Source organism: Trifolium pratense, linkage group LG7, assembly GCF_020283565.1.
Source record: "Trifolium pratense cultivar HEN17-A07 linkage group LG7, ARS_RC_1.1, whole genome shotgun sequence".
NCBI classification, from domain to species: Eukaryota; Viridiplantae; Streptophyta; class Magnoliopsida; order Fabales; family Fabaceae; genus Trifolium; species Trifolium pratense.
This window is the reverse complement of record NC_060065.1, coordinates 12,808,491-12,952,669: the sequence shown is the minus strand read 5'-3', so window position 1 is coordinate 12,952,669 and position 144,179 is coordinate 12,808,491. Positions and strand designations below refer to the sequence as shown.

At 33.1% G+C, this 144,179-nt stretch overlaps 11 protein-coding genes, 3 long non-coding RNA genes and 1 other non-coding gene across 21 annotated transcripts; 10 read left to right on the top strand and 5 right to left on the bottom strand.

Annotated features, from left to right (window-relative positions):
- The first annotated feature begins 11,901 nt into the window (after positions 1–11,901).
- LOC123897072 (pectate lyase-like) lies at positions 11,902–14,508 on the top strand. Its single transcript, XM_045947575.1, has 3 exons — positions 11,902–12,311; positions 12,824–13,478; positions 13,671–14,508. The coding sequence occupies exons 1-3, from the start codon at positions 12,088–12,090 to the stop codon at positions 14,157–14,159; spliced, it is 1,368 nt and encodes a 455-aa protein (XP_045803531.1). The 5' UTR covers positions 11,902–12,087; the 3' UTR covers positions 14,160–14,508.
- A 461-nt stretch (positions 14,509–14,969) lies between these two features.
- LOC123897071 lies at positions 14,970–17,714 on the top strand. Of its 4 annotated transcripts, XR_006804779.1 has the most exons (6): positions 14,970–15,131; positions 15,357–15,460; positions 15,724–15,862; positions 16,207–16,574; positions 16,702–16,871; positions 17,376–17,714. It is a non-coding gene; the product is annotated as an uncharacterized LOC123897071 (long non-coding RNA). The 4 variants fall into 4 exon arrangements; XR_006804780.1 differs by having other exon boundaries at positions 15,357–15,453; positions 15,724–16,574; XR_006804777.1 differs by having other exon boundaries at positions 15,724–16,574.
- Positions 17,715–21,519: 3,805 nt separating this feature from the next.
- Positions 21,520–24,054, top strand: LOC123897070 (probable glycosyltransferase At3g07620). Its single transcript, XM_045947574.1, has 4 exons — positions 21,520–22,030; positions 22,135–22,364; positions 22,707–23,055; positions 23,308–24,054. The coding sequence occupies exons 1-4, from the start codon at positions 21,866–21,868 to the stop codon at positions 23,965–23,967; spliced, it is 1,404 nt and encodes a 467-aa protein (XP_045803530.1). The 5' UTR covers positions 21,520–21,865; the 3' UTR covers positions 23,968–24,054.
- Positions 24,055–28,953: 4,899 nt separating this feature from the next.
- LOC123897069 (probable glycosyltransferase At3g07620) lies at positions 28,954–33,022 on the top strand. The gene is made up of 5 exons (XM_045947572.1): positions 28,954–29,460; positions 30,590–31,048; positions 31,159–31,388; positions 31,731–32,079; positions 32,332–33,022. Exons 2-5 carry the CDS (start codon positions 30,863–30,865, stop codon positions 32,989–32,991), a joined length of 1,425 nt encoding a protein of 474 aa, XP_045803528.1. The 5' UTR covers positions 28,954–29,460; positions 30,590–30,862; the 3' UTR covers positions 32,992–33,022.
- A 1,633-nt stretch (positions 33,023–34,655) lies between these two features.
- Positions 34,656–34,739, bottom strand: TRNAL-CAA. The gene has a single exon. It is a non-coding gene; the product is annotated as a tRNA-Leu (tRNA).
- A 3,328-nt stretch (positions 34,740–38,067) lies between these two features.
- Positions 38,068–41,272, top strand: LOC123895873 (AP2-like ethylene-responsive transcription factor BBM2). Its single transcript, XM_045946346.1, has 8 exons — positions 38,068–38,279; positions 38,651–38,733; positions 39,580–39,588; positions 39,682–39,770; positions 39,910–39,983; positions 40,107–40,157; positions 40,256–40,332; positions 40,638–41,272. The coding sequence occupies exons 1-8, from the start codon at positions 38,068–38,070 to the stop codon at positions 41,270–41,272; spliced, it is 1,230 nt and encodes a 409-aa protein (XP_045802302.1).
- Positions 41,273–41,688: 416 nt separating this feature from the next.
- On the bottom strand, positions 41,689–47,936 carry LOC123897067. The gene is made up of 8 exons (XM_045947570.1): positions 47,637–47,936; positions 47,493–47,548; positions 46,574–46,736; positions 45,068–45,156; positions 44,367–44,499; positions 43,722–43,814; positions 42,939–43,041; positions 41,689–42,281 (listed from the first exon to the last, which is right to left on the bottom strand). Exons 1-8 carry the CDS (start codon positions 47,778–47,780, stop codon positions 41,917–41,919), a joined length of 1,146 nt encoding a protein of 381 aa, XP_045803526.1. The 5' UTR covers positions 47,781–47,936; the 3' UTR covers positions 41,689–41,916.
- A 3,124-nt stretch (positions 47,937–51,060) lies between these two features.
- LOC123897068 (single-stranded DNA-binding protein WHY1, chloroplastic-like) lies at positions 51,061–57,751 on the top strand. The gene is made up of 7 exons (XM_045947571.1): positions 51,061–51,357; positions 51,756–51,856; positions 52,152–52,244; positions 55,801–55,895; positions 56,165–56,238; positions 56,485–56,573; positions 57,373–57,751. Exons 1-7 carry the CDS (start codon positions 51,156–51,158, stop codon positions 57,490–57,492), a joined length of 774 nt encoding a protein of 257 aa, XP_045803527.1. The 5' UTR covers positions 51,061–51,155; the 3' UTR covers positions 57,493–57,751.
- A 3,536-nt stretch (positions 57,752–61,287) lies between these two features.
- Positions 61,288–67,274, top strand: LOC123897066 (ubiquitin-conjugating enzyme E2 2). 2 transcript variants are annotated; one of them, XM_045947569.1, is made up of 6 exons: positions 61,288–61,566; positions 62,314–62,453; positions 62,680–62,705; positions 63,661–63,750; positions 65,683–65,771; positions 66,974–67,274. In XM_045947569.1, the coding sequence occupies exons 2-6, from the start codon at positions 62,329–62,331 to the stop codon at positions 67,100–67,102; spliced, it is 459 nt and encodes a 152-aa protein (XP_045803525.1). In that variant the 5' UTR covers positions 61,288–61,566; positions 62,314–62,328; the 3' UTR covers positions 67,103–67,274. The 2 variants fall into 2 exon arrangements, with proteins under 2 accessions (XP_045803525.1, XP_045803524.1); XM_045947568.1 differs by having other exon boundaries at positions 61,326–61,566; positions 62,320–62,453.
- A 4,390-nt stretch (positions 67,275–71,664) lies between these two features.
- Positions 71,665–76,728, bottom strand: LOC123897065 (probable LRR receptor-like serine/threonine-protein kinase At1g14390). Its single transcript, XM_045947567.1, has 7 exons — positions 75,069–76,728; positions 74,293–74,426; positions 73,942–74,185; positions 73,251–73,444; positions 72,841–72,881; positions 72,639–72,750; positions 71,665–72,055 (listed from the first exon to the last, which is right to left on the bottom strand). The coding sequence occupies exons 1-7, from the start codon at positions 76,288–76,290 to the stop codon at positions 71,819–71,821; spliced, it is 2,184 nt and encodes a 727-aa protein (XP_045803523.1). The 5' UTR covers positions 76,291–76,728; the 3' UTR covers positions 71,665–71,818.
- Positions 76,729–97,588: 20,860 nt separating this feature from the next.
- On the top strand, positions 97,589–98,031 carry LOC123895871. The gene is made up of 2 exons (XM_045946344.1): positions 97,589–97,910; positions 98,027–98,031. Exons 1-2 carry the CDS (start codon positions 97,589–97,591, stop codon positions 98,029–98,031), a joined length of 327 nt encoding a protein of 108 aa, XP_045802300.1.
- A 686-nt stretch (positions 98,032–98,717) lies between these two features.
- Positions 98,718–101,143, top strand: LOC123897064 (putative F-box/LRR-repeat protein At5g54820). The gene is made up of 3 exons (XM_045947566.1): positions 98,718–99,736; positions 100,006–100,149; positions 100,393–101,143. Exons 1-3 carry the CDS (start codon positions 98,756–98,758, stop codon positions 100,705–100,707), a joined length of 1,440 nt encoding a protein of 479 aa, XP_045803522.1. The 5' UTR covers positions 98,718–98,755; the 3' UTR covers positions 100,708–101,143.
- Positions 101,144–109,821: 8,678 nt separating this feature from the next.
- On the bottom strand, positions 109,822–112,597 carry LOC123897063. Its single transcript, XR_006804776.1, has 4 exons — positions 112,276–112,597; positions 111,190–111,326; positions 110,461–110,631; positions 109,822–110,148 (listed from the first exon to the last, which is right to left on the bottom strand). It is a non-coding gene; the product is annotated as an uncharacterized LOC123897063 (long non-coding RNA).
- A 15,251-nt stretch (positions 112,598–127,848) lies between these two features.
- LOC123897062 lies at positions 127,849–130,746 on the top strand. Its single transcript, XR_006804775.1, has 3 exons — positions 127,849–127,977; positions 128,968–129,139; positions 129,337–130,746. It is a non-coding gene; the product is annotated as an uncharacterized LOC123897062 (long non-coding RNA).
- Positions 128,472–137,107, bottom strand: LOC123897061 (transcription factor MYB88-like). 3 transcript variants are annotated; one of them, XM_045947563.1, is made up of 14 exons: positions 136,937–137,107; positions 136,558–136,633; positions 136,220–136,402; positions 135,468–135,514; positions 135,146–135,202; positions 134,931–135,003; positions 134,125–134,180; positions 133,857–134,036; positions 133,591–133,772; positions 133,358–133,452; positions 132,683–132,807; positions 132,265–132,605; positions 131,579–131,703; positions 128,472–129,113 (listed from the first exon to the last, which is right to left on the bottom strand). In XM_045947563.1, exons 3-14 carry the CDS (start codon positions 136,304–136,306, stop codon positions 128,973–128,975), a joined length of 1,509 nt encoding a protein of 502 aa, XP_045803519.1. In that variant the 5' UTR covers positions 136,307–136,402; positions 136,558–136,633; positions 136,937–137,107; the 3' UTR covers positions 128,472–128,972. The 3 variants fall into 3 exon arrangements, with proteins under 3 accessions (XP_045803519.1, XP_045803518.1, XP_045803520.1); XM_045947562.1 differs by having other exon boundaries at positions 136,558–136,621; positions 136,937–137,085; XM_045947564.1 differs by lacking the exons at positions 135,468–135,514; positions 136,220–136,402; positions 136,558–136,633; positions 136,937–137,107 and adding an exon at positions 135,290–135,396.
- Positions 137,108–144,179: the final 7,072 nt, after the last annotated feature.

Sequence of the window (144,179 nt, the reverse complement as noted above, 5' to 3'; positions counted from 1 at the left end):
GTAAAAAATATTTATTATTAAAAATGTAAATGCTTTTTATTTTAATATTTAGGGTTAAATATGCAAAAGGTCCTTGCACTTATGAGTCATTTGAGTTTTAGTCCCTGCATTTTAAAATCCTTTCATTTTGCCACTACACTTTCATTTTACTTTAAAAATGGTCCCTAGACCCTTTTTTTTTGCTGAAATGGCACATTTTTGCTGATGTATCACTGTTGACCGTACTTTAGAGTTGTTGACTCGTTTAATTTTGCAGTGAATCGACCAAAATACTCTTAAATAAGTAATTTTTTAAAAGTAAAATAAAATTGACACATCATAAAAAAATGTGCCACTTCAACAAAAAATGGGTCTAGGGACCATTTTTAAAGTAAAATGAAAGTGCAGTGGCAAAATGAAAGGATTTTAAAATGCAGGGACTAAAACTCAAATGGTCCATAAGTGCAGGGACCTTTTGCATATTTAAGCCTAATATTTAATAAAAAATGTAATGTCATCAAATAATAGAGACAGAAAATCTTTAAAATCGGTCACTAAATCCAAATCCATCAGCGACCGAATTAGTGACCAAATTTTTGAGGTGGCAAAAACCTTGATGGCTAATCCATAGTGACCATTCAAGCAACCGGTTTATTAGCCACCGAACTGGCGACAAATTTCAGCGACCAATTTAGAGACCACATTCGGAGACCGAATTCAGAGATTGACAATTGTGACGCGTAGTTCGACGCTATTAGCTACCGATTTAGTGTCCAGTCTTAGCGACCACTTTTGCGGCTAATATGGGATTTTTTCTTGTTCGTTGCGACCAAGTTTGTGACCAATTAGTTGAAAATCGATCTCTATTTCCGTCTCTATTAGTTACTGATTTAGTTACCAATTTTAGAAACCGTTTTAGTGACCGATTTTGCGACGTTATAATAAATTCAGTCTCTATTTCAATCTCAAAGGAGTTTCTTTTTTTTAAAAAAAAAATTATTATTATTATTAAATTTACAATCCCTAAAAGTAAGTTTTTTAAATCTAATTTAATATCTCTAAAACATTATAAACACCAAAGAATTAAATATGCACACAATATGAACATAATAATTTTTTTTTGTTTACGATGAGCTGGGATCGAACCCAGTACCTATAACGTACTCCCCAAACCCTAGTGGCTTACATAATAATATATTTAAGTATTACCAAATACTTATGAGATTAAATTTGTTTGAATTTGAATTTCTGTAACAGTAAAACATTTAACAAATATTTTAAGGGTCTTGCTAACGAGTGCCCCCAGGGCACTCTTTAAGCATTCCATTTAAAGAAATTTTTTATTCAAAAAGTTAAACATTACAATTTTCAATGCATTGACTTTACGCATTCCGATAAAAATTCTATAAAAAACTTACTATTTAAGGGCTTAAAGAGTGCCCCGGGGGCACTATTTAGCATTTGCCATAGTTTAAAAGCATCCAATAAAATTAAAATGACAATCATGAGTACTAAACATTATTCAAACATTAACTTGTACTAAGAAAGAATATCTCTTATATAACTTCAAATATTGCTAGCTTCCGATGATCCCCTGCAAAATGGTAAAAAGAACAAAAAATCAGAATACTCAAAATTCATAATAGATAAAATACACTAGTACAAAGATAAAATGTGGTAATAGAACTTAAAATTCATAACATTCAAATCGAATTCTTATAATAAAGAAGGAAATACACTTACAACACACTTACAATAGGTTTCCACATCACTAGTTTATCTTAACCATCTAATTATGAGGCACCAAGTGCTCAACTCCCTTACGCCCATTACCTACATTGAAAAACAATAAACTAACATAATAGTGATAGTAACAACTAAAAAAATCAGAAACAGAATATAAAAAAAAATAAAAAAATCAGAAACATAAACTTAATTATTCAGCTTAAATATTGAAATATTAATCAATAATAATAGACACAAATAATTCTTCAAAGGCACTATAACTTCATCATTGGACTTGCCATCTTACTGATCATGTACACCCATAATTAGCTTTCCTGATATTATTTCTCTCTTGCCGAATTTTATACATAAGGAAATGACCCATATCAGTACAATAAGATGTGCCATTTCACTGTTTTATATGTCAAGATCAAAACAAAACACGACCCCTATTTCTAATACAAAAATTAGTACGTAAGTTATAATTGTTCCTTATACCACGACCCATATTAGTACGTATGTTGAAATTGAATTACTGATCCAAATATATTAATATATAGCTGACATATTTGGTATAATTGTTCCTTATACCACGACCCATATTTTGTATTTCTTATCCCATTTGATTTGATGCAATTGGTTTAATATTGATAATCTATATGTTTACAAGAATAAAAATAATTTTTTTATATTATACGCAATTTAAATCGACAATTTTTTTTTTTAAAAAAATTAAATTTTTTATATTAAGAGACCATTTTTATATTTTGCACAGGGCCTCCTAAAACCCGGAGACGCCCTGCATATACTTGATCATTCTACAAGGATCTCTCATATAAGCAGAAACCTTAATACTAATGTGTCCTGCAATGAGACAAAAGGTTAAGAGTAAAATAACTTGCCTACCACATAGTAGAATTCACTATCCAGTTACAGAACCCAAATTATAAGTGATAAAAATGCATCAATTGATAAGTTTCAAGCATTATTGACAATGACATGGAGAAGGGGCTCATCAAACAAAAAGCTACAAGTCTCAATATTGCAGCACCTTGGGAAGATTGTCATCCAAATGATTAGAATAGAAACTATAGCCTGATTTTGGAATGGAAGCATTTCATGCTCTTTAATCATAGTACGTTGTTGTGCTTGTGCATGCATTGCCAAATAAAGCTTCAAATTCTCATGACACTTTAATTTCCAGTTCCAAGGGAAAGATTCCTATATTGCAATATCCAGAGTTTTGTTATTGATAAGTGATGGTATTTTCGCAAGTGCACGAAAGCCACGTAGTAATAAAATGTGAGTTGTCGATCCACAGGGATTGTGTGATTAAACGAGTTCAAAAGTATCTATACACATTATGCAAAAGTAAGACATGTATCGGGGGTTTGATTGAGTGATCAATTGGTAGAAAATCGTGCTTAGAGATAAATGGAAAAGCGAGGTAGAATCATCGGAATCATCTAGTCTATAGCTAAACCACATGCAATCTACAATATCATAGGAATTACTCAAGTGTTCACAACTAGATCGACAAAGTAGTGAATCGCAATCTCTTGTCAAAATCCACTCTATTCGTTGTCGATGTTCCCCCTCTCGGGTGCTAAGCTATCTACAACGAATGAGGTTTAAGCGCGTCGATCGTTCGCTACACTCTATGTCTCAATCTCTCGACCGGAGACACTCGAGTATTAAATGCAATTCAGTTCAGACATTAAATCAATACTCTCGCACGTGACTTAACTCGAAATCATTATAACACTAATGAATGATTATAAAGCATTAAGAACAGATTTGCATTAGATGAACACTATGAAAAGAGTAACTTCTTACAATATTGCAGATTACAAGTAATTCATCTACATCCTAAACTATCCTAGATCCTACCTCCAAAAGAAGCTTAGCTCCTCATGTTGCTTCGTTCGCGTCATAGCTTCAACTCCATGGCTTGAGAATCCATGCTATTGAGGTGCTTGGAGCTATCCTCTGGAGTCTTGAATCCGAATCTTGAAGTATCCAAAACCAGAATATAGATGAAAGTTGCAGAATTTTCCAACCCTCCAACAGAAAAATGCAGAATCCTTATATAATGATCGCGACCACGCCGCGCGCCAGATCTATCACGCTGCGCGTGGTTGCAAATCCTTCAACTACGCCGCGCGTGTAACGGTATCACGCGGCGCGTGATCCAATCTGAGGTCTCTGATCTTCAGCTCTGCCATCTTCACGCCGCGCGTGGTCAGTGCTACGCCGCGCGTGATCAAGTCAGAGAGCAATCCAATTCCTGAACAAAGCTTCACGCCGCGCGTGGTCAGGTATCACGCCGCGCGTGATCAAAGTGAAAACTTGGCTCCCTGTGATCTCCATCACGCGGCGCGTGATGGGCTACGCCCCCAGTGTAGTGAAAATCAGCAATTTCCTGCAATTTTTCTTGTTTTCTTGTAAAACAAGTAATCAAGCTTATGATTAGATTTCTCTTATATTTATTGCTTAAAACCTACTAAAATGCATTTAATGTTGCTAAAATAGGCATGGATTAGAGAGTGTGACGATCCGTCATCAATAAGCCAATGAGCAGAACACTTAATGGAACATTGGCCTTAATTAGAAGAATTTTTTGAAAAAGAAAAAAAATACAAAGATAATAGGGTTTGGAAGAGATGGTTCAATACAAGGTGGACATCTTGTCTTGTTATATATAATATCCATAACATCGCACGGGTCTGATTAGCTGTAAGATATATAATGATTAAATAAGATATGATAATTCCAATAATGTAAGGTATATGAAAAAAGTTGAGTAACATTAAATGATAGTTCAACAATAATTTTGGATAAATATTCATACAAAGAAAATTATGTTATATTATGGAAGACTTCCTTATAGACCACATTCGAAGTCTTAGTCGTATCTTCACCGTCGTCATCGATGATCAATATTTTTAATCCTTTTCTAGAAGTAACTCTTGAAATTGCAACATACAACTGACCATTTGAAAACACTGGCGACGGAAGATATATCCCAACATGCTTTAAAGATTGTCCCTGACTCTTATTAATAGTCATCGCAAAAGAAATCATTATAGGAAATTGTCTTTGTTGAAATTTAAAAGGAATTCTCACGTCAGATGGTATTAGAGAAAATCTAGGTATGAAAACCTGATCACCAATATTACTTCCTGAAATAATTTTTCCTTCAAGAGCACGTTTTCCCAATCTCGTAATAATAAGTCTTGTTCCATTGCATAATCCTAATTTTTTATTCAAATTCCTTAATAGCATAACTGGAACTCCAACTGTAAGTCTCAACTTGTGATTTGGAAGTCCCGACGTAGAAATCGTGTTAAAAAATTCGGGAGTATGAACATCATCCACTGTTTGACCGTCTACATTTTGTGTGAATGGAGTATCATAACTCAAATATGTTTTTTCTTCACCAGCAATTATAATCCAACATATAATCATTTATTGTGTCGACTATTGAATTTTTAGGAGCTAGTATAGCTCTATTTTGGAAATACGTTATATCGTTCATGTTTTGTAAAAGTTGGGGATAGGTGCTTTCAACGATAGAAGCAAGAGGATCACCTGAATTTGGAATCAATAAATCTGATGGAATGTCAAGTTCTAAATCATCGTCGTTGTCATCTCCAATTTCTCAATCGCCAACACTCAAAACCCATTCAAAAAACAATCTTCTTTGTTCAACGTCTGCACTCGAAGCACCGTCGAGAAGCCTCATGTTTTTACTCAATGTTAAAACTTCACAAAAATTCCAAAGAACCGAAGAATTAATAGTAGCATGAACAACTTCTGGCCTTGTACCTTTGGGTATTACTGGTAGAATTTATCTAAAATCTCCGCCAAAAACAACAACTTTTCCACCGAAGGGAATATGTTTATTTTTTCATCAGCAGACTTGAGAATATCTTTTAAAGTTCGATCAACAGCTTCGAAACAGTGTTTGTGCATCATTGGTGCTTCATCCCATATAATGAGCTTTGCTTTTTGTATTAATAGCGCCAAAGGGCTTTTAGGAACTATGGTACATGTTGAAAACTCATCAACATTTAGAGGAATACAAAACCTTGAATGTGTTGTTCTACCGCCAGGTATAAGCAATGCAGCGATCCCACTTGAGGCAATTGTTAAAACTATCTCACATTTTGAGCGTAATGCGGCTGACATGGCCCTCCAGATAAATATCTTCCCTGTACCGCCATAACCATAAAGAAAAAACACACCAGGTTTGTTTTCGTCAACTCTTGTAATGATTGTGTCATATACTTTACGTTGCTCTGAAGTCATAATTGACATCAATCTAACATGTTCATCAACTAATAATTGTCTGTTATAATTCAATTCGTCGTGTATTAAACTATTTTGTATATCAGGAACTAATGATGTGTCTGCTCTAGGCATTGGAGGATAATCTTTTAAACTCTTCCCACAACTACGTAACATCATCTCAATAACTTCTAGTGCATATTGTATCAATTGATCATCGGTTAATATTAAATCTGCAATGTTAAAATCAAAATAATGAATCTGATTAGTGCCATGACTATGGTTGTGTTTGGTTGTATTGCAAAAAAAAAAATTGATTTAGCAGAATTGAGTTTGATAGATTTGATTTTGGTTAAAAGTGAGTTAAACATAATTGATTTATGTTTTGATACATTAACGTAAAAATAAAGGGTATTTATAAAAAATATCAATTCTTTTTTCAATTTGAAAAAACTACAATTTAATAAACTACATAAAAAATAATTTAAAAAGTGATATAAGCAAGGTTACATGAGACATTAAAATGTGAAAGATGCTTTTTTTTTAATAGATTTCAATATTGTTGAATGTGTTATAGTATGAGAATATATATATATATATATATATATATATATATATATATATATATATATATATATATATATATAACTTTCAAAATCACGCGCGATAATAACTTTCCAAATCTCACATGATAATTAATTTATGATCCGGTAGGAAAAAAATCATTGATCAGGAAAGACATAAAAATATTTCGTGATGAATAATATAGTCAACAATAATTTTGATATGATATACTTTTAAATGCTTATCAATTATTGCACATAATTTTAATCACAATTGGTATACTGCTATAGGGAAAACAGGAAAAACAAATTAGGGTTTAAGATTTGCTTGTGTATACACGCTTATAATATAAAAGATAATAATACCTTAAAAAAAAAAAACATGAATATAACTTTTGTTATCGCACATCAACTTTTAAGAAACTCAAAGCAGGGAAAATTAAAAAGTGACTACAAACTAGTCACAATAAGTAGTGAGTGGAGGAAAAAACAAAATAGAGGGAGATGTTTTTGCAGGAAAAAAAAGTAGTAATAATATTTGATTAATTTTTTTTTTGTGATTTGTAAAAAAAAAATGCGTCGGATCTGTTGGTCTCTAATAATCGATCTCCAATCCGGTCTCTATAATTGCGTAATGATCGATCAAATATTTTTTGACTTTGACCCTCGAAATATTGATCTCTAAATCCGGTCTCTAAAGCGACTGAAATATTGTTCACTAATTATCTGTCTCGAATTTTTGACTTTTACATTTGAAATTTTGGTCTTTAAAGTGATCGTAATTTTTCGGTCGCTAAATCGGTCTCTAAACGCGAACTTTCTAGTAGTGAGCTTTTGAAGGTCTTAGACTTTGAAGGACACGTCAACATCTGAAGACTCTGATGGGTCATGGTCAAGCTTAGAGTCAACTTTGTCTTCTTCTGATCATGTGCAGAATCAAACAAAATCATCAAAGACAAATTTGAATGAAACAGTAAATTCCATTTTGAGCTAAGGAATTTCAAATGTCTTTCAACAACATCTTTACTTACTATAAAAGATAAAAGTTGCAACCCTAATTGGATGACATCATGCATGATGTCATTGGAAACCCTAATTCCTTTAAGAATGTTTATCCATCATGGCCAACCATCTTTTGACACCTATAAGCATGTGTGGGCCTATCATGTGTAGTCCAATAGTGATATGACAAGTGTGTCATGATCTTTGCACTTAGTGTCTTATGTCATGTGTGATGCAATAAGCCTAATGCTCATGTGACAATTGTGTCTTGGTGATCACTCAAGAAGCTTTCGGAACCTCCATCTTGCATGCATTGACCACATATATCTTCTTCAAGCCAAATGACACCCTAGTCAAGTGATAAGTGTAGTGCTTCTACTTCATTCTCTAATATCCATCCATGGTTTTGCATTCCCTAATCAAGTGACAAGTGTAGTGCTTCTTCTTCAAACCAAAAAACAACCAACACAAATTTTTACACAAAAAAATAAGTAAGAGTAGAGGATTCAATCACTTTGTTTAAGAGTTTGCTCAAGCAATCCATCTATTTAAGGTGCATCAAGTTAGAGCAAAAATCATGCAACTATAAGGAAAAGTAGAGGATTCAAACACTTTGTTTAAGAGATTGATTTTGAAGAAAATGAGATTAAAATACTTATGATTGTTGTTTATTTTGTTTAAACTTGAGAGCACTATCAAGAAATGTGATGAATATGTTGTAACAATATATGTTTTTCTAAGCATGATTTAGTGAAGCTTAACAAAAAAAATTAATAGAAAAGTTCATTGGTGAAGGTGAAAGAAGAGAGAAGAGGGAGTTTTCATATTAGAGAGAGAAAAAGAGAGAGAAAATGAATGGAAAAGCGATCAAATTTGGGTATTTTGGGTATTTATAGGGACTAGATCCGGTGTACGTGCGCCTACGGTAGAAGCGTGCACCCACGCCATCCTGACCTTTAAGCTTTAACAAACGATCAAGTGTGCTTCTCTCCTTATCAGATCAAGGCAGTCTGATTAATCAAACAGCCACGATATCCCCTCCTTTTTTTTTCTTTTTTGGCGTCCACTGGACTTGGACTTTGTTTTTCCCTGGTATTTACACCCCCAAATTTTATTATTTGCACCCATTTCCTTCTTTTTTTTAATTAAAATTAAATCTTTTAATTTATTTTTATTTTCCTATTTTTGTTTATATTTTTATGCTTCCAAATCACAAAAAAAAAATAATTAGGGACTTTAAACAAATTTATATATATCTTTTAATTTATATATATATATATATATATATATATATATATATATATATATATATATATATAACAAAATATAATTAATTTTCATATAAATCAATTGACTTTAAACAAATTTCAAGCTGGTCATGCCAATCCTTAATCCTAAAAAATAAAAACAAAAACGTGTACCTTTATGAATACGTACTATACCAATTACTCAATGACTAATTATTTGTAATCAATATGACAATATCCCTAGAAAAAAAAAGTGTACTCATATGAATGCTATTTCTAAGGGATTAATTATGAATGCTATTTTTTAGGGAGGGTTGATAACTAATTATCTCTATCTAAATCTTTCCATATTTTTAGTTACACAATTTAAGTTTTTCGCCTTCTTCTCTAAATACTATTTTCTTCCAAGAGGTGATTAGATTTGTAAAACAAAAGGAAAAAGATAATTATTGAAAATCAATGACCCATCTCACCACACAAATGAATTTTGTTGATTTCCGCCAACTTATGATTAACTTATATCATTCCAACTTATGTTTTACGATTAACTTATATCATTTATGTATTACTTTCCATCTCATTTATTTACCACCATTCCATTGTTGGTCTTTGAATATGATGAGACTCATTCGCGTGTTAAATTTGATTAATGTACCACTTTGCTCATATAATTGGGTAGTATAACTTTGTTAATAAGTATTTTAATATCAACATTCATGATTAACAACGTCCATGATTGACATATATATTGCGTTCCGTTAAACTCGTGCAACAAATGGGCATTGCTCATATAATTGGGTAGTATAACAATTTGTTAATAAGTATTTTAATATCAACATCCATGATTGACAACGTCACATATATATGACGTTCCGTCAATCCCATGCAACGCACGGGTAGTCGACTAGTTATCTATATCAAGGAAGATATCAACGGTTTTGGATCAAGCTTCTTGAGGACTCAAATTGGGGCACTTATTCTTCTCCAACTGGTCTCTTATGTTGGCCTATATAAGGAGTTGAAGACTTGAAGAAAATTAAGACTCTGGACATAATTTGAGAGTGCAAAAATTCTGTCAAAATTCAAGCTCAAATTTACACTTAGAATTTCTTAATCAAATTTCTATCTTAGAAATTCTCAAGTAACAGAGTCTCATTGTATTGTATTGCTTAAAACCCAAAACACTTCTTTCTTTATTTGATTAAGATAGGGTGTGAAGAGTGAGCATTGGAAGTCTCTGGTTTGAGTACTTGAGCATTTGAAAGTCTTTTGCTTGTTTGCTTGAGCAAATTTGTAATCTTGTGAGATTATACTAGAACTCCTTTGAAAGTGTTTTCTCTCTTTCTCTCACGTCTCTCTCACTTCTTTGTGTTTTTATTCATATTCAATGCAAACTCTCTTCATAACTAGGTCAGATTCTACTTCTTGTTCAGAGTCTGACTTGTCTAAAACACTCAGAAATTGAAAAAGCCAATACAATTCAACCCCCTTCTTGTGTGTTTTCTCACCTTCACACACGACATTGTACCATGAGGAAATTCTCATTGGTGTAGAACTAGATTTAGTTTTATTATATTTTAGGTAGATTTGTTATTTTTATATTTCACCTTGTTTATGCTGATTTTTGGTAAACAACCGCTAGTTTAAATTGAGAGATCATCTAGTAAATCTCGGGACAAGTGTTTGTGCGTTGGATTAAAAGAGTTTTGAATGTTCATCGAATACAACGTTTACTTGTTATAAAGAACGATTTAATGCAAAAAGGTTTAAATACAAATGATTGTAAAAAAAGGTTTGAAAGATAAAGTTTACAAGAAAAACATGTAAATTGCAAGTTAAATGTAAATGAAAGGAAGTTCACTCGAATGAGAGAACCATTTAAATGCAAGAACGTAAGTTTGAAAGTAAATACTTTGCAGAAAATTAACTTTGCATTGAATTGTAAATGTGTATAAATAAAAGATAATAGTTCACAGATTCATACATGTTTCTCGTTGCACTCGTTTCTCGCGTTAGCATAGGTACTTTGAGTTTGTGTATGCGAATTGTGACCCTGATTTCGACTAAAAAAATAGTATTTATAGATACAAATAAGTAATTGTTGCCTAAACGTTCTACTACTAATCTTCTGCCACGCATCTTCCTTCGTTTGAAATGAAACGTTACTTGAAACGCTGCAACCGTCGAAATCGAACTGCACTTTGAAATGAGAAAATATTCTAAGTCCACAATCATTAATATTTCGACTTAATAACTGTAATCGAAAGGAATAATGATCGAAAGACATTATTTGCTTATAACAAAAAAACTAAGTTATTTCTTCATCTTTCGCCTCTTCGACTTCAAAGCATGATAACACATCCATACTTTCGAATACTTTCCATTAGAACTTTTTTATTCTTAAAGAATCCCTTTACCTTCATAAAATGAGAAGATTAAATACAATCTCTCTTGTTCTTGAAGACATTTATGTCTCCCTTTATGAAAGTCAAAGTTAATGGACTTTTTGAATAGAGTCAACATTGTATCAAACAAAAGATTAAATGCATATTTTAGCTCGACTAAAATATGGGATAACACACCTAGATTAGTTATTTTTATATTTTAGGTAAATTTGTTATTTTTATTTGTTATTTTTATTTTTACTATCTTTTAGGTTGATTTGTTATTTTTATTTTTCCCTACTATTTAAGCAAAGAAATCCCAAAATCTACCTAAAAGATAGTAAAAATAAAAATAAAAATAACAAACATAGCTAAATAAAAACAACAAATATACCTAAAACATAAAAATAACTAATCTAGGTGAAATATAATAAAATTAAATCTAATTAAAATAATAAAATATTAAAGAAATCATCTTACATGGATGAAAAAAAACTTAAAATTCTTTACTATACTATTTCCTATAAATAGTAATAGCGATTTAGCAAATGAGTGAAACAGAATTCACTACAAATATACAACCTCAAAAAAAATCATTGTTAACGAGAAGTAACCCGTTTATCTAGCCTCATGTTTTTCTTACATAACCCAAAATTAGATTTTGATCTATTTGGTTTTGGAGTATAAATACCTACGAAACATTGTAATCATAATCGGGGGGCAATTTCTTCTATCTTTCTTGTTTTCAAGTGCCACCCAATAATAACAAGTGTTCTTTCTTTCCGTTTTGTTGGCCTTGGGGTTTAACTTCGTTGCGAAGTTCAATCCCAATTTTCGGTCAACATCTTCCAATAAAGGAACAAAGAACCGAAACAAATTTTAAAAAATAAAATAAAAATGGCGAGATCACTCAACATTTTCCTATTTTTTCTTTGTTTGGCAGTCATCACGCCTACATTGACTGCCAATGAATTAGAGAGTGAGGAATTTTGGAAGGAAGAAAGACCTGAGTTTGATCCATATTGGGAGGAAAGGTCTGTAGAAGCAAAAGAATTCAATCACAAAGCTTATTTCCCTGATCCTTTTGCAGTCTCTGGCAACCTAACTGCTTCTATTACAGAGTGAGCACTTTTCTACTTTCACCATACAAATTTATATTCACAACATATTCAATTTCATAAGATAAACATGGTGTGTGATTAGTGTTACGTAAAATTGAATAAAATTAATTTCGATATGTTTGAGCCTTGTTTTAGCAAACTAGTGAGCATGTTGCTAATTACATTACATTACACTATATCATATCATATTCATGACACATTAAATTTCATAAGATATGCATAGAGTAAAAATTTCTTTTGTGTGTGTCTATATATATAACACTCTTTTTACATAAAATAAAATTCTATTTATTTTAAAAATTTATTAAAATAGTTGAACGATTTGTTAAAATGCTTTTACACATACTTTTGATCATAACATAATATTTTTTTCAAAAGCATTTGTAGAAATGTCTGAAATCAATAATATAAGATAAATTGCGAATTCAATGTTCTAAAAATTAGAAGAAAAAATATATATATATATATATATATATGTGTGTGTGTGTGTTTTTGATGTTTTTGACAAACAGAGTCATTGCTGGAAAGAACTTAAGAAGGAACCTGAGGGGAAACAAAGGGGGAGGACAATGTCTGGCCACAAACCCCATTGATAGATGCTGGAGGTGTGACCCAAATTGGGCTGATAACCGCCAAAAACTAGCCGATTGTGTCCAAGGATTCGGCAGAAACACCCGTGGAGGTAAAGGCGGTCCAATCTACGTTGTCACCGATCCTTCTGACGATGAATTGATGGACCCCAAACCCGGCACACTCCGTTACGCAGTCACACGTAATGGACCCCTTTGGATCACATTCGCTCACAGCATGCTGATCACACTACAACAAGAACTTATCATGAGTAGTGATAAGACCATTGATGGTAGAGGAGTCGATGTTTTCATTGCCAATGGTGCTGGTATTACCATTCAATTTGTTAAGAATATTATCATCCATGGAATTAAGGTTTACGACATTCAAGTACGCGAAGGTGGTATGATTAGAGATTCTGAGACCCATTATGGTTTTAGGACTAAGAGTGATGGTGATGGTATTTCCATATTTGGTTCTAGTAATATTTGGATTGATCATGTTTCCATGAGAAATTGTACTGATGGTTTGATTGATGCAATCATGGGATCTACTGCTATTACCATTTCCAACGGTCACTTCACTGACCACAATGAGGTGATCAATTAATTAATTTGTTTCTCGCGCTTTCACTTGATTGACATTTTCATCAACCATAACTGGACCAGAAGATTTTTAGTTCCTTTTTTCTTCATCAACAATTTTCAGTGTGTTTTTTAATTTAACCTTGGTTTGTTTTTGTTCATTGAAGAATTAAGTTTCTTTATTTTGGATTTTTGTGCAATGTAGGTGATGCTTTTTGGTGCTAATGACAATCATAAAGATGACAAGATCATGCAAATCACATTAGCATTCAACCACTTTGGAAAGAGATTAGTACAAAGGATGCCAAGGGCAAGATTTGGTTTTGTCCATTGTGTTAACAATGACTACACTCATTGGGAAATGTATGCCATTGGTGGTAGCTCGAACCCTACAATTATCAGTGAGGGTAACAGATTCATTGGCCCAGAAAACAAAATGGTAGGTAAAGACCTTATTAATTCTAAAGAAGTAACAAAGAGAGAATACACCGATGAAAGTATATGGAAAAACTGGCAATGGAGATCAATCAACGATGAATTTTTGAACGGCGCTTACTTTATTCAATCTGGACCAGAGCTAAAGGACAGACCATTTTCAAGGCAAGACATGATAACAGCTAAACCAGGAAGTTATGTTGGAAGACTTACACGATATGCCGGAAACCTACGATGCATTGTGGGTAAACCTTGTTAATTTTTTGTCGTTCTGTTATTGTTGCTACTACTCATTGCTACAATAGTGGCATGTCAAAGGATAAAAAAGAACAAAGAGCAATAATAGAATGACTTAACATAGTTTCCCAAATAGATTTTTTTTATTTTCTTGTTTACTTTTCCTTCAATTTCCTAATAGGAAAGGATCAGTCAAGAAATCTTACATTTTAATGCCACATACATGTACTAGAAAAGGAGTGTTCAGTTTTGTTGCCAATGAAATTTTTTAATTCTTTTTGTCATTTTACTTTTTTTTCCTCCAATATTCTTTCCTTTTATTTTTTAATTATATAGCATTACAGAAACAAAAAAATAAAATACAAATCCAACGTAATAATGTACTTTTAAACATATTATTATACAGTGATTAAAAAAAACATATTATACACAGCGAAAAGTAATGATCCTATTTTCAAATGGAATGACTGAAGAAATGCAGGAACATACATATATATACACTAATGCATATAAGGCCTTTGGTAACATCAAATAATATGCAACACCTGTATAAAAGTGTTACTAGATCCTCTAATTTAACACATGTGACATTTTTAAGCCAAATGTTACTTTGTGTATTATGGACTTAGTAAAATAATTTTACACTTTCAACCAATTCTAACCATGTTTTTTGTCACATTACCGACTTTCTTGATATAATATGGCAAAATAATAATTATTTATTAGACGATTGTGTAAAACTAAATAACATCATCGGTGCATATCAATTAAACTATTTTCAATATTTTCAATTTTTAAGCCAAATGTTACGCTTTTTCAATATTTTCAATTTTCACTTTCCCTTTTCGATGCTCTCCCTTCGCCTCCACTGTTTTCCCGTTCAATCTTCGCCGCAGCCTCTGCCACCGTCACATCAGGATTCTCCGGCAACTCCGTTGGTTTTCTCCGCTGAACGATAAAGCACATTTCGGTCCAAGTATTCACAATGAGAGAAGTACATTTCGCAATTCATCAAACACATTTCGTTGATTTTAAAAAAGCGTGAATCTAGTTTATCCGTGAGTTTTTTTTTTTTTTTTTTGAATTGCAACTCAATTTCTATTTATTCGTTTTCTATTCAGTTCTTTCAGATCAAATTAAAACCCTAATTTTGTATTCTTTGGGAAATTTCATTGTGACTATTTTTTTAAATTGATTTGTTCAAATTTTTATTGCTTAGGAAGACTCTGTGCAATATTGATGGGTGGAGATTTTCTAAAGATTCATGCAATTTTGTCCCTTGATTTGCAAAGGAAGATGATAACGCTGAAACAGAGGTTCAAGGTTCATGGCTTGTTTTTACATTCCCAATGAAACTGTATTTTTACATACATTGTTTCTTCTTTGCATTATTAACAACTTGATTTTCAGGACAACTAAATGATCATAAAATTTTGATTACCATAGCTTTTCCATGAAAAGTTTTGTGTTAAACTTCTTGACTGAACATGTGGTTACTCGATGGTACCGAGCTTCATAGTTGCTTCTTAATTCTTCAGAATATACTGCATAACGTTTTTGACCAAGAAATAGTTGTTTAATTTCAGGGTCTCTACAAATCAGGAGTTTGAAGAGCTTGATGTTTATCATTCTGCAGCTTTGTAGCCTTGCAACATTGGTTTTATTGCTGATCAATTTGACACCAACACAGAAAATGGAAGGGGAATTTGAGAGCTTCTATAATTGGTGATACTTCACTTTTACCATTACACTTGTAGCACTCACTAGTTAGGTGGTCATGATTTAAATCACAATAGGCTTGACTACATAGGTTCCTTCATTTATCAATATTGTTCATAAAGTAACATCACGAGTGGTAAAACACCATGGTTTGGTGGTCATAATTGAAATCATATTAAGCTTGAATACTAGATGTGGAGAAGCTATTGGACATAGTAGGCACTAGATGAAAAGCAACTTGGAGCAACTTGATCATACTCTCATGCTGCTAATGTCTAAACTTGAGAATTGAACTTTTATTAATTTACTATTATTATCTCATGTTCATGGATATATGGTTGCATTCGCAGACTTAGGTTAGTTCAATTGAAGCTGCTCAACAATAACTGAGAATAAAGATTACTTTAGTAATACATTCTTGTTTGAGATAGTAGCTTAACTGGTTTCACATGTGGCTTACTTTAAGGCTATATGCTAACAAGTGTCTTGCTGTAAGGTGCTTCATTTGGTTGAAGGTTTGATGCTAATAACTTGTCCTCTGTGTTCAAATTGATAAGGGTTACATATTTATTTGATTGCTTATGACTTTTATGTTTTTGTTGTTAAATTATGTTTAAAAGGGATGAAGATTTGAACCATTTTCTCACTGATTTGCTTTATATATCTAAGCTCAGATGATACTCCATCACCTAGCTCTTCTGTCACCAAGAAGATTAAGGTTTTCATTTTCCTTTGTCTTTTAGTGTTGGTTATCTCTCTCTCTCTCTAACCCTTCTAATTTCTCTTAAGAAGATATATGTGAGTCACAACAAGATAATCAATTTCTCATTATATTATTTGCACAGCCATATGATGGAGCAGTACAAAGGAGCATCATTTGTACAGTTGAGCCCTCACAATTTTGCTATAGCAGACATGTTCTAGTGAGTGTCTCTGTTGGCAGTGTGTTGCACGAGACAACATTATTGCATTGTTCTTTCATGAGATATCTAGCCTAGAACAACTTGTTTTAGAGGTAAGCTTGACCTACTTAAAAGTTGGGAATTATTTTGAAATCTGTTTTGGAGGCATTTATGCTCTGTTTTTCAATTGAGTGTCAATACAGTCTTTGTTTATAAGATATTTCTAAGCATATTGTTGTTATTTATGGAATGTTTCTGCATTTCGATATGTCACTGAAGTAATTTCTAGTTGCTTTAGCTATGACAATGTCAGAGTTGGTGCATAGTTATGACGAACTATGCAATTTCTGGTCTCTTTATGTAATGCTAGATTTCTAGTTTATTATTTCAGATCTTGTTAATATGTTTTCCTTGTGGCTGCAACTTGTTAACAAAAGTTTAATACATGTATGTTTTCACCTCGCTTGACTTAATTAAATGATTGACATGTGTGTCTTTCTGCATGTATCTGTGTTCATTCTGTGTTACGTGTCACCTGTATCATAGAAATAAGTTTGTACTATTTCTCCTTTTCTCATTAGACTTACTTTGACTTCATAGTTACATGTACATTTCAGGTTAAAATTGCAATGATAGGTATTCTAGGAACATGCTTTGGACTTGATTTCTTGATTTCTGTTCAATTGGGATGCCACACTTCATAAAAGTTTCTTTATAGTTTCCTTGTGATAGTTCCTTATAGTGAGGTTTTGCAAATCTCAATATTATTATATCATCTTTGAGACTGTGTAGGAGGTGGATGGAATAGTTAAACCAATAATGGTTTTTTGTTTTCGAGTTATAGCTCGACATATATCATTGTGATACCTGATGCTTTACATACATTTTTTATAAATTGTAGCATTAAAGCTCCATGTAAGATTTTATTATGAATGCATCTTGAAACTTTTATAGCATTTGTACTTTCTTTTCACTTTTTATTTTATTAATTTTGTTGTTTTGATCATTCATATAAAATAACTCTTATGATAGAGTTTTCTATGTAACACTTTATCCTCTGTTCACTTATTAAAATGTGTGACTATAAGGTGTAACATATTACATATATATTATAAAGGGTGTGTGATATTGTGATTTTTTTTTTTTTTTTTTTTTGATAAGCTGTGATATTGTGATATGTTAGAAGATGAAAAATCGGTTACAAATATAGTGTAATTGGTGTAGATTGGCTTCAGATGTTTTAAGGTTAACTATAAATTAGCTACGAAATTATTTCATAGCTACTTGGCCACTCAATTCATGCTCAAGTTTTAGCTAAACTCATTTGCTATAAATTGGCTACGAGTTAGCTACTAAATAAGTAACATTTTTTAGATGTTACTAACAAAACTTTCAAGTGTTACAAAATAGTAACATGGGCTTTATGCAACATGTGTTCAAATGTTACTAAATCTCATATTTGTTATAGTGATAGAGCGCATATCCAGTGAAAAAGAGTATTTTATATGAGAATGGTGAGAACTAAAATTTTGTTCTTCAGAGGACAGATGTTGTACATGATGTCTGACATAACTTGTACGACAATATGACACAACAAGATAAACAATAAAGGAAACGACACAATCAATTGTTTACTCAGTTCGGTGAAAACCGCACTACTTCGTAGGATACCAATTCAGGAAAGGAAAATCACTGCTTTGAATCGGTACTTAGACTTACAAGCAACAACAAACCCCTATGTTATCCTGTGCCGTTTGTTTATCCTGGTGCCCTTTCTACCTAAGGACTGCCCCTAAGTATGAGAACCCACTCACTTCCTTAATCCCTACTGACACCTCTAAAATATTTCCTTATAATAATATTGCTTGTATGCAAAGTTTCTAGTGCTTTCTTACTAAATTTTGATTTTTTTTTTATCCTTTGTATGCCCAATAGCATAGACAAGTGGAATTATACCCATTTTCATGACTTATGACCAAGGCATGCAATGATGATGTGGATGAGTGTTTGTTTAGAGAAGAGCTAGTGGAAATTATTGCAACAAGAGTTACAATTTCGTGGGATTGGCCATTATACACAGTACACACTAAAGATCATTAAAACTCAACTAAGTACAAGAAAGAGAAAAGAAAAATCAAAAGCCACCAAACTGAAGGCTGTCATGGCCCGTGCATGCTCTCACACGGCCGTGACAGTGCCAAATGTTGTCAGCTTCTCATAAATCAATCTTATCTCTTTGTTTTCCCTCTACCAATAATCTTAATTTTTAGTTCATATATAGTTCTTAGTTATAGTATAGCTTAGGCTCGTGGTTTCTCACCAAGATCAAGGGTGAGTAGTCCACTTTGCCTTTAGCGTGGGTTTCTGTCTGACTCTAAAATGTTGTTTTTTAGTAGTGTCACTTGATTCTATGTTTTAATTGTCTTGTGATTATAAATACATGTATGTAGATAGTGACCGAACGACCGAAAGATGAAGGTCGTTGTTAGACAAATAGGATTAGACAAAGTTACCAAAAGCGTGAAGATAGCCTAGGTGATTTTGGGGCATTGGGCGAAAGGATTATATATAAATTGTGCTTAATAAGGTTCATTCATTATCTCTCTAACCAAATGGATTGGGGTAATATATGAACACGTAATTGACTCGAGAGGGTACGAGTTACAAACCAGTACCCCGTTCTTAAACATATTTGGTGTCTTTAGAATAAGGGAGGGAATGCATAACCGAATGAAGAAACCTTTGAAAAGCTCAACACTTGTTGTGGCGAATTTGTAAAGATTGCTTACCAACACGGATGCGCTTAAGAATCACCATATTCAATGTCAAATGGAATGTCTTTTGTGTTTACAAGCACCGGAAGAGGATTGGCGTTTGTTATTAGAGTGTGAGGGTAGCCAGGAAGCATGGAATGTCGTGGGTTTGAATCATATTATAACATCAAGATTGCAACTTTTTTATAATATTTAAGAGTTGATTTTTCATATTTGTTGCAAAGAAAGTAAGGAAATGATTGGGAAGATGGCTATGTTATTGTGGGTAATTTAGCAAAATAGGAACAATTGTGTATGGAATGAAGCAAAATTTGGGCAAGACAAGCAGTTGCACAAGCGGCGAGTATGTGGAATGAGTGGGTAACCGTGAATGGTCTAACTGTTGCTGAAACAGGTGCAGCAATACAACATACAGCAGACCACACATCAATCATGTGGCTGCCACCTACACAAGGCTACCTAAAATGCAATGTTGATGCAAACTTATTTGAAACAGCTAATGCAATAGGCTAGGGCTAGGGGTGGTGCTTATACGATCATCAAGGTTGATTTATGTTGGCAGGTTCTAATGTCATTCAAGCTAGACTCAACACGATTAAAGGAGAAGCTATGGCCATGAAGGAAGTTATCAGTAAGTTGATACAAAGAGGCTACTCTCATGTGATCATCGAAAGCGACTCACAAATTGTTATTGAAGCTATCTCTTCTCATCGACATAGATCCTCCGAATTTACTAATTTAATTTCATATATTAAATCCTTGTTATTATTAGTTCCCAACATCGAGGTGAAGTTTAACTTGTTATGCGTCAAGCGGTCAAATATATATGGTGGCTTATTCCTTAGCAAGAGCGGCATATTTTTTTTTGAACAAGTCAAAATGAGATATATATAAATAAATAAAAAAGTCTATCAGCACAAGACGTGCCAAAAAGACTAAACAAGGTTACAAATAAAGTCCAAAAATACAGGAACCAAAAGAAACTAAACAAGGCCTAAGCAAAGCAAAGGACAAGACCACCAACTATGGCTGTTCAAAGCTAAAGTGCTACTCGTCACTTTCAACCACCTATAAGAAAACGTCTTGATCTTGTCCAACATATGATGCACCGAGTTTGCTGAGCCCTTGAACAATCGATGGTTTCTTTCAGTCCACACAACCCAAACACAAGCAAGCCATATGAGCTGCATAAAAGAACGTCGTGCTCGAGAACCACCTGCTGAATCCGTAAACTGAATAAAGTGGTCTGAAAGAGTCTGAGCAGTCACCACAGAAGAGCCAATTCAGGAGCTGACAAGAGACCAAAGGAAGCCATAGAAGCTGCAAGAGAGGAACAAGTGCTGAGCCGACTCAACCTCTCCACAACTATAAGTACAAAGATGAGCCTCCGTAGATAAAATCCCTCGTGTAACCAGGTTTGCTTTGGTAGGTAACCTGTCCCGTAATAGACGCCAGGCACAAATAGAAACCTTCAAAGGAACCTGACGATGTCATATAAGACCTGACGCAGCATCCAAAGTAACTATTTTCGAGTCGATTCCTCATTGTATTAGCAACTATTTGATTAATGATATAAATTGAATTTGTTTCTTTAAAAAAAAAAGTCTAAAAAGAAAAAAAAGATCATAACTGTGAAAATTAGTAACAGCAAATTGGCAGTCAAAAGTAACTTCCTCATGCTGGGAAAATATTGAACCTACCCATCATAAACGCCATCTAGGAGGAAAGAAGAGAAATGAATTGAAATTCTCATTATTGTTACAATTGGAGTAATTACATTCTCTATTTATAATTATAGGTGTTAAGATATGTAAACTAAGTGTTAAGCACTAGTATCTAGCTGATTAGTGCCTAATCTAACTAGCAGAAATGATTCTGTTTATGTGGACTAGATAGAACTAAGATAGTGACTTTTTTTTTTTTTTGATAAGCATTGACTTATCCTTATCTTCTATATTTGAGTGTAATACCATCTAAGGAAACAAATATGTAAATATTAACTTAAAAGTGTTAAAAAATGTTTCATTTAATTTTTTGGAAGTTTAAAAATTATTATTTTTAATACAAAATTTCTATATCCGCGAACTTTCTTAATTTGAATTGTGAACAAATATTAGTAATTTTAATTTTTCTTTTTCTTTTTAAATTCCTTTTCATAATATAATTTTAAATTTTGTACTAGTAATATACAATTTGTCTATATTTAATTATTTATGCTAACCACGTGAATAGGATAATTCATAGTATGTATTTTTTATTTCACAAAAAAACTCCGTCAAAGACTGAAACGAGAGATTTGGCTATGAATTAAAATTTTGTTGAGTTCTGAGAAAATGTGGCACTTGAAGAAAATACACTTGAATCCAATTGCATTTTCTATCACTATCTTTGTGGTGTTTTTTGGTATTTGTTCATTAGAGGGTGTAAAATTGTTGTCTAGATTGAAATATCAAGGGGTTCAAAAGGGACAATTAGGATCTACCCTTTCATCTTACAAGGTAATATATAATAATATGAATGAATTTTTTGTCAACCTAAGGTTAATTAAGGTTTGATTGATTAATATTTTGTTTTGTGTTGTTGATTTTTTACATGTACGTAGGATGAGGGTATATATAAGCCAATGGTCTATAATGGATTAGTTAACAAATTGCCTGTAAGAAGATCAATGCAAGGAGTTGGAAATTTGGAGAAAGTTGAAGAAAGTCTTGCAAAAGCAAGAGCATTGATAAAACAAGCCTTGTTGAGAACCAATGATATTGTGCCTCTTGAGGACTCTCATGATTATACTCCACAAGGAGACATCTACAGAAATGCTTTTGCTTTTCATAGGTATGATTTTTATTGATTTTGTTTTATGTGATATGTTTCACTAAACATATATAATATTGGGATAATCAATCAGTGGTTAGAGCGGGTGAAGTAACAAGCTAAGATCCGGAATCGGTGTGTGGGTTTCCTCAATGCAAACCCTACTTCCTCAATATCTTGGGTTAACAAAGCGTGTAACCGGGTTGCACATGAGTTAGCTAAGTAGACCGAGTTTGAGCCTGCCTATAAGAGATTGGCCCAATTTGGCTCCTCCTTGTATTACCCCCCTTACATGTCATGCTTTATTTTAAATTCTTTTGAATTATAATCTTTATTACTTATATATGATATGATATGATATAGGAGTTACTACTTAATGGAGAAGCTCTTTAAAATCTTTGTGTATGAAGAGGGAGAACCTCCTCTTTTTCATTATGGTCCTTGCAAGAGTATATATTCAATGGAAGGAATATTTATCAATTTATTGGAAAGCAATACTATGTTTCGGACTCAGAATCCAAACGAAGCTCACGTCTACTTTCTTCCATTTAGTGTTGTTATGATCCTGGACAAACTCTTTCACCCAGTTATTCGTGACAAAGCTGTTTTGGGGAGAACTATTGGTGATTATGTTCATATTATATCTCACAAATATGCATTTTGGAATAGAAGTTATGGAGCTGATCATTTCATGCTTTCTTGTCATGATTGGGTACTTATTTTCATTTTTCTTCCTCTAATTACAGTGCACTAATTCAAATCCAATTTTCTTTTTGGTCGTCAATTGCACATATTCACACACAACATATCGTTGACTGTTGGATTGAGATCGAATGATCCATATTTTATGTTTTAAAATACTTTGTTTGAAATCAAAACCGTCAATTTCAATGCAACGGTCACTGATATGCTAGTAGCATGAATACAGTATGCTTATATTTTATGAAAAAATGTTTGTGCATAGGGACCAAGGGCAACATGGTATGTCAAGGAATTATATTTCATTGCAATTCGAGTACTTTGCAACGCAAACATCACCGAACATTTCAATCCCGAGAAAGATGCATCATTTCCTGAAATCAACTTAGCAACAGGGGAAACAACAGGTCAACTAGGTGGCTATCCATCATGGAATAGAACTATTTTGGCTTTCTTTGCAGGGGGAATGCATGGCAAAATTAGACCGATACTTTTCGAACATTGGAAGAACAAAGACAAAGATATGTTAGTTTATGAAAAACTTCCAGAAAATGTTTCATACCATGAAACAATGAAGATGAGTAAATACTGTCTTTGTCCAAGTGGGTGGGAAGTGGCAAGTCCAAGAATTGTTGAGGCAATTTATGCGGAATGTGTACCTATTATAATATCACAACAATATGTACTACCTTTTAGTGATGTTCTTAATTGGAATTCTTTCTCTGTTCAGATTGAAGTTAGTGAAATTCCTAAGCTTAAGGAAATTTTGTTGGGTATATCTGAGGAAAAATATATGAGATTGTATGAGGGAGTTAAGCAAGTGCAAAGACATTTTGTTGTTAATAATCCTCCTAAGAGATATGATGTATTCCATATGATTATTCATTCTATATGGCTTAGGAGATTAAATGTAATCGTGAAATGAGTAATCTCCTCTGGTTGTGGCTTAGTCATAAGACAATGAGTTGTATTGTTGGTTGGTGTAATATACACTAGTATAACAAATTTATAATTCTAACATAGAGATAAATATTTTCTTAAAAACAAATTTCAATAAACATCATTGTATTATTTTAATACAATGGATAATCCACAATATACCATATTAGTTTATGGTATCTCAAAATATTTCATGAATCACAATCATATACGGATCTACTTAGAATATTTCTAAGTGACATCAGTTCATCTATTAACAAAATAAAACTACTTCTATATTATTCTCATAAGCACCAAATTCATTTAGCATCACATTAATAGCATCTGCCTTCAGTATCACAAGTAGCTTCTATTTAACCTCAAGTTGATCAACATTATGCATAGGTAAAAAATATCATCACAGACTCACAGTGGCCTCTAAAAATTAAATTGTATAATTCAAATATATTCTACTTATTGTGTCAAGTAAAAATTATAGGATAATTCAATTTTATAATTCAAATATATTCTACTTATTCTATGCTAAGTATTATTGGTTCATATAGCTTGCTACACCAATGTTACTGTGTGTTAAGTACAATCAGGCTAGCATTGGTTCATATAGCTTGTTACACCAGTTTGATGCATTACATCAATGATGTTAATCCAGGAAATGATTTTTTGGGTATTATTATATACTTTAAAATAAATTGTGGGGGATTGTAGGATATTTTGATCTTATAATTTATTTTAAAGTTATTTAAAATAATTTTATAAATGGTTTTAAAAGAATTAATGTTGTTGTTATTATTATTATTAATGATTTGTTATTAAAACTTAAACGTGTGTTTATATGGTCAAACACGTTATACTTTCAATTGGTATCATTACCCTTTTATTCCTAGTTAATAGCCATAATGGTTAGATTGAAAGAGAGAGCTTCCTCATTTTAACTGATTATATAGATAGATATAGGCGGACGGGGTTTTGTGTGTGAAGAAGTGCACATATATGTTAAAATTTTGTCGTTGTAGTCCACTTTGCCTTTAGCGTGGGTTTATGTCTAACTCTAAAATGTTGTTTTCTAGTAGTGTCACTTGATTCTATGTTTTAATTGTCTTGTGATTATAAATACATGTATGTAGATAATGACCGAAGGACCGAAAGGTGAAGGTCGTTGTTAGACAAATAGGATTAGACAAAGTTACCAAAAGCATGAAGATAGCCTAGGTGATTTTGGGGCATTGGGCGAAAGGATTATATATAAATTGTGCTTAATAAGGTTCATTCATTATCTCTCTAACCAAATGGATTGGGGTAATATATGAACACGTAATTGACTCGAGAGGGTACGAGTTACAAACCAGTACCCCGTTCTTAAACATATTTGGTGTCTTTAGAATAAGGGAGGGAATGCATAACCGAATGAAGAAACCTTTGAAAAGCTCAACACTTGCTGTGGCGAATTTGTAAAGATTGCTTACCAACACGGATGCGCTTAAGAATCACCATATTCAATGTCAAATGGAATGCCTTTTGTGTTTACAAGCACCGGAAGAGGATTGGCGTTTGTTATTAGAGTGTGAGGGTTGCCAGGAAACATGGAATGTCGTGGGTTTGAATCATATTATAACATCAAGATTGCAACTTTTTTATAATATTTAAGAGTTGATTTTTCATATTTGTTGCAAGGAAAGTAAGGAAATGATTGGGAAGATGGCTATGTTATTGTGGGTAATTTAGCAAAATAGGAACAATTGTGTATGGAATGAAGCAAAATTTGGGCAAGACAAGCAGTTGCACAAGCGGCGAGTATGTGGAATGAGTGGGTAACCGTGAATGGTCTAACTGTTGCTGAAACAGGTGCAGCAATACAACATACAGCAGACCACACATCAATCACGTGGCTGCCACCTACACAAGGCTACCTAAAATGCAATGTTGATGCAAACTTATTTGAAACAGCTAATGCAACAGGCTAGGGCTAGGGGTGGTGCTTATACGATCATCAAGGTTGATTTATGTTGGCAGGTTCTAATGTCATTCAAGCTAGACTCAACACGATTAATGGAGAAGCTATGGCCATGAAGGAAGCTATCAGTAAGTTGATACAAAGAGGCTACTCTCATGTGATCATCGAAAGCGACTCACAAATTGTTATTGAAGCTATCTCTTCTCATCGACATAGATCCTCCGAATTTACTAATTTAATTTCACATATTAAATCCTTGTTATTATTAGTTCCCAACATCGAGGTGAAGTTTAATTTGTTAAGCGTCAAGCGGTCAAATATATATGGTGGCTTATTCCTTAGCAAGAGCGGCATATTCTAGGACCAGGCGCTGTATTTTCGAGTCGATTCCTCATTGTATTAGCAACTATTTGATTAATGATATAAATTGAATTTGTTTCTTTAAAAAAAAAAGTCTAAAAAGAAAAAAAAGATCATAACTGTGAAAATTAGTAACAGCAAATTGGCAGTCAAAAGTAACTTCCTCATGCTGGGAAAATATTGAACCTACCCATCATAAACGCCATCTAGGAGGAAAGAAGAGAAATGAATTGAAATTCTCATTATTGTTACAATTGGAGTAATTACATTCTCTATTTATAATTATAGGTGTTAAGATATGTAAACTAAGTGTTAAGCACTAGTATGTAGCTGATTAGTGCCTAATCTAACTAGCAGAACTGATTCTGTTTATGTGGACTAGATAGAACTAAGATAGTGACTTTTTTTTTTTTGATAAGCATTGACTTATCCTTATCTTCTATATTTGAGTGTAATACCATCTAAGGAAACAAATATGTAAATATTAACTTAAAAGTGTTAAAAAATGTTTCATTTAATTTTTTGGAAGTTTAAAAATTATTATTTTTAATACAAAATTTCTATATCCGCGAACTTTCTTAATTTGAATTGTGAACAAATATTAGGGGGGTGTATTGGATTGGGATTTTAAAAGACTTTTTTGGCAAAACAAAATCCTGAAGATTTTAAAGATTTCGTGAGATTTTATTGATTTTGTGGGATTGTAAATGACTTTTTTTAAATGACTTTTTACAATCAGGATTCTTAAACAGGATTTTGATGGATTTACAATACAGACTTTTCAGATTTCAAACTACTTTATAGATTTTTATGATTTCGAATAACTAATTGAATTTTTTAAGATTTTGAAGAATTCATTGAATTTTAAGCAAAAAAATTACAAAAGTGAATAAAAAGGATGATAACTTTTTTTTTTGTGCATATAATTCTAAATTTTTATTTATTACATAAATAAATTCTAAAGTTTGAATAAAGCAAATAAAAACAAAATTTTTTATAGCAATATTCATTATTGCCTAAAAAAATAGTAACAAAGTGATTATAAATCCATGATTTTCTAAGTAGCATTTCTCCACATATCTGAACCTATACTAGTCCTCCATAAATTTGCATCTTCTCGTTCCTGCTCTTGTGTTTGAACAATGGGTTCATAATTATTGTCTTCATGATTGGGTAACACTGAAGATGAGGATGAAGACTCATCCGTAGGTTCGACTGGAAATTCAAACCTAATAAATAACATTATAATGAAAGGACAAGTAATAATAGTGATTTTTTGAATCAAACTAATAACAATAATATATAAAATAAAAACAATGAACAGTAAAAATTGTGTTTTTTTTTAATCAAAATAATAACAATAATATATATAAAAAAAAAATAACCGTAACATAAAAAATAAAAAGTGCAGAACATAATATTGTGCTGTTTGGTTTATGTATTATTGTGCTGTTTGGTTTATACATGGAAAAATAAATGAACATGTTAGGTATACATGGAAAAATTGCAGAATACATTCGCCGTCGTATGGAAAAAGTTGCAGAATCATCATATGAAATTTTTTTGGAAAAAGTCAATTCTTCAAATCAAAGCCATAAACGTTTTTGAACAAATCTGTATGAAAAAATCAATCATCATATGAAAAAATTCTAGCATCATATGAAAAAATCTTAAAAGTTCTAGCATCATATGAAAAAATCATCATATCAAATTGATCAAATAAACAAAATCAATCATCATATGAAAAAATTCTAGCATGAACAAATTTCAGACAGATCTGTATGAAAAAATTGATCAAAGTTGTAAGAAAGAACCTGATGATGGTAGTCCTGACGGCTAGAGAAAAGTCTTGGAAAATTCTGAAAAGTCTCAAGGGTTTGAGTGGGATTGTTGGAAAAGTATTTTACGTGTAATTTGAACAAAAAAGTCTATCAAAATTCATTCCATAAAAAAGTCATCAAAATCTATAGACTTTTGAATACCAATAGACATTTTAAAAAGTATGAGAAATCTCAATTGAATACCAACAGATTTTGTTGCCTTAAAAAAAAAATCATAATTGTCTTAATTGAATACCACAAGATTTGTTTAACTTTTATAAAAGTCTTGATTGAATACCACAAGACTTTTTAATCATAAAAAAGTCTTTTAAAATCCAATGAAATCTCAATTAAATACACCCCCCTTAGTAATTTTTCTTTTTCTTTTTCTTTTTAAATTCCTTTTGATAATATAATTTTAAATTTTGTACTAGTAATATACAATTTGTCTATATTTAATTATTTATGCTAACCACGTGAATAGGATAATTCATAGTATGTATTTTTTTTTCACAAAAAAACTCCGTCAAAGACTGAAACGAGAGATTTGGCTATGAATTAAAATTTTGTTGAGTTCTGAGAAAATGTTTGTAACACCCTAATATTTTATATGTGCATTTTATTGATTTATTATTTAATTAAATATAATTCTTGTTTTATTTCTTGTTTAATTATTTTAGAATTAATAAGAGTGACCAAACCAAATTTGACTAGGTTGAATCATCCTTATCCTTATCCTTAATAGTTATCACGTGAATAGTATGATAGTTAGCCAAAAATGCTCCATGATTTCATTAACCATAAAGTCTATAGTATTTTCTTAATATAGCCTTCTATTTGCCAATCAAGTTAACGATAGATGTCAAATAAATATTTATTCTTTCTACCAAAAAAAAAATATTTATTCTTCACCATTTTGATCGGGTGCATTATTTCCCATTCATTCCAATTCAATTGTCTTAATAGTACCATATAATTAACCTATTAATCATCAACCATTATATCCATACCATAATTACCTTTAACCTATTATTATTGGTTTCAATGTTATGCCATGCGATTTTAGTTACATCATTGACAAGACATTATATATGCAACGGTAGATAACCAAGTCTATGAAACCAAACTCCTATTTCATCAATTTGGTCGTATATAGTCAGTTTAGCCATTCCTATTAATTTTAGTTTTCATTCCAACTAAAAGACTACCACACACATTTTCCACCAATTATTCCAAGTTCTATAAATTTCTTTTCTCATAATTTCAAGTGATCGTCAAGCTTTGATTTTGTGAGCATCGTTTCGTGGGCTTTAGAGTTTCTTCAATTAGGAAGTAAAGCGCCTATAAGGTAAGGGTTCTTTCCCCATACATTCATGCTACATAAGTTTATGTTGTGAGATGATAGTGAAACCTTTATCGCTTAAAATGAACCAAAGGAATCAACTTTATAATGAAAAGAAAGAGGGGTAGGGTACTTGGAATTATTGGTTGGGTTCATTTGTATATGTAAAATGTTTTCTTAATTGTGTTTCTATTATATCATAATATACATATGTATTATTATGAGCTGCTTCAATGCTTGTTGTTAGTCTATTATTTACGCATGTACCATATAATATATATTGCTAGACGTGCTGTTATGTTTTGTTCTCAAGACTATGTTGAGCTATGTGTGGTCTGTCCTAATCAATGTTTAAACAAGAAGAAATTTAACCACTTTATATTTAGACCGTGAGGGGAAAATTGTGAATTAGTCCCATTGTCAATGACTTATAGTATAAACCAAGGTATATAAATAAGAGTATAAGGAGTATTAGCGTTCGGTCTATGGTAGCAGGTTACGACTGGTTTATTTAATAAGTCATTTTCCTTATGTCATAGAGACATGCATCATAAGATGAGTATAGAAGAGTCAGTTAAGTGCCTTTGTGGCAAGTTTTAGGGCCTGTGTAGCAGAACTTACTTTTAGCCTGTGTGGCTGGTTTATTTTTTAGCCTGTGTGGCTGGTTTAATTTAGCCTGTGTGGCTTGGAACCTGTGTGGCTGGTTCTCTCATTGGTATGAGATTTATCATCCGGATCATTAGTATCTCATATGGGGTGGTCTAAGTTGCATTGCATTTCATATAGAGAGGAAGAAAATTAACAATAGTAAATAATTATCCCGTTCATAAAAGAACCAACGTAAAAATGGAGGAAAACAAAAAGTATAGTTAGTCCGTAATAAAACTGCGATCGTTGCTTCTCTTATTTCATTTGACTTGTCGTGCAATTTGTAATATATATTGCTTTGTTTATTTTCTGCCTTAAACAATGGTACTTCTTATACTTGTGCTCTAATCACCAAACTCTTTTAGAAAACTATTAATTATATGTTTTTGGAAAGGTGAAGTGTTTTGTTATTATTTTATAACATTTTCTTGTGGTGAGTATGATTTAATGTGGACCAGGAAATTGACCCTTACAACCAACATTTTAGGTACTCAAGGAGAAAGCTTTGATTGAATGTGATGACTGAAGCGCGTACGAACGGGAAAAAAAATGGGTTTTGTAACTTGTGAATTTTATATAATAAATAGTTCTTTGTTGTATTTTCTTCCGCCGGAAATTTTCAAACAATAATTCATTTTTAATTAAATTTATATTTCTTTAAATTTCACTTCAATTATATATGTAACCATTTTATTTTAAAAAGAAAAAAAAATATAGCGGCACATTTTCTTATCAAGCAAAATTTTTACAAATATCTTGGATGAAAATTCAGGATGTTACAATGTGGCACTTGAAGAAAATACACTTGAATCCAATTGCATTTTCTATCACTATCTTTGTGGTGTTTTTTGGTATTTGTTCATTAGAGGGTGTAAAATTGTTGTCTAGATTGAAATATCAAGGGGTTCAAAAGGGACAATTAGGATCTACCCTTTCATCTTACAAGGTAATATATAATAATATGAATATGAATGAATTTTTTGTCAACCTAAGGTTAATTAACGTTTGATTGATTAATATTTTGTTTTGTGTTGTTGATTTTTTACATGTACGTAGGATGAGGGTATATATAAGCCAATGGTCTATAATGGATTAGTTAACAAATTGCCTGTAAGAAGATCAATGCAAGGAGTTGGAAATTTGGAGAAAGTTGAAGAAAGTCTTGCAAAAGCAAGAGCATTGATAAAACAAGCCTTGTTGAGAACCAATGATATTGTGCCTCTTGAGGACTCTCATGATTATACTCCACAAGGAGACATCTACAGAAATGCTTTTGCTTTTCATAGGTATGATTTTTATTGATTTTGTTTTATGTGATATGTTTCACTAAACATATATAATATTGGGATAATCAATCAGTGGTTAGAGCGGGTGAAGTAACAAGCTAAGATCCGGAATCGGTGTGTGGGTTTCCTCAATGCAAACCCTACTTCCTCAATATCTTGGGTTAACAAAGCGTGTAACCGGGTTGCACATGAGTTAGCTAAGTAGACCGAGTTTGAGCCTGCCTATAAGAGATTGGCCCAATTTGGCTCCTCCTTGTATTACCCCCCTTACATGTCATGCTTTATTTTAAATTCTTTTGAATTATAATCTTTATTACTTATATATGATATGATATGATATAGGAGTTACTACTTAATGGAGAAGCTCTTTAAAATCTTTGTGTATGAAGAGGGAGAACCTCCTCTTTTTCATTATGGTCCTTGCAAGAGTATATATTCAATGGAAGGAATATTTATCAATTTATTGGAAAGCAATACTATGTTTCGGACTCAGAATCCAAACGAAGCTCACGTCTACTTTCTTCCATTTAGTGTTGTTATGATCCTGGACAAACTCTTTCACCCAGTTATTCGTGACAAAGCTGTTTTGGGGAGAACTATTGGTGATTATGTTCATATTATATCTCACAAATATGCATTTTGGAATAGAAGTTATGGAGCTGATCATTTCATGCTTTCTTGTCATGATTGGGTACTTATTTTCATTTTTCTTCCCCTAATTACAGTGCACTAATTCAAATCCAATTTTCTTTTTGGTCGTCAATTGCACATATTCACACACAACATATCGTTGACTGTTGGATTGAGATCGAATGATCCATATTTTATGTTTTAAAATACTTTGTTTGAAATCAAAACCGTCAATTTCAATGCAACGGTCACTGATATGCTAGTAGCATGAATACAGTATGCTTATATTTTATGAAAAAATGTTTGTGCATAGGGACCAAGGGCAACATGGTATGTCAAGGAATTATATTTCATTGCAATCCGAGTACTTTGCAACGCAAACATCACCGAACATTTCAATCCCGAGAAAGATGCATCATTTCCTGAAATCAACTTAGCAACATGGGAAACAACAGGTCAACTAGGTGGCTATCCATCATGGAATAGAATTATTTTGGCTTTCTTTGCAGGGGGAATGCATGGCAAAATTAGACCGATACTTTTCGAACATTGGAAGAACAAAGACAAAGATATGTTAGTTTATGAAAAACTTCCAGAAAATGTTTCATACCATGAAACAATGAAGATGAGTAAATACTGTCTTTGTCCAAGTGGGTGGGAAGTGGCAAGTCCAAGAATTGTTGAGGCAATTTATGCGGAATGTGTACCTATTATAATATCACAACAATATGTACTACCTTTTAGTGATGTTCTTAATTGGAATTCTTTCTCTGTTCAGATTGAAGTTAGTGAAATTCCTAAGCTTAAGGAAATTTTGTTGGGTATATCTGAGGAAAAATATATGAGATTGTATGAGGGAGTTAAGCAAGTGCAAAGACATTTTGTTGTTAATAATCCTCCTAAGAGATATGATGTATTCCATATGATTATTCATTCTATATGGCTTAGGAGATTAAATGTAATTGTGAAATGAGTAATCTCCTCTGGTTGTGGCTTAGTCATAAGACAATGAGTTGTATTGTTGGTTGGTGTAATATACACTAGTATAACAAATTTATAATTCTAACATAGAGATAAATATTTTCTTATAAACAAATTTCAATAAACATCATTGTATTATTTTAATACAATGGATAATCCACAATTTCACTAAACATCATTGTATTATTTTAATACAATGGATAATCCACAATATACCATATTATAGTTTATGGTATCTCAAAATATTTCATGAATCACAATCATATACGGATCTACTTAGAATATTTCTAAGTGACATCAGTTCATCTATTAACAAAATAAAACTACTTCTATATTATTCTCATAAGCACCAAATTCATTTAGCATCACATTAATAGCATTTGCCTTCAGTATCACAAGTAGCATCTATTTAACCTCAAGTTGATCAACATTATGCATAGGTAAAAAATATCATCACAGACTCACAGTGGCCTCTAAAAATTAAATTGTATAATTCAAATATATTCTACTTATTGTGTCAAGTAAAAATTATAGGATAATTCAATTTTATAATTCAAATATATTCTACTTATTCTATGCTAAGTATCATTGGTTCATATAGCTTGCTACATCAATGTTACTGTGTGTTAAGTACTATCAGGCTAGCATTGGTTCATATAGCTTGTTACACCAGTTTGATGCATTACATCAATGATGTTAATCCAGGAAATGATTTTTTGGGTATTATTCTATACTTTAAAATAAATTGTGGGGGATTGTAGGATATTTTGATCTTATAATTTATTTTAAAGTTATTTAAAATAATTTTATAAATAGTTTTAAAAGAATTAATGTTGTTGTTATTATTATTATTAATGATTTGTTATTAAAACTTAAACGTGTGTTTATATGGTCAAACACGTTATACTTTCAATTGGTATCATTACCCTTTTATTCCTAGTTAATAGCCATAATGGTTAGATTGAAAGAGAGAGCTTCCTCATTTTAATTGATTATATAGATAGATATAGGCGGACGGGGTTTTGTGTGTGAAGAAGTGCACATACATGTTAAAATTTTTTCGTTGTAGTCCGCTCAGAAACCGTGGCAAATTTATGATTCTCTTTAGCATACAAATCTGGGAATAAATCACAAAAAGCTTGATTTCCAAACCATTTATGCTTCCAAAATGCAATGTTATTGCCCTTACCAACACGAAAACTAGCATTTGATTGAAACCAACAATCACTATATCCTTTTCCAGAGATAATTATATCACGCCACCACAAAGAGGAATTAGTGTCTGACACCAACTCTTGACCATCCATCAAAATAGAAGGCAAATGTTCATACCGATGTCGAAGCAAGTTAGCCCAAATCGCATCATCCTCAGTTAAAAATCTCAATTTCCATTTACTCAGCAAAGCCATGTTAAATAGTTCAAGATTTTTTACCCTTAAACCTCATTGCGCCTTGAGTAAACAAATCTGATCCCATTTAACCCAACTTTTTTATTAAGATTTTTGACCCATTTGAAAATTAGTTCTTCTGATATTTAGAGAATGGGGTAAATTTTATTGGACTCATATTTGCCAAATTAATTTCATCAACTTTATCTTAAACTAAAGGCATCATCTCTCACCCTAAAATTTTTATCCGCCAAAATAAAAAGAAAAATGTCAGAAGTGGGATTTGAACCCACGCCCTCTCTCGAAGACCAGAACTTGAGTCTGGCGCCTTAGACCACTCGGCCATCCTGACTTGTGATTGTTAAATAAAAACAATTCACCTTGTTAGATGTTATTTTAAATGTAACAAATATAAATTTTACGAAATTTACCATTTGATTGTAAGTTTATATCGTAAAAATCATTCATGTAAATTTGTATAGAAATATAAATTCACTTGATATAAAATTGAGTCATTAAGATTAACGGTGTTCAATTATGTGTGTGTGTGTATATATATATATATATATATATATATATATGAGATGTTTCAAGTAAGAGGGTTTTAAAATTAGAGGATGAGATAACAATTAGATTAACCTTTATGGTGAACATTGGATTGAATTATATTATCATGTCTATAAAATATAACATTTATCGAAAATCGTTTAAAAAGTCAATGAAGTGAATTCTATTAGTGTTGCACACAGGTCTCTCACGCTAAAATTTTTATAACATTTGAATAATCAATAAATTAGTAGACATTGGTGTGTTTGATCTGCTAAAAAATAGGAGACTGAATTGGACAATTTTTGATGTACCATGTTTGATTTGAAACTGGTTATAGGACTGGACAAAAACAAGAATTTTTGTCCCTCACTGAACCACATGACAACTTTTTGTCCACAATACAACTATAAAAAATACGAAAATATCCATTTTATTTTTTAATATAAAAATATTATCGCTCTATCTCTCTCCGGTACAGTTTTGTTATGTCTTGTATTATCTTGTTTTGTCATGTATTGTTCTGTCAAGTTCTTGCTGTTTTACAAATCAAACGCGTGGCATAAAATAAATGTTTGTTAAAAATGTCAACTTAGTTGAGATGTATAAATTTTTCTTGATGTTTAATGACCTCTTAATTAAAATAAAAAATAAAAAAATTTATAACCCCAATCTCAGGTTATACGTACCTTTTTTTTTTTTGTCAATTAGCCAGCCTAGTGACTACAATTTCACCTTTAAAGGTCAATAAGTGGAGTACCAAGGTTCGAACCTCAGTCCTTGCATTTTACATGCAATGTCACTACCAACTGAGTTATCCTCACGGGGACCTGTTATACATACATTTTAATGCCTCGTACTCTATTCCATATTTCATTCCGTAGGAAATTAATAAAGCTCCGCGGAGGTAGTTCTGAGTTTAGTTCTATTATATTGGCCATACTAATAACATTCTGTTATGTAATCCAAACTTTAAGGTATAGTTTATTAAACGGCAAGCGAACATGGTTGCTCACACACTTGTCAGGACGGTCATTTCTTAGCCTAGTCACTGTATTTTTGAGACTTTACCTCTTTGTATTACTCTTTTATTGAATAATAAAATGATATAGTTTATTGGTTGTAAAAAAAACTCTGTTATGGACGACATGTATTACTCTTCTATACACACGTTGGTTGGCACAAGTTGTGCTTTTAGGAAACTACTACTCATTATGGACGATATGTACAAGGCATTTACTTCAACAATTTTCGTTAGTGACACATTATATTTTGCACTTATATGGTTGACACCAAAATAGCTTGTACGTGGTTATCCCCAAAAACAGAACATGCTAAATGGACATTTTGCACTCATCCTTCATAACTTGCCAAAACTCTTTTGTATCATTTTGTAAATGTTAAAACTTTCCTTCTATTACTTTCAAATCACTTTTTACTTTTTAGTATTGCCAACTTCATTCATAGAGAAGCCGAATCACTTCCCATTCTATTGATTCCTAATTAGGTGTAATAAAAACAGCTAAAAACAAAAAATGCAACATTCTTAATTTCCTAACTATAGAACTATATTGATCAAATTACGAGAATTAAAAAGTTAATATATAATTTTTTTTGGTGTAAATTAGCTTATGTGTAACAACATAATTTAATCCCTTGCAGCGGAGCGTCGCTTTGTTTGCTCGGGCTATTCCAGTGAGGAAGGGCGCTCATTTGTCGGTGGAGCTTATTTGTTTTGCTCCAAACGGGTTAGACCACAAAGAAAAATAAAGTTCTCCCTCAAGAATTTTAACGCAACTTTATTCTTAGGACTGAATTTGAACCTATGATACTTCAAAAGAAAGAATAAGTTATTTAAGTTGGTACTCTACATGATATATAAAATAATATAAGGTACTAGTATAGTAACGAAATAATTTATGTAGTTGAAAATTTATAAAGAACCTATGTTAAGAATAATGGTGATTAGCTAGTATCTTCCATTAGTTAGTTAGAGTTTATATTAGTTTGTTAGAGTTTGTTATTAGGTGGTTAGTTAGTTAACACCTAAATTGCTCTATATAAGAGCCACCATTGTACTATTTTCATCATCTTTTATCAAATATGAATCCTTATGATTTTTACTATCTTGAAGACTTTCTAAAGTTTTCTCCATTTTCTCCAAACCATGGAAATCTTAACAACCTATGAAAAGTCATTAGGAAATTCCTACAAATGGCATATATTTAGGAACAATGAGGTTGTAATAGTTATCGACAAAATTCTCAGATTTTGTTCACTCTCTTGACTTTTATTTTTTCAATCTCACGAATAATTTTAAAATCAAAAACACTACAACTAAAATTGTTTTGCCCCGTCTTTATTTCATAACAAATCAAATGTATCATTAATTTATCTTGATTATTTCTCTCATTATGTGAAGATAATCTTAACCATTTAGGGGTTACATGGTAAAATCCTCAGCATAGTCATGATTGGTCTAACTTTTATATTTCTATATAAAGAAGCAAGCAGATTTTATGTTGTAATATTATCTACTATTTTCACACAGTTTTAATTTAGATTTGTCTGATCTCAAATGTGTGATTGAGATCATTTATGTGATTTTTTTATTTTTTTTATTTTGAACCATCCGATTAATAATTAACGGCCGAGATTGAAAAAAATTAGACAAAAACTTTATATTTTTTTACTGCAGCAAATCTCAATCCCATATGGAAGTGACCAAATTACAAATACAATAAACTTTTGTAGACTTTGATTATATCAAAGCAAAGTTCTGGATATATAGTTCTCAAAAATAATATTATTCCTCAAATACAATTAATTGGCTCACATTAATCTGGATAACTTTGTTTTATACCTCAATAATAATAATCTCTTTACTGCAGTTCTTGTTTTTTTCTGGTGTTGGCAAAACTAAATTTGTTTTATAGTAATGTTATCATCGACATTTCTCTGTCTTTATTAACAAAAGAAGTTAAAACAACAAAAGAACAAAATAAACATGAAACAAATATTTTGTAGCCTATATAACTAAAATCACAGCTTGAACCATATACTATATTGTTCCTAAGTAAATTACATTGTTTGCTTACTAACTTTGGCTGCTAAGAAACAGAAGAGTACTGATCATGGAACTTGCACTTGTGAAAAATGAATTAAGTCCAAGAAGTCATAGATTGCTCATGTTGGAAGCTGATTCTGTTGTAACTACTAAATGTGTCAAAAGGCGGCGAAGAGATTCGTCTATTGCACAACAAGGTGATGTATCAGAAATGCAGCAGCCACTGAGTGGACAAGCAACCACTGTGAAGAGAAGCTCAAAGTTTAGAGGTGTTAGCAGGCATGTGTTGATGTTCATAAACATTTTGTTTGGTTTTTATTTTTTGTTTTTATTGTTAGCTCTGTGGCACCAACACACACGATCGAAGGTGTGAACGGTGTCTGACCTGTGTTGGTATCCAACACTGACACATATATTATATTCAATTTTTTGTGTAATGACATATGATATTTTTCAAAGTATTGGTGTCGATGTGTTAGTGATAGAAGATTAATAGTAGTTAATTAAATAATTATAAGGTAGTAGTTTATTAATAATTTAGGTATTAATAAACTACTACCTTATAATTATTTAATTAACTACTATTAATCTTCTATCAGTTAGTGTCGTATCTGACATATGTGTCTATGTTCGTAATTCATGTGATGCAGACATAGGTGGACTGGAAGGTATGAAGCTCATTTATGGGATAAAGGAACATGGAATCCAACTCAAAAGAAAAAAGGAAAGCAAGGTAATAAGACTTTAAATACTTATCACAATATTCATATTTTACAATTTCTTTAAATCATAATATTAACTTTTTGGCTTTAATGCACTTTTGATTTCCCTATTTTGAAAAACTTGAACTTTTGATCCCTCTATTTTAAAAGTCAACTTTTTGATCCCCCTATTTTAGTTTTTTCTGAATTTCGGTCCCCCATCTCAATTTGGTCAAAGTTTTGCTTATGTGTCATGCTCATTGATGATGTGGCAGTGTCCATATTTACATATCATATTCCATGTCATTATTATTATTTTTAAAATCAAATATTATTCAGAAAAAACTAATTTTTGGGGATCAAAAGTTCAAGTTTTTCAAAATAGGGGGATCAAAAGTGCATTAAAGCCTAATTTTTTTTTACGGAAATAATATTAATTTTTAAAACATATTTAAAATGGTGTATTGATAAAATATTACTACTAGACATCCATAAAATTCTATTTATTCTAAGAAAAGTCTTCTCCTTAATGTCACCCTGTAGCACCGACATTTTTTATGGAAGGCTTGTCGACACATACTGTTGTCGAGTCACACCAACACACATGTCATTACGTTGAATTAATTCATTTTTTCAAAAATTTCCGGTGTCAACACGTCCTATCAATATCATGTTAGTGTCTGTGTCGGTGCTTCATGACACGCGACAAAATTTCACAGCTCTAGTTCCTATCATTATGTGCTCTTGCAAGAGACCTTTACTACTAGTTTATTAATAACTTAAATTTGTTTTTTTTGTTTTCATTTTCTAACAAATTGTTCATTGCATTGTGGTTCTGTTTGTGAATGTGAATTTGCTTCTTTGCTGATATGGAGCAGTATATTTGGGTAAGAACTTCAGAACTGTTTTTTTTTTACTCTATTAATAACAGAACAGTAGAAATTAACCTTTAAGTTTTCACATTTGATTTTTAATATCAGGAGCATATAATGATGAAGAAGCTGCTGCTAGAGCTTATGATTTGGCTGCACTCAAGTATTGGGGAACATCAACTTTTACAAATTTTCCTGTATGTAACTTTTTAGTACTTGAACTTCAATTTTTTATTGTAATCATTCGTTTTTAAGACAAATATTAATATATTTGTCGTTATGTTAGTAAGTTTTCTTCGCGAGTGTTTTTATTTAGCAACTATCATGATTTTATAGGTATCTGATTATGAGAAAGAAATTGAGATAATGATAACTATGAGCAAAGAAGAGTATCTTGCTTCTTTGAGAAGGTAAATCTAATTTTTTTTCTAGCAAAAGTGTCACTAATATTTTTTTATATTGAGCCGGATACAGAGTCTTAAAAAAAATTGATATTTTTCCGAGTTATATATCTTTTTCTTTTGTTATTATAGGAGGAGCAGTGGTTTTTCTAGAGGTGTTTCAAAATATAGAGGGGTAGCAAGGTGAAATATATTCTATCTTGTGCAATGAAACTCTGCATTTTGTTTCTAACAAATGAATTACATAATGCTAAGATTGTATATATGAAAATTTAATACAGGCACCATCACAATGGAAGATGGGAGGCAAGGATTGGGAGAGTGTTCGGCAACAAGTATCTCTACCTCGGGACTTATGGTGAGTTTTCCACGCCCTTAAACAAGTCTCGTATCTTTCGAAAAATACTCAGACAATGGCCTTGGATTTGATGCGTTCAAAATACCATTTAGTCACTAGTCAATAGATATCGACCATCCATGAAGATAAATAATATTAATATTCTAAGTTTGTATTTTAAACTAGACATTTGTAAAATTGGAAAATTAAGTGTGCAATCTTAATCTAACCGTTGAGATTTGTCGATGGTAGTAGCTGTGGTTTTTCGACTTTAGTGAATTAAGTTCATCAGATAACTAATGTGATCAATATCTATCTCTATAAAGGTACACAAGAAGAGGCGGCTCGCGCGTACGATATCGCAGCAATTGAATACCGAGGCATAAATGCAGTAACAAACTTTGATTTAAGCACCTACATTAGATGGTTAAGGCCAGGACCAAATTCAACTACTTCACAAGAACAAAAGCAAAACACGGAACTTCAAGTACCCTTTGCAGCCACTAATTCAATCCAAACAAGAACAAACATTGATGCATCCAACTCCAACATCAATCCAGAAAAGCTTTTGCAAGTTGAAACTACAAAGAAGCGAGACTTTTCCAACCTTATGATGACACCTTTAAGTTCTTGCAATAAACCAGCTTCACCAACAGCATTAGGACTTCTACTAAAATCTTCGGTATTTAGAGAACTAATGCAGAGAAACCTGAATTGTTCTAGTGAAGACGAAGAAGAAGTTGAATTGAAATATCCTCAAGAAAGTATTAGAGGGGTTTTTGATATCGAAAACAACAGTAACACTTATTTGTGCTCTTCTAATGTCAACAAATTACCTTCCTTGGTGTCATCAGAAGAGGGGTCGTCGCCTATGTATCATGGAACTATGCAATCCCTATCAAGATTCGAATCCCGGTTGGGAAAAGTTTCCACATTTAGTACGCAACAGTGCCTCGAATAGGATTACTTGTAGTAAAAGGAACTTATGAAAAACCAAAAATAGATCTATGCAAACCCTGTGGAATGGTTGCTTCCTACATATCTAACTGATTGAGAACTTTGATAGAAAATCTCTATTATCTTAACATACTAGTTATGGATGTCAAATAATTGTTAAGATGTGAATACTTGCACAGAAACCTTCTCTGCTCATAAATAAAAAATGTCAAGTACACATAACTTTCTGTATATAATCTTTTAATAGTGATATATAGCATAATATTATATAAATACACCTTTATTAAATACTTCCTTTAATTAAATTTCAATTAAAATGAGATCTAGCGATACTACCTCCGTCCCTAAATATAACTTTATGACTAAAACTTCAGCTAGAAAATTTTTAGTGTTTGCAAGAGACAATTAAGTTCGGCCATATTAGTTGGGAAGCTAGTTTACTCTTGGGCATATGAATGACCCCTACCATTTTTGTTTCATCCAAGTTCCAACAAGCAACCTTAAATCTAACCAATTTCTGACAAGTTTAGGCTAATCAACATTGATTAATAGATCATGTTGCAGTTACATAAGTGAGCAAAATAAAAGCTTTTCAAATCTCGTCAATGAGATTTAGGTTCAAACTCGAATTTCTCAAAAGTAGGACTATTACTTTTGAGAATTTTCAGTACCAACTATTCTTCTAGGACATGTTCTAATATTGTGTCCCTCTTTCTGGCACAATCGACATTTGTATATTCTTTGAGATGTTGTGTCCGTTCCTTTATTCGAAATAACTTGAGGGCATGTCCTTCTGTTATGGCCATATTGTCGACATATTTTACATCGATGGTGTTTTATAACTCTCCCATCACTATGGCTTATCCTTAACTTAATGCATGTCCTTCGGTTGTGCCCTTTTTCACCACATAGCTTACATGTGAATCTCCGATCAACCAAACCATCCTTGAGTTCTGGACAATAGTGTCTCCTATGTCCTTCACGTCCACAGTTTTGGCAGTAGAATTTCACTCCTGCATTAGAGTAGGGAAAAAGTTCGAGTTTGAAGTTCAACTATGCCTTTGTTTTAAAAAAAAAAGTCTCTTTTTTTTAAAAAAATTCAAGTGGAAGTAAATGGAAATATAATGTTTCCCAATGCACCTTTTAACAAAGGAAGTTATTTTTGCTAATTGGATCCTATTTGAGACCTCTCAAAACTTAAAAGAGGAATTATTTTAGTACAACCAAATTTAGACAACTTTTACAACAACTTCTGTAAGTGTTAAGGGCATTTCAAATATGTGGTTAATAATTTTCAATAGATGGTTAATGGATATACTAGAACTCATTAACCACAAAATTGGATGTGATCAATCACGTCCATCTTTTTTGTTTTTTTTTTGTTTACAATGAGCTGGGGATCGAACCCAGAACCTATAGCATACTACCCAAACCCCTCACCACTAGACCAAACCTAGTGGCTTAAATCACGTCCATCTTTGATGATTAATGAATTTTTGCACCTGATAAATCTATTAACCATCTACTGAACATGGTTAACTATTTGAAATACATTAACCATTTAGATTCTGTAGCAAAAGTTGTCAAATTTATATGTTCAAATAGTACAACTAAAAGGTAAAATAAATGGGCTATTTTGAAGTTGTGGATGCAGAGGGTATGAAAATTACCTTTCATGGCTATGCTCCTTTTTTGACGGTTTATTGGATCACTAAAGAACTCTTTCATAGTTTTGGAAGCATGCATTCTTGCTGAAACAGTTCTCTTAGCTTTCTGCATCCATCAAAGCAAACATTCATTGTGCAGAATTTTCAGTGTGTAAAAAATTCAAATGCTTCAAATGCATAATTTTTCCAGAAAAAGAAAAGTCTTATGCACATACTCAAGTAGTGGCCCATGTCATTTTATGCGTGATTATGTATTACTACTCTTCTATCTAGAACATATGATTTAATGCTAACGAAAAGAAAAAGACTCAGGCTTAGTATATTTCATATCAACTAAGCATGATCAAAATTAGTATTATATAAAATTCATACAACATATATAGAACAAAAAAGGTAATTACTCAGGCTTTTTGAAGATGCCTTATTTCCTGCCCTAATTAAAACTATAATCATAGCATTCAAAAACAATTTGAGTTTAATTAAGGTGTGACTGGAAAGAAATATAAACCATTTCACATGAGCATATCATACTCATTTTGGTCCTTTAAAGATATTTTGTTTATCAATGATATCAAATCAGTCCTTCAATTATTATTTATGACATCAATTTTTTCGTTGTAGTACCAATTTGATGGTAAAAATGTGACACTCAAAAATTTGATATTGCACAGATCTTTAGAGGACCAATTTAAGATATTTATAAATGGAGGATCAATATTTATATATGCAATAGAAAGAAAAAAAAGCACTAAACGGAAATGAAAAACAAGTTTAAGCATTTTAAACCTTAATAGCAATCACTCTCTGTGCCTGAAGAATTGGATCCTGGTGGATGATCTTCATTCGTTTGCTAAATAGACCAGTTTTGGCATTGAGACTCTGCAATCATTCAACTAAACAAACACAATTAAATTTGCAATCTTAGCAACTAATATGAATCCTTTGTTTAGATTATCATATTAATACACCACTAAACCAAAGGAAAGAGAAAAAGGAACATGAAATTTATTCAAATCAGTCACAATTATAACTATCCTCTATAGTCTATACTACAATAATTACTTTTGCATGATAAGAAGGTATTGAGATTCTATAAATGGCCTTGTTTAAAGATGTGTTCTCTTGTGTGTCATATTTTTGGGTCTTAAACCTCCATTCCTAGGGAAAAGGGATTCTGATAAATCGGAGTTTCGTCATGAGGTAAATAATATCTTGCTAAGGATGGTTCCAGCTAGGGTTTGAACTCGACTACTCCTGATTAGTTTGACCTTAACCTGAGCTCTTGTGTGTGGTTTGAGTGTGCCTATATGTTAATATTTATCAATCTATAAACTGAACAAGCCAATTGAATCAATGTAATCCATGTAAAACATATGCCATTTAACAATTTACATCCATAATAATCCTAGTAAAATTAAGCAGCCAACTAACTTTTAATGAACGACTAATCTTTAATCCAACTTCAGGAGAAGGTGACTGGTAAACACGCTTGGATTTTTTCTTTGCATCAAGCTTTATGTCTAATTTGTCAACTTCATCGTCTTCCTTCACTTTGAGTGGAGATCTAAGAAAAATCAAAATAGTAAACAATTGGATCCTACTCGCATATTAACATGAAAATGCTGCACCAGTTTTCAAAATCCAATAAAAACAAGTGCAGGGATGCAGAGTACAATGCAAGGTTACATAAGTTCAACAGCGAGCATATATCCACAAGAAAGATTATATAACACATTACATAAGGGGGAAACAAAGCAAAATCCAAACAAAATCTTTTGAATGTAAAAACAGTTAGGTGATCATCTATTGTCCATATTATAGATATGAAGGAGTAAGAATTGATCACTTTTTGATAGATTGAAAAGGAATGTTATACATAACTATCCGTTCTGTTTCTGAACCAATTTTTTAGGGTAATTTTAAACCAGTGGTTTGATAAAGTAGTAAAGATAAGAGGCAGACAGGAGTTGTTATGGAGGAGGATATTGTTAATGTGATACAAAAATTTGAGGTGTGTTTGGCACATGTATTTGCGATAAATAAAGTTTATTGTAAGACGCCTTAACATTTCGGAGGAGTTAACAGAAGATAAGAACAGTAAAGAAAGAGGAAATTTAATTTTCAAGTCTTACATTGATTGAGCTCTCTCCCATGGTCGTTCATCAATTGATTCTTCCCATATGACACAATCTCCAGAGCACTGGTGGCAAGTCAGTAAACCCTGTTCACATGAAGACCAAAAGGGAATAGATTATGAATTAAATCTCTTTCACTTATATTATACTCTGTACCATTATGTTTCATAACTGATATAAAATAAGAAAGGAAAATACTAATTAGTGCCCCTGAGACACTAGTTAAGGATCCAAATATGGTAAAATGCTACTCCCTCCGTTCCTTTTTAAGTTTCATTTTAGCATAAAGCTCTCCAACCAATGTAGTGTATTGTTGTAGTTTTTTTCTTATTCTACCCTTATTTTGATACAAAATTTACTTTTTTTGTTTCCTTAGCTAGTACCAAAGGGGCAAGAATCAGGAAGCTACTTTATATATGACATCACAAACACCTAAGATACAAATATGAAATAGTATTTTAAACTAATAAATTGTCTCATAAGTGAATAAATATCTTTTCGTCAAGCATTGTGATTGTTGAAGTATGGTGTGTATCAATATATGCTCATTAAATTTTCCTAGTGCTGAACTATGAGCAATAACAATATTTAATGGTCCAAGGAAATCAGTTGAATCAAAAGGAACAGTAAGGCTTTCAGCTTTTCACTGTGGTTATTCTAGAAGTGGCTCATTTAGGACCATGGTGTTGTGACTTTTAGGAGATAGCTACCACAAAATATCAAACCACATCTCCATTAACAGTGTGTTTGGACCCGTGGCAGCAAACAGTTGGATGCACGTTGCATATGAAAATTGTTGCTTCCATATTCACATGCATTGGAAAACAAGTTTCACTGTTCAACTGCAGATCCAAACAGTCACTAACGCTAAATGTTTCCCTTGTGACTACAAATGCAAAAGAAGTGAAAGCTCCTGCACTCTATCCTAAAGTAAATTTAACTTTCACATTCAGAATTTTTTGTTCAAATCAGAAACGACTTGGACACAGTTTGAAATAGTCTTGAGCATGTAAGAATTTCTCAATCAAAATAATAAGCTTGTGATTCTTCACTTACACATAAATCCATTTAAGCTTATAGATGTTAGAAGATAAGTTAAATGTGAGAGCATCAAAAAGAAATTGAGGTGTAGAAATTTCTTCACTTACTATAGGTATATCCAGTACATGCATCTACAGAAATTTTATGTACTAACCAAGATTTTCTGAAGAAATTTGGTTATTCATGGCACAAACGATCAAAGTCACTAAACAATTCTAATAAGATTTTATGAAGCATTGACACGAAACATTGACACAAACATCGATACAGAGGCACTGGTAATAATTTGAAAAAATGAAAGTAATTGTATGTAACCACATGTCATTATTTTGTTGGTGATGAACCTCAACATGTGTCCGACACTCGCACACACCTTAATTTGAAGTGTCATTGCTACGTAGAAAATATCAAATTGAAATTGTGTTTTAATCAGTGAACAGATAGTCATAAAAAGGAAAGTACCTTTCCATTACATTCTGGACAGTCTGATCTAGATCTTTCTATTCCACATTCTGTACAAGGAGTATAACCCCTTCCTCGGCAACTTGGACAAGGTAGCTCTCTGATATACTGTCCATTTGGACCAAACCAAGACCTTGGTTCTCTTATATGAGAGTTAGTTTTCCTAAAAAAAATGAACCTTGTCATAATTCAAATCTTCATTGAAACAGTTTGTATTATATCTATACTTATAAATAATAGGGTACAAGATGTTGATTTCTTCAATTTTACCTTCATCAACAATTACAAATAAAAAGTAAATGAAGGAAACAGCTAGAAAATTGTGCACAGTTCATTAGTTTCAATAGTAGTTTCATTATCTCTTTATTTTGTCAAATAGCTGGTGGCTAGAATTTCACTACTTAAGGTGAATAAGCTATGTCCCGGTGTCGGACGTCGGTGTCTGACACCGACACTTATTATTACATTGAATTATGTCATTTTCTCAAATTATTATCGGTGTCAACGTGTTAATGTCTTCTTGTGTCCAGTGTCAGTTGAGAATCATGTGTTCGAACCCCGGCTTCTGCATATTGCAATGTCATGTCCCTACCAACTGAATTATGCTTACGGGGACCAATAGTAGTTCCATTCTAACCCTCAAATTAAAATTTGTTATTTTATTTTATGTTGATATTATGTAATGAATATGATAAAACAGATAGATAACCAACTATGAAGTACATAGACACAGACATCACAAACATCGAACACACATTGACACCTCGATACCGATAATTAATTGGATGTAAATTGTAGTCATATGTATCGATATGTGTCGGTGTTGGACATTGACACCTGTTGAACACGACACGACTTTGATCAGATGTGTCAATGCTACAAAGTACATCAAGTGTAACAAAAAATATAAAATTGAGACCTTGGTTTGAGTTCCACCTCTAGCCCAAATAGATCCTCTGGAGGACTGTAACCAAACTGTTAAAAAAAAAAAAATAATAAATCATCATCACATTATCCAAAAAAAAAAAAAAAAGTAAAAGAAAAAATGGAAAAGAGAGCATGCCTGGGTTGATTTAGGGATAGAAAAGGAATCTTCATTGAATGAGCAAAGGATGGTTGGTGAACGAAGGGAAAGCAAGATATGAATGTTTAGATGTGGAGGTTTTGTGCAGGGAAAATTAAGTAAACGAAACGGAGTGTGAAACATTGTTTATTCAAATTTCAAAATGTGTTGAGTTTGTTTTCTCAAGATGAAGTTGATGATGGGAATTGGTATGAGGGTTGAGCTACGACAAATGTGTGGTCACAAAGTAGACAGGAGAAGGAGGGGATTGATGATAGTGAATCATCAATCGGTGATCATAGAATATTTTTTTTTGGTACATGGATATATTCATTTTATTTTTTTTATTTTTTAAATAATAGTACTAATTATTTTAATTTACTGTTCATTTTTAAATGTCATTTTCGAAAAAAAATAATTTCCAATTTAATTATTATTTGAAAGTTTAAAGTTACAATTTGTCAATTATTTTTTTATTCTCTCAATAACTTTTATTTCACAATTTCCATAAGATTAATTCATTTTCTCTCAATAAATATTTCTTTTTTTAAAATGAGGGTAGAATAGGAAAAAAAAAAATACTCCAGCAATTTACTATCATAGTTGGAGAGTTTTATGCTAAAACAACACTTAAAAATAAATGGATGGAACTTTTTTCTAAGATTTTTTTTTTAGAAATAAGATATTCATTTACTTGAAGATAGAATAAATTGAAAATACCACAATAATGTCATACATGGATGACAAAATCACAAAATAAAAAACATGAATAACACATGTTTAGATAAAAGCTGAGAAAAATGATGTAGATAGGTGATTCCAAACAAAATATGACTCAAAATGAGCCATGGTGAAGTTTACATCACTAAAAATCTAGGGTTGTTTGGTAAAGCACTTTATTGTTTATTAATACATGTGTTTTAATTTCGTAAAAAAATCAGTAAAAAGGTTTTAAATATATTTGATCAATTGATCATTGTTGTTTCATAATGTTTTTTTTTTACTATAATATATGTTGTTTTTATATTAGATATTTTACCAAGCTAGTCAAATAGTAAAAACACTTCGAAGTTAAACTAGAAAACCGAAAAGTATATTCCCAAATTGATTTACCAAAGCATAGTTCATGCTTATCCATCTCAAAACAAATAATGACACTTGTTCCAAAATAGAACATTCAAAAAGCATATGTTGAACAATTTTGTCACTGTCACGTAAAGTTGTGCATCGGTATAAATTTAAATACACCTCTTACCTCTACATACCAAATTGTCCTCCATTGGAAGACAATTGTTCATCAATCTCCAAACAAATATTGAAGAAACATGGAATCATGATAATGGACATGGGTGATGAGAATGAATTTCAGAATTACAACTGTTTCATGAAATATTCAAGAAACATTGATGCATGATAACACCTCCAATCTAAAAATTGAGTTTAGATCATCAAAATGACCATGAATTTGAAGATCAGATCATTCAGGTTCACAAGAAAATAAAGAACCGAAATATGAGACCAATTTTGGCTAATTTTGCTTGCTTACTCCCCAAGTCCTTGCAACGGTCACCTAACTTTCTATAAATAAAGTCAACATTCAAAAGAAATAACAAGACTTAAACAGACTTGAAAATCTCATCAAAGTTCGATAACATATGAGATAAAGAAGAGATTCCCCACTCTCATAGTACTTAGGTCACATTATCAAACACTCCAACAATACATAACATAAAAATCACATTCTCATCATATTAAGAAATTCGCAAAAGATACAGTCGCTTTCGTATAAATCTTCAAGTGTATCTGCATATATCTTCTTATAAATCTTCAAGTGTATCTCAAAAGACAAGACTCACACATTGTGAGATCTGTATCAAGTCTTCAGGGATATCAATCACAAAAACCATTGATAGTTGATTGTAAGAACAACATCAATGTTCTTTGGGTTGTAAAGAATGATTGTGTAAGGGCTTAATTAGTAAAATGGTCCCTTAAAGACATTTTTGGTTTCAGATTGGTCCCTTAAAGAAAAAAAAGGTCCAAATAGGTTCCTTAAAGAAAAAAAAAAGTCCGAATAGGACCCTTAAAGACATCTCTGTTATTCAGTTTGGTCCTATTTAGACCTCTTTTTAGGGACCAAACTGATTAACGGAGATGTCTTTAAGGGACCTATTCATACTTTTTTTTCTTTAAGGGACCTATTTGGACCTTTTTTCTTTAAGGGACCAATCTGAAACCAAAAATGTCCAAAAGGGACTATTTTACTAATTAAACCTTGTGTAAGTGGTTTGTAAGTCTGAAGAGGCTACCAAAAACTTGTAAAATGTCAGGTGACCAAAAGATTGTAATGTGTACTATTTGGGAAGATCTCTCAAGCACCATAATGAAAATCTCACAAAGTTATGAGGACTTGACCAACTCATATTATGTGAACCAGTATAAATCTCTGTGTCAATCTTGTCTGTCACTTATCTCTTTATTAGTGGTAGCTAGTTGAAAATGTGTTTTTTTTTTGCTAAGTTATCATATTTAGTGGTTTTGAAAGTAAAACATTCTTATTCTCAATTATCTGTCAAGTCAAAGTTTTTAAAAGGTCACAATTCAAACCCTATTTCTCGTGCGTGATATTTTTACTTCAATTATGTTGTTGATTGACATAGTGCTTTTATTACAACATTTTTTTGTAGTTTGTGTAGGCGTTCTATAACTTATGCTAAATTATGGGGTATATACCATGGTTCTTTTATAGTTAAACAACGTGGATTTCAGCAAATTATTGCGGAGAGTGATTCTCTCTCATTCATTAGGATGATTACATGTGGAAAATGATCTCCTATCTCAAATTAAGGATCTTTGTCCTCACTCCCCCATCCTCTAATAGTCTTGTCAATATGTTCTTCAATGAATTATTCAATGAATCTTAAAAGGTGAATTATCTCTTATAAATAAGAAGTTAAGAACGGAGAGAGTATTTAATTTTGTCTTGACTATTCGATCTGTTGATTTAAATGCAGTTTTGACCCCAAGTTTTACTATTGTTTGATTTTGGCCCTAAGTTTCAATTGCTTGATTTATTATTTTTGGGGTAAAGAAGAAATGACAAATTATTGGAAACTCACACACACATGAAGTGAAGGGACCGGGGATCGAACCCGGTCACAACATCCGACACTAGCAATTTCAGTGTTTCTTTTTTGTGGTTTTCACCACCAGTTGAATCTGGTTCAACAATTTCGATATTTCTATTAATTGAATTAGGATTTATGAACTAATTACTAGATTTTATCCGCTAAATTTTACAATTGCTGGTTTTTAGTCTCCGGATTCCATCGCTCGATTTTTACCCCAAATTTACCTCCTTTTTATATTTGCTAACCCCGTTCATTTTATTTTACATTTAAAAAAACAAAAAGATTTCCATTTTCTTGCCATAGTACAACTCTTAAATACAAATACTCCTTGACATACTGTTTACTACTTGAGACTTTGAAACACAGAAGCAGAAAAGTAGCGGCGAAGATGTCACATTTGCAGTTACAGCTACACTCACAAGCACCACCATCACTCTTTTCATCATCTCTTTCTTCCCTCAAGTTTTTCTCAAACAAAAACTCTTTCTCTCCAACAAACTCTCTTCCTTTCAAACCCCTCACTATCAGATGCCGCCACTCTGACGTCTTCGAAACCAGAACCAACGTTTCTTCACCAAACCCTAACCCAGGTATTTCTATTTTCTATTTATTTCCATAAACCCATTTTCACTAAAAACTGTTCCTTTACTCAGAAACTAAACCCCATTTTAAAAAGTTTGTTTTTATTTTTTTTTTTATTTTTGTTCGAAGTGAATAAAAAAATATAAAAAAAACTATGGATAATTAAATGGTAGGTACTCTCTCTGGCCATATTTATTATAAGCAAAAATTTACTTTTTAGGTCGATTGAATAACTGATGTATATGACCATAATATAAATCACATACATCAATTACTTAATTAATGAATATGAAAAGTTATCTTTTGCTTATAATTGTGGCCGGAGTAGCAAATTGTAAAAGGTTGTTGTTTGGTTGTGTAATGTACTAATTTGGTTTGTTGTTTCATGTGTGTGTTGTTTGTTTAGTTGGAGCTTTGCCACCTAGGGTTTATGTTGGTCATTCCATTTATAAGGGGAAGGCTGCTCTCACTATCACTCCAAGACCACCGGAATTCGCACCTTTGGATGTAAGTATGACATTGTTAGCCAAATAGCATCTATAGTGCCGTAGTGTAGCGGAATTTGGAAAAATAGGTACTGTTTTGCAATACACAATTTAGTACAAAGTGATGTCAGATTCTGGATACAGTGGTTGATATAGCTCTGTAGGTAACAAGATTTGAACAAACCGTTGTTTTGTTGCATTTGCAATTGACAACATAGATGTATGATTATATTTGTTGGATTGTGCTGTATTCTTTGTGGACTTGTGAGTTCGATGCTTTTAATGTGGATGGTTTTGGTGCATTTTGTACTTTGTAGTCAGGGGCATATAAGATAACTAGGGATGGTTATGTGCTGCTTCAGTTTGCGCCCTCTCTTGGACCACGACAATATGATTGGAATAGTAAACAGGTTAGTTATGTTTGTCTCATGTAATTTAAGGTTGACTTCTGTGACAATGTTATTGCAAATTCGACAAGTTCATATGTGCTCTGCCTCTGATAGGATTATGTTAGTTTTCTGAAAACATAGGACATGGGCTTGTCCTACAATATAACAATTTATTCCTTAATTGCAGTTTGGTTAGAATTAGATTACTATATTTGGGTTGAGATTTGAACTTTGAGAGCGTTACTCTGAAATGATACTAAAATTGAATAGGAAATAAAGCTAAGATAGGAATCATTCTTATTGAACTTAGATCAAATAGTTGCAATACAAAAGGAATTTGAGATGTGAAAAGAGAGTTTGGGAGAGAAGAATAACAACTTCACCAATCACATAACTCACAAAATACTCCTATTACACTATTAATAGTAACTCATTTCTCCACATAGTCTCATTATTTGGGCTGAAGTTGAGTAACTCCTATTTGGGCCTACCCAATATGGGTTCATTACAATACCTTCCCCTTTAAAACCAACCTTGTCCTCAAGGTTGTGATTTCGACCGGTCTTCAAAAAGTCAAGTACATCTTCTAAAATGCACCAAAAATCAACTTGACATTGCCAACTAAAAATAACGAATTTCCCTGGATCCCACTGTTTGCACTGTAACGATCTTGCAATATGTGAAGAATAGTAAACACCAGAATTAGCACTTTGAAGATCTTGTGCAGCTATGAAATGAAAGCTATCCCAATTTGCCTTTCTTACTTTCTTGTAAGTACCCAACTGATTTGAAAATACTTGAAAAATTGCAAAAGTGATGAGAGAATTTTGTATTAGCACAAATACCAATTCTACAAGAAACACTTCAACCCAAAGAAACTTCTTTTGGAACTCACGTGACTTTTTCATCATAGCCAAAGTTTCTGCATCTGAACCAATGTATAGTACTCTTCTATCATCACCAACATATTTCCAAAGATAGAGAGAATCTTGATTACCACCAGTTAAAATTAATTTTCCATGATGAGTCCAACTATTACCATGATCATCTGATCCAATGAATGAAAAATACTCCACATGTGGTGCAATAATGATAAGTGTCACAGTCAAATTACCACATTCATTTTTAGACTTGTTGTCACCATTGCGGTCTTGAAAGATCTCACAAGAGGCACATGTGTACAAGAATGACATTGAGTCAGATGAAGAGATTTGTTGCCATGTTGCAAAGATTAACACTTGGGCTAACTTAATAGTTTGCTCACTTCTAACAGTAATGCATGCTAATACAGGCTTGATGTTAAAGGTTGGAATAACCACATAGCCATTGTCAATGATAGCAAGCAGTAGAAGGCACTTGTGGTCTGAAGCATATTTAGCTGGAATGCTTGTTAAAATCCAACCAAACAGTGTAGTTGAACTTGTAATAAACTTCGCTACAGATAATGATGTTGCTGACAAGTCTAAGTACCAAAAGGTGAAAACAATTGAGGGAAAATGCAAAGCATAACTGGAAATCATACGACCACAATAAAAAGTATCAATTCCAAGAAGTGCGTTAAGTGGCTTCATATCCCTTGCATTCACTAACTGTCCTGTCGACAATAATATGGAAACCATGGTACAAAGATTGCTGTCAAAAACATCCGGAACCATAAATTGAGACACGATACTCAAGCTTTCAAGTATCGAGCCAGGCACACTATATCCATTATGATACAAGCTCCTTAAGCCAGTCAAACTAGGAAACATAAGTGTAGCAAATCCCTGTAAAACCACCACTATGTGTTCTACATCGGGAGGCTCGGGAGGTGGTGGAAGAACAGCGGTTGCCCGCGTCACTTGCAATTCCCCTTGGGTCAATTGAAAACTGTGACCTGGTGGTTTTGGCGGCGGTGGAAACATTAAGCGGTTCTCAACGGCTACACCATTAGGTGGTTCAAGTGATAGTAGAGGGTTCAATAATGCAGAAACTGGTGGTTTAGGTAGTGGTGTCTCATACCATCCTGTGAAACTTGCAAGGCTTGTAAGGTCTGACTGAACCTGCTTCTCATTCCAGCCATTAACTCTAGCCACAGAGCCTAGAATTAAGCCAGTCCAAGAGAGAACACCTTGCTCACACATTTCAGCAAACACATGGTGGCCAAAATTGAGTAAACTAGATTGTGCATCAGGAGGAATAAGCCTAGAATCATATTGAATCCCTGTGATGTCAACTGCTAAATTTCCATATATTGACACTAGCACCACCTTGTGCTTAGTTAAGAAATCATCCCAATGTAATTGAAACTTAGGTTCCATACTGCTAGCATGATTATTCACTATACTTGTCAAATACAATGCAAAAGGAATTTCACTTTGAAGAGATAAACCTCGATTTCCCGCTACATCATTGTCGGTGACTTTGCATTGCGATTCGTCGAGCCGTGAAGTATCGTCGTTATGGACTGAATGTGTTGTGATTGGCTCTGCTTTCGACAATTCTGGTGTCGCTATAATTCCACTGTTATGAACCGTGAGATTTGTGTCACAGTGAACCTCAAACCCATCCTCTCGTCGAAATTCTCCAATCCTCTGCACGTTATCAAAAGCTAATTCGCCGAGATCATCTACTAGTTTCGTCGAATCAGTAACCAAGTTGTCAAAATACGGCTCCGACGATTCTGAAATTGGCTTAGCGGGGATAGAAGAATCCTCGATCTGTTTTGCAAAAGCGACTATCTCTTCTTCCAATAATATCTGCTCATGAACAGAAGGAACCTCGATCTGTTTTGCAGGTGAACGTAATTCATCATGCATCAACAAATTGATATTCAATGGTTCTGGTTCTGATGTAGGGATGTATTTGGGTGAGTTCGATGCACCATGGGAAGAGCTCGGCGAGCAGTTGTAGTGTTGAAGTAGAATCTCCAATTTGGAGATGATTCTGTCGAAAGCAACATTGTTGCGAGCGTGCATTTTCTCCCATCGATCCCATGGATCCTTTTCGGCGATGTTCTTCACGTACTCTGCCATGGTGAGAATGAAAGCACCAATGAAATGATACTAAAATTGAATAGGAAATAAAGCTAAGATAGGAATCATTCTTATTGAACTTAGATCAAATAGTTGCAATACAAAAGGAATTTGAGATGTGAAAAGAGAGTTTGGGAGAGAAGAATAACAACTTCACCAATCACATAACTCACAAAATACTCCTATTACACTATTAATAGTAACTCATTTCTCCACATAGTCTCATTATTTGGGCTGAAGTTGAGTAACTCCTATTTGGGCCTACCCAATATGGGTTCATTACATACTCGTGGAGTTTGCAAGTTTTTTTCTAGTGTTATTAAATAGTGGCCATAGCGTAGCAGAATTTGAACAAATCACTGTTATTTTGTACAAAATACTGTCAAATACGGCTATGGAAAAGCTATGGCACTGTTGTGTAGTGTAATTTTAACAAACCACTATTTTCTGCGATCTCCGGTTGGTATGGTTTTAATATCTCCGGATATGGTTCTGTTGCAGTTATGAAGCTGGTCTCTCGTTGGTAAAAATATGATGTCATTATCTGGTTTACTTGAATGCAGGTGTTCTCTTTATCTGTGGCCGAAATGGGAGGTGTGATTAGCCTTGGTGGAAGGGAAAGCTGTGAATTTTTTCATGATCCTTTTATGGGAAAAAGGTAATTTCTATGCTTACTTCTACTTATTGTGTGATGAGATTAACATGTTATAATATCTCTTAACTTTGCTTGATTTATCCTGCAATAAGAGTAGACCATATGTGTGTGTTTGTACATTGGCTACATCAATGCATACTTCTCTAGATTTTTCATGTTCTTGTTATGTGGCTGACGAAATGCAGGAACAGGTTTCAATGTCTTAAATCATGTCAGCTACGATTCTATATTCATTTAATTTAACACATTTCCAAAATTCTCCTTTTATGCAGTGATGAAGGCAAAGTCAGGAAAGTTTTGAAGGTTGAGCCTCTCCCGGATGGTTCTGGTTTCTTCTTTAACCTCAGTAATTCTCTTTCTTCATGAACCTTAAGCTGCAACTTTTTTATCATTGTTTTCTTTGACATATTCAAGTTGTGGCACTGAGAAATGTTTAGTTCAGTTAGTCAATTACATATTTTTATTAAACTGTATAAATCCCACTCAGTGACGAATATTTTGAAGGCAAGTTTAGTCTTTAGATCATTTAAATGAAGAGAGTTAAATTTATTATATTTGCATGAGTTCTGACTTTATTATGGCATTTTTGAAGATGTTCAAAACAAGATTATAAATGCGGATGAAAGCATCAATATCCCTATATCAAAAGCAGAGTTGGCAGTTCTGCGCTCAATTTTCAAGGTATATCTCATTCTGACTTCTCTAAAGGAAATTTTTTTATTTCCATGATTGTGGTGAGAATAATTTATTATCATTACAGAGAAGTAGCAATTAAAATCTAATAAGGGCCCGTTTGGATTTGGCTTATTTTTTAGCTTATGAAAATAGTTTATGTAAATAAATAAACTTTTATGTTAATTCATAAGTTTTCAATGACAAAAATTGTATCTTTATAAGCTGTTTTATCATAAACTATCTCGAAAAACTTATTTATTTGCATAAGCTGTTTCGTATAAGCTCAAAAATAAGCAATCCAAACAGGCCCTTAATAGTTGTAGTTGCTTAATCTTTGTCGAGAAAATTCTATTGCCCAGCCAAACTAGGAAATTGTCTTTTGAAGTAAGAAATCATGAAATCTTAAATGTCTATAGATTTTTTGCTTGTCTATTTGAAAGAGAATATAGAATTTTAAATAGCTTCAGTATTCTCAGATAGCGGCTATAGCATAGTAGAATTTGAACAAAACATTATTCTGCGATATGAGTGTTGTCAAGTAGTGACACTATAATACTGCAGTGTAGTGAAATTAGAACAAACTACAATTTTTCACCATCCGCGATTGACAATACTGAATAGCTGAACAGGTCATTGGAAAGTTGGGCTGTTGTGTTTATTTAGTCACTTTAGTGAGAATGTTTTAACAAAGGTTTTGTGCAATATGATTCATGCTTTGGTAAATCTAATATTCTCTTTATACATACAACTTGATTAATATATTGTTCATTTTGATCATGTTATTGTATTTTTTATTTTTGCGTAGTATATTATGCCGTACCTTCTAGGTTGGCATACCTTTGCAAACTCCATAAATCCGGAGTGTTCTGCCGTGGCGAACAATGCTAATCCGACATATGGAGGAGACTATGAATGGAGCAGATAGAAATAACTTTTATGCTTGTATTACATAACCCTCACTTTGTGAACTTCTAAGCTTTGAAATGTGTTTTTTTTTTAACAAAGCTTTGAAATGTGTTAAATCGCCATGACCTGTTAGATTAACTGTTTTAGGAATTTTGGTTCTTGAGAATTGAGATGATGTCATTACTTGGTGCATGTTATCATTAGTACGTGTAAGAATGATATTTTGGTTGGAAAGGTGTAAAATAGTAGTTAAAAAATATAACATGATGTTCTACCAAGTGTTCAGGAACTCAAATATCTTAAAAAAATGGTGGCAAAACCAAACAAGATCAATCAATGGTGACAAAACCCAGTCAAAGATTCACAGAATGTAGATTCCCAAAACTGTCTTGATGCCACGCCATACATATGGTATAATGGTTGTTAAAATCGCGATTTAAAATGTAAAAATCATAGATTTCACGTTTTTAGGTCAGCAATTCGAGTTAAATCACTAGTAGAATTGTTTTTGGGTAAAATCGTAGGCTGAAACGACTTTATATGATTTAAATTGCTCTAAAATCGTTGGTTTTAACTCTTTGAGATGATTTTACCTTTTTTTTTTGTAAATTTTAAAAAGCCCAATTTTTTATTTGCCCATTAAAATTCTCCCCCACTTTTTTTTTTTTTATGTTATTTTCATGATTTGGTGGATAATTTGTGTAGTTTCATCCGAATTTATGAATATATTACATTATATTATGGTGATTTAGTATATTTTAACTTTTAAATTAAGTTGAAATTTTAAATTTCTTATACATTTATAATATTATTATATATAATTAAATATATGCTGTGTATATAAATTTAATATTATTTTTAATGAGGTAAAATTGACAATTTTACGTTTTGATTTTACATTGGCAAAACGAGTCAAGATAAATCCTCGATTCTGACAATGTTGCCATAAACCACAAACTTACGGCCAATGGTTCAATTTCAAAAACATTTATGAATGTGCAAATCTTGTTGATTTTCGTCCCTCCCGTTAAAAAACGATTGCGTTTATAGCTAATTGTGTTTATAGTTAAAGAAAACGATTGCGTTAACGGGGGGGGGGGGGGGGGGGGGGCGAAAATCAACAAGATTTGCACATTCGATGACGTTTTTTTAAAAAAAGATACAAGGACTAAAACCAAAAAAGCGCGTACATACAGTAACGAATGTGATATTTAAGCCCATATTAAAACAACTAAAAATAGTTTGACAAAAAAACTAAAAATAGTCATTTTTTATTAAAAAATAATATTAGTTTATTAAAAATTGTATATTTTTTAATTAAAAATTAAAAATTTTATTAGGCGTATTTAGAGCAATTTACTAAATTTGATACTAATTAACTTAATTATATTACTATTTATAGATGATTTTTATTAGAGTAGAATTACATAGAATGGTGAAAATTTTGAAATATTATTAAACTGATGAGGGCAAATTAGTAAATTTGATAGCAATTAATTTTAGGGAAAACATACATTTTGATCTCTTAATATGCAACTCGCTGTCATTCTAGTCCCTGACACAAGAAACCAAAGTGACTAACGAATTGCAGAGTTAGAGACTATTTTGTATTTTTCTTGGGTCAAAGACCATAATGACAAAGAGTTGTATATTCAGGGACCAAAATGACTATTTCCCCTTAATTTTATTATATTAATGTTTAAATAGATTGCTGAGTAGATTTTGTTTTTTAAGAAGCTAAATTAGCCCACCCAAATTGGCACCAGAGAAAATCGAACCTGAGATCTTAAGGACATGCGATAGAGAAATTCCTGAGTACCTTTTATTTTTATGCATATATTCATCTTATTCTTTCTATAATCTTGTTGTTGTTTTTGTTTTATTCCTATGTTTGTGCACAAATTCTTATTTATGTTTTGTTCCTATTTTGATGCATATATTCTTATTAAAGTAAAATTAGAAAATTTTGAATATTAATAAAATTAAAACTCATGAGAACAAAATTTGGAATATTATTGAAATTGATAAGGAGAGAGAATGAGTAAATTTGGTATTAATCAATTTTTATTATATTAAAGTAGTAAACTTGGTAGTATTAATTTTTTTATGAAAAATACATTGTTTATGTTTTTATATGCGTATTTATCTTTTTTTTATATGCATATTTATCTTTTTTTTTTTATTTTATTTATATTTTTGTATAATTTTTTGAGTAAATTACACTCCCTTCAGCATACACCCAGACCCCTCACAACTATACCAAATCTAGTGGCTTTCGATAATCTTTTTTTTTTTTTTTTTTTTATAATAAAAGGGAAACTTTCAATAATCTTTTTATTCTTTCTATATTTTTTCGATACTTTTTTTTTACTAAACTTTCGATACTCTTATTATTACTTTTGTTTTATTCCTATTTTTATGTTTAGATTCATATTGCTTAAAAAAAATGCCTAGATTCATATATAGGGCACGTTTGGATATGACTTATTTGTGAGCTAATGAAAATAGCTTATTCAAATAAATAAACTTTTATGTTAATCTATATGTTTTCACTAACAAAAATTGTGTTTTTATTAAACTATTTTTCCATAAACTACCTTGAAAAACTTATAATATTACATAAAAATTTATTTATTTGCATAAGTTATTTTGCATAAGCTCATAAATAAGATAATCTAAACGGGTCCATAATCTTTTTATTGTATTCATCTAATTTTTTCTATAACTTTTTTTTTTTTGTAAAATTACAATGAAAATACAAAATTTGGAATATTATTAAAACCAATAAGGATAAATTAATAATTTTGACAATAATCAATTGTATTATATTAGAAAAGTAGATTAGAATATATATATGAAAATGCTAACTCTCTTAAGCATACTAATAAGAAAATTTTATCATACAAGATATAAATCAATCAATTTTTTTATAGGGATCAAAATTAAAATGAAGTATATTTGTAGAAGTATATTTGTAGGCAATTCTTTCTCTTCTCCAACTCTGCGGCCACACCACCTTTTATTTGGTTTTTTATTTTTTCTTTTCTGGTTTATCAATTAGAGATGGATAATTTAGGATCAATTTCGATTTGAAATTACCTCTCTTGATCATTTTTTTTTTTATTCAAATAAGTGATACCCACATATTTATAGGTTTTGTTTCGTGGTTTTGTTTTGTCTGATGTTGTTTTAATCCGGTCTTAATGCAGAGTTTTGGTTTTGTCCCGTCTTAGTACGGTGTTTGTTTTGATTTCCCATCTTGGTACGGTGTTTGATTTTGTTCATATTTGCAGATTTGCTTCGATCCAAATTCAGTACAGATTCAATGATTTTAGTGCCGTCAATATTGAAGATCTGGATGCATAGTTATAATGAGGACAAGAGAAAGTAATTGATGGGAAAATAAAATCAATCAAGAAGGGTCAAGTCTACCATGCACAAACTCCTTATGTGCATGATGCACAAGTAGTCATTTATATTATAACAAATACAAATTTTATAAAATCTATCGTTGAATTGAAAATTTATATTATATAGACTATTCATAAAAAAAATTGAAAATCATATGATATGTTATTAAAACTTATCAAAATTAACGGTTTATGAGTTTTTATTAAATACCGTTAATTTTGAGGGTCTCAACAACATATCAAATGATTTTCAAATTTTTTCCAAAATTTTATAAATGATGCATATGATATAAAATTTCAATCTAACGATAAAATTTAAAAAATTCGTATTTATTATAATATAAATCACTATTTGTATACCATACAGAACATAAGGAGATTGTGCATGTTAGAGAAAGCATAATGAGTTAAAAATAATTGGAACAAAAGAATCTGTCATTCTCATCATTTCTGTTTCTCTCTCATGATGAGCCTATCTAATCTATATCCATCGCCATGGAAGAAGCATTTCTGTGATAACAAAAGTTAAATTCCGCGTTTTCACATTTTCTCTTTTAAATATTTAAATGAATTAAATTAAATAAATAAATTCTTTCACAGCCACAATTATTCTAAAGCTTCAATCTTCTCTCTATTCTTCTGTCTGACTCTTCTTCACCTCTCTCACCCTTCTCCACTCGCAAGTCAGAATCTCTCTCCCTCTCTCTCTTCCAATTCTCTTTATCTAAATTGTTTTTCATCAAATCAATTCATATCCATGTTAATTTCATAAATCCCTTATTCATTTCTTGTTTTTTCTTACTAGTTATTAATCTTTGTTTTGTATGAACTGTTCGATCTAGGGTTATTTGCTAAATTGGAGGTTATGATTGTGGTTGATTAAGCTTTATTCATCTTTGGAAGCTTTTGATTTTTTTCTTTCTTGATTTTAGGTTTTTGCAAAGCATGAAAATATGAAATAATAGCTTAACTCTACTTTGTTGTTTTAGTGTTTGTCTGAACTGTGAAATTAATTCATATTTTAATTCACTGATGCATAATATAGAACTATTTGTTACTTGTGAGTTTAATTCAACACTTTTAATTGGGTTGTTTTCTTGTGGATTGATATATGAACAATTTTGTTGACTTTAGTAATTGTTAAGCTTTGAGATAATATACTTTACTATATGGTATGTTTGTTTGCAATATGTTGTTCTTATTCATTCTTGTTCGTTCTCACTCACTTGCTGTGAAGCACGAACTTTCCTCGGATTAGGCGTGTCCAAGGTGTCGGACACCGACACTTACAATTCCATTGAATTATGTCATTTTTCAAACAATTATCGGTGTCGGTGTGTCAGTGTCTGAGCTTCATAGCTCACTTGTTTTTCTAAGCATATGGGCATGTTATTGACAGATTTCCATTCTTTTGCTTGTGTTTGATTGAGATATAGGTGGTGAAAATGTCGACTCCTGCGAGGAAGAGACTGATGAGGGATTTTAAGAGGTTGCAACATGATCCTCCCGCTGGCATTAGTGGAGCTCCCCAAGACAATAATATCATGCTTTGGAATGCTGTAATCTTTGGGTATGTGGAAGTTTACTATTCATAATGTTTTTTTCTTATGTGTGGGCGGTCAAATGCAACTGATGCTGCCTTAATTGTGATTGTGTTGTGGTTTCGGCAACATAAAATTTTCGTAACGGGGCCTAGAGCGCGTTTGTTTTCCCATTTATTTTGAAGTTTTAGTTTCTGGATAGTTAAATATTTAATCGCAATCTATCTAATTATGCTTTTATTTGTGCTTTTCCAGACCAGATGACACCCCATGGGATGGAGGTACAGTTATATTCTTTGCCCTTTTAATCATAATGTTTTTTTAATGTTTTTAATATTATAATTGTGATTTGTGACTTTCTAGTGCGCGGATTTAATGATAGAGACTTGGCATTATAGGGCCGAAGTCCCGCGTTGAGTAGTATGGGATGCTTGGTGGAGTATTTAAGTGGCTTGGTTCTTTCCCTTTGATGGCTAGCTTTTAAGGGAGGGTTTCCCAGATGCTTAGATACTTCGATACGTAGTGGATGAACAGATTTTTGGCAATTATTTGTGACTTTCTAGTATGTTGTTAACTACTTGGAAATATCATCTATCAATTCATTGTGGATGAACAGATTTTCGTTCAAAAATCGTTGTCAGCAATAATTTACTTTTGACTTGCTAGTATGTGCTAACTAGTAAGAAATATCATCTGTTTTTCAAACATTGTTATGAACAGCATTGATATGTCATGAATGAACAGATTCTTGGCAAAAATAATTAACTGTGATGACTTGCATGTATGTTGTCGGTAGCAGGGTTTCCAATCATGGAAAATAGAGGTTTGTTAAATTTCCGCTACACAATGGTGCTATAGGGCTGCTATTGTCTCTATCTACAACATTTTGTACTAAATAGCATAATGCGGAAAACAACGATATGTTGAAATTCAGCTACTCTATAGCACCACTATATCTGCTATTTAACAACACTGGAAGTGTCTAATTTGGTGTTGTTCTATTATTTGATTCATAAAGACATTAGTTCAACTTGTAGGTGTGTGTTTGTCACAAGCTGGTTGTAATTTAATGTATTTTAGGTGTTTAGTTTTTGGGTCATTTCTCAACTTATAAGTTATATACAGAAAAAGGAAAAAAAGATAAATATCTAAAACTAACTCGTGTCACGGTGTTTTAAGTAGTACATAGTCTTCAAATTTTTGGATTTTCATCTAAGGGATATTTGTGTCTTTCAGGTACGTTCAAGTTGACTCTTCAGTTCACCGAGGATTATCCTAATAAACCGCCTACTGTGCGCTTTGTTTCTCGAATGTTTCATCCAAACAGTAAGTACAGAACTACCTTACAATTTCTTTCTGGAGTTAGAATAGCAACCATCTCAATTATTTGTGCATTGAATGCCTGAGCATTATCGTTGTATTAAAATTAAGAAGTTCAAACAGAAATTGGAAGTGTTTCAGTCTACAAGTTTAACTTCTGGAAGTTTCTTAAGTCAGGTTTGGAACTTTGATTCTAGGTAGTGGAGACAGTTTCCATACTTTTCCCCAGTCTTATCAAATAGTGGCGATATAGCATATCGATTTTTGAAGACTCCGCTACAAAAACTGTGATGCTATCCTCGTAGGGCAAATAACAGCCTCTATTCTAGTTTTTGATAGCTGATGTAGTGGCAATAGCGGAAAAAAGAGAATTTTAGGATGTTTTAAAATAATACATCTGATAATCTGAAGAATCTGCATGTGTGCAACATAACCTATTTTTGTCATAGAAAAACTGAACGGTTCAGTGGGTATTACTCCCATATTCACCATAAACAGAAACTTTTTTCAACATATAATCTATCCTCTACTTGCCTGCAAGGCTGCAACATTATCTGTTATATCACAGCAGATTTTTGGCGTTCATTTAAATGCATGTTAAACTTTTATCAGTGTGATTAGCAAACACTTGAGCTAACTCAATCATACAAATTTACAGCTCTAGGTTTCAAAATCAGGTTAATTCACATAGCCGTTTCTGTGTAAACTCGGGTAGACTCACAGGTTTGAGGATGATTTAGCGGCTCTATAGTATAATGGTTATTTACCCAACAAAAGCCTAAATTCACAGTGTTTCATTGTTTTATAAAATACTTTAAAATGCAATAATTGAATTGATAAGGCTCTAAATTGCAGAAAATAAGAACCTCCCATTTGTAACACTTAACATGAACCTGTATGCAGAAGAGGTGAAGAATACTGTATCGAATCCCAACACCTTCCAATAGGCCAACTAGGTGAATGGCCCAACTATGACGACTGGAAACGTATTGAGCTGAAATTAGTTCCAATGCGGAGAACTCATTCCCACCATCTTTCAATTTTCAATAATCGAGTCTTTTGTCCATCAATTTGGAACTTATTATGCTCTTTTTTTGTGTTAAGTTGTGAAGCTTTCTTGTGATTTGAGAATTTGTCCATCAATTATGGAAATAGTAGAAGAGCCTAAGCTCTTACAATGGATACCATAGCTATTACTCCTAAGTGGTTAGATGAACTCCTCCGAGAAAAGATCATTCTCTCACTTCCAAACCTCTTTTGGTTCAAACAGAAAAGATGTATAATGAACCCTCCCATAACTACATTGCGTATTCCAAAAAGGGTTCTCCTACTTATTCAGCATGAATTCTTGTATCAAGTAATTTACTAGAATCTCAACCGCCGTAGCTCCTAGTATAAACAAAGTCACAAACTAGGAACCAATGAGCCCATTGTAATGAATCCAACTCTGCTGAGCTGAATCAAGCTCCAATGAAGGGAACCCAAGCCTAATATCTCTCAATTGTTTTTTTGAACAAGACATCTCTCAATTGTTGGTAATTCCAAGTCTTGTGATTTTCCGATGTGTCCATTAATTTTGAGCTTATGCTCTTTCCTGTTTTAAATCAACCTTTCTCAATATCTGTGAATTTGTCTATCTATTTTAATTTATAATACTATCTTTGTGTATTCTGGACGAGTCCAGCCTGGATACGGTTTCTTCTATTCTAAGTTAAATGTTGAGTTCTTACAATGCTCATAGTATATTGTGCTGGATACTATCATCCATGTTTTAAACATTATTTTTTGTATTAAGTAAAATATTATGAGTATACAAGTTGAGTCAATGAAATTTTTAAGAGTTTATATAGACTCTCTGGGGTTTGACAACCTTTATTTGATTAGCATGATGATCACTTTAAATGTAGTACTAAGACCCTTTTTGCTTGGAAATTATAGTTTATGCAGATGGCAGTATATGCTTGGATATTTTACAGAATCAGTGGAGTCCAATTTATGATGTAGCTGCAATACTTACCTCAATCCAGGTAATTGTGGTTCACATAATATTTCAGAGGTTTTTTAAAACAATAATTGCTGAAAATGATATAATTCTATGCTGCTCATCGATTTCTTTATTATACAATTGCATCAATGTTGAAAATTGTCAACCGAGGATAAAAGAGTAATATGTCATCAAGTAATTTGTGTTGTACACTATTTGAATTACTTGAGCGTTTGAACATGATCCCTCTGTGCCATATCTACATTGCTTTCTGAAGTTATGATGTTAAAACAAACTGCCATTTTTCTTTTAGTGCCACATGCTCCCCGTTATGTGTTGGTGTCATGCATAGATTCATGTTCAAGCATTAGATTTGTCCTCCTTCAGTATGATTCTGATAGTTTCCTGATCTATACACATAGGCCCAAATATCCAGGGCCCACTTAGAGTGGAAGAGGGAGAGTTAGTTATGATGTATAGCCGGATTCTACGAACACAGTTAGAGGGAAGGGGAATGTATTGTGGCTGAGAGAGTGTAGTAAGAACCATAAGAGTTTGTTTAGAGAATCATTTCTCTGGCAGGAGCCTCAGGCTCTCGACCAGCCTTTACTTGTTGCTGTATGAGCCATTGAGCTCCTTAATTGCATAAACAGTAATATTCCGTTTCTCATAATGTTGAGAGTGCTATCAAATTCTCTATCATTTTGGTCTTGCAGTCGTTTATCCTATAAATTTCTTTTCATTCTCTGCTTCGAGGGTCTGTTTGGATATAATGATAAGAGAGGACGGGAGGGATTTAATGGGATATTTTTAGGAGTGTTCATGATAATTCATGCTTCGAACTCACTTTTGTTCCTTAGAACTTCTGGTAATGTGAGGCCTCATTTTGGTGATGATCCTTGAAGTAATTTATATCAACCTAAAGAGACAAAGTAACAAAGAAAAACACATATATAACTTCAAGCCCAAGGCGTTGGACTAGTGGTAAAAAGACAGGTCTTGGATCCGGAGGTTTCGGATTCAAGCCTCGCTAGTCTCCTTGGAGTGAGGTAATGTAAACCACTTTGTAAGTGCCCTTTGAGCTCTAAGGTCATCTTTCCTTCCTTGGACTGGGGCACTATCCCTTCACCCTATTTTTTTTGCCAAAAAATAATAAATAAAAACACATATATGTGTTATAGTAACTATGCATATATTCTTGTTTTCTTTCACGGAAGATAAGTGTTTTTTTGTTTTGTTTTGTAGTCATTGTTGTGTGATCCAAACCCAAACTCTCCAGCGAATTCTGAAGCTGCTCGGATGTTCAGCGAAAACAAGCGTGAATACAACCGTAGAATACGCGAGATTGTTGAGCAGAGTTGGACTGCTGATTAACCATACCATATATATATGGCATTGACGTGACAATGGCTGTTATAAAAATGGATCTGATTGAATAACCACCAGACCTTTATAAACAACAACTATGTTTTATTTTACTTGCCCTTGCTTGACTGTGTGTTTGCTCAAACTTCATATGAATTAAGAACATTCTTGCTTTTGTTGACACCTTCATAGTTTGTTTTCTCATTATAGGAAAGACAACATAGTTAACAAACAGTTTTGATTTTCCCTTAAACAGAAGGGGTTGGATTTCTACCAATTTTCCATTAGGTTCCTGAATTTTCTTTGATTTTTTTACTGTGCAACAAAATGCATGGCATAGACGATTTTATTTTAAAAAAAAAGATGGATGTTATCTAAATGATTTTTATTGAAGAAAAATGTTTATATATTATAGTTGAATTTCTTAATATCAAGTATTGAAAATTTTCCTTTTATGGTTTTTTTTTGTTGATAAACCAATTGAAGTTCATCAAGTCTTTTATTTTTAACTTGTCTTTATTTTTTTAGTCTTGTCTTAACCTGCCTATTTTTAGGGGAAAACACTCTATAATTTAGGATTTGGACGATAGGTAATTATTGGGTCATGCTAAACGGTTAAACATACCAAAAAAGAAAATGAAAAATAAAATTAATATTAAAAAAAACAACTTTTGATACTTTTGATGTTTTAAATGCACGTATTTCGATGCAGAATTTTTATTTTAAATGTTTAACTAGTGCCCTAGCATTTTCCTTAAAATATAACCAATAATTGAAGAAGCCATTTGGATTCTTCCAAATGTGTATAATGACTTTTTTATGAGAAAATGTGTTTATTAATGACTTAATGTGTTTGTCAGGATAATTTTCATAGTCTTTGAGTATATATCAATTGTAAGGATAATATTATATAGGTAAGGGAAATGTGTGTAATGTGGCCTTGGGGGCATCATAGTTACTCTGTGCTTTTTATTTTAAATCGGTGCAATATTCACCATTTATTTTTAGTAACTGTGTTTTTTCTGAAATACTATGAATGAGTATTTATAAGTGGTTGAATGTGGATTTTATTCCTTTCGAGAAGTGGTGGATTCATTTCGATTCGTTTGATTCGTTGGTGAAGAGCAAAAAAGGTGAGAAAGTTCGTCACTTAATATGGTTAGTATTTGACAGTTACGAAATAACATTATGTATATAATTCCTCTTTTTATTTTCTGATTGAATTTGGTTTAGCTTTCTTTCAAAGTATTTGGTAATTATAAAGGTGATGTAGGAGGGTTTTTTAGTATTTTATTATTTTAGTTAGATTTAATTTTATTATATTTTAGCTAGATTTGTTATTTTTATTTAGCTAGATTTGTTATTTTTATTTACAACCTTTTAGGAGATTTGTTATTTTTATTTTTCATTACTATTTAATCTAAACTATTGTAGCCTTGAGGACAACTATTTCATTCAATAAAATATAGATAATTTTCTCAAGTTTGGTGGATTCCAAATTATTCTTTCTGGTGGATTCCGGAAATTTGATGGATTCCAGAGCTTTTATCTAATAGGATTAGCGTTTGCTATTCCTTCCCGCTTTTGTATTGCGTCAGTTGGCATCAGAGTAAGTTTCACCGTTCTTTCGTGAACGTGATTCGGCCATGGGAGATCAACCAATAACCAAGGCAGACCTTAAGGGTACCGCGACTTTTACCACGACCCTAAATGCTTTGAATGTACAAATAGCGGCATTAGTAATTCAGTTGAACAACAACATTAACGCCAACAACAACATTAACGCCAACAACAACCACAACAACAACAATCCGAACAAGAGAGGAGAACCAATTCCGGTTATTAGAGTTCGTAATAACAAACATACTATTGTTATGTATAGAAAATCAGAACATACTCGTGAATCTGATTTGGAATACTATGAGCGTAGATATTACAAGTTGAAAGATGATTACTACAAGTTTAAAATCTCTGATTCGACATATCGTTGCTCGTTTTGTTACAACAAAGAGTACTCTTTGGCCGACCTTTTGAGACATGCTTCCAGAATGGCAGGTAACTCCCGTAAGACGATTAAAGATATTGCTAAACATTGATAACTTTTATTAATAGGTATCTTAATGTTAAATTCGATGAAACATTTAGCATCATCAATAATGATACAACTGAAATAATCGAGGCACTTGTAGTTGGAAAGAATTTAATTATCGAGGATTTGAGTTGTATCAAAATGTCAAATCCTCAATAATTATTGGTTGGATGCCTCAGAAGAACTCAAATCCTCAATAATTCGATTCTTTCCAACTACAGATGCCTCAATTATTTCAGTTGTATCATTATTGATGATGCTAAATGTTTCATCGAATTTAACATTAAGATACCTATTATTATAGAGTCAGGATCCGTTGACACCAGGTGTCAAACTTAAAATTGACACAAAATCTCAACCGTTTAAATCAATTAATTACACGGCTTAGATTTATTCACTTAACACTAACACGTGACCTTCTTTCCCAACTTTCATCTTTGAGATTACACTATCTTCCCTTTTTCCCACCGTCAACGCAAATCTCTTCTTCGACCCACTGTCAATATAAATGGTAGAGAGGAACTGCACCATGGCCGACGACTTGCTACCAATTATTATCGACCCATTGTCACAATCCGTTGTTTATAACAGGACAGAAGAAGCATCACCATTCACCGTCGTGTACTGTTTTGATGGAGATCTTTTCGTCACTGTTTTCTTCGTTTTTTTTTTTGAAAGCTTGGTATCCGGCCTTAGGACCGACTAATCCAAGAGGACTAATCCCACCGCCCACTTGCGGGGCCCCATTTAAAGCCAGAGTTTTTATTTGCTCTGTATGGACTTAGCCCACCAAAATTGGCACCAATGAGAATCAAACCTGAGACCTTGAAAGGAGCATACTCCAAGGACCCAAACCAACACCACTCGACCAACCCCAAATGGGTTAACCACCGGAAAGGGTGCATCCCTCTTCTCTGTCCGTCGTCTTACTGCTTATTCTTATATGCAAGTGTTTTCAACATCTCCAATTTTTTGTTTTTTGTGTTTTCTCCTCAGAAGATTAAATTTCTTGAGACAAAGACAAAATGGCGATATTGACATCCATGAATAATGAACATAGAAACTACTTATTACTGACGTGACGTGATGGCGACGATGTCCTCTGTTTTTGGCTGTGGCGGCAAAACCCCAAGAGAGATAGAAAGGAATGAAAAAGTCACGTGCTGTTTTCTTTGATAATTTTATTTTTTTAAAATAAAATATTTTGAGCCGTGTGATTAATTAGTTTAAACGGTTGAGACTTGGTGTCAAACTTAAGTTTGACACCTTGTGTCAACAGATCCTATCTCATTAATATAGGTTATCAAAACAGAATGTTTAGCAATATCTTTAATCGTCTTACGCGAGTTACCTGCCATTCTGGAAGCATGTATCAAAAGGTCGGTCAAGGAGTAATATTTGGTGTAACAAAACGGACAACGGTATGTCGAATCGGAGATTTTAAATTTGTAGTAATCATCTTTCAACTTGTTGTAATATCTACGCTCATAGTATTCCAAATCAGATTCACGAGTATGTTCTGATTTTCTATACATAACAATAGTATGTTTGTTATTACGAACTCTAATAACCAAAATTGGTTCTCCTCTCTTGTTCGGATTGTTGTTGTTGTGGTTGTTGTTGGTGTTGATGACTTGATGTTGTTGTTGGCATTGTTGTTCAACTGAGTTGCTAACGCCGTTATTTGTACATTCAAAGCATTTAGGGTCGTGGCAAAAGCCGCGGGATTTGTTGATCTCCCATGGCCGAATCACGTTCACGAAATAACAGGGAAAACCTGTTATGATGCCAACTGACGCAGTACGGAAGCGGGAATGAATAGCAAACGCTAATCCTGTTAAATAAAAGCTCTGAAATCCACCAGAAAGAAGGAATCCACCAAACTCGAGAAAATTCTCTATATTTTATTGAATGAAAAAGTTGTTTTCAAGGCTACAATAGTTTAGATTAAATAGTAGTAAAAAATAAAGATAACAAATCTCCTAAAAGATTGTAAAAGAAAATAACAAACCTAGCTAAATAAAAATAACAAATTAACTAAAAGAAAATAACAAAGCTAGCTAAATAAAAATAACAAATCTAGCTAAAATAATAAAATACAAAAAAAAAAGCCTCCTATATCAAATGGTTGAGTACATGTTGTATTTCTTTACTACGCTATCCATCAGTTGCTCCACTTCGTCGATTAAATTGTATGACCGTCAAGGAACTTCTTTACTGATTTTGTCTATTCCACTACATTTATTTCTATTAAAAATGGTTTGATTGTTCCGATCAGTTCTAATTGCACTGAATAAGAATTTGTTTCTTCTTTGGAAAATATTTTTACTTATTCATGTTCTGGAAATAAATAAAATCCACCAAAACTCATACTTGATATTGATTTTTCCCAAAAATAGAACAATTTTTATTATTTATATGGTAATTCAAGGGGACAAGGGACTTATAACCTAAATACAAAATTTATAAAGAACTCCAATAATAATAATAATTTATCAACAACAAATATGAAAAATGTAGGTCAAAATATGTTTTTTGTGGCACAATGGAAGATATTACATATTTACATTACCCTTTTATTCATTATGATCAATGAACTTGTGAAATGAAATCAACATTTTTATTGACAAAGAGATTTAGAATTTTGTGCTAAGGTTACCACTACTAGTCCAATTCTCTTGAACTTGCATTGAATATTGTAAATTCCAAAGAACATCCTCTATTGAAGGACGTGTACTAGATACCTTAGAGAGACAATTGAGAGTAATTTGAACTGCAGTACTCATTGATTCATATGCATAACTTCCTCTCAATGAAGGATCAATTGCACTTCTTAGTATTGTTGATGGTGCTTCTGATGAACCTCTTTCCAGCTGAACATTAAAAATAGATAATTAAAGATTTGGAATTTAAATCTTGATTTTGGTTATCTTTCTTTTTAATTTTCAGAGTAAGCATTAGTATTATTTATTTAACGAGTTTAAAACAATAGTTTAAGGGTCTGTTTGACAAGACAAATAAAATAGATTATATGTGCTTGCGAAATTTGATTAAATGAATGGTATAGAAGTTGTACATGTAAGTGCATAGTACTTAATATATATTAAAAATCAATGTGTTAAAAGTTGGATCCGAAATCGAACTTGTGAGATCTCTAACCATGGTTTAATTGGTTGAATCGGTTGATCTAAATGACCAATAGATAATGAAAAATATTAAAAAAGTGAACATCGGTTGAACCAACCGTAGTCCAACATCAGTTCTACCCCGATTCAACCAAACTGCAGTGTAATCAGAATCAAACCAACCAAAGACTTAATTAACCGGTTTTTAGTTTGACCCAATTACCAAAACATTGATTGAAATTTTTACTATGCAAGATTAACTAACTTTATAATCTATGAGCATTTTTATTTTATTTAAAATAAGTTACCAAAAACAAACAGTTATGGATACCTCATCCTTGAGCTGCTCTACATCACTAGAGGATGCAATTTGTGTACCAGTAATGATTTCAAGTAGAATAACACCAAGCTGATAAATATCTTCTTTTTCTGCATTACTTGTGCTGCATATATGAATTTAAATTTTAACACATTATCTTAAGATAATGTGAAATATAACAGAACATAAAGTTATTAATTAATATGAGATATACCTGGCAATTTGATTGCTGGCACTTTGTTCATTAACTGTGCTCTGAAAATTCATCAAGACATATATCGTTGCATGTTAGAAATTTAGATGAAATCAAGCAAATAATCCCTGCGGCCTTAACTATAAATAAATATTTGAATAATTGATGTATACAATTTATATTTAAGTCCAAATATATCAATGAATCTGAATAAGAGTATTTGCTCATAATTAAAGTGGAAGACTATTACTAATGGTCCGGTTGGTTGGAAAGAAAGAAAGTAAGAACGAAAACACAGAAATCAATGAGTTAACTCAAACTAAATCTTAGTCTAAATTCATCCATCGATTTCTGTATTTTCCTTTCTTTCCATTTTCCTTCCTTCCAACTCAACAGACCCTAAAGAAATGATCAAAGTCATGTGTCCTAACCTTGGATGGTAATGGAATTTTGTATCCACTGACTTTTGCATTAAGACTATCATCCAACAAAATATTCTGAATCTTTAAATTGTTGCCAAATATTCCAGGAGCAACTCCTGTATGTAAGAACTGAACACCTCTTGCAATCCCAATGCTTATTGCCATTCTTTGTGGCCATTTCAACATTTCCTTCTTTTTCCCATCTGTAAATAAAAACTTATGCCATGTCAATTTTTTTTTAACATTCAATCTTTGTTTTATATTCTTAGGATTGAGTATTGAGCCTAACTCGACCATACAAAACCGGTTTGTAAGATGAAGATTGCATCTTACTTATAAACTCATATTCAGGTCATCTGATCATATCCGATGTGAGACTTTTTAACATATATATATTGTATTTAATTTTGATACACCATCAACAAATCACAATCAATTATGAATAAAGTCAAACGTTGTTAATGATGTTATAGTTATGATTGATTGACGGTGTAAAGAGTTATTTCATATACACCGCTAGTGTAAAAAGTTGTTAGACTGTCAGTGAATCGTAACTGTAAATAAATAGAAACATTTGACTTTTATCATAACCAATTTTAAAGCGGCACACATAATAGTTGCAATATGCTGATAGTGTAAAACTTTTTACACTGACAATGCATGAAAATTTCACTGTGAATTTAATTTTCTGATAGTTTACCTGTGAGTTGGTCCCTCAATGACACATTTGAAATGTATTCAAGTACAATGAAGACTGTGCTTGTAACTTGAGGAGGTTCCTGATGAGTAATAACACAATGTCCTAGAACACTCACCATATGCCTATGCCTCAAATTTTGTAATACATCTAAGTGTTGCATAATCCTGTGAGGTAAACCCTTTTGCTTTATTTTTATACAATTAATCAGGACCACTGAACCATCTCTCAACCAACCTTTATATATCTGTGTAAATAATCAATATCATTAAAACTTTGTCATATGGGGTCCATTTCATTATAAGGAATAAATTATGAATAAACCTTAAAGATTATAAAAATTATTCTTTTTACCTGTCCTTGTGATCCTTCTCCTATTAAATTTGATTGGTCAAAGTTATTTGTTGCATCTTCAATTTCTTCTTCTGTGAAAATATTGTATGGTGGTTGTCCATGTGTAGCTTGCCTCATTGTTTGAGGAACGTGTCCTGTTTCCATTGATCAAATAAAATTAATGCAATTCTTAAATAAAGGAATTTGTTATTATTTTATTTTTTGGTTACTAATTTGTTGTTATATATGAAAGGAATATTAGAGAAAAATAATATTAACAACTAATTACTGGTGGGTTGAATTTTGGACTCTTACTCCTTGAACCCAGGACAAAATTAGTTAGTGTTAGTAATGAGTTGAGTTAAGGATGAAAGGAGTTAAGATGTAAAGGTCTAAAGTTCAAATCCTGGCAAGATGATAAAAATTAACATTAGTTACTAACTTTGACGTTAAAAAAAATGTCTTACAAAAATTTGTTTTGTTCAGAGTTTAAATTCAGATACTCCGACATTTGAGGTGTTAACTTAGTGATAAAAGTTTAGTCTTATTACCAAAGGTGCCGAATTCAAATCCTGTTAAGAACGGTTGTAAAAAATGTAAAAATAATCATTACTATCACTTCCCCAATTTTATTTATTTTTATAAAAAAATTGAGAATTTGACTTTAACTTAAGCTACTTAACCACTTAAAACCAATTAGTTGGTTGTGAATTGTGATGCATATGATTTAACATATCATAAATTAATATACAGCAATAATAATAATAAACAAAATAACATAAAGATGGTGGACTTACTTGCATTAATATTTGATTTTTCTGAAAACTTATGAACAGAAGATCTGTCCAAATTATGATTCAATCTCTCTGGTTTGGATTTCCACAAGATGAACACAATAAGCAAAGCAAAAACACATGCAATTCCAACAACACCTCCAACAATAACAAGCACAAGACCCAATTTCATACTTGATGATTCCTTCTTCACCTTTGTTTTAAGTGGCTTAACTGCTAAAGCTGCATCTTTTTTGCAATATGAAGAACCATGTTGTTGATCATTCAACTTTTTTGTTGATAAACAATTCCAATTATACAATACTTTAGCCTTTGATTTCATAATGCATGTTGGTAATTTTCCTACTAGAAAATTATGTGAAATATCAACATAAGTCAATGATGAACTACAAGGTAAATTCATTGAAAGGTTACCACTAAATTTGTTTGAAGACAAATCTAGGTAATGAAGTGATGGTAAAGAAAACATAGAAAATGGAATTTTCCCAACAAAATTATTTGAAGAAATATCAAATATTTGAAGCTTATCAAAGTGGATTATAAACTGAGGAGGAATTTGAGATCTTATAGAGTTTTTTCTCAAGATAATTTTCACAAGATTTTTTCCTAGTGAAGGAAATATAGGACCTAATTTGTTACCATCAAAATTAACCTCTTCAAGAGAAGTTAAACTTTGGAGATCTGGAATATTTCCAATGAAAAGATTATCAGCCAAAACAATACTCTTCAAATTTTTCATTGAAGATATTGATGTCGGAATTTCACCGGTGATGAAATTGGAACTAATGTTCAATACTTCGAGAGATGAAAACCGGTTGATTTTTTCAGGTAATGGACCCCATAAACCTAATGAAACTAATGACAAAACCTTCAAATTTGAAAGCTTTGTCATAACAGTGAAAAATGAATCAGTTGAGAAAGTTCCGGAAAGTGCTTGAAAAGGTTTAGAGCTATGTGAAGACGGAGAAGTTCGGTTTCCAATGACAGTTAATTCGGTTATGTGACCGTTCGAACAAACAATTTTGAGTGATGGAGATGGCTGAAGGAAGCAGAAGTTTGTCCAATTGTTCCATCCTTGAAGAACTTGTGGATATTCTAGAAGCTTCTGAACTTGGAAAAGAATTCTAGTTTCAGTTTGTGTTAATTGTGAAATTGAAGTTGGAATAAGCAAAAGAAAAATGAGTGTAGGAAATAAGTGAGAAAAAGAAAGCCACAATTTCTTCATAATACTAAATTTTAGAATTGTGATTGGAAAAGTGAAATTGCTAAGAAGATAACATGAATTGAGTGAATGTTTATATAAAACAGAATCTTTGATCAATAATTGTGATTGCTTTTTTTTTTATTCTCTTTTAAAGTTGTACAGTGTGTCTAATAATTAGGAGAAAAAAAAGCTTTTTAGTTGTCAAAAATTCATGATACAATGATTGCAAGAAAAGGTTTTACTTTTGGTGAAAAATGATTAGCTTGAAGAATTAAGTGATTTTGGATTAGGTAGGTAGGAAATGTGGTGAGGACCCAAGTTTGTGAAGAAAATGGATCTGAGATCTGAAAAATAGGGATTTCAAAAGTTTGAGGGAAGGAGCCTAGAATTAGTAAGTAGTAGTAGTTTTAGTGAAGGAGCCTTTGTTTGTTACACACACATCACATGAAAGAGTGAAAAGGCGTATTAAAGTGTGGTTGGTAAATTGGTATGTAAGCCATGATACCCCCACATGACATATTTAGAATATTCTTTTATTTAAATTTTTGTCATATTTAAATTGGTAAATTGCATTTTTGGTCCTTATTTTTATTTTAGGTTTCAAGTTGATCCCTTATCTTTTAAATGTTTTAAGTTGGTCCCTTATCTTTTCTGCAGGTTTCATGTTGGTCCCTCCCGTCAAATTTTTCACTATTAGCATTAAATTTGGACAGTGGCAAAAAGAAACCACAATTGGAAAGATGACACGTGTCCAAATTTAATGGTAATAGTGAAAAATTTGATGGGAGAGACCAACTTGAAATCTGCAGAAAAGATAATGGACCAACTTGAAACGTTTGAAAGATAAGGGACCAACTTGAAACCTAAAATAAAGATAAAAGATTAAAAGTGTAATTAAGTCTTTTTTTATTCACGATTGTTTTTATAAGATGTATTAAGGTCAACAAAAGTTGATGTATTTATGAACTAAGTATGTCAATTTATGTTAAATTATATTTTTTATAGAAAAAGCGGAAGGTAGTATTATTTTACTCAAAACTTAATACGATAAATCATTTCTTAATCGTTATTTTGGTGCATTTGGCATAATCGACACGACAAGATCTTGAATGACAATATTCAGACATCAAACCAAGTTGGAAGAATGGCGTTCGCCGTTTGGAACGAGTGGTTTATTGTCCACTAGTTGCAGTGTGATAGTGTTCCTGTTGGGGATCCTAGGCCCGTTCGGTGGGAGAAACCAGAAGTGGGATGTATAAAATGTAATGCTGATGCAGCTTTTGCAGGTGGATCCGGTGTGACTTCTATGAGCCTTTGTTTTCGCAATACCAATGGGCAATTTGTGGCTGGTTTGAGTCAATGGCAGCAGCCTGTTTACTCAGTAGTGGAAGGGGAAGCATGGGCTCTATTACATGCAATGAAAGAGGTTATTCATCGTGGATTTGAGCAAGTTCAATTTGAAAGCGATTCAGAGTTGTTGATTGACGCTATCCATTCGAGAAGACCAGACAATTCAGAGTTTAATTCAATTATTAATGACATTATTCCTCTTATGTCATCTTCTAATGTAAACTTTGAGGTTAAGTTTGTTACGAGACAAGCGAATTTGATTGCTCATACTCTTGCTAGGGCGGCCAAAATTTGGGTTAGTTTCCATAGATTTGAGATTATTCCTTTATGTATTGAACATTTATTAGTTAATGATATGAATTAAGTTTGTTTGCTTAAAAAAAATGAAATATGCATTATTTTAAATCAGGGACTGATCCAGAAACTTATTGCACGGGGGCCGGAAATAAGAACAATTATTTTGAGCCTTCAGCATATTTTTTGTTAGTCATTTTGATTTTCAAATTTATCTTTCCTTTGTTAGTTTAGTCCTCAAATATGTTTTATGTTAGTCAGTTTGTCCAAAAATTACTAATAATAGACTTATTTGAGAATATTTTGTAATTTCAATACACTTTATTTGACAATTAATATTTCATATATTTAAGGACCGATATATTTTATGTTAGTCATTTATTTTTACCATAGTATAATTCATAATACTAAACTAAAGTGTTATAGATAGATAATTGAGACATAATAATATATATATTATATACATATATGAGGGGGAGGGGGGGCCTTGGCCACTGCCTTCCCCCTTTGAATCCGTCCCTGTTTTAAATGATATCTATAATAAGAAAAATATTTTAAATTAATACTCTTGGAGTATTTTTTAAATAAGTAAAAGAAATAATTTTCGAATATAAAGTTTTGTGAAATTTTTTTGGATATAAAGTGATGTAATACCCTTAAAATACTTGTTACCATGATTTTATTTTTTATTGACAGCTGATTGATATTTTTTTCCTGAAAAGCAAATAATGTTAATAAATAAAAACAGCACAAGGAGTACAGCAATATACTAGTAAATCAAAGTCATATAGAAACCCCCAACTGTGTCTGTTACCATAAAACTTATAAGACCAGACTAATAATATGTGTATGGTCACTTCACTTCTTTTAATGTCACACAATAAAAAATTTCAAATCATATATTCTCTCGTATTAAATTATATTTTTTTTTAAAAAAAATTTGTATTATATTATAAGTCACTTTATATTATTAATGAAGTATTTAATATTATTTTTCTTAATTTTTAAAAATTATATTTTATGTAATTATTATTTTTCTTAATTTTTTTTATATATGTGATCGAAAAAATGTGTCTAAAATTTAAGGTAGTTAAAAAAAAAACAAGGAAGGAGTATTAAATAGCCACTAGGTTAGTTACTTGTTACATTTTCCAAGGAATGCGCCGTGTCAATGACAGCAAAGTCAACACAGCCCTGAAGTCAAAGTAGCAAACGAAGGAACTTCGATTTTGATCAATTTATTTACTCTCTCCGATCCTTATTATAAGAAGAAATTTGCTTTTTAAATAATATTCAATGTATCTGATTTATATGGACTAAATATATCTAAAGTTATACTATAAATTTAAAAAGTAAATTTTTTCTTATAATTAGAGGAAAAAGTATTTATGATAGACATGGGAATTGGAATCCTCTTACCTTTCCAAAGACAGAGACAAGGTTGTTTGTAGGGATTAAATCAAAATCTCAATTTACACGTTCTGTCGGGAAAAAGAAAAAGATTAAAGGGTTGTAGTTTATTTTTCACTCGTAGTCTTTCACACTCATTCTATTTCTCTCTCTTTTTTTTTCTTCACACTTTCATTTTTCTATTCTAGGACTTGCTTGGTTTCTAAATAATTCTGTTTTATATTTTTCTTACTTTATTTTACTTAAGAAAGGTTTCTACTACTCTTGGTTAATTTGCAAGACAATGCTATTATTTGGTGAATGTTATCCAAATTCGCCAGTACTAAAAGTCAGGGAGCAACATAACAGTGATACAGGAAACAAACAATTAACCACACCAACCATTGAGGAAATAGAAGTGGTGATGATCATAGAAGAAGGCGATTTTTAGTAGTGGTTGATTCAAAATTTTGGTGACTACACTGTTAGGTACTAGTACACCATTGATAAAAGGAAAATGCTATGTATTGCGAAAAAAAGCTATAGCGAATCATTCAAGATATTTGTTGACTTTTTTGGTTTTCACCGTGTTTTCCGGCAAATAGCACAATTTTATTGGTTAGTTTTCTTTTCGCTATGCCTTCGTAAAATTTTCATTCGCTTGATATAGCATTGTTGATAAAATTCATTATCATATCATATTTTCATATTAATTTATATTTGAAAAAATTATATTTTAAATAAATTTTTTAGATGTACCGAAACGGCGAAACCGAACAATATAAATTAAGTATCAAAGAATTCACTATAATTTATTCATATTATGAGTTATATTTGTTGATTAATTTGTTTATTTTATTTTAAAAGTTGTTAATGTATTTGTATTTGTATTTGGTGACTTGTCTTGGAATCAATTTGATGTTTTCTTTGTATAAGAGACCCACTCAATTTGGCTTAACCTGTCTTTTCTATATCCCAAGTATGAACACTGCATAGTCGAAAGAGTTTTTATTTATTTATTTATTGTTTACGAATAGTCTCAAAGAGTTGTTGATAACTCAAATGTAATGTAACCCACATGCCATACTCATACTCCCATGTGATGTCGAATCGTACTTTTTATCCGGAAAGTATAATCTTACAGCATTATTATTAATATTAGATAGTATTGAGAATATTATTTTTGCTTATTTTTCCTTGTATCGTATTTTTATGGATTATTTCATTTCTAGAGTATGGATATATAGGATATACCACGATATTATTGTAGACCAAGTCTACCATGCACAAGTCATTTATACCGTGCATGGTGCACAAGTGTTGATTTATATTATAACGCATATGAATTTTATAAAATTCATCGTTGAATTGAAAGTTTATATTATATAAATCATTCATAAAAATTTTGATTTTTTTTAAAAATCATTTGATATGTTATTGAGACTCATCAAGATTAACGGTTTATGAGTTTTTATTGAATACCGTTAATTTTAATGGATCTCAATAACATATCAAATGATTTTCAAATTTTTCCAAATTTTTTATGGATCATCTATATAATAACATATCGGGGTTTTCCAGGAAATGTTTTTAATGAGGCAGTGACAAGTTCCTTGTATTTCTGTTTCCTTGGGTTTTGGTCTAGTCCCCCAAGTTTGTCTCTTTTTTCTTTCTTTTTAATAAATTTATTAGGGTGCTGCAAATGATAGGTGGTGATTATGGGGTGCCAACATAGTTGGAATGTCATAGTTATCATGTGATGCATGTGCACGCTAATGTTTTATATAAAAAAAAATATGATATAAATTTTCAATTCAACGGTGGATTTTGAAAAATTCATATTCGTTATAATATAAATCATTACTTGTGTACCATGCACAACTTAAATGCCCTCTGCATGTTAGACAAAGCCTTATTGTAGATATTTTTGGGTGGATTTGAAATTAATTTGACAATGGAGCAATACCTCAAATGTCACACCCTATTTATTTTCCCGATCTTTTTTGTTCCTAGATAACATTCTTTGCTTTCTCTTATATAAATCATATGGTGTTCAATGATCATGTGCAAAATTTCCAAACCAACCGATCGTTAGTTGGTTTAATGGTGATTAATGACACCGAACTTGATAAGGAGGACTACGGTTCGATCCACTGCAACTGCGATCGGGAGGAGAATGAAATCACTTGATACCAGAACTGACCCTTAAACCAGATTAAACTAATGATGAAAGCCAAAAAAATTTTTCTAAACTACCATAGAATGAATTTAACGATATTTTGTAAATGACATCGTTATTTTTTTTTTAACAAGCCAAAATGAGATATATTAATAAACAGTTTTTCAAGCACAAAATATACCAAGGAAGAGTATCAAGATTTACAAAGAGCATCGTTATCTAGTAAGAAAGATTTATATAAAAAAAGAGAACAATCCATAAAAATAGAAAATTCCACTAATAAAAAATGGGTAAATAATGTTATACCCCCTGCAAAATAGGCGAGTTTTGCGTTACCCCCTGCAAAATATTTTTTTGAGATTACCCCCTGCAATGTCAAGATTCTTTGCGTTACCCCCCTGGCTCAACAAATAGGCATATGACATGGAAGAATCTTGACGTGGCATGACACATGGAAATTAATTTATTTTTTATTTATTTTTAATTGCCAACTCATTAATTAATGTGGGTTTTTAATTAAAAAAATGAAAAAAAAAAACTTAAAAGTTGTTATATTTTTATGAACTTACTTAAAAGAAAGTTTTTTTTTTTTTTTACTAAAAGTTGTTATTATATATATATAAAAAAATTCTTATATATATATATATATAATAACTAATAATAGAGTAACCAAAAAAAAAAACGAAGATGAAAAGAAAACTAATAATAATAATAGTAACCAAAAAACTAATAATAATAATAATAATAATAACTAATAATAATAGAGTAACCAAAAAAAAAAACTGCAATCACATAGTAACGCAAGAACAATCGCTTTGCCCTAACCCCCAAATTGAAAACGAAGAACAATCGCTGCATATGAACGGAACGAAAAAAAAAAGTTTCTTTAAATAAAAAAATTTCTTTAAAAAAAAAAAGTTTCTTTAAAAAAAAGTTTTTTTTTTTAAAAAAAAGTTTCTTTAAAAAAAAAGATTTCTTTAAAAAAAAAGTTTCTTTAAAAAAAAAAGTTTTTTTCATTTTTTTTAATTAAAAAATAAATAATTACTGAGTTGACAATTAAAAATAAATTAAAAATAAATTAATTTCCACGTGTCATGCCACGTCAAGATTCGTCCATGTCATATGCCCACTTGTTGAGCCAGGGGGGTAACGCAAGGAATCTTGACATTGCAGGGGGGTAATCTCAAAAAAATATTTTGCAGGGGGTAACGCAAAACTCGCCTATTTTGCAGGGGGGTATGACACTATTTACCCATAAAAAATTGACTAACTATACATAGAGGAGGGAGAGTGGTTTTTCTTTCTTGGGATCAAACTTGTTACTAATGATAGAATGAATTTAGCGATATTTTGTATAAATAATATTTAGCGATAATTTAGCGATATTTCTTGGGATCAAACTTGTTACTAAATAATATTTTCTTTTGTAAATTACTCTTTAAATCACAAACTCATTTATTTGACAGATTTCTCACTAAAACCCATTTTCTTTGGAAACAACTTGATACTCAATGGGTTTTTTCAAAGACTTCAAAATTGATTTTGTAGAACATGTGGGGATGCAAGTATTTTTCGATACTTAATTAATTTAGTAGTATACATGAACAAGACTCTAACCCGTGTGATGGACAAGTTTTTTAAAATTTCATATATATATATATATATATATATATATATATATATATATATATATATATATATATATATATATATTAATTTGGCTATATAATCATAATTTTTTCCGGACTCGAGATCTGGATGATAAGGCATGATGATAACTCATTGTGTAAGGATTGATGATTTTTGGAGGTTGAACTCTGTTATGAAGGAGGGGTAGTACATGACCTAGCCTTTTTGGATGGTTTATATAGGGGAAGAATTAGGATTGTGAAAACATTCTTCTATGTTCCAGTGATTATGACATGTGTTGTTTGATGGAAGAGCGACGTTGTCAGATAGTCTATGTTCCCTTGTCAAGCGGTATTTGCATGTAATAAGGACGTATCCATTATATGGTCTTCTTTGTCAAGCGTGGATCCAGTAAACTGGTCTAGCTCGTGGATGGGCCTTTGGCCTAGTCCGGAACAATTAATTTATGGCGTCAACAATTGCATTCTTAGGAGGATCGTTCTTGTTGCGCAATTGATTTGTATATGTGCTTAGAACAATAGTTGAAAGTGAATCGCCAAAACTAGGAATTAATAAATCTTGTGGTATGTGGACTGTGATATCCACATCATTGGCTTCTCTAATACTTCCATCACCAATTTCAAAAATTCATTATGATTTTTTTTCTTCTCTTCAAAGTCAGAATCTGTACATCCGATTATAAGTTTCATGTAAGCACCTCACAAAACTCCAAAGATGAGAAAAAAAAAATAGTATAATGAATAACTTTTTGTTCCTTTAATTATTACAGGAAGAATATGACGAAAATCACCACTCAAAAAACTACTTTTCCAGCAAATGGGATACTTTTGGCTCGCAGTATATCCTTCAAACTAAGACCAAAAACTTCAAAATAATGCTTGTGCATTATAAGCATTTCATCCCACATGATTAGCCTTGTACGACGTATTAAATAAGCTAATTAGTTTGGAGCTACATGCCGTCGAGCATTCATCAACATTTATAGAAATGACAAACCTTGAGTATGCATTCTTCCATTAGAAATTAGCAATGCGGTCGGTTATCCCACTTGACGATACAATTAAAACAATTTCACTCCTCAACCTTAATGATGCGGACATTGCCCTCCAATGCATGTCTTGTTAGTTCCTCCATAGCCATAAAGAAAAAATAGACTTGATTTTTTTCTTCGACCCTTGTCATGATCCGTTCATATATTCTCCTATGTTCAACGATCTTGTTGACATCAATTAGTATGCTCCTCAGTCAATGATTGTCTATCATAGTTCAACTCGTCATAAATCAATCACAAAATCTCTATTTCAACCAATTCATAGCTCTTCAATTGATCAGGAGTAAGACCAAATTTAATAGAATTTATAACTAATAAAAATATTCCAATTCAATCGATATAATATAATTAATACAAAATAAAAATTACATATTAAAATATACCATGAAAACTCAACACTTCTCTTTGTGCAGCATATCATTATTGAAATGTTTCGAAGTTATTATAGAAATAAAAAACATATTTAACTGTTAGTTGTTTTATGATAAACATTCGGATACTCGGAGTTTAGTTAAGTGTCGAATATCTATCTATAGAAAAAAAAAATACTATATCACGTTTTACCTTTTTTATAATTTATTTTTTCAAATCTCATACGATATTGAGTTTTTCTTTTGGCTTTCACCACTAGTTTAATTCGGTTTGGGGATCAGTCTGACATCAAATAATTTCAGTTTCTCTTGATTACAGTTGCAAGAGATTTAACTATTAAGTTCAGCGCCAATTACCACTGAACCAACTAATAATCGGTAATATATAATATATTGTACTTGTTAAAGGATGGAAAAAAAAAACTGTTGAATAGTTGAATGGATGTAGGTTTTGGAGTTTAGTGGCTGTGGGTTTGTGTCGGTGAGTTGTTACTATAAAAGTGAGGGCAAACTGAAGATAAGGACCAAATGTTACAATATAGTACACAAATTCTTTGGTAACATGAGTGACACAGACACATTATTTTAATGTGCTATGAATTATTCTACCTAATCCCATATTTGCTTAATCTCCCATCTGCATTTTAGAGAGTATAAATAAGAGTTGGATAGTTGTTTTTTTTTTTTTTTTAACAAGCAAAATTAAAATAGATATATTAACCAAACAAATAGTCCTCTCAGTATAAGGTGCGTCAAAAAAGACAACAAGAGTTTCCAATACGATATGGAAAATAACATGAAAACAAAATTAATCAATGCCGAAAAAAAGTAAATGGGTTCGACCACCAACTATGATAGTGTGAAACTAAATTAATATTTGTTGTCTACAACCACCAATAAAAATAAAGTTTAACCTTGTCCAATAATTGAGGTACGTGCTTTCCGAGTTTCTAAATAACCTGTGATTTCTTTCGTTCCAAATGATTCAAGCATATAAAAGCCAAATAAGTTGGATAGGTTTTAATCACGGATTATTTGGAAGCTATGATTATATATTAAAAATTGATATTTAATTTTCTTTTGATAAAAGAAATAAACGGGAATGAATTCTCTCAAGTGTGATTTATACTTGAGAGAATAAAGTGTAATCTAACACCATCTAAATTTATTTTCTCTAAATTTTTATATGTTTCTCTCTTTTAATCAATGGTAACAAAGCATACTTTATTCTCTCAAGTGTAAATTACACTTGAGAGAATCCATTCCCGAGAAATAAACCATTAGGGTGCGTTTGATTTGCTAAAAAATAAGGGACGGAACAGAACAAAAATAGTTGTCCAATGTTTGATTTAAAAAAGAAAAAGAGAAAAGCCCAAATAAATTTAGAGAGGGCTGGACAACTAGCTACTTTTTTGTTACCCACTTTAGTGGGGGACAACTTTTTGTCCGGCGGACAAATAAATGGAAAAGCCTATTTTATCCTCAGGTTTCGCTTCTTCACGTACGTATTCTTTTTTTCTCAAAATTGTTCACGCCTTCTCTATGTAACCTTGTGGGCCTGTGAAGCCTCCGTCTCTCACACCTATCAGGTAAACTATTTGGTTAATTTCATTTTTATTTCTATGCTTTACTTTTTTTCTTTCACTTCCATGCTTTGTAGTACATATCTCTATTTACTTCTCTTTATTGTTTTATACTTTTTCCTTCATCTTATCACTGTACACACAAATTCATGTTCGTTGATGATTTATTCACGTGAGAAAATCACACAAAATTTATATCTTCAAAATTTTGTTTTGTGATTTTATACAATGCAAAATCAATAATTTTACATCAAAAAGGGCATTACAGTAAATTTTGTATTATTTTGTCCAGTACTGAGCATATCAAACAAGATACAGTACAAAATTGCTTGTCCTGTGCACTGATCATCATGAAGTAACAATGTTTGTCACAAGAAAGGGGGGTTTGAATTGTGACCTTTTAAAATTTAACTGCAAAACAATTTAAACACAATAACACACTATGATAGTAAATGGTTAGACTAACCGGAGAACGTTCTCCTTGAATGTAAGTGCAATAAAGTGATTTGTGTGAGTTAGTGTTTGCACAAATAAAAGAGTGAGGGAAGAGAGAATCACACAAAGAATTTATCTTGGTTCACCCCTTAATAGTATGGGCTACTCCAGTCCCCACTTGCGTGAGATTATCCACTATAATCTAGACCAAGATTACAGAAACTTCCCTTTGATCTAAGCCCAGATCAAAGACCCTTTATGATCTAAACCAAGATCACAAAGTAACCAGCTATAACCAGCTGCTCTACCTTTACAAGGTAACCTCAATCAATTATACCCAATTGATTTGAGAGAATCCTAAGGATTTATCAATGGTTTCTTGGATCTAAGCTTTTAATCACACCTAACCGGTTGTGAAGCTTACAAATGAATTACACTCAAAATACTCATGAAATATAGATCCTATTTTTCTAGAGAGCTTGGAGTATGAGTGAAAAAGAAGAGACAAAGATACAACCACTTAAAAGTGAGTTGTGTACCAAAGTGGTCTCTTAAGATATTTGCTTTGTTGAAACTCAAAGGTTAGTTTGAGAAGCAAATAAAAACACTCAATATACCAGAAGTATAGATGAGAATGAAGATCTTTGAGTGTAGAAGAGTTTTATGACTTGTAGACAAAAACAAGTGTTTTATGATTTGTAGCTTGAACTCTTGCTCTTCTTGTGCAACCAACCATGCTATTTATAGATGGAGATGTCCCTCTGTAGTTTGAACATCAATTATAACCGTTGAGAGTATAGAAATAGCTGTTGTGAGAGAAACAAAACAGTCCATGTGAATTTGTCCTTTAGATGCTTCAGGAGATCATTCTTCCAATGGTCTCTGACTGTCACATTGTACTTGTTGGTCAGAAATATTCTTCCACCAACTGTCAATGAGTTGTCTCTGAGTGTATATCCTTTGCAAATGTATTTCCCATGTGGGAAAATAAGATTTGAATTCATTTGGATAAGATTGCCACCTAAGTGCAGAAACTGTGAGATCATTCTCCAGGTTGGAGACCATTCTCTGAGATGGTGTGGATAAGGTCCAACGAAAATATAGTTGTTGCAAGTTGTTGCAAGTTGTCAAACAGCTGTAAACTCTTCATCAAAGGCATAGAGTAGCCACTGTTCACTTGTCCTTCAAAGGACACATGAATAGTGAGATAAGTACTCTTTTATGGGAGAATGTAGCCACCCATGTCATAAGCTTGTACTTGGATCAGATGTGAAACTTCTATGCAAGCTGTATGTACTTGTTGCTGAGTTCTCATTGGTCTAGATTAACTTCTTTAATGATGTTCTTGGAGAACATAAAGCCTTGTTGCAAGATGTGAAGTTATTATTCCTTAAAGAAGCTTATTCGAGTAAGCTCAAGAACCAAAATTAATTCTTTACCTTAAATGACTTATTTGCACTGTTATGATCCTTTAATAAGTCCAACTTAAAAGTTCTTTCTTGTCTTGTACCAAGTTGACTTATGAAAAGTGATTATCCTTGAACACGCAAACTTGGGAGACCGTTCTGAGAACGTTCTACTGACTTATAAATAATTCAACCTTTGAAATGATTTCTTCTTCAAAGTTGATTATTGTAATTGTGCTGAACTGATATGAATGCTCTTGAGGAAAATAAACATGTTCATGATGAGAACATTGTTTCATAAGAGTTGATAATATTTCTTTTCTTTATGAGAAGATAATATCTTCTTTGGTCAATCAACTTTGAATTCTTTTGTTGTTGCAAACTTCCCATAATTCTTCTTTGACGTTTTGCACACATTGTTGTTTGTTCAATGAGTATCTTTAAGATTATTTAGTGGAGGCGTGAGTGTACTCATCATTGAGAATGATTAAACTTTTATGCATTGTGCATAAGCTCTTTTGAAAACATCGTGGAAGATTATTCTCAAACATTGTCATCTTGACAAGCTTTGGTAGGATGATACTTTGAGTAGCTTTTGACGATCTTTCATACATGCATCATTCCTTTTGATATTAATTGCAATTGTAATTCTTCAAAACATGTAGTACAAAACTCAATATAAGTTTTGTCACACAACATCAAATATATTCTTTTGTAGCTTGTGATGCAGGTTTTTCCATCTTGATTCTTCAACTACGATCCTCTTAATCTTCCTTGAATATTTAATTCCCATTGTAAACCTTGTGGTGAAGATGAAGACTATTAACCATGAAGTTCACTTTCTTGCTTGAACGTTCGATGAATCCTCGTATGATTCAAACAACAGTCTTTAAAAATCTTCATGAAGCTTGTGATACTATTGTTGTAATTATCTGATGATACTCCAATTCTTTCATTGTTTGAGTATATAAAATGCACTTGTTGATGTGAGTGGCATCTAGCTCGTCCACTTTTATCATTATCTGTCTTTAAACAAAAACTCAAGTGCAACCATCAGTAGATCACCATTCATAAAACTTAACATTTATTTCATAAGGTTTGTTGTCATTAAAACACATATCAAAAAGGATTTTGCTTCAACACATCAAACATGGTACAGTACAAAAAATTGTCATGTAACTCAGTCACTTGTCCAGCATTATTCTGTCGAGTAACCATCCTTTTGCGGATCAAACGTACCCTTAATAAAAAATCACAAAAAATTAAAAAGAGTTATCTTTTATTTAAATTGTAAATAACATAATAGAACATAAAAAAATTAATTAGAAACAATCTTCTAGCTGAATGTAGTCATTCTTCTAATTAAAAAAAGAAATTAGAGATGTCAATTTGATTTATAAGTGGGGATCCCTATGAGAATTTTCTTGTTTGAGGATTCGAAGGTGGAGTTTTTTCCGGTGAGGAAGGGGATGAAGGAAAAAGTCCTCGAGAGATGTTTGGGAATGGGGATAGAATTTCATCCTCCGTCCCGTGGAGACTCCGTCCCCGAATACTTTATTAAAATAACTTTTATATATGTATATTCAAATAGTTTATATATTACATTTTCACACAATATATATAAATTTGTTTATATATAATGTTTATTATTGTCAAAAACTGCAATAATGTTTTAATTTTTTTAATTTGTTTTATGTTTAAACTTTGTTCTTTTATTACAATTATTTTGGTTGAAAATCATAGAAATTTGATATCTTTTTAATGTTGATGGATCCCCACAAGATCTACGGGGATCCATGGGGATGAGGATGTGAGAAGAATACTCTCCGAAGCGGGAAATAAAGATAGTGATGTTGAGCGCTTTAGATGGTGGAAAAGAAAGTGGTAAAAATTCTCCACTCAATCCCCGTCTTGTTGAAATCCCTATAATTAACTCATAGAGTATTTTTTTTCTCACACTTCTCATATACATATATTCAAACTTTCTATTCTTAAGAGGTAATTAAGGAGAAAGAGAGGAAGAATGAAAATAAAAATTGGAACATGAAATTTCTCAATGTTTTGCATAATCAGAACACAAATACAAATACGCAATCTGAGTTGAAACAACAAACAACTTAACTAATTTAACACAGTCTGAACTAAAACCAAAGCAGAATTTCAACATTTAGCTATATGATAATTGGAGCATACAAACACAGGAAAGATATCACAAACCTAAGATAATAAATTTCAGCTAGTTCATAGTGTGTATGTAAAAAAAAATCGTTGACCCTAACAAAATGAACCAAACTATATCCCTAAATTATTGTCACAATTATTCTTCCTAGATAAATTACTTCCAATGACTTTAATATATATATGCTCTTAATTAATTTATCAAAAATGGCCCTGTGGACTTAGAATTTTGGCTTCATATTTGATGCTAACTTAGTTAGAATATGTAGATTTTGAGTAAGCATAATTTTTATATTAAACTTTATTGTTTTGGGAATGAATTAATCTAACATTTGAATAAAATAATTAATTTTAATGGTTTTCTATAAAATATCAAATGATTTTAGATTTTTCTAAAAATTTATATAAGTGATTCTATATAATATGAATTTTCAATTTAATGGTAAGTTTTATTAAATTTGTATTTATTAAAACGTTATTGAAATGTGTATATTATTCAAATGTTACACCGTTATAATTTGATTTCTTCCCTCTTTTATTTTTATTATTATTCAACTCATTTTTACGTAAATATATTTAAATCAACAAAAAAAGAAGTATTTAAATCTAATCCACTTTATATACAACTCATTTTTTAAGTAAAATAAATTTTACAAAAATTAATTAATTTAAAATTAATTTTTATCCAAACCAATTTGCTACATACCAAAGTAGTGTAGGACACCCTGTCAAGATCCGGTTTTAGTGTTCCATAGGCATAGCTGGTACTTTTTATATTCTATAGATTTTAGTAAAGTAATGTCGATCATCTTGGATTCTTTCTTTTGTCACAATTTGATCATTTTAATAATTTTATTGGTGAAATGGAAATAAAGACAATTTTGTTTGAATGCATGATATTTGATATATAAGTCAATTTTGGATGGTGAAATTTTAAATTCCAAATAAGAGAAGAAGTTTGACTTTGAAGTGTTGAGTTAATACCGACTTTATTGAAACAGAAGCGGAAGTTCAGATTTTGTTGAATCTTGTTGTCGACCATTCTTATATCTACTTCTTCTAATAACGTCTATGGACAAAAGGAAACTGAAACCTTATAGTATAAAGTTATAGATTTGGATCTAAATTGATGGTTGAGATTGTTTAAAATGAATTTATTGATCTATCTGATCTCAAATCAATGAAAAATATTGATTACTGCGTGTTACTACAGAGAATTCGGATGCCAGACAAAATTAGTAGTTTATCCTAACAAGAATTAATCACACAACAAAGCAATCATTCTTCAAGATTTTTTTATTTGTTTTAGAAAAAAGTAAATAGCATCAGATAAATTTTTGTCCTCAATCTTATTGTCAAGAATTTAATGTTTCACAGTCCAAATAATTGAAATCTAAGACCCTCCAAGAATTATGTGCAAGTCAAGAAAAATATGTAACACTAATGAAATATGAAAATTAAAGAGAGATTACTAACCGTAAAAAATAATCCATAATCCATAATCCAACTGTGTTAGTAATAACATCAAAACAATGATCTTGTGCATACGCTTTGACAATTTTGTTCGTAAACCTACGACAATAGACCGTTAAAATGAACTTCACAACAGTCACATATACCATGATTGCGATCATTCATTTCAACTCAGTATTATCCATTTCAGGTTTAGTCTTATAAGACGGATTAGAAAACAGCCGGTTTGACCTAACATTTTTTAGAGATTATGCAAACAGTTTATGCAATATAAATTAGATTTTATATTATTTTATAATTTCACACTAGTGAAAATTGTATTTTTATAAACTATTTTATCATAAACTATCTTGAAAAACTCATAATAATATATAAAAATTGCATAAGCTCTATAAAGAGTTGCGCCAAACAAAATATCTAATAAATAAAAGCTTTGATTACTGATCATAGTGAAACAAGCATTAATCTAAATTACTCTTTGAACATAATTTGCCGGGAAGACTCAATCAAAATGTGCAACCCCAATGATCCCCTGTAATTGTGATTGAGAGATAGCTGAAACCACTTGATACTAAAACTGACATTCGAACCAGATAAACATTGAAGCGGATGATAAATATTCTATAAAATTACAAAATTAAATAAGGCTCTCGCATAAGATATTTCAAAAAACTTGTCAAACACTTCAGAATTAAAAAAAAAGGCTCTTACTAATTGTTAATTAGTTCAGTGGTGATCGACGCTCCGAACTAGTGGTGATTGAATCCTCTCCAATTTTCTATAAAATTTAATATTTGGATCAAGTTGTCTTCAACTTGAAAAATTGAATTGACGGTATCGGTTGTTGAATTGATGTCTTTTTTATCGAAATATTGGTTCTAATTTTGAAAAAATAATGGGATGACGGTATTTTATCCGAAATGGATTGAAAATGAAATTTGATATTTGGATTAAGGTATATCGTGTAAGCATATATCTTGTTTTGGAACTTCTTAGTTTTGTGAATTTCAAATAAAATTTTTTCGACCAAAGTATTGAGTTCAAATGATTAATAATTTTTACATGATGAATTGTTTGAGAGAACTCAAGTTTAATTTCTAGTTGAAACAATTCTTAGACCGATTTTGCTAAACTCACCACCAAACACTGACTTATCATACATTTCCCTAGAACCTAGAGAATTAAAAATAAAAATTATTTTTTTTCCAGATAATTTGTGAATACAAATAACTAAGAGGGTAAATTAATGCAATAATTTCTAGCCATCATACTACCTGACAAAAAATAAATGAAATAAACACTATTTTCTACTTATGTAAATTTTACTATTGTTCTCATCGGCAAGACTGATAGCTAAACGATAGAGAAAGTAAATCTGATTTATTTACAATGATATGAAATCATTATTACAATGATATGATCGATTATTCCAAGTTCACAAGAAACAAAATATAACCGTTTCGGTGTATATTTTTGCTCATAACAAGACATTTTTTATGTTAGGAAGTATCGCAAGGTGAGAGAATCAAAATCCATTTTTGACCCTTAAATGTGCCAGCTTGATAATACTGTATATTTTTATTTTTTTTGACAAAAGATAATACTGTGTTAAGTTTGCAAAGTATTGCTAAGTTTGGAAAGTATTGCTACGTTGAACACTTTAATTCATATTTGGATTTTCTATATTCAAAAATTCTATATTCATCTATATTTGGTTTATTTTTAATATTAATTTTGTCATTATCATCTATCGTATTATCTTTCTGAGAAATTCTTAGGTGAGTCCACGTACACCTAAGCATTAATGATTAGCACAACTAATCATATAATTACAAATCATTAATTTATTAAAAAATGACAAGTAATTAATAAAACCAAATCTTTATAAATAAGGAAAGAAAAAAAATATTACATGTGCACTTTATATTTATATAAAGATTTATTTATAATATGCTCATCATTTTTTTTTCATACTAAGCTTTTTTTTTATATTTTTATTTATTTTTTTACTAATTGAAACCTTGTATTTATATTAATAAGCTAATTTAATTAGTTTATAGTTTATATTTTATATTTCACCTAAGTTTATATTTTATTTTTTTCTTATTTTATTCCTATTATCTTACTTTAAAATAATTAAATATTAATTAAATATTTTGTATGGCACTTTATAAAGTTTATATTAATAAGATAATTCAGCCGTTAATTTTACTAAAATAATACAAATTGAATTATCTAGCTTATCGGCTATAAGCTACGTTATAATTTATACAATATAAGTTTGTTTATCAATTAGCTTATTACTATTTCATACGTAAAATTCTTTGAAATATGAATTGTGTAAATATAAGTTAATATTAAAATATGATATGATATTATACTTAAACTTAACAGGTATTCAAGAATATTATTAAATATCAAAATGTTCACATAAAAATAATTGAAACAAAGAAATTAAAAAAAAAAAAAAAAAGACAGAGCTTAGTTGAAACAAAAATATATGTGAGCAATTAGAAGACTTTTTTTTTAATAAAGTGCACAACACATGTTTCTTGACAAAAAAAAAATTCTTTTTCATTTCCTTATTTATTGAGATTTGGTTTTAATTACTACTCTATTAATTATTTGTAATTATTTAATACATTAATGAGTTGTAATTGTTTAATTGGTTGTGCCTAATCATTAATGCTTATGTGAGGACTCACCTAAGAATTTCTCTATCTTTCTTCATTCTCTATCTTAGCATATTTATACTAAATGCAAGTGAATATGTAGGTGAATTTGAGATTTTTGAAAGTAGAGAATCCAAATCCGTGTTTGAATTGGATATTCGCAATTCATAGTTGTGTGAAATTTAGTATTTTTTTTTTTTGTTAGGAAATTTAGTAGAGTTTATTACTTCGTTTGTTGACAGAAAAATACATTGAAACGAGAATAACGTGATATTTGTGATAAATTGGTAATGTTAAATGAGTGTTGAGAAATTATATATGGGTGTTCGTCTTAGAATTGAAGGGCTCATACCTCATCTGTATAAAAAAATGGAAATTTATTCTAACTAAATTCTACAAAACAAAGTGATGATTATTTCAATTTATAAATTTATGTTCATGTCATCTAATATCTAATGTGTTATTTGTTTTGTTCGTTAAAAATACCTGATGTGTTTGATGTGGAACTTTTTTTTTTTTGAACAAGCTGATGTGGAACTCTTAAGTATTCAAATATAATTTTTTTTTTATACAAGTAAATTGGAATGATAAGGAGTATATGAGTTCAAAATATCATTTTCAAGTTTTTTTTTTAACAATCTTCTAGCACAAGTATAATGTGTTTCAAGTTCAAGTATAATGTGTTTCAAGTTCTTATTAAGGTTAAGAAATATATTCTCTACCAGAGGTGTCTCACCTTTTGTGTTGCGGATGATTGTTTCTTGTTTTGTCGGGCAAGTGTAGCAGAGGTAAATCAGATTATGAACATCCTTCATACTTATGAACTAGCCTCTGGTCAGGAAATTAATTTGGCCAAATCCGAAGTATTTTTTAGTCGCAATATGTCTCTTGCCGATAAAGAAGACCTATCCCGTATACTTGGTGTCCGTCATGTTTTAGGAACAAGTATATATCTTGGTCTTCCCTCTATGATAGGAAGGAGTAAGAAAGCAATATTCTCCTTCATCAAGGATCGTATCTGGAAGAAAATGAATTCTTGGAGGGGAAGAGCATTGTCTAAGGCCGGTAAGGATGTTATGATAAAATCTGTGCTTCAAGCCATCCCATCATATGTTATGAGTATGTTTATCCTTCCTTCCTCAATCATTGACGATATCGAGAAAATGTTGAATGCCATTTGGTGGGGAGGCGGAGGTAACAACAATAAAGGGATCCACTTGTTAGCTTGGGACAGACTCGCATGCCCTAAGGCGAAGGGTGGTTTAGGCTTTCGTAATTTTGAAGCGTTCAATATGGCTATGGTGGCCAAACAAACATGAAACATCATTCAAAATCCGAACTCGTTGGTGGCTAAACTAGTTAAAGCAAGGTATTTCTCACGCTCATCGTTACTCGAAGCATCTTTGGGTTATAATCCTAGCTTTGTGTGGCGTAGTATTTAGAAGGCTAGACAAATTCTTTTACATGGGTGTAGGTGGCGGATTGGTAGTGGCTAGAGCTGTCAAAACGGGCGGCCCGGCCAATTTCGGACCGGCCCGGTCGGGCTTCGGGCTTCGTCGGGCCGGGCTAAAAAGCCCGGATAAAAAAACGGGCTACCAAAATTAGTGCCCGAGCCCGGCCCGGAACGGGTAGTCGGGCTTTCGGGCAGCCCGGTTTTTTTTTTTTTTTTTACTTTTAGTGTTCAAACTCAACTATATAAATAGCATTAATAATTCTCGCGCGTCCTATTTTTTACTCATTCGCTATAAATATTATATAATTCGCGCGCGCCGTATTTTTACTCATCCCCTATTTACGAGTTTCTCGCGCGCCCTATTTTTACTCATCCACTACCTACGAGTTTCTCGCGCCCTATTTTTACGCATCCGCTACTTACGAGTTTCTCGCGCGTCATATTTTTACTCATCCGCTACCTAGGACTTTCTCGCGCGCCGTATTTTTACTCATTCACTACTACGAGTTTCTCGCGCGCCCTATTTTTATTCATCCACTATGTACGAGTTTCTCGCGCGCCCTATTTTTACTCATCCACTACCTACGAGTTTCTCGCGCCCTATTTTTACGCATCCGCTACTTAGAGTTTCTCGCGCGTCAAATTTTTACTCATCCGCTACCTACGACTTTCTCGCGCGCCCTATTTTTACTCATCCGCTACGTACGAGTTTCTCGCGCGCCCTAGTTTTATTCATCCCCTACGTACGAGTTTCTCGCGCGTCCTATTTTTACTCATCCGCTACCTACGAGTTTCTTGGGTGTCCTATTTTTACTCCTGCTACTTAAGTAGCGAACGATATTTTATAATTTATATTACAAACTAATTTCAAATCATCCGAAACAAATTATTTATATTTATGTTTTATTTTATTTTTAATTTTAATTTTTTCGGGCTTGCGGGCCGCCCGCGGCCCATTCGGGCAATCCCATATTTTAATCGGGCTTTGCCGGGCCGGGCTAAAAAGCCCGGAAATAATTCGGGCTAGGATTTTCAAGACCCGAGCCCGGGAAAAAATCGGGCTTGGCGGGCCGGCCCATTCGGGCTAGCCCATTTTGACAGCTCTAGTAGTGGCGACAGAATCCGTGTTATGTATGATCCATGGTTGCGTGGAAAGGGTGATCGATGAGTGTCCTCACCTCAAGTGGAAGATGTTTATCATTTAGTTGTTAAAGACTTGTTACTTGAGAATTATAAAGCGTGGGATATAGCTAAGATTCGTAACTTGTTTACAGGTCGGGTAGTGGACGAGATTATTGCAACCCCTCTTATTAGTTCGGTTAAAGAGGATAACGTGGTTTGGGATGAGGAAAGGAATGAGTGTTATTTAGTTAAATCTGGTTACAATCTAGCCATGAGATGTATTATTCGAAGCGATAACCACCATGTAGAGGGCAATTGGAATGATATTTGGAAAGCTCAATCTCCGCACAAAACGCGTCACTTACTATGGAGGTTGTGTAGGGGGTGTCTGCCGACGCGAGTACGCTTGAGACAACGTTATGTAGAATGTGAACTAAGTTGTCCTGTGTGCAATGTCGAGGTCGAAGATGATATTCATGTGTTTTTTTGGATGCGTAGCAACTCGCGAATGCTGATCGGTCGCATGCTTGTCACAGTTACTGCATAATGCAACTTACTAGCATGGGACTGTCGCAGACAGGATATTTCGAATGTGCAGAAACGAGGAAAGTGCAATGATAGGCCGAGTTGCATCGTTATTTTGGTGCATTTGGCATAATCGAAACGACAAGATCTGGAATGACAATATTCAGTCCCCGAGCCAAGTTGGGAACATGGCGTTCGTCGTCTGGAATGAGTGGTTTACTGTCCACCAACTGCAGCGTCATAACGTTGTTCCTGTTGAGGATCCTAGGCCGGTTCGGTGGGAGAAACCAGCAGCGGGATGGATAAAGTGTAATGTTGATGATGCGTTTGTAGTTGAGTCCTGTGTTACTTCTATGGGTCTTTGCTTTCGTGATACCAATGGGCATTTTGTGGCTGGCTTGACTCAATGGAAGCAGTCTTTTTACTCCATAGTGGAAGGCGAAGCATTGCCACTATTACATGCTTTGAGAGAGGCTATCCATCGTGGATTTGAGCGAGTCCAACTTGAAAGTGACTCAAAGTTATTGGTTGACGCCATTCATTCGAGAAGACGGGGCAATTCGGAATTTAGTTTAATTGTTAACGACATTATTCTTCTTATGTCATATTCTTCTGTAAACTTTGAGGTTAAATTTGTTAGGAGACAAGCAAATTTGGTTGCTCATACTCTTGCTAGGGCGGCCAATGTTTGAGCTAGTTTTCATAGATTTGAGAATATTCCCTTATGTATTGAACATTTATTAATTAATGATATGAATTAAGTTTGTTTGGTTCAAAAAAAAAGAAATATATTCTCTACCAAAAACAAAAAAATAAAGGTTAAGAAATATATTTACTCCAATTAATTCATCTAAATTTGAATTAATAAATAAGCCTCGAAATTCATCGAGTCTAAATTTAAACCTGACGAGTTTCGAGTACTTATTAAAGTTAAGAAAATATTCAAATTTATTATTATTATTTACCAACAAGTCCTTACATTAACTGCGGAATCCAAACATAGGACATTGTGGATATGTGGTGAAACCTTAACAATTGGCCATATGAATACATTATGACGACATTAAATAAATCCAAAGATATAGATCTTAATTGATATTATTCATTCATATATTAAAATATTAATGGACACGAGGGATTTTGCCGGCTTAGTTGGTTATAGTCAATTTGAATTTTGTGACCATATTCTAAGATATCTTTCTTATTATTATAATCACATTCATAAATGAAGACAAATTATGTACATTGATTATTCCGTAACCATTTCTTAATAAATACCCCTTTGGTATGTGGCTACCTTCCCCTTTTGGCTACGGCCAATACTTTCTCAAGTTTTGAGAAAGAAGCAATAGAAAATGAAGGATCAACAAAGGAAGAAACAAAGGGTAGTGGAAAGAAATAATCAAGATTATATTAGTAAACTACCCTATAGTTTATTGTGCAATATTTTATCATCTCTTAAGATCAATGAAGCTGTCAAAACTAGTGTTCTATCTTCCAATTGGAGATATATTTTTACCAATCCAACCAACCTTATTTTTGATGCACAAAACATGCTAGTGAAAGATTACTCATTTCCCAATATATGTCACCTAAGCAAAGTTTTAATGTTTAATATCAAAATGAAGAGAGCTTCTACTTTTGTAAGTAATGTGAACAAGTATTTGTCAAATGTTAAAAATGTCCAAAAAATTGACAAGTTAAAAGTTTGTTTCACTTTTCGCAATAAAGGGTATGGTTGCAACGATCTCGAAGAGTGGATCCGGTTTGCGGTTGAACGAAATGTAGAAGAGATTGATCTTTGTTTGTTGGAAGATAATCATCTTAGTGCTCCTAATCCTAATGATGGTTCCTTCTATGTTTTCCCTTGCGATACTTTCGACTTCAATTCAACTTTGAAGTGTTTGCGCTTGGCGCATTGTGTACTTGCTCCACTAAATTCATGTAACTATGGTTTTAGCACGCTCGCAACATTGGAACTTTTCAAAGTTGATTTGAAATCTGAGGAGCATATCCGGATTTTGTTGTCTAGCTGCGACAACCTTGAGTCTTTGAGCTTTTCCGAATGTTATAATATGGATTACTTGAAACTTGAGCACTCTTTTTGCAAGAAGTTGAAGTATTTGAAAGTGAACCTTTGTCGCCAATTGAAGGGAATTATGCTGAAAAGCAACATTTTGGAGACCTTGGAATATGTTGGAAGCAAAGTTGCATTCTTTTTTGATGCCCCAAACCTTAAAAGTTTCTTTGGTTATGTGAGCGAAAATTGGCTAGTTTGCAAACTTTCTACCGATCTTCCTCAGCTCGAAAAGTTGCTCCTTGAATGCTGCTGCATGGTAAGTATATACACTTTTTGAGTGCAAACTAAATTCTTCTCCAATCTCTCTAGTCAAATCTCATTCGTTGCCTTAACCTAACTCTCGGCAATTAGATTAATTCGACGACTGAGATTTGTTGCCTTAACCACTATTGCCACTGCAGATGCATTGAATCTAGATTCAGATTCCACTGCATTCGGATGCGATGGTTCTGCAGTGTTTTATGCAAGTTTTCAACCATTTATATATTAATAATTATTATAAGTGTTTGAATTATTCTTCTTTAGGGTGATGTTATGACAAAAAGATTTCCCACATTTGAAAATTTGAGGCATCTAGAAATTATAAAAGTGGGCATATTTAGACAGGATCTCTCATGGATACCAGTTGCTCTCAATGCTTGTCCCACTATCACAAAACTTAAGCTTCATGTAAGTTTGGAATTTTCTTTTTACAATATTTTAATTTAAAATACTTTGTTTAATGGTTGTGTAATGTATTTCTGATTCTGACCATGTCAATGAATTATAATCCTTGGATTTTTCCAATTTGTCCATATATATATATATGGTAGAGGTCCTAGGTTCGGTCCTCAACTCCATTGTAAACAAAAATAATAATTTAAATTTTTTGAGTGAATTTTTTTAATAATTTATGAATTCAATTTGTTGCAGCTTAGGACATATTTTAACATTGATGAAGAGTTAACTGCGTATTGGCCTCCTAGATGCTTACATAAACATTTGAAGGAAATAACAATAACCGGAATTAGAGGTCACTCAAGTGAAATTGCAATTGCAATTTATCTTCTAAGGAATGCAATTTCACTTGAGAAGATGATAGTTGACCCGCATCCAAGAATTTACCTTGGGAATGGTAAATGTGTTCATTCAGAAGTGTGTGAGAATTGGAGCAGAATTGAGAAGCACAAAGTTGAATTTTTTCTGAAGAAAGAAGTTGGTTCATTAGTAGAATTGTTAATCTTGTAAACAAAAGGAGTCTTGTTTACCGATTGTTAGTTGGTCTAGTGGTGATTGACGCTGTACTTTGTAGGGAGTACTACGGTTCGATCTCTCGCAACTGCGATCGAAAGGAGGTTACAACCACTTGATGCCAGAACTGACCTCAGAACCAAATTACGCGGTGAAGGGGCCTGAATACTGGTGGTTAAAAATAAAATAAAAAGGAGTCTTGTATTAGCTTAATGAAGTATGATGTTGTGAGTCAAGGATGAATCTAGAGAGAAAGTAGATGAAAAATAAATGATGGAAATGTGTAAGGTTATAATTTGGGATTCACTAGTATTATAGTCTAATGTGAAATGTAAAAGGACACTTTAGGACCCCTGAGTTCATTGAACTAAAGGGAGTTCCCCCAAACACTTCAATGAAATTAAAAAGGTTCTCTTGACATGAATTGAATTTAGGTTGAATGATCATGCAATGTTTATTAACAATGATTTCGTTATTTAGTCGATTGCGTTAAAGAAGGAACTATGTCCCTCAACTCAATTCTATGTTTGTTTATCACTACGAAAGTGTTAAGTGGAGCGAACAAAGTTGTAACTAGGGTTGTTTAGGGATTGGATAATCCGAAAACCTATCCATATTCATTTGTAAACAATTTTCTAGATTGGATTTCAAATCCAAAACCATATCTATTCCGCAACCAGTTTTAAAACGATTTCGAATATGGTTATGTTGTTAGAGAATGTGGTGTTCCATCTTTGTTGCAGGTTGCAACGCGCACCACTGCCAGAAAGAGCTCTAACATATCATCATCCACTTGCGTGCTCACCGACGAAACAAATCTCCATGACGAGATTAAGAGAGTGACAGTCCTTGTAAGCCTTTTGTGTTTCTGCGATCTTAAAATGTCAGTTCACCATTTCTATCGTGAGAGAGTTTGAGACTAGAGAGGTTGCAACGATCCAACAATATATATGGTTATGGATCTGGACATCCAACAAAAGATCTTAGCTTATAAAACCGGAGGACCAACCATTTTCGAATTGACCAGTTAATTTTTTTGTATAAATATTCTATCATATAGAATTGGTTTGTGATTTGGTTATAGACTTGGTGTATGTTTAGTTCTACTTCTAGAGAGGCCAAAATTGATTCTAGTGTGTAGAAACTTGGTTTTGACATATTTGTAATCAGATATTTTTCTCTCACTCCTAGTAGCAACTAAATAAAAGTTGCATTAAGAGTTAAAGATAAAGCTTTCAACTAAATAAAAGTTGCATTGGACATTAGCCCTCATCTATATATAAAAAAAGGTTGCATTAAAGTGTTGTATTGATTAATGTGTTTAAAATTTCTTTTGTCAAAAAAAATAAAAATTAATGTGTCTAAAATTATATGAATAACGAGTATATATGTAATGCCTATATACCACAATCATATACTTCATTTTCCACCGGTTCCTTTTGCTTTTTAGATTCATAAAATGATTGATGTATTTGATCCAAACAGTTGCATTAAAGTGTTGTATTCATTAATGTGTTTAAAATTTCTTTTGTAAAAAAAAAAAATGTAATGTGTTTAAAATTATTCCCTCCGTAACACTTTACAAGCAAAAATATACTTTTTAGGTTCATTGTATATTGAATGCATCTGGTCTATATTATGGACCATATACATTAAATATACAATGAATCTAGAAAGTGAATTTTTACTTATAAAGTGTTGCGGAGGAGTATATGAATAACGAGTATATATGTGACTAGAGCTGGGTATGCGGGCTAGCCCGCCCCGTTTAACCCGCCCCGCATAAACCCGCATATTAAACGGGGCGAACAAGTCCGTCGGCAAATATAAACGAGTTATAATATTAAGCCCGAGTCCAGTCCGCATAAGCCCGCGGGTTAAACAGTTAACCCGCGGACTATTACCAAAAAAAAATAAAAAATCACTTTTTTCAAAAAAATAAATTAAATTAGTAAAATATTAATATAATGAAAGCTTAAAAAAATATATTATTAATAATTTTATTTTATAACATATAAATTGTAACTAACAAATAAAAATAAATAAAGTTTGTGATATCATTGAGTTTGTCTATCTTCTTTTTGTAAGTAATGCAACTAAAATCAAATTCAACTGATTCTTATCGTCATTTTGTACCGTCCATTTTAGTGAGAAAAACTTTCTACCTGTACCCAAAAAACTTACATGTATCTTTTAAATACTAGCAAATGTATATACAGCTAAGACAAAGTAAAAGATAGTGAAAAAGAACAAAAGATTATAAGTAGAAGAACATGCATTAATCGTGATGTTTTGTGTTGTTGTCTACTTGATTAAAATTGGAGTGTGTTGTTGCTTTTTATAATTAGGGTTTAGACTAAGTTTTTTTTTTTTTTTTGTGGTTAAAAAAGTTGAATTTGGACATGAACCAAGTTATTTATATCTGATAAATTTTATAATTAATTATATAAAAAAAGAAGAAGGCGGGCCACGGGCTAACCCGCGAACCCGCGGGTTTAACCCACATAACCCGCGGTTTTAACGGTCCAACCCACACGGGCAAAAATGTAAACGGGCCAAAAAAAATTGGTCTTAAGTCCGTGCGAGCTGCGGGTTAAACGGGTCGGCCCGCGGACCTTAGTCCGTATACCCGGCTCTATATGTGACGCCTATATACCACAATCATATACTTCCTTTTCCACCGGTTCCAAGAAAATTTTTGCTTTTTAGATTCATAGGATCAAATACATCAATCATTGTATGAATCTAAAAAGTAAAGTTTTTCTTATACTCCCTCCGTCCCAAAATATAAGAACTCTTTGATCATTGCATGTATGTCAATACATGATTTTGATTACTAATATATTTAATGGTTTATTAGTAAAAATTATAAAAATTTGATATTTTGAAAATACTCATCGAAACAAATCAAACAAGATCTTATTGTTATCCCATATTTTAGCTCAAGGTAAAATATGTTATAATCTTCAGTTCCAAAGACATTTATTGCTATAAAAACCTGTTAAATGGCTTTAAATAGCCTCACTCTTTAATGTCTTCAAGAACAAGAGAGATTATCTCTCTTATCTTATCGTTTAAATGAAGGTTAAGGGTAATGTCTTTAAGAACAAGAGAGTTCTAATGGAAAAACTTCATATTTCAAGACTGAAGGATGTTTCGATGGAAGCCAATGAATCGAAGTAGTCAGGAATTGTGGACTTAGAGTATTTTTCATTATTTAAGTGTGATTCGACTTCGACGGTTACAACGGTTTAAGGCCTTGGTTCAGTTCAAATACAAAGGACGCGTGGCTGAAGTTTAGTAGTTTAACGTTAGGATAGACGTTACTTAGTTTTCTATAAATAGAAGTCTGTATAGTCGAAATAGGGGTCACAATTCATTTACACAAACTCTCAAACACTCAAAGTATCCATGTTAAGGCGAGAAACGAGTTACTCGAGAAAGATGTATGAATCAGTGAACCTTTACACTTTCTTTGTAATTTTTACATTCTAAATGCAAATTTACTTTCCATAAGTCTTTATTTTCTAAAGCATTTACAAATTCTGCATCTTATTGGTTCTCTTGTTCGAGTGAACTTACTTTTGTTCGTATTTAATATATGTTTAAGAAACCAAACATATTGTTCTTTTGTAAAATAAGGATGTCTTTAAAGATAAACTTCCAAACTTCTTTTAATAAAATGCATGAACAATTGTCCCAGGATTTACTAGTTGGTCCTTCAAGTAATTAATTTAAACTAGCGGTTGTTTACCAAAAATCAGTGTAAACACTTATATGATAATATTTACATTTTTATGCTTTTAGAAAAATATAGTCAAAACAAGACATATAAATAGTGAATTTAGTCAAAATAAATATTATAAAATGGAACAGAGGGAGTATATAAGACCGGAGGGTGTATTTGCTAAAATAACTAATAACTGCCACAACTTAGTTAAATTGAAAGAGAATAATCCTTGGCTTGGTTTAAAACCAGAGTTTTTTTTTCCTCTGCAATGACTAGTCCACTGAAATTGAAACCAAAAAGAATTGAACCTGAGACTTTAAAATGAGCATACTCCAAAACCCTAGCCAACATAAGTGGATTACTGAGATAGTATTATCTATTAATAAAATTTCTAAGGATAGTCCACAAATCCTAGCTCAACTGACAGAAATGCAGAAATTGCAAGTATTTGACATCGGGACAATTAATGGTCTAACATTAGTCTACTTGGCATTTGTTCTACCCAGCAAACTACACCGTTCTAATATCTTAACATCAAAGGATAACAGAAGAAAAAAAAAGAAAGAAGAAGAAGTCAATTGATGAATGCATATATGCACCACCAGAATGAAAATCAGATTCTGCGGTCAAAAGTTCGATTTATTCACGCAGTCTAGTTGCTAGAGTTTCACATCTTCCAACAAATGTTTCTCCATACGTATTGGTCGGGGATCGAACCAAGAACCAAATGGTTAAAAGACCCAGATATCTACCACTTGTGCCACATTAGTTATTACATCAACTAAACTATGCTCACATAACCCAAATTTAAAATGTGAACTTTATGCAAAGACAACACATGACTACGTGAATTTTTCTAAGGCAATCCATCTAACACATGTTATGACAGTTTCACACATTTTCACAAACTAAACTACTAAAGATTAGATTCCATAAAAAACTTGTCTAAAACGTATAAGAAAAAAGTTGAAAATGATAGCTAGGTAGTTTTGAAGCAGAAGACACATGCATAGAAAACATGTTCAGAATGTCATGTGGCCAATCGATATCGTTTGTCCTTAAAATATTCGATCTCATACTTCAAATAAATCACTCCCTTTGGTCCAATGTTTCGTCTAGGTTCACTTCCCACTCTCATTTTGGCCCTTATTCCCAAATTCCTATGAACCAATGCAACATTTGAAGCTTAGTGCAAAGAACATAACTCATTATAAATAGTGGAGCATAGTCGTCGACCATTATATACAAAAATTAACTAACTATGAAATAAGTCACATATATCATCATCATCATCATGTGTTACCTAGTGTTCCCTCGAACACTTCATCGAAGAGAGAAGACACTTCACCGATGTATTAAAACTACTTTTCTATGAAGTGTTTGGGGGAACAATACGTAGCATTTGATAGAAATTTCATTGTTAATGAATATATGAAAATCTAAATAATTTTCAATCTTTAATTTCTTGAAATAACAGTTTTTTTTTTTTTTTTTGAAGCATGAAATAACATTTAATTATTATGTCTATTTTTTTTCTCTCATCATATTCAAATAACTTGATACTTTCATACTTATATCAGCAGCAGCTAGCCATTTAATTATTGTCTTTTTTTTTCTCCTATCAATATTCATGTTAGACTTCAATATTCTTTGACCATTACTTACTGTTCTTGAAATTTTATTTGAAAGTTTCAAAGTTTGTTGAGTTATTCCAAAGTGAGGCTTTGAGAGAGTGAGTTTAATTTTTCCAATAAGTTAGTGCTTAGTATATTTTAATGTTTTTGATTTTTAATTAATATATTTAATTTCAACATTTTTTTTGGATTTTTTTTATACAAGGGAAAAGAGAAAAGAAAAAGAAGACTAATTAACTAACAAAATACGAAGGACTTCAGATTAAGGGGCACAATCAAGAGCTCCAACAAATCAAAACTACCATTATGAGCCATGTTAGTAACACATTGAAAACAATCAACATCATGATTCACTTCCTTACAAATATGATTCATAGAGCAATTCTATGATGGAGATTCAATAGATAGATAGGAGGAAGGGCCTATCGTTTTCGCATGTCGAAGTTGTGCCAAAACTGAAATATACTTTGGCCCCAATTGCAAAGGAATATTCTGAAATAAATTTTTCACAAAAACACGAATAAATAATCAGAACAGGTTTCAGTCATTTTAGCTCATGTAATGTCAAGATTTCGTCCAATACAAACAGAGTTGACGTGGTTCAAATGGAATGAGGGGAGTTTTAGATTCACATTACCTTTGTATGTGTAATGTTTATGGAGTTTTTTTATGTTTTGATTGTGTGTTGGTACTTGGAAACAAGATATTTGTGAAAATAGATGTTTTTGGAAGGGTTTGGAGTAGAAGAAAAGAAGTTGGTGGATAAGAAAAATGTTTGTGTCTGAAATGTTTGTGTCTGAAGGTGATTACCTATATATATAGCTCATGCTAAAATGTGATTTTGATTCATGTAATGTTACTTTCATTTTAGTCCCTAATGTGGCCATGTCACACAAAAATGCTGACATGGTGTTGGATATAAATTTGGTATTTATCAATTAAATATAATTGGTGGGTCCAATATTTATTTGGAGGTTATATTGTCAAAATAAAACTTTCAAAGTTGGCGTCGAGAGCCAACTATGTCAAAGCCAAAGAGCGCTTCGAGAGCTATGGATAACGCGTCCAGTTTTGGTTTTACCAGGAGGCTATCGAAAGCGCGAAATCGAATCGAGAGATAGTTGGGCCAAGCCCAAAGAAGAAACAACGAGCGGCCCAAGAGGCATTGGCGCGCGCTGAAGGAATGGAAGATGAAAGTGGAGAACGTGGTCGACGTGGCAGATCGAAGAGCGTCCAGATGATCAAGAAACAGTTACCACTTTGTAGTAGTATTTATAGTAGTTTTTCATTCAGAACAGAGGTCACAAAATTTTATACAAACACTCCCTCTAAAATTCTAAGTACTCAGCGATCGAACGAACGGAATTCAGAGGAGAAATGTATGTTTTGTGAACCATCTTTATTTGTAATTGCTTTTCATTTAATGCAATTTGCTTTCCAGTAATTTTCTTTAAGTTTAGTTCCAACTACTTGCTCGAGAAACTGCTATTTCGAGGCGATTCGAATTAGTTTCTCTTGTATTTTGAAAACTATTTAATTTCTAAGTATCTGATTCCTTGCTAAAACGAACATTCAAACAGTTTTCTTAAAACGAATAAAACACAAAATTGTCCTGAGATTTACTAGTTGGTCTCGCGAGTTTAAATACTTAAACTAGCGGTTGTTTACCAAATTTTCACGAAAACAAATTGGCACACCCGGTGGGACTGGTTTTGTGTTTATTAAAGTTGTGTTCTTTGTATGTTGTGGAATGAGAAACTTGTTACTTGCATATAACTGATAATAAGTTAGGTTATGGTTAAAACTACTCAGAGATCTAATCCTAGTAAAAATCAAAATTCTAGTGCGATGAGTAGTGAAGCAAGTTCGAGTGGTGGAGTCGATCCACCTCCACAGAGTTTGGTAACTGATGGATTATTTCGCAAGTGAACGAATTACCACGTAGTAATAAAAATATCGATCCACAGGGATTGTGTGATCAAACTAGTCGAATAGTGCTCATAGACATTATGCAAGAAATACACATAAATTGGGGGTATGTTGAGTTATGAATTGCTAGAAAACGTGCTTTGATATAATGGAAAAACGAGGTAGAATCATCGGAATCGCCTAGTCTATAGCTAAACAACATGCAATCTACTATATCATAGGAATCTACTCAAGTGTTAACAACTAGATCGACAAATTAGTGAATCGCAATCTCTTGTCAAAATCCACTCTATTCGTTGTCGATACTCCCCCGATCTCTCGGGCGGAAGCTACCTACAACGAATGATATTAACGCGCGTCAATCGTTCGCTACACTCTATGCCTCAATCTCTCGACCGGAGACACTCGAGCGCTTAATGCAATTCAGTTCAGAAATTAAATCAATACTCTCGCACGTGACTTAACTCGAAATCATTACAACACTAATGAAGGATTATAAAGCATTAAACATCGAATTGCATTAAATCAACACTATAACAGAGTAGTTTCTTACACATATAGCAGATTACATGAAGTCTATCTACATTCTAGACTATCCTAGATCCTACCTCCGAAGAACTTAGCTCCTCATCTCCCTTTGTTCGCGTCCGAGCTTCAATGTCATGGCTTGTGAATCCATGCTATCGATGTGCTTGGAGCTATCCTCTGGAGTCTTGAATCCCAATCTTGAAGTTCCAAACCCAGAATGTAGATCAATTTTGCAGAATTTTCCAACCTCAAAACAGAATTATGCAGAAACTATATATACAGAAGGCAACCACGCCGCGCGCCAGATCTATCACGCCGCGCGTGGTTGCAAATCCACCAACTACGCCGCGCGTAGTAACAGAATCACGCGGCGCGTGATCAAGTCAGAGAGCAATCTTCATCTTTAACAAAGCTTCACGCCGCGCGTGGTAAGGCATCACGCCGCGCGTGATCAGAGTAAAAATCTTGGCTCCCTGTGAGCTCCATCACGCGGCGCGTGATGGGCTACGCCCCCAGCGTAGTGAAAATCCTCCATTTCCTGCAATTTTTCCTGTTTTCTTGCAAATCAAGTAATCAAGCTTATGGTTAGATTTCTCTTATATTTATTGCTAAAAACCTACTAAAATGCATCTAATGTTGCTAAAATAGGCATGGATTAGAGAGTGTGACGATTCGTCATCACAACCCCAAACTTAAACCTTTCCTTGTCCTCAAGGAAACAACTTTTACCTCAAGCTTTTGTGTCAAGACCTTGACATTTTCCTTAAATTCACTCGAATCATACATACGTGAGACTCACCTGATGATCAATGATCCACCTGCAAACAATGCTCAATTGCACAACCGTTCTCGCAAGACATTTTCAAGTAGTTCACACTTTCCGACCACGGCTCTATGATTCCATCACACACTAGTGCAAAAAACACTTATTAAATCGGTTCTGGAAGGCTTTTTAAATCGGTTCCAGGACCGATTTAAATTCCGTCGATTTAGTACGTTTTTCGTTTTTAAATCGGGTTTCGAACCGATTTAAAATATTTTATTAAATCTGGTTGCCCGATTTCAAAGAGTTTATTAAATCGGTTTGCCCGATTTAAAAAATGTTAAAAAAGTCATTGGAAGTTTTTAAATCTATTTGATCCGATTTAAAATCCAAAATTAAATCGACTGAACCGATTTAGAAAACGTTATTTTAAATCGGTTCATAACTCACCCGATTTAAATTATATTAATTTTTTTCTTCTACTATTGTTTCTCGAGGACCATACACCAAAATTTATTTAATCCAAAAATCCAAAATCATCCATTAATAACATAAAGTTACAAAATTATACTTCTACACTAAAATCATTATACTATAATAATAGAGTATCATACACCTAATAGCATAAATTATACTTGTATATACTAAAATCATTCCATAAAGTTAAAATCATATACCTAGAATTATCAATTATCAATTATAAACCATAAAAGTTACAAATTTATACTTGTAACCTCGATTCCTTCTATTTGTATGCTTAACTTTGTCTCCTCCTTTAACAGTTAACTCATAAGTTGGTTTCGGGAGACCATTCTTAAAATCGCTGGGTTGAATCAATCCTCTCCATATTTCCACTGAAAAGGAAAAAAAAAAAAAGAAGATAAACTCAGCTCAACATAGAAGCATAATAAAATTGACAACTTAGAGAAAATAAAGCCTAGAAATGACAACAAACAATATCACAAAGCTGTCAAGGAATTTCAATAATACTCGATTGAAATAATCAACACATCCACACTTTTCAATACAACATTCAGTATTATTTTAAACCCACACATAGTCTAACCTCTCTAATCTTCTTGTTTTCAAATCCATTTCATATTTATGAATATGTTTCATATGTGCAAAATATTTTAACAGTACAATGATTGGCAGTTTAGACATACCTGTCAAGAGAAGTCAAATCCAGCTATGGTACATAACATCAACTTTGTCACTTCAGAGGTTGTCCACATCCTTTGATTCTTTCTTCAATCTTTTGTTCTACATCTTTTTGGTGTCAATTCTTCATCCGAGGACTCCTCCGAGGAAAAAGACTCATAGTCATAGTCTAGTTTCTATAAATCAAATTTTGTTTTATCAAACAATGGGAATAATTTAGATTTCAGACCACTAGACATGAATAATAGGCACTTAATTTAAAACTCACAGCATAAGAAACAAATTAATCATGTATATAATAGAACTTAATTTTGTCCAATTACAAAATCAGTTGTAGACCTTCAGAACTGCAGAATTTATACTTGAATATCATACTTTAATGATAAAAAAATGTACTGCCACAATAAAGTTGGTAAATGATCCTGCAACTGCAAAACATGTACAAGGAAGTCGAGCCTCACTTCAAGCAAAGAGAGGAGGGAAGCACAACAAAGCAAATTCATGTGAAACATGAAAATTAAAACAAACTTGACACATCAATTCATTAGGAGTCATTAGACTGGATTTACAAAGAATGCAAGTGGACAAATAAAATTTATATATTGATCGCATAATCATCAAACATCATTATCACACAGAAGTATCCAAAACCAGAAGATAGAAAACGTAAAACTAAAACTTAGACAATTATAAAGATTCAATTTTGCATTTAGATTGTGTCTATTTGGTAGTACTTTTGTTGATTCTGATGTCCCACCAACAGTGCTAGTTCCACTAACTCCAGGAGATTGACTTTCCGAATTTGAGATTTCCACAGGCGAGTCTTCATTAGCACCAGAACCTAGTAACTCAACTTTGGCAAAATCAAAATCTGTAGAATGCAAAAATAAATTACAATGTGAGAAACAGAAAGGAGCAACAGGGGCAACTAAAATGAAAAAGCAGAAGCTAATCTTTTTTCCAACAAAAGCATCATAGTAAAATCTAGCTATAGTACATCACAGGTCAATTCTCTTCCTTTTCTTCCTAACATATATATGTAAACTTATTGTCAATGCATCATAACCAACAATATGAGCTATGATTAGTCATTTTAAACATCTGTGTTCACCAACAATCAAGACCAAATAAGTCCATCAAGATAAAAACAGAATAGGGAACAATAAAAAAAATCTAAATAACTATAGCAGTACAAGAAAATGATACCTGTGTTATAATTAATGAACATCTCAGTATTAGCCGTAAAGCATCACCATCAATAAACCAAATTCAAAACTACAATACAAATGAGAAGTCTACACCATTTTCCCCCTTCTTTCATATCCCTATATCATGTCATGGATCATATCCTCTAGCCGGCCGTTCATATCTTATCGACTTCATTTCTATTTAACGCACTTGACATGTTTAAGGACTCGCCATGTCATATCCATTTGGTATAATTTTGGTTAATCCCGTGACAAATAAGATGATTTCTTATTACATCAAAATCTAAAGGAACATATTAAAACATTTAACACAAGGACAAATAGCAAATTCAATTTTAATTTATAATAACTATACAAATAGCAAATTCCATTTTTTTTTTGGTACATAGCATGACAAAAAAAACCAAACCTAATTGTATTTTAGAAAGTAACCCAGTTGGATAATCAAAGCAAGGAGCAAGTAAAGGAAGTAAAAATTATAAACGGAATAATAAACACAAACACACACCGACGCATATGAAATTAGAAAGGGGAGGACGAATTATAACCACACACAAAAAGAAATTAGATTCATAATCTATCTATTGAAGAATGAGGAGAATTTGAACTAACCTTGAAAATGGAGGACGAATTTCAGCGTGGTAGCAGAACAAGTTCGCCGTAATCGATTTCATCATTGCAGATAGGGAGATAATTTGCGTTTCACCGAGGAAGAACGACTTAGGGTTTGAGAGGGAAAACGTGGTTCGATGTGAGGGAGAACGTCGTTCATTCGTTGTGAGGGAGAGAGACTAGGGTTTCGTTTCAGATCTGAGATCCAAGAGGGAGAGGAGGTAGTCGTGCTTTTGTGAAAGAGAGCGAAATCATCTGATGGAATGAGTAAATAATATTAACTCAATTTATTTTAATTATTATTATAAAACTTTTTAAATCAGTTTAACTGACTTAAATATTAAAACAAATATGAAAATTCCTTCCGTGTCCCAGTGTGACAGTCTTTAAATCAGGTGGATAGAAACCGATTTAAATTCCCTGATTTAAAAACTGTTTTTTCCACTAGTGACACTACTCACATGCACTCTTCAATATGAGTAATTCACTCAAATCAACACATCAATGCAAGTCAACAATAATTTTGCAAGTAGTCTAAGAATTCATTCGGTTCACTTTGTGCACACACATTAGAGGTCTTTTAGGGTTATAACGTGGCTTGGCTAGGGTGGATGGTGACATTTTGGATAAGTAGTAGAAAAACTTGGAGTTAGATCCCCCTATGGTCAAAAATTCATAAACCAACCCTTTTCTTTTGAACTATAGTGGACTAGAGAACATTTCATTTCAACACACAAGTTTGCAATTCTTTTTGTACTCAAGGCTATCACTTCTTTTTGCATTTTTATTTTTTTTATTTTTTTCACATTCATCTCTTTTTTCATTTTTTCATTTCTTTTCAACATATCTTTCTCTAAAGCCTTGAATCTTTGAAAAATTTTCAATTTTTTCAACCAAAAACTTTTTGTAAGTTCTCTAGTACCCTCACCCCAAACTTCATTGTTTGCTAATTCCAAAGAGCAACCCCAAACTTAGTGGTGAGCATTGCGCATCAACCACTAATTAGGTGCCTAACCTCCAAGAAAGTCATTCCTTTTTTTTTCAAAAATTTCTTAAGGGTTTGCAAAAATAACATATTTTCTTTCAGCTCAAATTGGTTAAGCAAATGATATATATGTAAGGGTGGATAGAAAGGCTCAAGGGTACCAAAACAACATGCCTCGTGTGTGCGACAAAATTACCAATCAAATAAAGAGACGACAAGCAAAATCGAGAGACAATACACGAGTGGATATCACACATAGAAAGGATGAGAAGTGTTTGGCTCAATACCTCACGGTTGGGTCGAATCAAAGAGCCGGTCAAAAAGTGTGCGTTCCCGTCCTTTCCCTCTTGATCACATGAGTGCAACAAGCTATTGCACTGCAAGTTTCACAAATCACACACGGAGAAAATCAAGTAATTGATACTCAAGTAACTAGAAAGAACATGCCAAAGTATTGAAACAAACTCTAAAAGTAAAAACCATTCCACCATTAAACAAGAGAAGATTCAAATTCAGAGTACACAATTAAAATATCCAGCCAATATCCAAGCAACATCAAATATTATTACAACCCAACGAAAGTAAAAGACAATTAAGTAAAGATAGAGATAGAGTAGTAGAGTAGTAAAGTAGTAGCAGCAGCAGCAGCAGAACATCATCACCAACAACGTCAAACCGTGTCATCCGGCTGGCCAGTGAAGTAGTTTGTGAATGGGCTATTCAAGTTCAGATTCAACCCATCCACGTCCAGCATCTCCCTCTCCATAGCAGCAGCCTCGTCCTGCTCAACCCGGCGTCGCCTCTCGATCTCGGCCAACTCAGAAGCTCTCAAACCAGAATTGTAAGCTTGTCTGGCCTGAAAAGATGTCAGTTCCCTCGCCTGATGCGCCTCCCAATCAGTATCAACGGGATACAAAGTCCCAAAAGTAGGAGGAGGGAAAGTAGACCGGTAAGCCATCGCCTCGGTGTACATTGAAGAGGCGGTATCAAAGTAGAGATTCGGCAGCCCGGAGTATTGTGAGATTTCCATCTGATGCAACATCGACGCAAGCTGATTAATATCATGAGAGTAACGAGGAGGAGCATGTGCCGGTATTTCTTGAGACTCATATACCGGATCCCCCTGTTGATCCGGATGGTTACCCTCTTCAAACCGATTAATTTCTTCCTCCTCCCTCAAAGCTTCCTCTCGTGCAGCATTCCCCTCACCTCGGGGCACAATAGGACCTCTCTCAAACTTTTTGATGAAGTAAGATAAAGACAGTGGTCGGACGGGATGAAGATCACCTTCTTGCACATTCATGGGAACATTATTCGCCCTACACAAAGCAGCGATGAGATTACAATGTCCCAAAGTAAAGGTCGGGTTCGGATGATTGGCTATCTCATGAAGATCTTTTTGTAACCAATACCCCAGATTAATATACTTCCCTTCAACCAACAACCGGACCGCGTACGCATTATCAAGCTGAATCTCCGAATTGTTACCTACAACCCTCACATTCTTCAACCAAAATTCACCCCAAGCTCGGTGAACGGGATTAAAACTTGTTAAGCTCAACCTTCTAGGGAGGGAAGCTGCTGAATGGGCTAGCCACATTGCTCCCGGACGACACACTATATTCTTTAGTTCCTCCCTAACTTCGATCCCACTCTTGTCAATCCTCTCTCTATCACGCAAGAGTTCACACACTCCTCCAGCAGCACAACCAAGCAGATTGTTTATAGTTTCAAAAGAATAACTCACCTTAACACCCCTAACCACAGAAACATACTCCGGAAACAATGGTTGATCCGGTAAATAGGCATTTGCAAAGAACTCCCTAGCCCACATCTGGTTGCCAGGATTAATCTCATCTTTAATCATCAACTTATTAAATTTCTCCCAACCCCTAGACTTGACCTCATTTCCTATCTCAGCCACACCATTCAACAAATCCTCACCAAAACCCTTTTCTTGATTAATAGTAAAGGTTCGAATTTGTGAGTACCTTTTCTCATGAACTGTACTGATGAAGTGGGGATGGACCTGTGGTTGAGTCACATTGCTCCGGCGAGGAGGAGATGCTTGAGCGGACCGCGAAGATTGGCCCTTGCTTGCACTCATCTTTGTTCGTGGTTTCTTGGGTGGCTCTTGTGTTGGATTAGCATCACTCTTCTTCTTTCCCTTTCCGGTTAGCCGTGTCAACATCTTGATACAGTAAAGATTGAAATGGGTTAATTTGGGAAGGTGGTGAAATGTGATGAAATGAGGGATTTGGAGTGGAATTAGGAGTGGGTGATATGGGTGGTATGTGAATGTGAAGGAAATGGATGATTGAAGGTGATTAGAAGTGAAATTGGAGAGGTTTGAAGAGTGAAAATGGGTTATCAATGGAGTTTTTCGTGTGGGAGACCGTGTGAATTGATGATGGGACGGATGGAGTAGTTGAAAAGATGAAGAAATTAAATTTGACACGCTTTCCTGTGTAACCACGCCGCACGTGATCCCTGCTACGCCGCGCGTAGCACCAATTGTAACGGTCAAGAACTTCTTTCAAGCATACCACGCCGCGCGTAATAACCATCACGCGGCGCGTAATCACTTAGTCAGAGACTCCATATTTCTCCAGTTTTCACGCCGCGCGTGATGCATCCCCACGCCGCGCGTGATACATGCTGAAAACTCCTTCCTCTGTGTTGAAGGATCACGCCGCGCGTGATTGTACTGCGCCCCCGGCGTAGTAGAACTCTGTTGTGCCATGTTTTGCTTCCTGTCCTTGCTTCTGCTACACACCTACCTACTTACTTCAAAAACAAACACACTAAAACATTAGAAACCGTTGGGTTGCCTCCCAACCAGCGCTTGTTTAACGTCCCGATGCTTGACGTTCCATACCCCTAAAGGCTAAGGAAAAGAAGTGCCACCATGTGGCAAGTAGTGTGCATTCCAAGGTATCTTAAGAGCATTTTTAACCATGTGATCATAAACCTGAATTCTAAAACACTGTGGGTCTCCGTCATCACATGTCATCTTGTCAAAGACATTGAATGTAACCTGCTGCTCATCGGTCCTTAGCATGAGTTCCCCCATCTCTACATCGATTAGGGCACGGCTAGTTGCTAAGAAAGGTCTACCAAGTAGCAACGGTTCCCACTCCCTAGTTTCTTCTATGTCTAGAACCACAAAGTCTGCGGGAAACACAAATTCACCCACTCTAACCAATACGTCATGGAGAATACCTTCCGGATGCACTATTGATCTATCCGCCAAAGAGAGACTCATCTTTGTCGGCTTTGCTACTGCTCCCGGTATCTTCTTCATCATTGATAACGGCATCAGATTAATGCTCGCACCCAAATCACACAACGCCTTTTCAATAGTGAGATTTCCAATAGAGCATGTAATTGTAAAGCTCCCCGGATCTTTCTTTTTCTGAGGTAGCTTCCGCTGAATGATGGCGCTGCATTCTTCCGTCATACTTACCATCTCATCATCTAATGGTTTTCTTTTCTTTGTGAGCAGCTCCTTCAAGAACTTTGCATAACTCGGCATTTGCTCTAATGCCTCAACCAATGGTATGGCCATCTCAAGCTTGTTCAACACCTTCATGAACTTCTTGAACTCCTTCTCCCGCTCAAGATTCTTAACTTTCTTTCTCCTAGGAAAAGGCATCCTAGCATACGGCGATTCATCAACTCCTTTACCTTTCTCAACCTTCTTACTCTCCTTTTCTTTTATCTCCCTCTGTTTTTCAACCTCTTCTACTTCATCCTCACTAATCTCCACTTCCTTAGACAGATTTTCATTTTCTACTTCTCCCTCATGTCTCTCATTTTCAACTACAACTTCTTGCTTATTTTCAACTTCTCCCTCATTGGCTTTCTTTTTCAAGGGCTTCTCCACAGCTGGCCTTTCCGGTATCTCTCTACTCCTCAAAGTGATTCCATTGCAAGTTTCATTTTTCGGATTATCATGAGTGTTTCCACCGAAACCTCCTTGGTTTTGCAACATTGAAAACTGTCTTGACAGCTGACCCATTTGCACCTCAAGATTCTTTATAGAAGCTTCATGATTCTTGTTAGAGGTTGCTTGACTCGATTTCATCGCTTCAAAGTTGCTTTGAGTCATGAGCATAAACTGATTTAGAGTCTCTTCCATCCTTGATGGAGGCCTTTGCTGCTGTTGCGGTGCACCTTGACTTTGCATACCGTTCCCCCACCCGGAACCGTTGTTATTGTTGTTGTACGGCTTCCGGAAATTGGCTAAGTAGCGAGCCTCCTCTGAACCCTCCGGGAAGCATCCGCCATTTGGGTGGTCCTGCAAACAAAAATCACAGCGCACATTGTCAATTTTACCTATTGGAGAAGATTGAACTTGCGGATTGGACAGCAGCTTCATCATTGCTTCCATTTGGCTAGTCATGAGCTTTTGCTGTGCCAATAGCGCTGTTTGAGTATCCAATTCCAACACTCCGCCTTTCTTCTTGGCTCCTCTATCATTAGTAGCTCTATACTCGTTTTGAGCCATGCTTTCCACCAATTCTCTCGCTTCAGTTTCGTCACGGTTCTTCAACGAACCACCGGCTGATGCGTCAAGTATCATTCGCGTTTGAGCCCTCAAACCTTGGGTAAACATTTGCATCTGATTGTGGCCATCGAAACCGTGATTCGGACACCTTTTAAGACAAACTTTGAACCTCTCCCAAGCATCATACAACGTTTCACCATCCGCTTGTTCGAAGTTGCTAATTTCAGCCCTTCTTTCTAGGAACTTATGAATAGGGAAGTAACGATCTAAGAACTTCCGCTCCAGCTGTCTCCAAGTCTCAATAGTTCCGGCGGGTATCGTGTCCAACCAATCTTTAGCACGGCCGGTGAGAGAATGCTTGAATAATCTAAGTCTTTTGTCCGATTCGCTCACCCCCGGTGGATCGGTATAGTCGCAGGCTTCATAGAAGTGAGACAAGTGTAAATTCGGGCATTGAGCTTCCGAACCTGAATAAGGATTCTCTTTTAGGGCGGAAAGGACCGTGTTCTTGATGTCGAATGAGACAGGATTCGCCGGCTGAAAGCCTTGGTTTGCCAACGCGTCATTGTCTCTTCTCCCATAATCACCAAGGGTACGCCTTGGCGGTTGAGGGACCGGTGGAATCTGCTCTTCTTCCATTGTTGCTGCAGTCTGTCCTTGACAGTCCGGTGTATCCCTTAGCAAAGCTGTTCCCCTTGAAGCTTGAGCTTCCCTTGTTGCCTTTCGAATTGCGCGAGCTGTCTTTTCAATCTCTGGATCAAATTGCAGCTCTTGAGGACCTGTTCTCCGCATGCACAATGAAACACACAAGTAGAACGCTCCGGTAGAAAAATATAAAACAGAAAAATAAAGAAAACACAGAAAATATGAACACTATCGCTTTGTTGAATCAATCACAATCCCCGGCAACGGCGCCAAAAACTTGATGGATTATTTCGCAAGTGAACGAATTACCACGTAGTAATAAAAATATCGATCCACAGGGATTGTGTGATCAAACTAGTCGAATAGTGCTCATAGACATTATGCAAGAAATACACATAAATTGGGGGTATGTTGAGTTATGAATTGCTAGAGAACGTGCTTTGATATAATGGAAAAACGAGGTAGAATCATCGGAATCGCCTAGTCTATAGCTAAACAACATGCAATCTACTATATCATAGGAATCTACTCAAGTGTTAACAACTAGATCGACAAATTAGTGAATCGCAATCTCTTGTCAAAATCCACTCTATTCGTTGTCGATACTCCCCCGATCTCTCGGGCGGAAGCTACCTACAACGAATGATATTAACGCGCGTCAATCGTTCGCTACACTCTATGCCTCAATCTCTCGACCGGAGACACTCGAGCGCTTAATGCAATTCAGTTCAGAAATTAAATCAATACTCTCGCACGTGACTTAACTCGAAATCATTACAACACTAATGAAGGATTATAAAGCATTAAACATCGAATTGCATTAAATCAACACTATAACAGAGTAGTTTCTTACACATATAGCAGATTACATGAAGTCTATCTACATTCTAGACTATCCTAGATCCTACCTCCGAAGAACTTAGCTCCTCATCTCCCTTTGTTCGCGTCCGAGCTTCAATGTCATGGCTTGTGAATCCATGCTATCGATGTGCTTGGAGCTATCCTCTGGAGTCTTGAATCCCAATCTTGAAGTTCCAAACCCAGAATGTAGATCAATTTTGCAGAATTTTCCAACCTCAAAACAGAATTATGCAGAAACTATATATACAGAAGGCAACCACGCCGCGCGCCAGATCTATCACGCCGCGCGTGGTTGCAAATCCACCAACTACGCCGCGCGTAGTAACAGAATCACGCGGCGCGTGATCAAGTCAGAGAGCAATCTTCATCTTTAACAAAGCTTCACGCCGCGCGTGGTAAGGCATCACGCCGCGCGTGATCAGAGTAAAAATCTTGGCTCCCTGTGAGCTCCATCACGCGGCGCGTGATGGGCTACGCCCCCAGCGTAGTGAAAATCCTCCATTTCCTGCAATTTTTCCTGTTTTCTTGCAAATCAAGTAATCAACCTTATGGTTAGATTTCTCTTATATTTATTGCTAAAAACCTACTAAAATGCATCTAATGTTGCTAAAATAGGCATGGATTAGAGAGTGTGACGATTCGTCATCAGTAACATCTGAGTTGGTGAATGTTCCAATATTCTCCAGTCCAACCATTTCGACTGTGCATGATGTTATTCCAACTTTGCCAATACCAGCTATGGCAATTCCGTCCGTGACTGCTGGTTTTGGACGTTCGAAACCACCATCAGGTCAGGGTTTTATGTATGGGCCTCCCCCTACACTTGGCTTAGGGATGCCAGTTTTCGAATCTGATAGGTATACTTCGTCAAGGGTAACTCCCACACCCTTAACGACTGCGTCTGTGTTGTCTTTGAGGCAGCAAATGGATGAGAGCAACCATGAAATGGTTAATCTCTTAACACAACAAATTGGTACTGTGTTTAATCCATTAATTCAGAATACCAACGAGAGTTATCAAATGTTGGCATTTCAAATGAGTCGAATTGCAGATTTTTTTGGGACACCCCCACCACCTCCTAGAGTAAATCCTATTACTCCACAAGTAATATTACCTGCAATGTCTTCGACTCCAGTGCAGCAAAGGCCAACTTATGTGGCCAATGAAACAGTTCCTAACCCAACACCTACGCCAGTTGTACAAGAGGAAACCTATTATCCTCACGAGGTTAATCAAATATCTCAAGTAGTAAATCAAAACCCTCCTATTGTCAACCCAAATCCACAAGTGGTACATCAGAACCCCCCAGTGGTAATGGTTAGGAGGAACCAGGATCCTGACGAGGTAGTGCGGGAGGTGCAGAACAATAACTTGCTTGGCCAACACAATTTGGCTAACATGGTCGAAACGATTTTGGCCCAAAACGGCCTAAACACGGGTTGTCGAAGGCCAAATTTTGTCTCTGCCTTCACTGAATACGTGTTGCAAACAGAGTTACCAAGAGGTTGGAAAGTCCCAAAATACACTAAGTTTGCTGGGGACACTAATGAGTCAACCGTAGAACATATTGCTAGGTATTTAGCTGAATCTGGGAATTTGGCGAATAATGAAAATTTGCGAATGAAGTATTTTCCTAATTCGCTTACCAAGAATGCATTTACTTGGTTTACAACTTTGCCTCCCAATTCGATTCATAGTTGGGCCCAATTGGAAAGGACTTTCCATGAGCAATTTTATATGGCCCAAACTAAGATAAGTCTGAAAGAGTTAGCCAGTGTAAAAAGAAAAAACCAAGAGTCAATTGATGACTATCTAAATAGGTTTCGTTTGCTGAAGTCCAGGTGCTTTACTCAAGTGCCTGAACACGAGCTAGTGGAAATGGCTGCTGGTGGGTTAGATTATTCGATTCGAAATAAATTGGATACCCAATACCTTCGAGACATGTCACAGTTGGCTGACAGGGTGAGACAAATCGAAAGGTTAAAAGCTGAAAAAGTTAGAAATTCTAAGTTTCAGAAAAAGAAAGAAATAGGTTTTGTTGATTCCTATGATAATGAAATTGATTATGAAATTAGTGATGAGTACTTAGATTTCGATGATAGTGATATTAATGTGGCTGAATTAAAGCTTGGGCCTCCTTACACTTGCAAATTGTTGAGGCCGTCGAATGGAAAAAATCCTATCGAACCAAAAAATGATAAGTTTGTTACGAAGACTTATACTTTCGACATTACTAAATGTGATGAAATTTTTGATTTATTGGTGACTGACGGCCAAATTATTGTGCCAAAAGATATGAAAATACCACCAATAGAACAAAGAAAGAAAAGAGGTTATTGTAAGTTTCATAACTATTTGGGACATAAAACTTATCAATGTGTTGTTTTCAGGGATTTGGTGCAAAAAGCGCTAAATGAAGGAAGGCTGAAGTATGCTGATAAGGCAAAGCCTCCAATGAAGGTAGATTCAGACCCCTTGCCACCTGCTGACGCTACCTATGTCGAAGTCTATGACTGCAACATGGTTGAAGTGATAGATGCTGCTGCTCCAATCAAGGCTGTGCCTGAAGAGGAGTATGAAAAGAGGGTGCGTGAGGTGTACCCCAATGCTGAGGAAGAACTGGTGGACTTCCTGAATCGGTGCAAGCTGAAGAATGCTGAAGTGATGCTTTGCCCTAGATGCAGTGATGTGTGCGACAAAGAGGCCACTGCAGGCCTTCAAAATGTTGTACCTTATGCTGAAAACAAGAGAAAATGGCCAAAAGCTAGGCCAAATCAAAAAGCTTGGCCTTACAAAGGGGCCAATTGGGGAAAACCTATTACCAAAGGCCTTTCGATCCAGCAAAGGCTAGGCCCCCAAAACACTTTCAAACCATCTGGGAGAGCACCTGTTAACCAATGGGTGAGTGGACAGTACGTCACTTTCAATCGAAGGATGATGGAAAATGGAAGCTCTAGCAATGTTAACGTGAACATTGTAGCTGAACCCAAGGGTTCAAAAGTGGTAGCTGGAAAGGAAACAGTGAATGCTGCCACTGAAGTCAACAAATATTCTTATAGGAATAACTATAAGGGAAAAAATCCTATGACTCGCACTCAGTGGCGAAGGTTTCAGAGGAAACAAAAGTTGACAGCAAAAGAGGCTGAGGCTGGGGGCAAGGTTGTTGCAACCCAGAAAGCTGAAAAGGTTGAAATGGCCAAGAGGCCAGTAAAAGAGAGGCTTTCCATAATATTGGAAGAGCCAATAGCTGAAAATGCCCAAGGAGGGGCAGAAGATGAGGATGACATGGAGGATGATGATCTCCTGGATGAGGGGTCTGATTTCGACGTCATGGTCAATGTGGTGTCCATTCTGCCACTAGAATATGATGTGCCTACTGAAGTCAATGAGTTGGAAGAAGACTTCGAGGCCCTTAATTTGGCTGATCATAAGCCAATGTGTTACTATGTTATGCAAAATGGTTGTGTCGAAGAGCAAAAAGCTGTCTTCGAAAAGCCAGACCTGGGAATGCAGAACCATTTGAAGGCTTTGTTCATTAGGGCAAAAGTCAATAATGTGGGAATCAATAAAGTCTTAGTGGATGGAGGAGCTGTGGTGAATATCATGCCTCACTTTATGTTGAAGAAATTAGGTCTCTATGACACAGACCTTCATTCCCACAACGTGGTGCTGGCCAACTATGAAGGAAAAACTGGCCATTCCCTGGGGGCAGTGCAATTGGAAGTATGTGTCGGTAGCACAGTTCGAAAGACCTTGTTCATGGTCATAGCTGCCAAACCTAATTACAATCTGTTATTAGGCAGAGAATGGATACATGGTGTTGGAGCTGTTCCCTCAACCATGCACCAAAGATTAATCATCTGGAGAGAAGATGGTTTAGTCGAGAATGTGGAAGCAGATCAAAGTGCATATGTTTCAGAAACAGGCACTGTGACTTTACAGAACTTTGACAAAAACCTGGCTTTGATTGCTCCTTGTGGTGAGCAAGATGCTGCCTTCGATCCAAATGAAGTGGTGTCAAAAAATGTATACCACTCAGTTAAGTTACATCCAACCCATGGCTTTTGTTGGGAAAGGGAAGACATAGAGAAACCCTTGTGTGAGGATGCATACCCACCAGTGTCTGGATGGGTCAACCATGATGAGTTTGATGATTGAGTCCCCAGCATGGGATCGGATTACGGCTTACGCAGCCGAAAATAGAATCAAAATGGCTCTTGAGGCCATTAATGTTCAAGAAGATATGGCTGTCGAGGCCAATGGTGACTTAAGAGACGAACTGGCCTTGGAGGCTAGTGAGGTAAATGACGGAAAAAAGCAAAGGTTGGATTGTATCTATGATGATGAGCCTTTGGGTTTTGAGAAAGATCCACATAGTTCGATTCAAAGAATGCAAGCCCAAGATCCTTTGCAGGAAGTTGATATTGGAGATGGCTCTGTTAAAAGGCCAACTTATATTAGTGCCAATATAGACCCAACCCTAAAAGAAAGAATGGTCGAGTTGCTTAAGAAATACAGAGATTGCTTTGCATGGGACTATAACGAAATGCCTGGGCTAAGCAGAAATCTTGTGGAGCATAGGCTACCCCTTCGACCGGACAAGAAACCTGTAAAGCAGCTTCCAAGGAGGTTTGCACCGGAAATCATGACAAAGATCAAAGCAGAAATTGAAAGGTTGCTCAAATGCAAGTTCATTCGAACAACCAGGTATGTGGAATGGTTAGCTAATATTGTTCCTGTTATTAAGAAAAATGGATCACTTAGGGTTTGTATAGACTTTAGAGATTTGAATAATGCTACACCTAAGGATGAATATTCCATGCCTGTAGCCGAAATGCTAGTTGACTCAGCAGCAGGGCATGAATATTTGAGTATGTTAGATGGCTATTCAGGTTATAATCAAATCTTTATTGACGAAGATGATGTGCCAAAAACCGCATTTCGTTGCCCTGGTGCTTTAGGCACCTATGAGTGGGTGGTGATGCCTTTTGGATTGAAAAATGCTGGAGCAACGTACCAAAGAGCCATGAACTTAATTTTTCATGATTTTATCGAAATATTTATGCAGGTTTATATTGATGATATTGTTGTGAAATCCTCCTCCCAGGATGAACATATCGAACATCTTAAAAAATCGTTCGAAAGAATGAGAAAATGTGGATTAAAGATGAATCCACTAAAATGTGCTTTTTGTGTACATGCAGGAGATTTCCTTGGCTTTGTTGTGCATAAAAAGGGCATAGAAATTAACCAAAACAAGACAAAGGCTATCATGGAGACAAAACCTCCAGGAACGAAGAAACAGCTTCAATCTTTGCTAGGAAAGATCAATTTCTTGAGAAGGTTTATATCAAACCTAAGTGGCAAAGCTCAACCTTTTTCTCCACTGCTGAGGCTCAAGAAGGGTGATGTATTTGAATGGGGAACGGAACAACAAAAGGCATTTGATGATATCAAGGCATACTTGTTGAAGCCTCCAACTTTAATGCCTCCTATTCGAAACAAAGCAATGAAGTTGTATATCGCAGCATCAGATTCGACTATTGGAAGCATGCTCGTACAAGAGGATGAAAATGGCGTAGAAAAGGCTATTTACTATCTAAGTAGAATCTTGAATGATGTCGAGACTAGATATAGTCCAATTGAAAAACTTTGTCTATGTTTGTATTTCTCTTGTACCAAACTTAAGCAATATATCAAACCAGTTCATGTTTATGTTTATTCTCATTTTGACATCATTAAGCATATGTTATTAAAACCAATCTTGCATAGTCGAATTGGGAAGTGGGCTTTAGCGTTAACTGAATATTCATTGACTTACCAACCCCTGAGGGTTGTGAAAGGTCAAATAGTGGCTGACTTTCTGGTTGATCACTCAGTGGCTGAAATTCCAATAACATATGTGGAACATGAGCCTTGGATGCTATACTTTGATGGCTCGAAGCACAAACATGGTACAGGAATTGGAATCTTAATTATTTCTCCTTTAAAGATTCCAACAAAGTTTAAGTACAAGATTAATGGAACATGCTCTAATAATGAAGCCGAATACGAGGCTTTAATTGCAGGTCTAAAGATTCTTTTAGACTTGGGGGCAAAACATGTTAAAATCAGAGGAGACTCTGAGTTAGTAATAAAACAATTGGCAAAGGAATACAAATGCATTCAAGAACATTTGATGAAATACTTTGTCATTGCCTTCTCGTTACTAAAACGATTCGATTCATGTGACATTCAACACGTGCCTCGGATCGAGAACCAAGAAGCAAATGACTTAGCCCAAATTGCTTCTGGCTATAAGGTAACAAGGGAAAAATTAGATGAGATAGTTGAAATTAAAGAAAAACTAATCTCATGTGAGGTAATACCCCACCAGCTGGGGGCAAATGAACCAAGTGTCGAAATGGAGTCAGAAATGGCAGATGCACACTTTGACGAAGTGATGACTGAGGTCTTTGTGATTTGATCAAGAAACAGTTACCACTTTGTAGTAGTATTTATAGTAGTTTTTCATTCAGAACAGAGGTCACAAAATTTTATACAAACACTCCCTCTAAAATTCTAAGTACTCAGCGATCGAACGAACGGAATTCAGAGGAGAAATGTATGTTTTGTGAACCATCTTTATTTGTAATTGCTTTTCATTTAATGCAATTTGCTTTCCAGTAATTTTCTTTAAGTTTAGTTCCAACTACTTGCTCGAGAAACTGCTATTTCGAGGCGATTCGAATTAGTTTCTCTTGTATTTTGAAAACTATTTAATTTCTAAGTATCTGATTCCTTGCTAAAACGAACATTCAAACAGTTTTCTTAAAACGAATAAAACACAAAATTGTCCTGAGATTTACTAGTTGGTCTCGCGAGTTTAAATACTTAAACTAGCGGTTGTTTACCAAATTTTCACGTAAACAAATTGGCACACCCGGTGGGACTGGTTTTGTGTTTATTAAAGTTGTGTTCTTTGTATGTTGTGGAATGAGAAACTTGTTACTTGCATATAACTGATAATAAGTTAGGTTATGGTTAAAACTACTCAGAGATCTAATCCTAGTAAAAATCAAAATTCTAGTGCGATGAGTAGTGAAGCAAGTTCGAGTGGTGGAGTCGATCCACCTCCACAGAGTTTGGTAACATCTGAGTTGGTGAATGTTCCAATATTCTCCAGTCCAACCATTTCGACTGTGCATGATGTTATTCCAACTTTGCCAATACCAGCTATGGCAATTCCGTCCGTGACTGCTGGTTTTGGACGTTCGAAACCACCATCAGGTCAGGGTTTTATGTATGGGCCTCCCCCTACACTTGGCTTAGGGATGCCAGTTTTCGAATCTGATAGGTATACTTCGTCAAGGGTAACTCCCACACCCTTAACGACTGCGTCTGTGTTGTCTTTGAGGCAGCAAATGGATGAGAGCAACCATGAAATGGTTAATCTCTTAACACAACAAATTGGTACTGTGTTTAATCCATTAATTCAGAATACCAACGAGAGTTATCAAATGTTGGCATTTCAAATGAGTCGAATTGCAACCCTATAATGTTGGCATTTCAAATGAGTCGAATTTCAAATGTTGTGCAAATTTTGGTTTTCAACCCTATAATGTGTCAAGTCAGTGTCATCTGAACACGTAGTAGTGATCCAGTCAGCAGACAATGATCATGTTAGCATTTTTTTGTGACATGACCACAATATGACTAAAACGAAACTAATTTGAAATTATAGGGGAAAATATAAAGATTTTTCTTAGAGACTAAAACTCAAATTCCCTAACATTACAGAGACCAAAAGTGCGCGCGCGCACACACAAAAAAAAAATTCGCCTCTCAAATAAGAATAGCGTTTTACACCTCTCAATAATGTTTTAACCGATATAAATTTTATAAAATCCACCGTTTGATTTAAAGTTTATATCATATAGATCATTTGTGTAAAACTTCAGACAAATCCAAAATCATTTGATATGTTATTGAGATACGTCAAAACGAACTAATCCAACGGTACATTATGGTTTCGCTATGCAAAGAAGCCGATGGCAAGAAAATTTCAAAAATTTTCTAGGGGATCTCCTTTTCAAAATGTCAAAATGTTGACTTTCAAAATTTCAAAAGTGAAATTTTTTCCAACCTGCTACCTACATAATGAATTCTGTTTGTTGCCTAAGTAACATACAAGGGTATTTTGATGATTTCAGAATATCACTCTTCAAGAGAACAACTTAGAAGGTTATACTATACATCTTCTATTACTATCACAGATATGAAGAAGGGAAGAGAGAAATACTGTAACTACATAAAATATTTATCAAACTCTAAGCATCTAAGAATTCTTCACAGTTGTAACCATAAGAATTATATAAATATACTGTACATTAGTTTAGAAATGAACCACATTTTTGCAAACTCAAGTATTTAGTGAAAATTGATTTAATTTGAGTGAGTGGGAATTGGTTGGTCAAAAAGTGAGACTTTTGTGGGATGACCTAACAGGAAAGGTAAGCACTTTATTTTGTAAGTTATTCCCTCCAACTTTTCACCATTTACTTTTGGCCAATATTCATCATTATGTGCCTTCCTCTTGCATTCTACAACAACCAAATAAGAATGCAGTCACTCAAAATTCTTCTTCTACACAGAAAATAGACCACAAAATAAGAATGCAAATAGAGCTTCTTGAGCTGCTAAGAGGTGTCTCGTATAATCTGTAAGTAAAAATATTTGCATTTCCTATATGTACAGTTTTTCTGGTTGGAAAGCAAATGAAGCTTTTCAATGGTTTTAGCTGCTCTTTTCATTTACCTAAGTTTCCTCTTACTTAGTGATGTTTTCTCTATCTATATTGCATTTCTCATCTAAAACATGGAAAATTTGGGAAGTACCAATGTTAAAATCTTCTTTCATGTGTAGAGAAAGAGCCAGAGAGATAGAGAGCTCTGAAGCACCGACACAGACACCAAACACAACACTAACACATAGACATTGCTACTGATTCAAGAAAATGAAAGTAGTTGAATGTAACTACATTTGTCAGTGTCGTGTGGACACGCCACCGATATGAAATGTTTGTGCTAGGTAGATAGAGAGAAGCTAATTGTTTGGTTTTGTTCTGAGAAAATCTTCGGGAAGGTTCTCACTTTCATTTTTCTTTCTTTGAAGAATTCTCTATAATAAGGTGCCTATGTTAATTAAAATAGTATGTACACACCAAAACCAAAATGCATTTCCACTCCCTAATATAGTTAAGTTTCAGTACATCAAAACCAAACCAGAGAAAAATGATTATTACATAATGTATGCACACCCAAAATAACAAATAAGAATCCAATTCAACATTGCCTAACCTTTTAACTCTTTCTCTCTATATTCAGAGTTAATAGGATAGGCAAAATGTTTATGTACACACACAAACACATGCAATCAGAGGATGCTAATGATTGCAAAGAAGACTCTACAAAAAAATGAAAACAATGACAAAAACTTGGAGAAAACCAAACCATAGAATGACACACTAAGCACACCAATAATATTTTGTGCAAGTATCAAAAAGGTTGAGTGAAAAGGGTGATGCTAAAAGAATGTATCATAACATTCTTTAGTAGCATATGCCTTTCAAAATTTAAGGCAGAGATTGCAATCATCTCAAATGAGGCTAAGAAAATCGATTGAAGCTGAATTGTCAATATTTGTATCGCAGATGAATCATGTATCATATTGAAGGGATCTTTTGCATGGTGGCAATTTTTTTTTTTGACAATTGCATGGTGGCAATTTGAACGGACTGAAAGTTGTATTGATAGATGGAGACTCTACTCCCAGTGCTTTCCTCAGAAAGCTCTTTTCCTGAAATATGAAGTGTTAAAACAATGGTTAGTATAGTGTCAAACTTTGATATATCCTAGTGCATGATTCTAATACTTTTGTAACACAATAAAAACAAAGGTGTGAAAAAATTTAATGCACTAGTGATGCAAGTACACAATGATACAATTATTTAATTATTATGATATGTGCAGTTTTGATTCCTCTATTTAATCAGAAAAATGACATGTTTCTGCTGCATCAGTTGCAAACGGATGGGCCACATAGATATTCTCAGTCCCAATTGCAATCTGTTCTACGATTTGGAAAGAACCACAATGGGGACAATGTGCATAAGGAGATTGCAGCAACAGAGGACAACGAGTTCCTGCACTCCAGTGGGGTTCGCTCCATCCTCTTCCATGGATTAGTCCTCGAAATGGGTTAACAGCAATCCATCTTTTTTGAACAATTGGGTTACTATCCATTTCGGTCAGACCAATTATTAGACTTAGCCTTGAACCCGACATACCAAAGGCCATTTTCAATTATCTATTCCTTGCCTTCCACAAGGCCGTATATACTGATGATTTCACGACAACCTAATGGTTGTTATTCGTGACTCACAAGCAAGCACCGCTGACTGTTTAAGGTTCTCTGCCAAATGATTAGCATCCAGAGGCTCTCGCAGGGGAGGTGCCTAGACTATTTTATGTGATACAGAATGTGTAGGGTCCGCCTCAAGCTGATCAATGTCTGATTGTTTTGACAGAGGGACTTGGATTTCCTTGTTTGCAAGGCGTGATTTTTTATTTGATGGTTCTGCCGAAGAAACATGGTTGGCCAGAGTCTTTCAAGACCAAGAACCAGTATTGTTGCCCTCCCGCTGCCATTTCTCTTCATTTTTTACCATTTCACCAACAATTAGTTTGTTGGTTTGATCTTCTCGTTGCAACCCACTTGCATTAAACAACAAATTTGCTTCCCACACTAAATTTGAGTCCTCATGACCAATGTAGTCAGGTTCGGGATCCTACGTAGGATCGGTAGGCTGGTGGAGAGTCATAAGGTCGGGATCGTAGCTCGATTCGTAAGAACCTACTCAAGGGTAAAATGGTAATTTCACATATATACATATACACAAAAACACAAAAATAATAATAATAATAATAATAATAATAATAATACATGAATAAAATAAACTAAATTAATATTTCATAGACATCATTCCAAATGTTCATAACTTCATAACAAACCAAGTACTAAGTTCATAAAACAAGTAACTAGAGGCCTATGCATCATTCATAATTAAAGGTCTATGCAATGCATCATTCACAAAAGAAAGACAAACAGAACAAAAAATGAAAACAAAGAGATGAGATGAAGTACAGAGTAACAGAGATGAGATTAAAACAAACGAAAGTGAAGGAAATAAAGGAGAGGTTGTGTTTGAAACAGAGAAAGTCTAGGGTTTGAAACGAAACGGAAGGTTAGGAAGGAAATGGTGACGGTCCACTAGGTTTCGCCGTCTACAGCTTTCATTGTTGGCGACAGCGACGGTGGAGAAGTGAGGAAGCGATGGTGACTGGTAATCAGTGAGGAAAGCTGCGTGATTTTGTTTTAGGTTTGAATGAAAACACGCGTGAGGAAGGTTGGAATGAAAACATGTGTTTTCTTCTTTTCTTTTGTTTATTTTGGATAACCCGACCCGGACCCGGACCGTTTTGCAAGCCCAACTCATTTTTTTCAAGTAAATGGCCTAGGATCGTTTTTTCTTTACGCACCCACCCAAAATTCGCGATCCTGACTACAAAATACCCCAAAAACGAACCAGAACAGGTTCTAAGCTCGTTTGGCCTTGACCAGCTCGTAGGTTCCTACGATCCTACGCACCGGTGCGCGAACCTGACTACATTGCTCATGACACTAAAAAATTGAAATCCCATTGTAGCTGATCAAACCCATGAATTTCTTGCTCCTCAAAAACATTTCAGCTCTTGTGATCCACACAATGGAATTTATCCTGATAAAATGCAGAAGCTCCACCTTCTTGGCCCACATGTCCTCCATTTCTGGTAACGCTGGCACTCACTGGAAGATCCAGAAGGTCGGACCAATATTTAGGAAACCAAGAATTGAACGGAATAGAAAGAACAATTGTATTAAGAAAATTGGGAAGATATGAGAGAAAATTCTCCTCCAAAGGGTTATGGTTACCCCTTTTACATTAGAGTCACTTATCTATTCACAAATTTTACAGTGATCAATGATACCCTCTAACTCAATAACGTCCCTATTTACACAAGATAATCCTACCTAACCAAATTAACTAAAAACTTCTCTAACAAACTCCTTACCTCCAAACCTAACAAACTACCCATTACTCCATTAGTCTATGTCCTAACAAGTTCATTGGTCTCTAATATGTCATATTACTTGTCATCATTATTATTGTTATAATCTTTGTAATTCAAATTGTTTAATCCCCACGTGCATGGATAACTTACACTTTCTGAAAATTCTGGGCTGGGAATTTCTTCAGCCAAGGATCTGAAAATAGGGGTAACTTGAAGAGGGGAACACTCCATTCTTAACGATGCATTTATCTGTTCCTCACCGTGTGGCATCATATCTGTTACAGAAAATATATATCTTATTAGCACTACTGATTCATTGAAATGTTAGGGCATTAGCTAATAGAAAAACATTTTAAGTCTTAATAATTTTCAGCTTAGAAACTCTTTGAGCTCAGGTGGTTCTTCCTCAACTCTTTGAACATCAATTCATTAAGTGGTTAATTGTTCCTAAACTGAATCATTTACAAATTTAGGGCCCGTTAACTTTCTATATTTTGTTTTCTCAGTATCACTTTAACTAATAGACAGAAAAAGAACACAGATCTAATATTTTTCTTACCATTTTCTTTTATAATTTTGGAAAACAGATCTAGCATTTTCGAAAAGTTTGAAAATACCAAAACATTGATTTTATTATTTATGAAAATGCATTCTTCCTAGCTTGTCTTTCAGCTACTCTGTGACACTACATCATTCTTTATCTCTTCGTGCAAATTAAAATGAACATAATTTTATAAAATATAAAAACGAAAATGTTTTTAGAAAGCAAACAGGACCTAATATTTTCTTGTAATTTTCCTTTTGTGATTTATTATTACATAAGGGGATTAACTTACCTTGTTCCACTTTTCCAGTAGAAAGAACTCCTTCCACGCCTTCAGACTCTTCTTTTTTAACTTCAAATTGTGTAGCTTTCATTTCAGTTCCAATATCTTCCACACCTTCAGGCTCTTCTTTTTTAACTTCAAATTGTGTAGCTTTCATTTCAGTTCCAATATCTTCCACACCTTCAGACTCTTCTTTTTTAACTTCAAATTGTGTAGCTTTCATTTCAGTTCCAATATCCTGATTCAATGAGTTTTCCAAATTATCACCAGTACCAGTGGACTTGGTCAGCAGAGTTGATCCTGAACTGTGTTCAGAACTTCCTGGAGAATCTTCGTCTAGTTCCATTTGCCTAGAACATATTCAGAAATCATTAGAAAACATTTCACGGAGGCCACATAAGTTATATTTTCAAATAGCTTAAACTACCTCAAGCCGGAATGGCCTCTCTCATTACTACTACTCTTCAAGTCCTTGACCATACGACTTACAAGCTGTAAAACTTCAATTTTTTCTCCAATGATATCTGTTCGGTTCAGAAACTCTAGAAGTGGCTGGTATTCAAACAAGTGTTAGATGATATTTGAAATCTGAGGATTATGACACTTATCATATTCATATGTGCACAAGAACAAGAGTTAGCAGCTTGTGATATACTTTCTAAGATAAAATTAAGCTTTTAATATAACAAAAAAATATGCTAGCAAGATGAACTGAAATTATTTCAGATTTTTGAAATCTTTCCATGGCAAAATAAATGTTTCAGACACAGAAATAGAGAAGTTGAAAATGTTCAAGAAATTTTAGGAAAGATTAATGCTTATACTTTCCAATTAGTTTTTTATACTACCACTGTTACTATAGAATTAAGCCAAGATGAAAAATGTTAAATGACTTACATAATTTTTATGCTTACTCTTTTTTTCAAAATCTCTAAATTATTGAATATCAAAATTACCTCTTTTATAATCCGTAGCAAACAAGTCCAATATTTATAATTTTAGACTTTGCTCATCAAACGATTTAGGGAGTTCTTTTTTTGGACAAACATATAAAGTGTTCAAGACTAAAAAATATGGAGGAGTTTAGAAAGTATATCCTCACCTTCCATAAATTTTCCATGTTCTCTGAATCAATTATTTGAATCAATGCACTTATCTTTGGATCATCTGTTTTGAGCTGATTTTTGTTATTTTGGCCTGGAGAAGCAAGATGAACCAAACTCATATTAGCTCAAAGGATGCCCGAAAATATATTTGCCGAATATATTAATTTTGTCAACTTTTCTGTCCCTAGTTTTCATAATGAAAGATTCAAGTTCCATTTGAGACAAGTACCAGAACTGTTGAACTTGTCATTGAAAATATGATGCCTGTCTGGAAGATTGTTCACACAATTCGATTTTTTAGCTAATTCGGAAAATGGTGCCCTTGGCTGCTGATTTGTTGAAGCTGCATTTCGCAAATGTGATCTGTCTCCAAAGTTGATCTTGTTTGCATCATCAGGAATATGGGCCCTCCTATTTTGCAATACGATAATATGTCAACACTTTCCTTTACAAAAAGTTGAGTATTTTGATACTTAAAGTGCACTTGCGCCATACCTCATTTTTTTAACTGGCATAGCAGATTCTGAAGTTGCATTTGTAATATAACCTTGATGAGAAATATTCCTCTTGCTATTGGAATCAATGTATGGAATGATGTTCTCTTTTTCTAATGCTGCAGATTTTTCTCTCTTCTTGCGGAGTATGGAGAATCGATTTTTTACAGCATTATCCGTTCTGCACAGAAAGCACTACATTGTGAATTAATCGTTCACAAAATGGCCATCCAGTATTTGCAAGAAGGAAAGAATGAATATTCAGTTACCTGCCTGAAACCACCTTTGCTATTTCTGTCCATTTGTTCCCAAATACTTTTTGAGCCTACAAAGACAATACCAAGACATTAGGTCACAAAAGCCACATTCACCGATACATTTCTTTAAGTGTAATGTAGTTTCTGTTATCTGGTGCAGTTTACATATATAAATAAATATCTGAGTTGGTTTTGTTGTAACCTAAACCTCCGGTTTTGAACAAAAAATTGGGGAAGTTGTCATTAATTAAAGTGGCGCTAATGACTCTTTTACAACTGTTCCGAGGGTCTTTGAATACAATCTCTTTAGATTACATAGCAAAACTATACCACTAAATTAACACATCATGGACAACCTACACCTCAGATTAGGTTTGTTTGGTTCATTTGGTTGTAACCTACACATTTTTTTATAGTGGCACTAATTGGACAACCTACACATCATTAATTATCATTAATTGTAGTGGCACTAATTGTAATTTTACGACTGCTCCCTAAGGCATTTGAACTCTGTCTCTTGAGATTATAAGACCAAACATGTGCCACTAAGCCAACACCTCATGAACAACCTACACAAGAGATTAAACAAGGCTATGGGAAATAAATAGCTTCTCCGTGATACTAGCAAGTGGCATCCTCAAGTTCATCAATGAATTTTGTCTACAGCACGGAGGCATAAGAATGAAGGGTCAAAAATAATGAAGTCCAAGATTTCAAAGTTCTATCCATTTTTGTTATATAACAAGCTTGTTAAATTCTTATGAAAATTGTATATGAAAGTGTATCTTTTGAACAAAGAAAACATTAATATACCATACCTCACATAAGAGCATGTCTTCCTCTGGTGTCCATCCACCTTTCTTGAAATTAGAATTCAAATATGTGTACCATCTGATATTTTATTAGTTACTCAAGTATCAGATTGACAGTAACAGTAAAGCAGAAGCCGTGAATATTTCAACTAAACGATGATAAGATTTCTTGGATTATTCAAGATTAAAATAAAAAATATATAAATAACTAAAAATTTCACCTTCTTCTGCACTGTCTTGTTGTTTTGTCCTTGAATTTGGATGCAATAATTACCCAACTGCATATATAATTAAAACTCCCTTTAGTATCTCATGTAAGAGAAACAACGTTTGAAAAATCAAACTGGACATCAAACTGGGAAGACCTTGTGGTCATGGTTCAACTGCTTTAACCAAAACTGCACAAATAAATAACTGAACCGTAGACAGCAGTGGTTCACAGTTCAACCAGTTGAACCATCCAGTTCAGTTAGATTTCTGAAAATCGAAAAGAAGAAGAAAATCAACAGTATGGCATAAGAAAAATTCGAAAGGGGAGAGTACTTTTCAGTTCCATGAATTCCAATCTGTTCTCTTAGTATCTCATCCTCCTGAAACCCACATGTATAACCGATGTAAGACCATCAATGCAATGAATAAAGAATAAATAGACAATAGAGTGCTAAACGAAATACTACAACATAAACTAGTAAAGCTAAGTTAGTTACACATCACTTGAGCTTCTGGGGGACGACCGCGGTTTGGTCCAGCAGAACACACTCTTGGGAGGGGGGAAGAGCTTTAAAATGAGAACTAAGCAACCGAAATGGAATTTCGATTCACTGTAATCAGGGATACTTCACTCACGCATTTAGGACATCGGTGGCTGTTCAATCAAGATCGAAAAGTCCAGTAAAATGAAGATTTTAAAGTTTATTCTATGATTCAAAATACCAAGTTTGAATCTAGACCTTTGATCATGATTGAGCCGGCACCTATGTCCCGAGTCCCGACTGCATTAATGTGAGAAATTCTCAACTATAGAGGAGCCGAATACTATGAAGCACAGACACGGACACCGAATGCAACATAGGCACTGACACATCAACATTGATAATAACTTGAGAAAATGACACGATTCAATGTAATCATATGTTTTAGTGTCCGACACGCCTAATCCGAGGAGTGTCTATGCTTCAAGGCCAAATCCCTCGAGCGGATATTAGTCCCGGTCCAAACGATGGACGAGACACTGGGGTGCCAAAGACCCATTACAGTTTTCCCAAAAAATAATAAGGTAAAGAAACAAGGAGTACCTCTTGAGTCCAAGTCACAAGACGACGCCCCTTCTTCTTAGACGATTCTACATTGCCCTGTTCCTTCTCCTTCTTCACATCCATCATTTCTCACAATCTCTCAATGTGTGACTCTCTCTCTCTATCCAAGACCTTCTTTTTAATGAAGCCAACTTGCATGCTAAACCCACCTTTATTATTTATCTGAAAAATATTTAAAAAACAGAAAACACACCATTATTCTTTCACTATCATTCACCTTTCCACCATAAAAATAAGCATAAATTCAATTTCCAAAAGCCCTAAACAAAAGGTATTATTAAACTGAAAAAGAGAAATAACAATGTGGCAACAATTACCTTCTTTCCCAATAAAGAAACAGCTTAGGATACCAACTTTTTCAGATTCCTTCCTTTGATCTCACTATTCTCAGTACTATAGTCAAATCAGAAACACAATCCAATGCAAAAAAATTAGAAAAAAAGTAGAAAATGGGCAATGAAGAATATATAAAGGGTTTAATAAAGGGGAAATGGGATTTAATAAAAAAAAAAGATTTTTTTTTCAAAACTCAACAAATTGACCTATATGTTGTTTTTTTGAAAATGAAAAAGATAAACTTTTATAACTTATAAGCCAGATTAAGTGGAGGATTAAAACAAATAAATTAAGGAACATTCGAGAAACCCAGATGAGCTAAAATAAAGGGTTTAAATAAATCGACAACAAAATACATACCTCAACAGAAATGAGAACGATGTTTAATTGAATTTTGTTTTGATAAAAAATAGGATGTTTGAATCTGACACACTGTGTAGAGAGTGAAAGAAACAGTTTTTCGAAGGTTGATGATGATTTTGTGTTTAGTAGCCGGTAGCTGCAGAAGCTTATTGGGTTTTTTTAAATTTCTTTTTAGGTTTAAATATTATATCAGTAATTATATTGCTTTGGGTTAAATATTTTTTTTCCTGTAGTTTCTTTGAATTTTCATAAATAATTAATCTTATGTTAAAAAATTATAAATTCAGAGATGTTCTTATAATATTATAAATATAAATACAAAAAGTTATTCAAAAATGTAAAAAGTATACCCGGGTTGAATGAAAAGTAGGGACTAAAAACATTGAGGGAAAAAACTTCAAGAAATAAAAAGTGTGGAAAAAAATTTCAGAGACTAAAATGAAAATTCTGAGAAACTATAAGGACCAAAAACATATTTAACCCAATTATTTTTTAGTTTAATTCATGTAAGTTTTGTTATTTGGCTTTGCATAGTATTAGTAATTTAGTGGTACTACCTCCTTCTCTAAATCCAGAACATTGTTGACTAAATTATGACTACGAGTAATAATAAATTTATTGATAATGAATGCTATTTTTTTATGTATTTTTTTTATGATTACAATTTTATCTTTTAAGAGAGATAATTTATTAATGTTTTACCATAGTATTTATTTTAAGATATAAAAAAAAGAGGAAAAATATTTAGGGGTATAAGAAAATAATTAATGTAGTTGTAATTCAAATAGGATATTATAAAAAATGGACAATTTTTTTCTCTCGAATTGGTCTAATATTTAGTGACAGAAATAGTATAAAATAACGGTTGTTTTTAATGCTAATATCATACCTCGAAATATTAGTTAAATATCTCAAATAATAAGTTTTTTTTTTTACGGAATCTCGAATAGTAAGTTTTTATAAAATTATATGTGAAGTCTATTGGAAATTGAAATATTTAATTTTTTTAAACAAACAATTTTAAAGGGTTTAAAGAGTACCCCATAAACACTTGTTAGCAAAACCTAATTTTAATTTACGGTGTTTGAATTCAAACAAAAGACTTATAGAAATTAAAACCAAAAATAAAATATTTTATCTTTTTTTAAATAAAAAAATTATAGTGTATTGCTTTTTCGTTAAAAGTTTCTTAATAAAGATTTTTTTTATAAAAGTTTCAAATGAAAAATTATTTTAAATAGTTTATCTTAAAACGTCGTTTTATGTATTTCACAATTTTGTCACAAATCATTTGGGATAATAAAATTTTAAAAAATCTATTTTAAATAACTTTTCATAAAAACCATTTTTGAGAGATACATTTTTTTAAAAATTGTGATTTTTATTAAATTAAAATCTCTAACATGAATATTTAAGTTACTAAATGTCAAAATCACTCTTTTAATTTATATAAAGATGAATTTGAAACAACTTTGACTATTTTTAATTAAATTATCATAAAAATTATTTTTATAAATACAAAAAAAAACACTATTTTTAAAGTTAAAATAAACGCGCCCACGTTAATAACATACAATGTCAAAATGCGTACAAGTGTGACAAAACATAAAAATATGACAAAATTGAAGTGTTCAAAATACTCATACTTACAAATCTGTAACATTGATGACGCTAAAATTATTAATTAAATATGCATTGAATTTAATATAATTTGTCAATCTAAACAGAACAATCATCATACCAAAAGAACGAACAATACAATGTTGCACTAAAACCGCAAAATCACAATGAAAAATATATGTGAAAAAATGATTAGGTTTAAGAGAAGACGACCGACTATATCTCTAATAAAATTAAAGTTCAAAATAATATTTAATTTTTTTTTATTTTAATTTTTTTTGTTGATAGACGAAATGGCAAAACCATTTAAAACTCACACAGATAAAAGGGAGGGACCGAAATTCGAACCCTGATCACAACGTTTGACACTAACAATTTCAGCAGTTCTATCAGTTGAGCTGTAAACTTGTTTTCAATTTTTTATTCTCAAAACCGTCGTCTAAGTTGGTGGTTGTTTCTCTTTATTTGGATGAAAGAAATACTATATTGATTAATTAATGTATGCTTTGGTTGGTGTGCACGGGTGGGGTATGACTATATGCGAGGAAGTTTGAATACAAACACTAAATTCTATGAAGGGTTGTGAAGCCCCGATACTTTAAAAATGGTGAAGTATCGTGTCTGATATGTACTCGATATCGATAATCACCCGATACTTTCTGATACACGTATCCGAGAATTATCGGCAATTAACATTATTTTTTAAAAATATATATCCGATACGTGTATCGGAAAACTATAGGGTAATTAATGTTCTTTGATGATGGAAACGTAGGAAAGGAGATTGATACAATTCGCGTTTCCTCTTAAATATTGAATGTTAGAGTATGATGTTACCAACTATGTCTTTTTTGGGTAGTACATTTTTTTTTTATAAGCAAATTGTTTGTATATTATATTGTCATGTTATATTAGTTTTTCTGTTTGCCAAGACTTGAACCCTGAATCTCCAACTCATTAACACATAGCTCAACTAACTTAACCAGTTGAGCTACTCATCCCACCCCTTTTTGGGTAGTACTAATTGTCACTTGTTTGCTCAATTTGAGTAATTTGAATGTTAATTTTTTATCATTATTGATTTTAGTTATGTTTATATATTGTGCATTTATATATTTAATTTTAAATTTAATTTTTAAATAACGTATCTCGGCCTATCGTTTCGGGATTTTTGAAGATTTTCCCGTATCGTCGTATCGATGTCGTATCGTATCGGTATTGTGTCACGTATCGGGGTTACTTGAGTTTTCTTTTTTTACACCGCGGGTTACTTGAGTTATAGAGCTTGTATAGGAGTAGTGTGTATGCAGTATTACTAATATGTACCTCTCACTCAAAATGGACTATTCCAAATTGGCCGGCTCGACAAGCCCGAATTATTTTCGGGGTTGCGCCTTAAAAAATTTAATCCAAATTTTTCCTGGGGATTTTAGTTCGGCCTGTTCAAACTCAATTAAATTATGGGCTACGCGAATGGGCCACGGATAGCTCGAGCCTGAATAAATTCTAATAAAAAATTTTAAAAAATAAATATGACTAATAAATACTAGTAACTTGTTTTGAATGATATAAACTTAGCTTTTATTATGAGAGTTTCTTTTATCATCTATGAGTTTCTCAAATAGCATCCGCTACTTAAGTAAGGGACGATGTTTTTTACTCAAATTTCTTATTTTTACTCATTTGTTACTTAAGTAGCGGTCGTAGGACGGCAAAAGAAACTCTTGTAGAATTAGTCAAAGGGCCTTGTCTTCTTTTCCTCTTCTTATTTTGGATAATTGGTATAACTAGATTGTTGTAATTTGGTTTGCAGGAAATACAATGTAGGTTTGAATATATGAGTATAATTTGTGAAAACAAATTGTCGATATTTTTTTGTCGAGTAGCTTAGTGGGAGATCACATAATAATAATAAATATTAATAATAATATAAAAAAAATAAAAATAAGGAAATAAGAGGAAAAGAAGGAAGAGGTTAGTGACCTTCCTTCACGCGTGTTCCAACTTGCTCCTTTTGTTTCTTATTTGCTTTGTTTTGTGTGGTGCTTGATTGAAAATGGTGGGTGTTTATGGGTTGAAGATGGCGGTTTGAATTGTTTGTTGAAGGTGGCGAGGATATTGGTAGTTGTGATTTTGAGAAGATGATGTTGTGTGATTAAAAACAAGCTAGGCCTAGTTTCTAACCTCTTCTTTTTTATCAAGTTCTGCTATTTATGAGTGGAATGAACAGTTTCCATTTTTTGTTTCATTCAGTATCACCCCCTCTTTAATTTGTTTTAAGGTATTTGAAGAGTGAACAAAAAACTTCCTTTTCCTGCGTCACACTTTCACCTGCGTCCTGTGCTTGAATGCTCTCGATGACCGCTTATAGTTGAAAAGTTAGTACAATAAAATTAAATTGTTTGATAAATTTAGTTATTGTAATTACATAAAATTACATGGTTGGTGGATAGTTATTATATTTTAAAAAAATTAAAAAATAAAAATGAAAATAATATCAGTAAGATTGATATTATAGTTATTTACCTATTATATAATTTTCTTTTACAATTTTTACCGGGACCTATAGTTATTGGACTTATCGGTAAGAGTATTTTGTATTTTTGCAGTTACAATTAGGGTTGGGAATAAGTCAGGCGGCCTACAGGGGCCTTCGACCTGGCCTGTATAAGTCTGGTCTGGCCTGGCCTGGTTATTAAAAATGTCAGGCTTAGGCTTTGAAAACGGCCTGCTTACATAATAGGTCAGACTTAGGTTTCTAAAAAGGCCTACGAAGCCTGATAGACCGGCCTGTTTATAATAATTATTATTTATATCTTATAAAAAAATATTATTTATATAAATACAAAATATCAGAGAAAATATTCTTTTTTAACAAAACAGAGAAAATATATTTGTTTTTATATTTCACGCATATAAATTAAAACTAGAAACCCTACCTCCATTTCATCTCTCATTCTCTCGAGCAAGTAGCAACTCATCCTATATTTTGGTTGTTGGCTTGTTGTTGACTACACTTAGCAAACAATTTGTATTATGGCGACTTTGTCATAATCGTATTTGTTATTTTAGTAGTTTTTAATTATTGTGCTAATCATATCATTAGCTTTTTCTTAATGTTGTATAAATTATAAAAATTTAAATGTGAACTTTTTAAGGTCTGTTTAGCCTATTTAAAAAGACTATATAGAGAAGCTTTAATGTAACACAGACTTTTAAATAGGCTACAAGATCAGGCCAGACTTTTAAAAGGCTCAGGCCAGGCCAAAAAAAATAACATTTGATAGGCCGCAGGTCAGGCTCAGACCTGAAGAAAAATCGTAGGCCAGGCTCAGGCCTATCAAGGCCTGGCCTGGCCTGTTCCCAACCCTAGTCACAATTTATGTAATTCACATAACTAAAGTGATATTATAGTTATTTACCTATTATATAATTTTTCTACAATTTTTACGGGATTTATAATTTTAATTATATATTGATACAAGTGTATATTTTTTTATAATATCTATGGGGACTTATATATTCAATCATGTATTAATACAAGTGTATTTTTTTATAATTTTCATGTGGACTTATATTTCTACTGTATATTAAAACGCATGTCTATTTTTTTTATAGTAGTAATTTTTGCAGGGATTCTATATTTCTACTAATATATTAATATATATGTGTCACTTTATTTTATAATTTCTAGTAATATATTAAGAAGCGTTATTTACCTCTTATATAATATTTTTATAATTTTTACAGGAACTTATATTTTTACTCATATATTAAGATGCATACCTATTTTTTTTTTATAATTTGTACGAGAACTTATATTTCTACTCATATAATAATATGTGTGCCAATTCTTTTTATAATTTCTATTGGGGCCAATATTTCTACTAATATATTAATATACACGTCATTTTTTTTGTTGTAATTTCTACTAGGATATTTCTAATTGTATCAATAATATGCCCTCCTACTTTCTTATAATATCTACGCAGACTTATATTTCTAATCATATAATAATATACGCATGCCTAGTTTTTTTTTATATAATTTCTATGGGTATTTATATTTCTACTCATATAATAATACGCGTGTCTATTTTTTTATAATATCTACCGGGACTTATATTTCTACTCATATAATAATATGCACGTAATTTTATTTTTATAATCTCTACTAGGACCTATATTTTTACTAATATATTAATATGTGCTCCTAATAATACACATGCCTATATTTTTTGTCTAAAAGACCTATATTTATAATCATACATTACTACACATGTCTTTTTTTTATAATTTTTACACGGGCCTATATTTCTAATCATATATTAATATGTGTGTTTATTTTTTTTTATAATCTCTCTGTGAACTTATATTTCTAATCATATATATTAATACACGCTCCTAAAAAATAATACACGTGTATATTATTTTTATAATCTCTATACAGGTCTATATTTCTAATCATATATTAATTCGTATATTTTTTATATATAATCTCTACACGAGTCTATATTTCTAGTCATATATTAAAACACATGTTTTTTTTATAATCTCTATGCGGACTTATATTTTTTTGTTTGTTTGGAGTTACCATGATCATTTGTACGAAGTTTCCACCGTCGTTAGCGATGACTAATCTCCGTCGGCCGTCGGAAAACTTGTGGGACACACAACATGGATTTTCCTCTTATCAACCGAACTTTTTCCATACGCATGAGCCAGAAATTTAACCCCTGATCACATGCTTAAGGGGGACCAAGACCCTTACATGCTTAAGATTGGTCTCCTAAGTATATGTGGTCAGCTGAGATTTGATTTATGACTTATGGGTATGAAGATATTCGGTTAGGAGGAAAGAACCCAACTTATATGCCCCACAAATTTTCTGACGGAGAATAATTATCGCTAACAGCGATGGAGACTTCGTATCAATATCATTGGTAACGAAAAAAATGAAGTTTTTTACCAAAATATAAAATGATGTTTGTAACGCCCCAAAAATTAGAATTCATTTTATTTAATTATTTAGTTGTTGTGGTGTTGATTGACGATGTTTATTTAATTATTTTGGGTGACGGATAATTTATTTAATTATTTTGTGTGGTGAATAATTAAATAATTGATAAATAAAAATAATGATGTTGCTAAATAAAAATTAAAAGAAGAAAAATAAGTAGAAAGTTATATATTGAGGTGTTGAGAGCATATGAGGGTGTAGATAGGAAAATGGTAGAGAAAGGGATAAATGAGAAGAAACATAATTTTAATTCTCATTAAAACATTTCAATAATAATAATAATAATAATAATGTCACATTTTAATAATAATAATAATATAGTTGTCTACTGACATTAGTTGATAGAAGAAGGAAAATATGAGGATCCATAACAAAAACAAACACATAGAAAAATAGTGTTGGTGGGTGAGAGAAGATAGAGAGCTCATGAGAGATTGAAGAGAAGCAAAGGATGGAAAAGCTTAACCTCAAGTCAGGGAGTTCACTGCAATCCAAGTAAGAGAGCTTTATACTCTTGACATTCTGAATTCAATAAGAATACTCATTATTTATTATGTGTGTTCAAGTTGTTGCTCTTATGCATGTGATGTTGTGGTTGTTG

Coding starts and splice junctions, on each gene's coding strand:
- LOC123897072 (XM_045947575.1), top strand. CDS start 12,088: ATGGCGAGATCACTCAACATTTTCCTATTTTTTCTTTGTTTGGCAGTC. Junction 12,312..12,823: donor CTAACTGCTTCTATTACAGA/GTGAGCACTTTT, acceptor TTTGACAAACAG/AGTCATTGCTGGAAAGAACT. Junction 13,479..13,670: donor ACTTCACTGACCACAATGAG/GTGATCAATTAA, acceptor TGTGCAATGTAG/GTGATGCTTTTTGGTGCTAA.
- LOC123897070 (XM_045947574.1), top strand. CDS start 21,866: ATGTGGCACTTGAAGAAAATACACTTGAATCCAATTGCATTTTCTATC. Junction 22,031..22,134: donor CTACCCTTTCATCTTACAAG/GTAATATATAAT, acceptor ACATGTACGTAG/GATGAGGGTATATATAAGCC. Junction 23,056..23,307: donor TGCTTTCTTGTCATGATTGG/GTACTTATTTTC, acceptor GTTTGTGCATAG/GGACCAAGGGCAACATGGTA.
- LOC123897069 (XM_045947572.1), top strand. CDS start 30,863: ATGAAAATTCAGGATGTTACAATGTGGCACTTGAAGAAAATACACTTG. Junction 31,049..31,158: donor CTACCCTTTCATCTTACAAG/GTAATATATAAT, acceptor ACATGTACGTAG/GATGAGGGTATATATAAGCC. Junction 31,389..31,730: donor AATGCTTTTGCTTTTCATAG/GTATGATTTTTA, acceptor GATATGATATAG/GAGTTACTACTTAATGGAGA.
- LOC123895873 (XM_045946346.1), top strand. CDS start 38,068: ATGGAACTTGCACTTGTGAAAAATGAATTAAGTCCAAGAAGTCATAGA. Junction 38,280..38,650: donor AAGTTTAGAGGTGTTAGCAG/GCATGTGTTGAT, acceptor CATGTGATGCAG/ACATAGGTGGACTGGAAGGT. Junction 40,333..40,637: donor TCTCTACCTCGGGACTTATG/GTGAGTTTTCCA, acceptor ATCTCTATAAAG/GTACACAAGAAGAGGCGGCT.
- LOC123897067 (XM_045947570.1), bottom strand. CDS start 47,780: ATGTTTCACACTCCGTTTCGTTTACTTAATTTTCCCTGCACAAAACCT. Junction 46,737..47,492: donor GAGGTGGAACTCAAACCAAG/GTCTCAATTTTA, acceptor CATTTTTTTTAG/GAAAACTAACTCTCATATAA. Junction 45,157..46,573: donor GTCCAGAATGTAATGGAAAG/GTACTTTCCTTT, acceptor TCATGTGAACAG/GGTTTACTGACTTGCCACCA.
- LOC123897068 (XM_045947571.1), top strand. CDS start 51,156: ATGTCACATTTGCAGTTACAGCTACACTCACAAGCACCACCATCACTC. Junction 51,358..51,755: donor TTCACCAAACCCTAACCCAG/GTATTTCTATTT, acceptor TTGTTTGTTTAG/TTGGAGCTTTGCCACCTAGG. Junction 56,574..57,372: donor TTCTGCGCTCAATTTTCAAG/GTATATCTCATT, acceptor ATTTTTGCGTAG/TATATTATGCCGTACCTTCT.
- LOC123897066 (XM_045947569.1), top strand. CDS start 62,329: ATGTCGACTCCTGCGAGGAAGAGACTGATGAGGGATTTTAAGAGGTTG. Junction 63,751..65,682: donor TCGAATGTTTCATCCAAACA/GTAAGTACAGAA, acceptor TGGAAATTATAG/TTTATGCAGATGGCAGTATA. Junction 65,772..66,973: donor CAATACTTACCTCAATCCAG/GTAATTGTGGTT, acceptor TTTGTTTTGTAG/TCATTGTTGTGTGATCCAAA.
- LOC123897065 (XM_045947567.1), bottom strand. CDS start 76,290: ATGAAGAAATTGTGGCTTTCTTTTTCTCACTTATTTCCTACACTCATT. Junction 74,427..75,068: donor AAAATCAAATATTAATGCAA/GTAAGTCCACCA, acceptor CAATGGAAACAG/GACACGTTCCTCAAACAATG. Junction 72,056..72,638: donor TAGAGCAGCTCAAGGATGAG/GTATCCATAACT, acceptor TTTAATGTTCAG/CTGGAAAGAGGTTCATCAGA.
- LOC123895871 (XM_045946344.1), top strand. CDS start 97,589: ATGGCGTTCGTCGTCTGGAATGAGTGGTTTACTGTCCACCAACTGCAG.
- LOC123897064 (XM_045947566.1), top strand. CDS start 98,756: ATGAAGGATCAACAAAGGAAGAAACAAAGGGTAGTGGAAAGAAATAAT. Junction 99,737..100,005: donor TCCTTGAATGCTGCTGCATG/GTAAGTATATAC, acceptor ATTCTTCTTTAG/GGTGATGTTATGACAAAAAG. Junction 100,150..100,392: donor TCACAAAACTTAAGCTTCAT/GTAAGTTTGGAA, acceptor AATTTGTTGCAG/CTTAGGACATATTTTAACAT.
- LOC123897061 (XM_045947563.1), bottom strand. CDS start 136,306: ATGATGGATGTGAAGAAGGAGAAGGAACAGGGCAATGTAGAATCGTCT. Junction 134,181..134,930: donor AAGACATGCTCTTATGTGAG/GTATGGTATATT, acceptor TTGTCTTTGTAG/GCTCAAAAAGTATTTGGGAA. Junction 133,773..133,856: donor ATGCCAGTTAAAAAAATGAG/GTATGGCGCAAG, acceptor ATTGCAAAATAG/GAGGGCCCATATTCCTGATG.